The sequence below is a fragment of the Pezoporus wallicus genome, unplaced genomic scaffold (genome assembly GCF_028554395.1).
Source record: "Pezoporus wallicus isolate ANWC-B61680 ecotype Strahan unplaced genomic scaffold, APGP_CSIRO_Pwel_v1 contig_8013, whole genome shotgun sequence".
NCBI lineage: Eukaryota > Metazoa > Chordata > Aves > Psittaciformes > Psittacidae > Pezoporus > Pezoporus wallicus.
Genome location: NW_026636761.1, coordinates 1,793,176 through 1,936,913, shown reverse-complemented (window position 1 = coordinate 1,936,913; position 143,738 = coordinate 1,793,176). Strand labels below are relative to the sequence as shown.

At 39.9% G+C, this 143,738-nt stretch overlaps 4 protein-coding genes and 1 long non-coding RNA gene across 16 annotated transcripts; 3 read left to right on the top strand and 2 right to left on the bottom strand.

Annotated features, from left to right (window-relative positions):
* The first annotated feature begins 27,562 nt into the window (after positions 1–27,562).
* Positions 27,563–35,546, top strand: ZBTB43 (zinc finger and BTB domain containing 43). 5 transcript variants are annotated; one of them, XR_008971240.1, is made up of 4 exons: positions 27,563–27,612; positions 31,227–32,673; positions 33,555–33,622; positions 33,890–35,546. XR_008971240.1 is itself a non-coding variant. In XM_057401644.1 (3 exons), exon 2 carries the CDS (start codon positions 31,250–31,252, stop codon positions 32,642–32,644), a length of 1,395 nt encoding a protein of 464 aa, XP_057257627.1. In that variant the 5' UTR covers positions 27,563–27,612; positions 31,227–31,249; the 3' UTR covers positions 32,645–32,673; positions 33,890–35,546. The 5 variants fall into 5 exon arrangements, 3 of the variants coding, with proteins under 3 accessions (XP_057257627.1, XP_057257626.1, XP_057257625.1); XR_008971239.1 differs by having other exon boundaries at positions 31,227–33,622; XM_057401644.1 differs by lacking the exon at positions 33,555–33,622.
* A 3,563-nt stretch (positions 35,547–39,109) lies between these two features.
* Positions 39,110–51,316, top strand: ZBTB34 (zinc finger and BTB domain containing 34). Of its 2 annotated transcripts, XM_057401640.1 has the most exons (3): positions 39,113–39,215; positions 46,937–47,059; positions 48,288–51,316. In XM_057401640.1, exons 2-3 carry the CDS (start codon positions 47,019–47,021, stop codon positions 49,807–49,809), a joined length of 1,563 nt encoding a protein of 520 aa, XP_057257623.1. In that variant the 5' UTR covers positions 39,113–39,215; positions 46,937–47,018; the 3' UTR covers positions 49,810–51,316. The 2 variants fall into 2 exon arrangements, with proteins under 2 accessions (XP_057257624.1, XP_057257623.1); XM_057401641.1 differs by lacking the exon at positions 46,937–47,059 and having other exon boundaries at positions 39,110–39,215.
* A 6,679-nt stretch (positions 51,317–57,995) lies between these two features.
* On the bottom strand, positions 57,996–59,737 carry LOC130595078 (uncharacterized). The gene is made up of 2 exons (XR_008971214.1): positions 59,608–59,737; positions 57,996–58,103 (listed from the first exon to the last, which is right to left on the bottom strand). It is a non-coding gene; the product is annotated as an uncharacterized LOC130595078 (long non-coding RNA).
* Positions 59,738–60,409: 672 nt separating this feature from the next.
* RALGPS1 (Ral GEF with PH domain and SH3 binding motif 1) lies at positions 60,410–136,217 on the top strand. 7 transcript variants are annotated; one of them, XM_057401633.1, is made up of 23 exons: positions 60,488–60,505; positions 64,597–64,690; positions 64,781–64,901; positions 68,778–68,871; positions 71,697–71,823; positions 73,597–73,704; positions 75,830–75,880; positions 78,387–78,470; positions 78,595–78,684; positions 79,015–79,107; positions 79,536–79,662; positions 108,643–108,780; positions 110,196–110,289; positions 114,106–114,173; positions 125,425–125,551; positions 126,447–126,598; positions 127,796–127,847; positions 128,142–128,222; positions 130,279–130,384; positions 131,197–131,289; positions 131,460–131,565; positions 132,577–132,668; positions 133,445–136,217. In XM_057401633.1, exons 5-23 carry the CDS (start codon positions 71,767–71,769, stop codon positions 133,472–133,474), a joined length of 1,749 nt encoding a protein of 582 aa, XP_057257616.1. In that variant the 5' UTR covers positions 60,488–60,505; positions 64,597–64,690; positions 64,781–64,901; positions 68,778–68,871; positions 71,697–71,766; the 3' UTR covers positions 133,475–136,217. The 7 variants fall into 7 exon arrangements, with proteins under 7 accessions (XP_057257614.1, XP_057257619.1, XP_057257620.1 ...); XM_057401634.1 differs by lacking the exon at positions 60,488–60,505 and adding an exon at positions 60,517–60,534; XM_057401631.1 differs by lacking the exon at positions 64,597–64,690 and having other exon boundaries at positions 60,410–60,505.
* ANGPTL2 (angiopoietin like 2) lies at positions 81,157–97,640 on the bottom strand. Its single transcript, XM_057401638.1, has 5 exons — positions 97,539–97,640; positions 88,165–89,019; positions 83,338–83,531; positions 82,826–83,096; positions 81,157–82,735 (listed from the first exon to the last, which is right to left on the bottom strand). Exons 2-5 carry the CDS (start codon positions 88,970–88,972, stop codon positions 82,536–82,538), a joined length of 1,473 nt encoding a protein of 490 aa, XP_057257621.1. The 5' UTR covers positions 88,973–89,019; positions 97,539–97,640; the 3' UTR covers positions 81,157–82,535.
* Positions 136,218–143,738: the final 7,521 nt, after the last annotated feature.

Below are 143,738 nucleotides of genomic sequence, written 5' to 3'. Positions count from 1 at the left end.
ATGGAACAAATGGTTACTCTCTTAGGCCTTGCTGTACCCCTAGGGGGTTTCCTGCGAGCACAGAGGACTAGGCATGTATGGGTTCTCAGGAACATGTTTTAGCATTTCTGAGAAGTCATCACTTACAAATTCTACTGCAAAGGCTCAAGCAACCCCTGAGTGTGAGCACTGCATGAGAGGGGAAAGAAGCCAGGGCTTGCTGTCACTGTTTAATGTATCTGCAGTATCCTGAAGGCATGCATGGAGGAGGCAGAGGGATAGCAGCAATGCTGCAGCTTCACTTTTTTGTGACATATTACATCCAGAAGAGAAAGAATTGCCTTGTAGGGAGCATAAATCAGGGGCTGCTTTCAGCTTTTAAAATGAGGTAAAGTTTGCATGAATATAATTATAGCCTCTGATGCAAATAAAACAAGATGTGACAGATACAGAAAGCTGCCACTACTAAGCTAATGCTATAAAACTTCAGTAAGTGACTAGCAGTTGGCAACAAGTTCAAAGATGATTTTATTCTCCCCTGTCATTGATATTGTGTCTAAGATATCTCTCTTTAAAGCTTTTTGTTGAATTTTATATACCTTTTTAAACAATTATTAGTTAGGATTGCCTTGGGCTGCATCATTTAAGACAAATTTATTTATTCCAAAGTACCAAATAACTTTCTTCAGTGACCAAAAAGTAATGGCATGATCTTTGTGGTATTTGCTTCTTGACAGTGATGTTCCATTTTCATACACCAAACACATATTCTGTTTTCCAAATTCAGACTAACTGAGGTTATTATTTGACTTCTCTCTGAAGTCAGTCTTATGGCATCTCTCTGAAAGACTACTTCACTCTACATGTCCCCCAGACAAACACATTGAGTTTTTATACATACATACAAACATATATTCACTCATCAGCAAAGGACAGTTCAGTTCCTCCACACCCTGAACAGCTCCCAGTGGCTAACGGGGACCCTGGACAAGAGGAGCTGTGCTGATTGCTCCCAGCTTGGGATGTTCCCGGACCACTGCCTCTGGAGTCTAAGGTACACCTTGGGAAGAACTGCTGTTTGTACATTCTGGTCTTATGGTCTCTCCTCACCATCCATGACAGCCGCTGTCAGAAACAAGCCCACAGACTTTTGGTCCAATCCAGTATAGCTGGGAACACCAGCGGTCATTAATGCCTGGCTTCCAGGCAGTTCTCTAACCAGTAGTCTTAAAAGACACATGAAACTGTTTCTTCCATTAGCAAGAAACAGTTTCATATTGATTTTCATTAAGAAAAAGGTCCATAATGAAGCATTTCAGAACCTGCAGCTTTAAATTCAAAAATGTTGTCCAGTTTGGGTTTGTTCTGTTTTTTCAATAGTGCTTTCCTTATGTATGTAGAGGAGCAGAGTTCAAATGTGTGGGCAATGTTATCTGGAAGATGTGCAGGTTTCATTAACAGATTTAGCAATGTTATTTATATAGCAGGTAAAGTGGTTGGATCAGGTACACAATATCTAGAGGACCGTCCTTGTCCTGACAATTTGCAGGATTTAGGGATTCTGCTTCCCTATCCATTAGAAGTTACCCAACTATTTCGTATTTGACTGCTCAGATAGTCACCAAGTAATCAATCACCATGACTCCTCTCAAAGATAACGTTCTGAGCAAGAGTAAATTATAATGATGGAGTCTCTAAGGGAGTATTTAAGCAAACTATAATTACAAAAGGTTACTATATGTGACATTTTCAACTGCGTATTCCTTATCACCAAGTCTCCGACAATTTGTAACCTTAATTTATAGACTCCTGGGCTACATTTGTCTTATGAATTGCCAAATTTCTCTGGTATGACCCCTAAAACGATCAGAAATTAGGTTGCCTGATTATACCTTTTATGTTTGTAAGGCCAGGTGCTGTAAGGATCAGAAACACCACCACCATACAGGTGGTGTAATAAGCAGGGAGGCAGAAATGACATAAAGGTTTGCAGCCACGGCTTGCATTCCGTTTACTTCAGTAAGTATTTATTTTGTTGGCACACATTTTCCTCTTGCAAATAGAGAATGGTGCTGGCTGCATTGGTCCTTAGGAGTACTTCTGAGTCTCTGCAACATCCTCTCTTTTTGTGTGACATGTGCCCTTTACATATCAGAGACATTACACAGAGCTGTGCCATGCTGTGTGATGCCATCTCGGAAAGGTTGCTTGTAAGCACAGCTATTCCTGGCCCAGGCCATGCAATCTGCATAGAAAAAAGCACCAATTTTTGCTCCCTAAGTAGGGGGGTTCCTGCTCTTCAGACTGGGACAAGGGGCTCTACGGTGCGCTAATTCCAAAAAGAAACCTTCTCTCTGTCACCTGGATGCAGCATTTCCCCATGTCACTAAAGCACATCTTTCCACACCGTGACACACACATACTGTTAGATTCGGCCCTCAGACATGCACAGGGCCCAGCAAGTGCCTGCAGAAGTTCTTTGGATGAGTCACCCCCAGAGGGGAATTAGAGTCATGCAAATGTCAGCTTTTGTGCTGCCAGACTAAGAAGGGGGCAGCTATAAATCTCTCATCAGAGACAGCTAGAACCACAAACTGGAAGATCCTGCAGAAACTAATCCAGGCATTCACAGGCTTCAAGTTTCTGCTGTGTTGCCTTCACTAATGTTAACCCTAAAGCCAAACTCCCAAAGGCAGGTGTCTTACCTCAAGCTGCACAGCATAGCGGATGTAGGGAAGGATAGGAAAGCTAACAGCTTGCATGGCCCAAGATGCTGCTTTAAATCCCAGGTACAGTAGGAGCTGTACTGATATTGTTTGTATTCCTTAGGTCAGGCATGTGAGAAATGGGGTAGCTGACATAAGGGATGGTCATACCAGTCCCTGCCATTCTCCTTTATCTCTCACTATTGCAGGCCATTTAAGTCTTTACCTCCACTGCAACTGTGAAAGCCATCTAAACCATAGCTGCTTTCACTCTGAGCAATATGACTTTCACCAAGTCATTTGCTGCTTTGAGTGCAATAAAGTTTTGCAAAATGTCCTTTTTTCCAGCTTCACTGAGTAAAACTATTCAGTAACCTAACACTGGTCAGTGCCTGCTAAATGTCCTTCCCCATGCCTCAACACCTATTCTACTGTGAGACAACATCACAGATCTCCTGAAGGAATTAGAAAGAGTCAGAGTGACAAAGGCAGCAGAGAACAGCCTTGGGCAAAGGAAAACAAGACCCACTGCACCTCCAGCATGACAGCTGGCAGCAGCTTGCCCCCACTGATGCTGCCAGGCAGAAGCTCTGGGTCAGTGCTGGAAGGCCATGGAGCAGCTGTGGTTCACACTGCTCTGTGAAACAATTAATGCAATCAGTTACTTTCCAAGAATGTCTTGTCTAATGAATCATTGGGCCATTAACCTGAACAGTCGGAATGTATATTCCCAGTGTCAGGATTGCATGAATAATCCCGAAGGGAATAATTAGAAGCGCATCACATAGAGGAACGTGTAATGTGTTACTGGATCCTAATAAATACAAGGACTCCCTAGCACACTGTCAGTGATTTAGAAGGGAGTCAGTGGATGGAAGACAAAGAGGAAGAGAGAGTGGCAAGATGTATGGGTAGCTGATGCAAATGCCTTGCTATCAGTTTAGAGAATTTGTGTATGTCTTTAATGGCATTAAGACTGAAGATGAGAAGCAGAGAAGGAAGGAAATTAAATTAAATGTTCAGACTGTTTCTAGGCATGGGACTTAGTCCTCCCTGTGGCTCACCTACCAGTCTGCTTGCTCCCTATTTATTTTAGACCCTGGTGCCTACATAATCCATACTTCATACTTAGGTTCCTTTCTAGTTAGCCAGTTAATTCCATCCTTGAAGCAAGCCAAGCTGGCTGAATAATTCACACAAAAGATACTCCAAGCAGCAATTATGCATGAGAAGAGGCAAATTTCCTTGCCTCTGTTCAGAACAGGCTTCCAACACTACTCCAAAATCCTCCATCCACCTTTGTGTCACACCACAAGGGCACAGAACATTCATCTCTCTATGCAGTGTTTCACCAGCCTTGCAGAGGACACACCAATGCCACAGTGCACCATCACTGCACAGGAACAGAGGCACAGGGACCAAAGTGCATGTCCATGGCACTAGAAGTCAGTTATTACTAAATTAAGCTAAGCTGGCTCCTCATAAAATCCCTTAGGTGGAAAAGCTCCCTTTACACAGCTAAGACTGTAAGAAGACATAAATAATTCACTGTCCTGTATCTTTCTTACTGTAGAAAAGATTTCAGGTAAAACTGACTTTGTAAGAACATAAACCCAGAGAAATACATTCAGCGTCCACATTTTTTTCCTCGTAAGGATGAAGAGTACATTAAGTGACCTTCCTTTCCAATAGGATAAGAAATCTAATGCCAGCTTAAGAAACTTAAAAGTTGTTAGCAGTTATATAATACTGGCAACATATTTTACACTAGGCAGCTATGAAAAAAAGTCATAAAAAATGCAATTAAATGTCTGAACTGTTGCTATTTTGGAAATTAAAACAACACACAGTATCCTTGCTGCAGCTTATATTACTTACTTATGACTTGTGCACAGTTATTTTCACCAGTTTAACCATGCTTCTTTTCCATAAAAGTCTGCTGTTAATAGGTCCTTTGGGAACCCTGAAAATAACAAGATCTGTAATAAAAAAATTAATAATACTGAGAGAAAACTCGAGTTAGAAAGGCTTTTTAGAGCACATTAAAGCTTCTATTTAAAAAAAAAAAAAAGATATATTTTTGCAGAGACACCCCCCCCCCCCAGTGCTCTGTAGCAGGTAGATCTGAACTACCCTTGCTGAGAAGTTAAAGAAGGGAAGCCCAGCCTTCAAGAGAGTGTCAGGACTTGACTATGCACATGACTTTGTGGTTACTGAGAATGCTACTGCCTTTCTGATGTTGCATTAAAGAATCTTGTTCTGTTGCTAAAATCATACACAGTAATACGGGTGCCAGTGAACATCAGTCACGTGTATATCATTTCTAAATGTAAATTCTTTCTGCACATGAAAATTTCTAAAGGTACCACAGCAGAAGGTACAAATCAGCTTCATATAAGGTTGCAAATATTCCAAAAGCTAAGCGAGAGAAGGAAAGAGGGTAACACAAACAAAACATGCCACTGACTATTGTCAATTGGCAGAATGATGAATTCTGAACTTCCGTGGTTCCACAGGGTAATGGTTTGCTCTTCCCTGTTGCTCAGAATTTGTCACATACCTGTCTAACTGGGACACTGATGGGGGAGTTGTATGTAGCAAGGCTACAGAGAGTTCTGAAGATTTTACTGTTTCCAATGGAAATGGTAAACTGTATTCAACATATATTTCTAGCCCAAATGTGAGAAATACTCACCAAAAATGGTTATATTGATGGAAGGTGATGAAACAAATTTCATCAGAGTGAGTCTGAAGGTTACTAAAGAACAATAATCAAAGCCAGACACTTTTAAATCAGCAAATGCAAATCATTTGCATCCAAGCATTCAAGAAGAAATAAGTAAAGATTGACTTGAACTTTCAATTCTAACTCTTTCAAGAGGCCTTTGAACATTTGGCAGTCTGGAAGATAAATAACTTTTGTTGAGAACGTGTATATGAAGTAGTGCAAGGGTTTGTAAGCCAGTAAAACCAGTTGTCAGTTTCACCATTACTTTGACAGTGGTGGAAAGGTAGACTTGGAATCAGTGCCAGCAAAGTTAAATTTATGGAGCATAATTCTGAGACTAAATCCCTCATTTTCCACATGGATTACTAAGATTGATACACGTGCTGCTGAAAGAGGCTTCTCTACAATAACTGATTTGTTATAGGACAAGATTTTAATTTAGAAACCCAAAAAACCTTGAAGCAAAAGAATATGCAACACGTAAGGTGGATTGAACATGGTTCATAGATAATGTCAAGTTGTGTTTGCTAGTAGGACCACTGCCTAGTAGGCATGGCTCTAGAAATGAGCTGAAACTGTGTAAATTCAGGGTAAAAGTATGTCGTTGTTGGGTTTTGGACTTTTTTTTCCCTTTTACTGTGAGAAAAGCCAAGTAACTTACTGAGACTTGTAGTGACTTTCCCTACTAGCACTTTTTTTTCTATTGAGATTATGTGTTCTTACTAAAATGAACTCTTCAGTTCCAATGTCATGACTTTCTGAATTCCCATCTCTTATTTTCTGTGGGAGGTTGGAGCTATTGGTCCCTTACAACCCCTATAAACTGGTGATCAGGAAACATGATTCACTGGCCAGCAACTCTGCTGCCTGTGTTTACTCTGCTGTGTACTTTCTTGGGCAAACATTTGCTTCTCTGATGGTCCTTCCACACAGCACTGAAAAAATCAGCTCCTCCAAAAGCATCTATAAATCAAACTCATTATCAGTAAATAGAGCTAAATTCAGATTGTGATTGAATTGGGTAATTGCAATTTGGTACCTCTTAGAGGCTACCCAAAAGCTGCAGTGTTACTTCCACCCATTTTATCCTGACACAAACTGCTCCCAGCTCAAGGTTTAGCTAAGGAGTAGCAATCTAACAGCTGCTGCACTTCAGAAAGAGAGAGAGGTGAACTGTTTCTGTCTCACTACTAACCAGTTTGGCTGGCATTTCTCTGGGAGGCTGTGGTAGCCCTAGGATATTAACAATGATTTTCCCACAGACCATCAATGCCTAATTCATCTTCCTCTTCGCTGCTGATTCTAACCTAAGATGCCTGAATCTTCCTGGGGTTTGGCAGGGGCTGATGCAAGCTGAATTATTTTGGATGCTAATAAAAGTTCTAACATTTGTAGTAAAAGTCTGCAATGATCACAAATCCTGATCTGCACAGTACATGCAGGAGAAAATAGAATAATCCTTGATGGGTCTTCCAGTGTTGGGCTTCATGGCTATTCCTGCTGCAGATATTGTTGCTGCATTTCTCAGGATAGAAAATGTGAGCAGGATATGAGACAGGAGCAAAGCTGGGAAGTATCAGTCAGTAGGTCTCTCAGTATGCCCAGAGGAACCAGGGAGGGAATGAGATGCACTCAGAGAAGTGCTGGAAGCAAAATCCACTTCAGGAATAAATCAGTGGCCATTACAAAATGAGTAATAGTCTAACTACTTTCCCATCTCTCAACTGTTGTGGGAAACATGAGGCAGCTGTGGATGCATTACACATATTCTTGTGTTTGAAGATTATGAGGATTTGTTACCACATCCTCCATTAGCCACTGAAGCTAGCAGAGCTGAAAGTGTGCAGGGCAAGCCATGCTCTTGGTGGAGAGATTAAAGTGCAGCACCATAAAAACACTCCTGTCTCACATGAGGGCGTGCAAGTGCTGTTTGTCCATCCATCCAGGGGAAAGGATCCCTCAGACCTCTGAAAAAGATGAAATTCCCACTGTAGAAAGGATGGTGTAGCTGGTTTAGAAACAGGTGATCTTCAGTGCCTGGTGAGGCAGATGGTAAGAGGAGCACCTTAGACCATGTGTCTTCTCCTCTTCCCCAGAATGCCAAGTGCCCATCTTGTCTTTTTTTTTGAAGCCAGAAGTGAACTGAGGAAAAACCACATTTAAGCTGGGTCCTTTGGCTGCAGTCTGTGGTCAGGGTTCTGAAGTTGTTTGCATGAACTCATCTCACCCAAAAGAGGTCACCATCAGAAGCCAGTTTTATTTAATCTTGTGTCATCTGGACTTTCTGATGTAAAACAATAACAGAGAGAGCTTTGGTAAAAGCACACACGAACTCCTCCATGTGATGGAAACAACTCTGAAGACAAGTTGTAAAAGCCCAGATGTGTGGGAAGTCTTTCAATCTGCAGACTTTGGTGTGATATATATTTTAATTACTAAAACACCCCCTGCAAAGATGAACAAAGACTAACAGATTATGTTGCCATTAGAGCTGTTACTATTATTCATTATCCCAGAATCCAAAATGTGTCAGGCAACAAACAAATGTGAAAGAAACTATTAACATACAGGTTACACAAGGGAGAAAATTTAAGGTTTGCCATGCTAATCCTGTTATGCAAGAAACTTTATCTAATTTGACCTTTATGACAGTGATTACTAAATGCTTGTTGTATACGAGGTGGCCAAACATCTGGGTTTATAGTTTTATAACCAAACATTGTTGGCAATGGTTATACAGTGCTGCAGTGCTGGCATCCAAGATCTAGATCTCTGACAGCTGATGTCAGCTCCAATGGACTAAGGGCAAAATGCTGGTACCAACAAAAGTAAAAGATTAAATGATTAGGCATTATTGAAACTTTCTTTTGCTTGCCCTCTCTAAAGAACATTCTGTGTGGCTGAGAACTGCCTTGCTCCAAGGAGAAGCAAAATGGTTAACTACTGAACTGACATCTGGTGCTCCGAAAGAGCCAAGAATGTTACTGCAGAGGTCACAAGGTGAGTTGCGCAGTCCCCAAATAAAATGAACCAGGAGATTTCATGTACAGAGTATCACATTTCTGAGCATATTCTTGACATCTTGTCATATACACATCACCACTGTTATAAATGGGTCGTAATAGCAGTTCCCTTTGAATGCAGTGGTTAAACATACAGTATTCTTCTAACAAATTCCCTCGTTTTGAAGAGATTTGAAAGCCAAACATTTTTAAAGCAATATGCTCAATATGAGTGAGTCACGAGTCTCTGCAAGGTGCAGACAATGACTAACTGACTGAGACAAAGACATTCACACAATTTCTCCCACCTTTTTGTTTAATTCTTCTATACATCTACACATTTTGCCTGGCAAAACTGGCAGCAAGAGAGAAGCAATATCTATGAAACTAACAGAAGACAGAAGTTCAAGTTGGAGAGGAAAGGCAAGGGGAGGTGAAACCTTCTGTTCCATATGATTCTGGCAGTCAGACACTCCATGGGTCTCATCTGAATTTCCTCTGCAGTGCCAGTTTCTTCCTAAACACACTGCTTAGTGCTTGTTCAACCAGAAGCAACAGTTTTTAATATCTCTAAGATGTGAAATGAAAGAAACAGTGGATGTTATTTCTTTCACTGTTTAAAATCTGCTAAGTACCTGCTAAGCATCCTGTGAATTCCACAGGATAACCAGGGAGAAAAGCCCTCAGCTGCATTTGTTCTTACATTATGAGAAAGGATAAATGCGGAGCATGATTTTCTGTGGACTTTTTTGACTTATCATTATTACATTCTCTCTTTTTCATCTCTTCTTTCAACAAAACCAAGTTATGTATAGGAAAATTGAACCCTTTTTGTTGCCTGCCTCTGGACTCACTGATCTTTGTACTGTATCATTTGAGGAATGAGAAGTGGACACAGTAGTCCTAGAGCTTGGATATGAGTAATACAATTATAAAAGGTTTTAGTTTGTTTGCCTGGTTTTTATTTACCACTCTTCTTTGACTCAGAGCTGCACTTTCTCTGCAGAATTCGCTCTCCCAAACCATCTGTTCTCCTTCTTGCCAGCAGCCAAAATATGTTCTCACTCCAGTGTAAGTCTGAGGGCACCCAAGCACCCTGCATCCACACTATCGCACTTCCAGGGATTTTATTTTGCACTGTCTCTGCAGACTTCCTTGAACGCCACCGGCATTTGGGGAGCACTGCAAGAGGCCAGTCCTGGTCTCAACAACATCTCTCTGTTGTGCTTTTTCATCTATTTCCTTCACTGTAAACCTTCTGCACCAGCAGCAACAATGCCAAAGGCACCTTATCACCAAAGTAAAGTTCTATTTTCTCAAAAATTATGTCAGTAGAACACTTCAAAGCCACATTTATTATAAAATTCATACTTGATCCCAGATAGTGTCCCTCAGGAAGTTCATGTACTTTTATTCCAAATTGCTTTTTTAGTTCAGTTGCTCTGTAGCATTTTATCTGGCAATTTGACAACATCCACTGACCAGCAGTGCCATTGCAAATCCAACAACCTATCATTGATGGTCTTATGGGTTGTAGCTAAGAGACTTCAATCCAGCTAAGCTGTAGATAGCCTTTACAGGCCTTAGAAAGTCACCTCTAACATCTGCTCTGCTTAATGCAAAAGGCTGAGGGGAAGCATGGCAGTCCCAAGCCTCTGTCGCAGTGGCAGAAGTCCTGTTTGTCTGTAGTTTCACCCAAGGTGAAATGATTGGTGAAGGAGGATGCATGTCTGTTTTATTCCACCACAGTACAGACCACTTCCAATCCACCCTGCGCTAAGGTCTGAGGGTGCAGATCCCTCCTAGTGTTTCGGGTTTATATTGGGAGCTGGCTCTTCATCACCAGTGGTTTCTGAATATCTATTGTCAATGCTGACAAATGTGCAAGTCTGCCTTCAAACAAGAACTGGAAATATTACTGGGATTATCTTGCATGTCAATGTCACTATCCAGTCACTTAACAATCACTCAAAGAAATGATATAAAATATCACTTTTTTACATAAATGAATAATAGAGTGTTTGTCAGTCACTTCTAGGCTGACTGAGCCCCTTTAACTCTCTGAAACCAGAATCCTTTTTTTTTCCCTAAACCTCCCGAGAAAATGTTGACAAAACAGGCAATTTTCTGTAATTTCTCTGCAAGCTTCTGTCAGCACGAGAGGCAGCCAGAGCCCGCTCATTTCAGATAACACCACAGGGTAACCTTTGACATCCACCCCCTCTCTGCCTTTGGAGGCTCCTCTAAGTGCAACAGTTGTGTCTTTCAGGTTGCAGGATGCAGGCCCACAATTTGGGCTCTTGTTCGCTGAAGGCAGCCTTTGTTTCCCAGCTGACTAAGAAGCTCTTATAAAAGGGATAAGAAATGTAGTTAATAGCTTGAGAGTGGCCTAATCATCGGCTGCTATTACCCCTCCAATATTAGGGAGGATGACAGACCTATCAATAACAGAGCCCCAGGTGAGGTACGGGAGCTGATAACGTGAACTTTGGCTTGATCTTTGCTCTGCAGAGCACAGCACTTATTTGAAAGAGAAGCCAGCATCTATTTTTTTCTTCATATTGTGCCAAAAATCATTCAGCTGAGCAGCTTTTGTTGTGTCTTTCTATCTTAAACCACAGTGATGTGACCAATTTCATTTATAAGCAGAGATGAAAACATAAAAACTCTCCTATCAGACCATGTAAGCTGGAGATATGCACCTGTGTGCTTGTGGCCACTTGCATGACAGTAAAATGAGGTGAAATAAGAAAGCTCAATGTGCTGCTCATCTTTATATACACATAAGTACAGCACCACACACATGCAGATTTGCACAAAGATGTATCACACATGTACTGGTTTCCAAGCAGCTAGTGTCTCCTTGAGTGAACATACAAAAGCAAAACATTCGGCAAACACATCATAATAGCATCTTATGGTCATGACAGACTAAAACACAAGCAAAAGCTACAGACTAGTGCAACTGGATATACTCTTGCTTGAAAACAAGGCTGAGTACAGTGTAGGAGAGGCTCTTTTAGTACCATGCAACCTCAGACATTATGAGCCTGGATCCAGTCTCTATATATCCAAGCGACCAGGACTACCTGTTTAGGAGGATGTGAGGAGCTCTGTGATAAGAGGCAGGAAAGACATCATATCTTTCTTGATCCATATTAAATCACACACTCCCCACTATTTAAAGGTACAACTTCCACAAGCATCTTTATCAGCAATTTAGATACAGCTCTTGTAAAAACCTGGATATGAAGAACCTTCATGTGTCCCTAAGCTCCATCCCCCTGTGTATGTTCAGTCACAGTGAAAGTCTTCCTATTCTGCTGATACAAGACAAGAAAGCCACATCTCCATCCAAATTTCTGTCTCAGCTCCATGTTCTCATTTCATCTTTGGAAAACACAGATCACAGCACTGGACTACCAGTAAGCAACCCTTAAAACCAGCTCTTACTAGTGCCCAGGTTACATTGTACTAAGGCTGGAAATGGGAACCCTGCCCTGGTGTCAGGGCGGGGAAGGTACATTTCAGAGGACATTTTCAGTGCTGCCTGGAGCAAGCACCTTTATTATGCTATTTGTCCACTGATGGCTTTTCTCCTGGAGGTGACAGTCAGTCAGGGACCCCTGTTCTACCCACCAGTAAAGGAGGTTATGAAGGGCTGTCAGCCTGGGGAGCAACCACTGCTCAGGTAGCTGGTACTGGGACTAATTCACCTTTCAACATGACACAGAAAGACCCAGGATGCAAACCACAGAGCCCTTAGCAGACGGCTGCAAGCTCCCATTATGTTGCACTGCATGAAGCTTAGTATTTATATGAGATCACAGCTAAGCAGGTTTCCTTCATTGTCAAACTATGTTTAGCTTGGTTTGGTTAAAAAAAAAAAAAATCTGTTTAATCCTTTTCTTTTGAAATAAGGGAACTTTCAATATAGCCAAAGTGGATGCTGGTTCTAAACAGATCCAGTCTTTTGAGAACGGCTTTATTTTCATCAGGTATTTAACTGGAGTTTTGTTACTAATGCTGGACTTATAGTAGCTAAAGCCAATATAATACTTTCCCGAAATATTACTCAGAACTGCTTAGGCTAATATTTCCAAAGCCAGAATACTGTAAAAAGCTAAGGGCACAATTTCAAATGGCTCACAGCCACATACCACAAAGTCTGACACTAAAACTGTTTTTACTCTAGGCAAGTTTTGTGTTCTTAAACTATTGTGGCAATTCTTGCATCAACTCCTGCTATGGCAGCCGTTTCCTAAGCACTGGTGATGGCAGTCTGAGAAGCGTAAGAATCTGTAATCCTAACATTCATGAGAGGATACAGTGAACAGATTGGGATCTAAACCCAAGGAAATGTGAGCCCAGGAAGAAATAATCCCTTTGAATGCCAGCAGCAAGCAAAGGTGAAGGAACCACCCCAGCTGTACTTAGCGGCTCTCTGCGATTTCCTGGCTCAGAGGATTAAGCAGTTTTCTCTGCAGGGAGCCTGCTTCATCCAGCTACTGCTGCCTTGGTTTAGGAGCATGGAGAGGAGCAGTTTTGATCTGAAAGATGCAGATTCCAGTAGGGTCCTGTGCACAGAGCACCCTGACACAGCACTCGCCGGGCATGCGTGCCACACTCACTGCGCACCAGTGCCACAGCAGAGTGCCAGGCACAGCCACTGTTCAACTCTACACCAGCCAAAACCCTGACACACCAGAAAGGCTCAATCCATCTGCCTATGACTGCCTCACCAAGGCAGCCTGAGTGATCCAGACCCTTGATGTTGTGCTTGAGGATGACAGTGGCCTGCAGGCTTGCCATGTACACAGCACAGAGATACCGAAACAAGGTGTGGAGAAAGGCACTGGCTTTCCAGAACCAAGGACACCAAGATGCTGCTGGATTTGGCTGTGCTTTTCATGTGCAGTTCAATCAACATGCATCCTGGCAGCTGCCACATCCTGTCCAGCCTAGGATGAGCATCTGGAACATCCTCCTTTGTCTGCTAAACTCTGCTGTCTGTGAATGAGGCAGGGTTGATGTTTCCACTGTGCTGCAGCAATGCTGTTAGTTATATTAACTACCCTCCACCCAGAAATGACAATCCAGCATATCTCCAAATTAGCCTTTTTATTGAAATCAATAAAGGAGAAAACACATGACACTAAACTATTTGGTGGCACCTTTGTTATAAACTCATTACTGGAAAAACAGCAATTGGACAGACCTTTAACCACTGTCATTGATTCCCGCACAGTGAGGGTGATCTATTGAGTTAATCAGTGAAGTTACTGCGGTTAGCAGGGGCTCTATGCTGCCCTGCTCAGCACCCAGCCGTGGCTAGAAAAACTCCCCAGCTGGAGGATAGTTGTAGGCCATGTATAAGTCTCACAAAAGCAAAAAATTATGCCAGCACCACTATGCAAACAGACTGGGTTTAAAGGCAGTATTTCACATTCTAGAAAAACTAATATATATATGTATATATATACCTATATATCTATATCTATAAGTATTTTAAAAATGCAGTTCTGGTGCTGAATGGCTGACATGTTGGCTTCTGTAGCTGTTTAGCCTTGAGCAACCTGCTTCTGCATTCCCCTAGCACCACATCTGGTGGTGCTGTAGGACTCCGGCGTGCTCACCCTCAGACCTGGGTGTTTAGCTGATGCCACTGCACAGCCACTAAGGTCCAGGAAAACAGCACAGAAATGTAAAGAGCAGCCCTGCATAAGCAGCTCCCCGTGTATTCTGCAGCCTGTGTAAGTCTGCAGAGATGTGCTTTTAAGAATCGAAGTTTCAAAGGATACACTCATAGGGTGATTATTTGACTTTTGCAGAACAGACCCTTTCTGACCATTGCCAGTGCCATGCCAAAACTTCCAACCCCTTGAACACTGGTAACTTTCAGGGCTATGTATCTAAGGAAAGGTTAACATGGCTTTTTTTCCTTCAGTGACTAGTCTTTTAAGTTCTATTTGTGTTCCTCACAATTTCTTTTTCATCAAGACTGCTAAAAGAAGAGAGACAGCATCAGTATTAATACAATGCTCTATGTCTCATTCCTGGCCTCATGACAGAATTTAGACAGCAAAACACTTAAAATAAGATTTGTTTCACAAGAAAGAATGAATTGAATTTTTGCAGGTATCCAGTATCTGATAGCTTTAAAGAGCCAGCATCTGATAAGAAACAATTCTTGCAGGAGCCTGGTATCGGTTTATTCCTAAACACATATTTACTTGCAGGCATTTGGCATCAAGCTGCTTCTTGAAAATACCAGGATATGGCATGTGATGCCAAATAATTTTCTAACATTCTTTTTGTCCATGGTTCCCCAGATAAGCCTCTGCTCCCCAGTGCCTGTGCAGCTCAAAAAGAGCAACAAAAGAAATTTTGATAGGAAGCAAACCCCTTGTGTAAAGAAGAAATGTCTGAGAATAAGGCACATTTCTTGAGAAGCAGGACACAGAAGTTTCTCCCCTCCTCCCTCAAAAAATCTCTGTAACAGCAACCAGGATTTAGAAGTGAATTTCAAAGTGCTTCCAGCCATGTTTACAGTTTCCATGCACATGCCTTTCACTTGCTATTGGTGCAGGGTGGGAGAGTGTCTCCCCTCAGCCCCTCAGCCACCCCTTGGAATCCCACAGGCTCATGGGGCAGTTGGGTTTGCTGCCTGCTCGAGGCATTAGTCCTGTCCATCACCAGGGACAGGCAGGGCAACAATGTATTTGCCAAAGACACCATCCCAACAACAAAGATGCACGGCCCTCCAACTGCTGTATTAAAGCTGAGCTAAAATGTTTTTCTACTTTATAGATTCTTTTAATAGATTTTCCCATACAGACACTAACTTCTTTTTACGGAATTTTGTGAGGATCCTCAAATTCACCCAAGGGAGAATTTATTCTATTTACTCAAATGAAGACCAACTATTTCCTTGGGAACTGTGGGCAGGTTTCTCCCAAGGATGAAATTCTCTAATTTTACATAAAACCCTACTAAACAGTTGCCAAAGTTGCTGGGTTTGTTTGTGTTTTACGAACTAACTATTTTACATGACAGTAATTCTTTTTTTCCAAGAAAAACAGGAAGCAAATTGCAGCAAATGTGAGAACATACACTTGTAATATTTTTTAGTGACCAAAAGCACTTCAACTTCTTTATGCAGGAATAAATGAATATAACCTCAGAATGCTCCTCTCCAAAAGCCAGAGATACAGAAACTAAAGCAAGACAATTAATTAGACCAAATTCTTCCAGGAAGATTTCATTGATTTCATGCACAGCCCCAGCATCGTAATAATACCATTTCTGTCTCCTTGTAAACAAAGAATGAGTGTGAATGACCTCTTGGGCAAGACTAAAATCCCTGCCACCCAGTTGAAATTTCTTACCCATTTGAAAACACACTGAACTACACCAGTTGCTTAGGCAAGCCAACACACAACCCCAGAGTGATCATGCAACCACATAAAATTGCCTCCAAAAGAGACTAAGGTTGATGTTGGTAGAATAGAAAAACTTGGAAATCTAGAAACAACAATGTAGGGATTTTCAGCTTCAGTTGTTTGAAGGAAGGTCAGCAGTAATGTCAGTTCTTCAAAGGCAACACTTAACAGACCAGCATGTTTCTGGATAGGTTTCAATGAAATTTTAAATAGCCACACTTTACAAGATGGCTATTCTGTGTGAGCATCTGAGCTGCCTCAGATTCGCTGTGGTAGAAGACTATGGCAGATTGAGTCCATCATGAAAATGAAACACATTTTCAGCTTTTCAGTACCACTCCTGGAGCCAAACTTTCATCATTCATTTCAAGAATTCGATTCAAGGGAGGGAGTGCCAGACTCCAAGTGCTCCACTAAAAACTCTTCAGCTGTTTTTCACATAACCTTTTAACATGAAATCTATACATGGATGATGACAGCTCTGCCATGAATTGAAAGAGAGCTGCTCCCCATTAGCTGCATGTTAGCACTGTCTCATTCCTCCACTCAATGCTAAAAGTGAACCTGCTGGTTACCAGGAGAGCACCTTGGACCACTGCTGGTGAGAGCTGCCCTGTGCACTCCCCATGGGTCTAACTGGGCCTCAGGGGAAAACAGAGGCTCTGCTGGATCCCATTTCAAAATGCCAAACAAGTGCTGACTTGCTGGCACCTTAAAATTCTGTTTCCCTGGTTAAATCAATCTGATCTTTTTTTCATGTTTCAGATCGTAAATCTTTGGATTTGCAGGGCTTCTGCTTATCACAGAGTAGCATCTTTCTGCCATGTGAGATCTGCATGGTATTTTTCCTCTACAAAATTTAACATTTGATGGCCTTTCCAAACATAATTTGGATAAAAAGATGAGTCAGGATTTTCAGCACTCCAGATAGCAACAAGTTTATGCCTCACAGTCAGCTCTTATTGTGACTGAAGGGCTTTTCAGCTTATGGTGCAAGAAAATCTTGCTCCCAGACCATTCCATACTTTATTGTGACTGAGGTAGAGGTGCTGTAATTTTCTGGTAGCAACAGATCGTCTCCTACTTGTACATCTTGTGCTAAGGATATTTGTATTTTCTTTCCTCAGCCATCTCTGCGTTACACTATTCCTTCTTCACATTTTCTCCTCTCATATCCCCTGGCATTCAAGACTTTCAGTGGGATTATTGTTTCTTCTTGACTCTCTGTCCTGAACTGTTATTAATTTCACAGTATGATTCTGTACAGCCTCAGTTCCCAGTGATCAAAGTTGCAAGAATCAGTCTGATCTACACTGGACTTTTAAGCTGTGAAGTGCTTTGGGATCCTCCAGAATCAGAGCAGACAGACCATATTTGATAACATCAGCTCCTGAATGTCCTTTCCTCACACAAAACTACAGAACTTACAATGGAAAAGAACTTTTTCTTCCCACTCTTTCCTTGAACTGTTAAACTGACTTTGTTGCTGAACATCAGAATTTGGCATATAGGAGGTCAAATAATTTTTTCAGAGCTTTATTTCATTCCTGAAAGGATGTGACAAGCAACTAGTCATGTATTGGCCCCACTGTTCCCTTGGATAGCCAGGAAATTTGGGAAAGACTCAGAGGGTTCCCAGGGTTAGAAACACAGCCAACAGCAGCATACTGTACATCTTGTTGAAAAGTTCCTAAGCTACACACTTTAGTTTAAAATTATACTGCAATTTTCAAACTCCAGGATATTGGCTTCTCTGGAGACAGTTTGGGGGTGTCATGCTTTGATCCCTCATTCAGTTCAGAGGCAAGGAAACAAAAGGCAAGGAAAGAATTTTGTTAAATGGCCAAATCCCCCTCATTCCCATCATATTGCAGAGTCAACTACATCCCATTTCAAAGTGAAAGAAAGGAGATACTGCTGTAAAGTGCACAGACTCCAACCCTGATTTAATGTTGGAACAGGCTAATGTACTTATCATGGGAATATATAAATACAAAGCTTAAAATAGCTCATGCAGTGCACTGCAATCTGAAATGTGGTCAGATAGAAACATAAAAAGATGTTTTGAAAATACAAATGAGGAGAAACATACAGATACTGTGTATTCCAAAACTTCTGAATTTTGGTCATTGCATGATTCTTTATCATCGATCCCATATCCAGCAAAATTAGATTTACTGTCGTTGCTTCTTATGAAATTACACAGAGGCTGCTGCTTTATTCCTCTCCAGGACAGTAAAAAGCAATAAAATTCTTGCAGATTTCGACAGCAGGCAATTCAGTAAAAGGCTATATATATTTTATAAGTACAATAAAGACGAGTCTATAGCTGAATCATAAATGGGGTTTTGTTTGGTTGTTTTCTGTAAGCATCCTTGTTGGAGACTGTTTTCAACACAGGTTGGTCTTCTCAGCACACAGCCTTCCCTTTTTGGGGAGAAGCAGAATGAAATTTATACCTTTATAATGTATTATTTAAGTTTTGCTCAAGGGTTTTTGCAATGTGTGTCTGTTTAAAATTTAAAGGTGTTGCGGAACTCAATACTTTCCAGTTCTTGATTAGCGCTATAAAATTTTACATACAATTGTTTGTTACACTGTAAAGTGTTATCTATCTTATCATCGTGGCATTCCCTTTGTTATGAGCAAACAATAAATATTTGATACATACATACTATTTCCTAGACTTGCATCAATGATCAGAATATTTTTTGAATTCTGCAATGATATGAGATAACGTGGAGATTAATGGATTAGTGTATTTCTGAATAATAGTGCTGCAATGGATTTAGTGACAGTGCCTGTCTGATGAAATGCAAGGTTTGCTACAAATGTAAACCACAAATTTAACAACATGCAAATGAACTGCCCTGTAAAATTACAGATGTGTAATTTTTTTCTTCTCTCTTGAAGAAGGAAACTTAAGGACTATATGACTAAGCTGGACTCAGATTAAAGACAAAAAAACAAACCGACTCCCTGTCTCCAGTCTCTAGGACATGTTCTCCAGCACTGAACAAGATATTTATCTGAGCAGGGAGTGTGGCATCAAACCCCAAGTTTCCTGGCAAAGGAAACTTTTCTATGCACCTACATAAAATCCACAGGTCCAAAAGCTGCCCTTTAAAGTTTGCTAGTTAAAGTCTGACTCATACATCAAGGTACAAACTATCGTCATTTTATTAGATTAAACAAGAATACAAACTTTTCAGAGTATCTGAACACTATGTGATAGACCTAAATACCTCTTTTCACCATCACTGTGCAGCTAAAGCCATTGTGTTTACTGTAAGAATGATAAAGGTGTTTTGTTAACCAACAGAAGGTGATGCAGAGTATCTCTGTCTCAAAATCAAAATAAGTATGCTTTGGGAAGACACTTATGTCAGCCCATCTAATTTCAAGGAAGAATTCATTTTCAAGCTTTTGGTTGACTTGTTAGAACATTGTAATTCCCTTTCTAAGAGAAAAAGTGTGAAACCTCCCACCTTACAAATAAATCATATAAATGAATCATAGTAGGGAACACAGAGGAGATAAAACCCCACACTATTATAAAAGAGCATTCAAGGGAGAAAAGTGGTGGTTTCTAAGCTTAGAATGATCAAGATGTGAGTGGGGAAAACAAGAGGAAAAGAATGAGCGCTATGGATTAGCCTCAGACTTCTGTTCCCAAATTATTGGTGATTTGAAACCTACTCCTAGATACCATCCACATCAAGCACTCAGAGCTTGGTATGTGAGGGCTAAACCCTTTCTAAAATAATTGCAGCTTTCTGCTTTCTGCCAAAATCTAATGGAATAATTTTCCTTTGCCATTGTCATTTTGCTATTTCAGGATGTGCAATCTGTGTATTTCTTCATGTTTGTGACTTCAGTGGCTAAATGTTAGGGGGTTTCATATCAGAAGCATTAGACCTAATTGCTTTTCTCCTTTCCAAATAAATTTTGTTTACTGAAAGCAGATACAACACTGGAAAACATTGAGTCACACTGGATCTGTACATGTACTAACACCTACATACCTCGCAGGACAGCAGTGATTCAAGCCCAGATCCGGGAGTGTGTGTCCTGTCAGAACATCTCACAGGCTTGCCTGGGGAAGCAAATAAAACAGAGCAATCAAACCCAAACCTTGACAATACAAAGATTTTTTTACAACTTCATAAAATTTTAAAAGCATAATAATTGATAAATGCATTTTGTCCCACAGCTGATGCACTGTGGGGAAAAAGAGGGGCCTGCTAAAGAATGGAGAGTGCTTTGGAATTGCTGTCTTAAACATTCCAAGCAGCGCACTGGAATCATCACACACCATCTCCCCAGGGCAGAGGCTCCAAAGTTCGGTTTCCTCCCAAGGATCATTCTTCCACTCTCCTCCAAGGACAGACTGACTGCCAGCACAGGGCCCGGAATGCTATGGAGTAGGCCTGGCTACAGTTGTACACCATATACTCTTGAGTACCATTGCAGACTGGTCTATAAAGGTTACAAAAGTCTTGTAGGCATAAAAGCTTTTGTCTTCTCCACTGTGCTAGTTCAAACTCAGATTTCTCAAAGGTTTCCCCACCAGAGATGCGATGAGTACCAAATGCAGGGTGCAGCCGTTTCTGTTCCCTTTTTCAGGTAAAATTGCCTCTGAAGAGCAAAACTTGACTCGTACTAGAAGTCTGGTACAGAACTGAGTCAAAGCTCTCAGGACTTCTCTGTGACCCCACAGGGGAATGAAGGAGCCTCCTGTGGCACCTGGGGAGCATCCAGCATTCCAAATCTCTTTGCCCAGCCCCGGTGCCTGCGTCAAAGCTTTTGTATGGCATACAAGAGGTATAGCAAAACATTTCATTAGCTATAGTGTTTTCAGCAGGGGATTTTCAGGCCATAGAAATTAAACCTTCTGTGCCCCTAACAAAGTGCAATGTAGATGTCCTCCTTTTCATTCTGTAACTGTGTATGGATTTCCTCAGCCTGACAAGAAATGGATCCTATGAGATGAAGAACTGTCCATAATATCTGGCACGTCTCACCAGAGGACACAGCTTCATAGTAACACATGATTTTTCCTTACCTGGAGTTCAGCCATGAGTCTGAATTCCATTACCAAAAGATGGAGGTAACAGTGATTTTTAGCACCACTATTCTCTCTCAGCAGTATAAAATAACATCAGTGCAACTGCATGACAGGACATGAAGCCTTAACTCATAATTCAGAGAGTCCAACTTTGTGCAGCCATCTATGCCAAGCAACTACAAGTTTCAATCAGGCTTCCCTTCTGGGAAAATTAATTGGGGTGGGGATGTCTTTTTTTAAATTATTATTAGTTTTAAGAAACCCTTACAAAGGATTTGTTCCACAATGAGAGCATTTAATAAGTATTTCCTCTAAGGAACTAAGCAGCTGGCAGTGCTATTACACAAAAGGACTATTTCAAGTATTTGGCTTTGCAGATCACAAGCATCACACTTCCAAATAACATCTTTTGTATAGATACGGTGTTTCTGTTCTCCAGCAGGAAAAGGAAATGCTTTACATTATTTTTAGATGGTTTAAAAGTAGGCAAAAGCAAAAATTTCCAACTGTTCAATTCAATGTCAAGAGTGGCCAGATGGTGCCATGGGGGAATAAAATAAGGGTCCCCTCAACAGCACAAGCTTCTGGGATGGTGCAGCCAAAGCTCTGGGAATGACACTATCTGTGGTTTCCTGCTGACCTCAGTGGGCCCTGGAGACATATGTGACCAACAGGACTCAGCACATGAGCAGCAACCAGGCAACATCCCCAAAGGCTGCAACAAGCAGAACAGCCAACAGGCAAATATTCTTTTAAATTAAGAGCATTCTTCTTAAAAAAAAAAAACAAACCATGAGGAGAGATAAGCTTATGAACCACCTGCAACCTCCATGTAACTGATATCCAAGGAATAATCAGTCTGTAAGCTGGGCGTTATTTTGTCTCTGCAGAAGATCCTGGGTAACAGAAAAAGGCCAGCTGAGCTGCCAAGCAGCTTTTTAGTTCACATTCTGCTCCTTGCCTTCTCAGTGCCTTCATTTAGTAAGCACCAGAGAAAAAAAAAAAACAGCGACCAAAACCAACCACAACAAAAACAACCATGACGGGAATCTGACACGTTTATCAAGCATCCAACTTCTGAAGGACACGGACAGTACTAGCACTGCATCCACCTGAATCAGGAGGAGGGAGGCCAAATGTGTGCTGTCAAATACGCAAGCTCCAGTGCCTCAAGCTATGAGCAAACCTCTTCAGCTGGACCTTTTAATGCAAGGATCTCACTAATTGAAGCTGCATTTTTGTGTAATACTTTACAATTCTATTATTCCCATTTTAATGCTGGTCATAAGAACCACTGGTTATAACAACCACCAGCCCTAGGGCCCTTGTTTGTGCTGCAATTGAAATGCAAAGTAAACCTGGATATGCCACTAACAGACAGTAAAATTCTAACATTTGGTTTGGTATCCATGAGGCTTTTATATTTTTGTTGTGGCCACAGATCCCAAACTGAAGCTTCACTATTTACAGGTGTCTGGAACACCAGAAAGTGCCAAAATGTAATATACTTGCTTCCATTCAGGAGCTTGATCCAAACTTTGATAACCTCAGGAGAAAGTAAAACATACAAGAAATAGTTAATGTTGTTTCCATTTGCTTCCTTTGTAAAACAGAATTTCTGATTTAATAAGATAGCCTTGACCCTGCAGCTCTGCTCCTGGAGTCAGTGTGATTACACAGTAACTGCAGAACTGGTCACATGAAGGAAATCCAAAATGCTTTCTGGGCCGTGCTCATGGTTAATCGTAACAGGCATTGCAGGAAGATTTTACATTTGAAAACAGGCTTTTTTTTTTTTTTTTCTTAAGGAAATGCAGGAGCAGGAAAGCAGAAGCTAGCAAAAGTAGCTGTTAATTCCCTAAATCCTGCAAAGTAAATTGCTGCAGGAATTCACAGCACAGCAGTTCTGATACTGACACAAGAAGTGAGTGCTGCCTGTCTGTTAACTACATTGAATTATTTTCTCTGTATTTCAAATCATAATCATATATTTCTCATACAGCCATGCCCTTCTCCCACTTATTCCATCCGCTGAATGTCCTCCAGCCTGTTGCCAAGTCTTGCATCCCTTTTTCAACAAATACTTGGGCAGGAACATCCTTCATTTATTCATTACTTGGCACTTACGGGATCCTAAATCTAACAGGGACTGACAGTGCTAATTCAGTATAAATGCTGAGCCAATATAATATTCCAGATCTTTTGCTGACAGTGGTATGCAGAAGAGCCATGTAGAATAAATTCTTTAAACTGGAAGAAAATGCAAGACTTTCTGACTGGCACAGAATCAGGTGGGACACATAAATGTAAAAACAGAGATTAAAATTATCCACCTAGACAAAATAGTTTAGTAACTTCCAGAATTGTGAGGGAGAAAAAGAGGGTTTGATCTGATATTCTTCACCATGAATTCTACTCCACAGTTCAGAGCTGTACCAGGTATGTATCCCACGCCAGCTGGCTTCGATTATACAATGCAGAGTCAGAATCTGTTTCAAGGCAAAGATGTGAGTCTGGCAGGTGAATAATCATCAGCATCTGACTAATTCAGCAGAGATATCAGCAGGAGCTTTTAAGAGACTCACTGAGGCCCCAGTTTGCAGTATAAACCTGGAACTACAGAGGCTATCTTCTGAGCCTTAAGATTTTGTGGTGGGGGCTTCTTGCTGTTGTAACCAGAGGATGGAGCTGATTGAGTATGGCAGCAATTGCATTTGAGTTGTTGGCTCTTTGAAGAAATCTGTCATTTAAAAAGTGGATTACATTGGTTGTTTTCCTACCCAAAAGCTTCGCAAAGCTACCTGCCAAGCCAGGCAAGATGCAGATTTAATACTGTGGTATTCTAGTGTGGACTGTTGGTCCACAATACACCTGTGCAAAAGTGGTTTGTGCAATCACTTAGACTGGAAATTAGATTACCCTTGAGGTAACACCCTGAAGCTGTACATGAATATCCTTGCCCACCAGCAGAGAGTGCTTGACTCCCATACCAAGAGCAAACTGAATCCTCTCTCCTCTTGACCACGTGGAGAACACACAACAAGGGCTGCCAGGACAGGCAAGAAAGCGTCTGCTGCTCTCTGTGCTACTAAAGGTTGGGCTGAGCTCTTTTCTGTTGTGAGTTTCTTTCACGTCTGTTCTGTGCATCATCATTATTCAATTTTTGCAACACTGTGCTTGCAACTGTGGGATCACAGTGTCCTCCACACAGGCCAAAACATAGGCTTCAGTTAGCTGTCTGCCACTTCATCTCTCAACTACAGTTTATTTGTCATCTAAAAAAAACAACTATGGAAGGTTGCATAAGCTTGCTCTTTAACAAATTAAGTGCTTTGCAATTGTAAAGAAGGAAAGAAGTTTTTGCTTCTGACATCTTGGCTGAAAGCAAAGAGCATCAAAAGAATTCTTGATGGGTGGCATGAGCCACAGAACAGTACCTGGCACTGCTTGTTTCAGAAGCACATATAAAAGCTCTTTCCAATAAACTAGTCCTTTTTTTTTCCCTCTTTGACTCAGAGTTGAAAGTGTTGGCATCTGCAACCAACATCTGGAATTTGGTCCAGAACAGCTGATTCACTACCTGTTCTGCAAAACCGTAAGATGTGATGTCTTGACATAATCATCCCTGGTAGTTTGATCAGGAAGAATTTCTGGTCAAGCAAACAGTACAGCAAATAACCAAGACAACTTTCAGAAGAGATTACAAGCAAAGATAGAAAACCTTGATTAAAAGCCATTTAAAATACATCAATAGCTTGATAGCCTGTCAAAGGTGAAAGAACCCTTTCCTAATCACACAAGGGCCTGCTTTCTTGATAGGAGTTTTCTCTCTGGCATACAAAATGCTAAGCAAAACCTGCTAATCTGGTCTGTCAAAAGAACATGCAGCAGCACTCTGCCCCTGGCCCCAAACCTCTCATCTCTGTTAGCATGAAGGTTTGGTCCATGAGACTGCCCACCCCAAAACCACCTAAAACCAAAACCTGAACAAAGAAAAAAACCCAAACCAAATGGGGACAGGCATGATAAATACTTATGATCTATTTGGGGCATCAGCTGAACACACTGTATAAACCTGAAGGCTTTTAAGGCTTCTTTATATTTACTTTCTGATTTTTAGAAATACTGTAAACCCTGCATAAATTGGAAGGGGACTGTAAGATTCCCCGTGGACCAACCTTGTGTTAGACAAATCCAGTGACAATAAAACTTGAAGTATAGTGGTAGGGTCACAGTGTCTTGGCCTTGTGTCTCCAGTGGTTAACATGCCAAGTGAGGAAAAATGCCCATCTTGCTGGTAACTCTTCAGAGTCTAACTGTGAACCAAGAACTCTTTTTTGAGACATTCTGAGACATTTCTATGGCTTTTTGAGCCATATTTCTATGGCTTTTATCTATTAGCATTAGATAAGGGTAACTATAGAACTCTAATGTAGTGAGCATCTTGTATTGGCTGCTGCTAACACATAGGCTGTACATAGACTACCACCAAGAGACACAATTCAAGTATCGATTAGAGCCTGCCCTGAGATTGCTGACGAAGAGATGTCACAGCTCTCAAAAGCATATGCTTAGGCATGTCCTCACCCAGCTGAACCCACCATAAGTTTCTGTTCACAGAAGCTGCTTCTCAGCAAAGGAGAATCAGCTTTTAGACGAGAAAGACACAGACCTGCCACTGTTATGGGCTCTTCTGCAGCAGCTGCAATAATGTAATTGTTTCCTTTCTGAATTTCAGCTGAAAATAGGTCTTTCCCCGTTCAAAACTTCCTTGCCTTATGGCTTATCATTCTCATATATTGCTTAATTTGCTAAAGTATTCTGATAATGACTACAAAAGACAAGGAGATAATTGTGTTGTATTGAATATAAGCTTTCCCTTTCTTCATGTTTGCATTAAAGTTCTTGTTGGGGTTTCTATTAATGTAGGAAGTATATGGACTTACAACCTGTGAATGTGCACCTTTAAACCTGAAAATACATGCACAGACCAAATGTTCAGATGTAATACCTGATAAAACGGGTACGGGTTCCATCTCGAGGAATTCAGCCCCTGTGGAACTGCTCTCTCTTCCTTTCTGTGTTTCAAGATGCCCCATCCCCGGCAGTGCTCAAGGCCAGGCTGGACGGGGCCTGGGGCAACCTGCTCTAGTGGAAGGTGTCCCTCATGGCGGCAGGGCTTGGCACTGGGTGAGCTTTAAGGTCCCTTCCAACACAAACCCGCCTGTGATTCTCGCTCAAGGTAACTCTGTTGCTCCAGCTCGGGTGACACGTTAAGGAGAGGCAGGATGAGACCTCTGCAGCCTACGAATGACCCCCACCCGCCGTGTGCTGACTGCTGCACCTCGGCCTTGCTCCGCCGGTGCCTTCTGGCCTCACGGGAGGCAGGTTTCCGGGTTACCGCTTTGGGATTGGGAACGGGAGGCGAGCGCCGGGTCCCTCACGGCCCGTTACAAACGTTTCGGTGCCACATTTCTCCCGGCGAGCAGTCGGACCCAGCTGAGGTCTCTGTGATGACTCGAAACCCTCGAGGTTACCGCCTGCCCGCTTCCCAAGCGACGGAGCGGAGCCAGCGCCAGCTCGGGTCAGCTCAGTCCTGAGGTAAAGGCGCGCGCCCGGCCTGGGGCGCCACCTGCTGGAGCAGGCGGGAAGCGGTGGGGGGGGGCCTGGGGCGGCAGAGGGCACGGCCGAGCCCCCCGGCTGCCTGCCGGCATCCCCGGCCCCGGAACGGCTGGGAGCTGGCGGTGGAAGCGCCATTGATGCTGCTCCCTGGCGCTGCAGGCGCGGGGTCACAACTGGTTTTCCGTGATTCCCGGGTGGAGCCGGGGAATCCCAACAGGACACGCAGGGGAAGTGGAGAGAGTCACTGCGTGTGCGAGACAGCAAAATGAGTTTGTGGAGAAGATTCCGTCGTGTTTTCTTTCCCATTGGACTGAATGAGAAACTTGGGAAGCCAAACTTAGCTGCTTACTGAGAGGCAACACAGGTCTTCTGCTGCGATCTCAGCAACGGCAAGAGGATGCCGTACAACCTAGTGCCACGAGACCAAACGGCTCCAGCTTTTCCTTAGAGCAAGAGTCGCAAACTCAGTCGTTTACTTTATCAAAAATGCCTGTTATTCAGTCACCCCTCTTCCTAGCTTAAGAGATTGTCCAAAACTGTGTTAACTTTTTGTTTAGAGGCTTGATTCCTGATAGAAATAGAACAGCTACCTGCAGAGTTATGAATTCTCTTAATATCCAAGCACAATAACACTGTTATGAAGGCCACGGGGTTGTGTGGGGAGCTCAAAGTTGTTCATCTGTTTTCATAGAATCATAGAATAGTTAGGGTTGGAAAGGACCTTAAGATCATCCAGTTCCAACCCCCCTGCCATGGGCAGGGACACCTCACACTAAACCATATCATCCAAGGCCTCATCCAACCTGGCCTTGAACACTGCCAGGGATGGACCTCCCTGGGCAACCCATTCCAGTGCCTCACCACCCTCACAGGAAAGAATTTCCTCCTTATATCCAATCTAAACTTCCCCTGTTTAAGTATCATCCTCGTGGCCCTCCTCTGGACTTCATCCCATAAATCGTTCTTGTGGAATCTCATCTTAACTTTGGAAAGTTCAAGTATGTGCTCGTCACCCAGCGCTGGGCCGGGTCGATCCCCGCTATGCGACAGACCCCGGGGCCCGCAGGTGAGGCGCGGCCCGCGCTGCCGCCGCACGGGGCCCGCGGACCCGCTCCGGGGGGGGGAGCAGGGAGGGGGCAGCGCGGCGCGGAACGGCGAGTGAGGCCTTCCCCGCCCCCGCCGCTTCCCGGCCGGGTGCCTCTCCGCGGCCGGCCGCGGGGTGCGGGTGGGAGCGGGTGCTGGGCCCTGTTCGTCAGCTGTGGGGGTGCAGGGGCTTGGCTGGGCCTGCAGCCTCCGGGACGGGGCCCCAGCGGCGCGGCCGGGGCAGGTAAATAAGTTGATTCTCCGGTAGCAGTACGTACGGGGAGGTGAAGTAACTGCCTGCAGGCGCCTCTGAGAGGAGTTTTGTTCTTGAGTGAGTAGTATCTGCCTTGTATGTGTCACTCAGTGTTTCAGAGTGGAGGCTGTGGGGTTTTAATTACTTAAAAGGACTTTGTTCTTTATGAGTTGGGATAAAGAAGATGCAGGCAGAGCAGGAGGAAGTAAAAGTGAAGTGTGGCTTTATTAATAAGAATTACTTCATTTGCGTTTTGGTTGATTCCGTTTACATGAAAATTTAAAATATATAAAAGTTTGCTTCCATCAGGAGTTGTTTGTGTGGTGGCCTCATGAGTGCTGGCTAAAGCTGCCAGTTTAGATTAGCAGCACCTAGATAAGGTCTATAAGCATGTCCCTTTAAATTTCCATTGAATGTGTCCTGAAGGTTTATCTTTAGCAGACAAGTGTTGAAAAATAGTCTTAAATCTGGGAACGTTCTGAAAGGTAAAGAACTGCATCTGCATAAGAAAGTATGTTTGATAAGACTAAAATAGGTATTGTGTAATGCTTACGAGATATAAGGCAACTGTTAAATATGCTTAAGTAACATTGTCAAGTTGTAAGCGGAGTGGTGATAACAACTGAAGTGGCTGGCATGGTGTTCTGTTGCTCTCTGGAGAAACACCAGTAGCTGATGTGGTCTCCTGAAGTGGGTTGGCTCTGTGGGTACACAACAGGGCTGATGCTTCCAAGAGTAAAAGTGAAGAGAGCTGAAGACAGTAAGTTTAATGGTGGTGTTCTGCTTTTATGCAGGTAACGACCTGAAGGTCAGATGACCTGCAAGCTTTTCAGAGCTTCCTTTTCCAAAGAAGTATTTTTAAAATCTATTTCTAGTATTAAATACTTAAAGCAAGTTGTAAGGGCTGAAGGGGGAGTAATAGTTTGTGATATAAAGGGCTTTCTTCTTTCATAACGCTGTTAGTCAAAACACCTGAGAATAGTGATGTGCTAAACCTGCAAGTTTTAAGCTGTTTCCTCAGTTGGTGCGTGTTGGTTTGTGTCTCAGCAGAATGTAACTGTTTACCTGTGATTTAGGTGAGTTGGTATTTGTAGGAAAACTGCCTTGTGCCACCATGTGTTTAAACACACACCCCCCCCCCCCCCATAAATGATGCCTGATCCTCCTGTCAAATCTGAGGTACTTGGTAAACACCTCTTAAGTTAAACAATTGTTTCAGGCAGTAAAACGATAACGATTTGTGAAAACGTAAAGTGAATGCGTCTTTACTGCAAGTTACATAGTTCAACTACAAAATATTTAGTCCTTCTATTTCCTCCCATTACCCAGCATTGGAAATGACTGTAGGAAGAAGGGAAATGATCAAAAAAGATACTTTTTTTCGTTGGACTGTTGCTGTGATTATTTATGGTTACAAATGGCTTTCATAAATGGCAGTCTGTTTTCTTCAGAGGCATTCATAAAAGTCAGTTTGATACTATGCTTTTAGTGAAAAATGAAGAGGAATTGTAAAAGCAGAGTGTCCATGATTCTGTGAAAGATGCCAGTTTTCTGAGGAGCTTGGGTCTGTATTTATTGAAGCCTCGATGGCTTTCTGACTCCCATGCTCTTTGCTATGGAAAGCCTGGTCACCTTTCTTTAAGGTAACTGTATAGTCTGTGCTCCATATGCTTGGCATCCTTCTCTAGCTCTGAACCTTTGGAGATGGGCACTGAGGTTTTTCAGGAGTGGGAGAGAGCTGTCAGGAATATGATTTGGAGAACGGATGAGAATGGTAAGGAAGGGATTATGCAACCATGAGCTGTTGATTAAACATTGAGTGAGCTACATAATCCCTCCTGTGCTGTCTGCGTCTTGGCAGCAAGCTCTGCTGCTCCTTCTGCATTCAGCATTCACGTGTTTCTGCCGACGTGCCAGCATTTTAACACGAAAGTGCACCAAAAGAGCAGTTTTCTATTGCTGGTTACATAACTGTGTGCAAAGCCCTGCGGTTGTTGTGCAGGCTCTCTGTAGCAGGGATTCATAATCTTAGTGTCTTGATTCTGTATTTCCATAGAAGCGCTTTCATTTTAGAGTCCTCCAACTGTTTGTAATGCAAATTCTGGTTTTACACCATATTAACAACATGCTTTATGTTCTGTATGTATACACTGTCTGCTAATTTACGATGTATTATCTCTCAGGTGTGTCTGTTGAAACTTTGACACGTTCTCACTGATGAGAAACAGATGAATGTCAGAGAAATCTGCTTGCTACTCCATGGCTCTTCTAGAATTCCACTGTATTCCATTTATACATTGTCAGACTGAAAAATTGCACAAGTTGAACTTATTCAGGCAGTTAATGTTGGTCGTTCATCGCTGCATTTAAATTTCTGTCATCATTTCTAATGGTAACAACATGTAAATTTATCTAAAATTTGAAATTTAAAGTAGACATTTTAAATAATTACTGCTTAAAAGACTGTTACCTGTGTAGTAAGACATCTGGATCATGTGGGAATAAAGACATTAAAAACTAAGCTATTAGCTGAGCTTCCACTGTATAATTGTTGCACTGTTACAAATGCAAGGTGCCTGCAGATAAAATTCTGTACAGTAGAGAGATCCTTTTCCTGATTAACATTTTAGATTCGTAAGGTTTTTCTTAGAGTAAGAAATGTTACAATAACATCTGAAAAAGATTGGAATTACACAGTTGGATTGTAGTCCTGCAGCTGTGCAAGATGTTGCTATCGCACCTTTCAGTTAGTAAAATGACAAGAAATTGTCACTAGAAGAGTCATAAGCCTCATTTTCACTTGGGTTCTCTCTGTGCTGCCTTTGCCATTGTATGAATCAGTATCTTGGCTTTTGGAAACTTCATTTAAAGTGGAATATTTCATAAGAGTAGCATCAGTCTTTATTTGGGATCGGTGAGATGATTTTGTTAGCAGAATCTCTCATTTGCTGTTACAAACTCTGGGACAACCTGGAGTTAGAACTTTACTGCTAGAGTTTCATTAAATAACTGGTTTTGTTATCTTAAATTCATGCTTGAAGTGCTTAATCTGTCTCAGCTGGGTACCATGCTTCTTGTAGTTCCTCTTGATGAGTCCTCTTGGGTACAAGAAACACAACAAAATATGCTGGCAGAGCAATTCGTGGCCCAAGTACGACTTCGAGAAATGTGGTGGGGTAGGAGAATAGAAGTGCAGAGGTGACACAGGTTCCAGACGATGCTGGGTTGATTCCATATGAGTCTGCTTGAGTGTTATTTGTTAAAGAAAACAGAAAAAGTGTAGAAGGAAATGGGAAGGTCAGTACTGTCAGAATTTCTGATTTTATTTTTCCTTTTCCTTGCAGCACAGCACTAAATTTGTAATGAAATGGAGTCTGGGTCAAGCTCTTTTCGAGTGGAATTTCCAGATTTTTCTAGCACCATTTTGCAGAAGTTAAACCAGCAGCGCCAGCAAGGACAACTATGTGATGTGTCCATTGTAGTTCAGGGCCATCTCTTCAGAGCCCATAAAGCTGTTCTTGCAGCCAGTTCACCTTACTTCTGTGATCAGGTTCTCCTGAAAAACAGCAGAAGAATAGTCCTGCCTGATGTGATGAATCCCAGGGTATTTGAAAACATTCTTCTGTCTACCTATACCGGTCGTCTGGTAATGCCTGCTCCTGAAATTGTTAGTTACTTGACAGCAGCGAGTTTCCTTCAGATGTGGCATGTGGTGGATAAATGCACTGAAGTGCTAGAGGGGAACCCAACAGTTCTGTGTCAGAAGATGAATCATGGCAGTGATCATCAGTCCCCGAGCAGTAGTAGTTACAACGGCCTGGTTGAAACCTTTGAACTTGGCTCTGGAGGACAGCCGGAATTCCATAAAGGGCAGGAGCTAAGAGATGGCGAAAACGAAGAAGAGAGCTCTAAAGATGAACTGTCGTGTCAGCTGACGGAACACGAGTACCTTCCCAGTAATTCTTCAACAGAACATGATAGACTTAGCACTGGAATGACAAGTCAGGATGGTGAAGAAGGAACTAGTGATAGTGCAGATTATCAGTACACCAGGCCTATGTATAGCAAACCCAGCATCATGTCTCATAAGCGATGGATCCATGTGAAACCAGAAAGATTTGAACAAGACTGTGAAGGTGTTGATAATCCTTACGATGAACACCAGGTGTCTGAATCCATGAATGCCATTCAGGCAGATCATTCAATCCAGTCTTCAGGTGTTGAAGACTTTCATATAGGTGACAAAAAGATGGAAACAGAATTTGATGAGCAGGCAGATGAAAGTAATTATGATGAACAAGTTGACTTCTATGGCTCTTCTATGGAAGAATTTTCTGGTGAAAGGGCAGATGGAAATATAAATGCTCACAGACAGGATCTTATGATGGCAGCAGGTTATAGTGAAGGCATTGAAATGGCTACAGGAATTAAAGAAGAAACGTCCCTCACTGGATTCTCGCATGCTGATAAGCTGTATCCCTGTCAGTGTGGAAAAAGCTTTACACACAAAAGTCAAAGAGATCGGCACATGAGTATGCACCTTGGCCTCCGACCTTATGGCTGTGGTGTCTGTGGTAAGAAGTTCAAAATGAAACACCATCTCGTAGGCCATATGAAAATTCATACAGGCATAAAACCGTACGAGTGTAACATCTGTGGGAAAAGGTTTATGTGGCGGGACAGTTTCCATCGGCATGTGACCTCCTGTACCAAGTCATACCAAGCTTCTAAAGCTGAGCAGAGTACTACTGAGATGAACTAAGGCATCAGTGCTTACGTTTGTTTATTAAAGTAAGCAAATTAATTATGCAAATCATGTCTGGTACTTGCTATTGTAAATTCTCAATCTTCTCCCTGCCCTCCACGTTGTAATGATTATGCTGGTATAAACAGACCAAACTCTTATTTTACTTTCCACAGTATTACTCCAGGTGTTCAAAGTGCAAACAGTTAATCTGAAAGGTGCTTGTAAAGTGAGGTCTGTAAGGTCTCTGTGACGTTTATTGTAATTGCAGCAGTATTTAGAAGCCCTGTTGATTTTCCCAAGTCTTCTAAATTCAAAGCTCAGAATTGACCCAAATCCTGCAAATGCTTAGATGAAGCAAGAATTAAAGTAGCCCTACTTAATGAGGAAGAGAACTAGGATGACAAAACCAGGGTGCATATCACAGAACCACAGAATGGTTTGGGTTGGAAGGGACCTTAAAGCTTATCCAGCTCCAACCCCTGCCACGGGCAGGGACACCTTCCAGTAGAGCAGGTTGCTCCAAGCCCATGTCCAACCTGGGCTTGAGCAATGCCAGGGATGGGGCAGCCACAGCTTCTCTGGGCACCCTGTGCCAGCGCCTCAGCACCCTCATGATGATAGGATTCACATTTTAATGACAAAAAGTTAGAATTCCACCTCAAACTGGAGACTGCCAACATACTTAATGTGCATCATTAGATAGTTTACATTGTTAAATAGCCTTTGCTGTATTGCTTAATGAAAGGCTGTGTTAAATATGGTTTGGCTTTCCTTTATCTGTCTTCCATTTTATTATCCATCTTCAGTAAAACAAATGTCTAATTTTGTGCTGATTTCTATTTGGTGTCTGTAATGCATTTAAATATAGTTGAGCACTATATAAACATCAGTCTGCATTAAGCATAATTTGTATCTACTCCTCTAGGGCCTAATGCCATATGACTCTTGGCTTGACTTGATTTTGATTGCTACACCGTGAGAGCTTCTAGAAGGGTGTGTAATAAATGTTCTGTCAGGAAAAAAAAAAGTAATTTTTGGAACTTATCCAAAATAATCAAACATTCAAACTGTAGTTTTCTGGTCAGATTTTTGTGGTTTACTACAGTAGCAAGTACCAAACTCTGTGGATTCCCAAATTGACTTTTTATTGGTACAAAAACTTCTTTGAGAACTTCTATCTAGTTTTAGAAACCTGCTTTAGGAAAATTATTTAGTCATTGATAGGTATTTATACTTTTAATTCTTTTACTCTTTGAACAGGAAGAACTATAACACAGCTTCTTGGTACTGAACTACTGTGACTGTACATGTGATCACAAGCAGCCCGGGTTGATTACCTCTGAAGGTGAAGTTGCTTGTGGGAAAAAAAAAAGTAGGAATTACGGTGTTTGGATCTATTAATGGTACTGAGAACATGGTACCGTGCTCATGTCTGAAGTCTGGGGGTTTGCTGGGGAAGTGGTGCTCCTGCTTTGTTAGGATGAGGATCTATGTGCTGGGCTCTCATTCCTGGCGATAGATGGAGGAGCATTTGTAGTTCCGAGAGATGCTGCCAGCTCTGCAGGTAGAGTGAATGCATCAATTTTAAAGGTGGCAACAGGATTTTGGGGTTGAAAGCTTAATGCAGTCCTGTGCAAAAGCAATTAACCCTTTTTGTAGTTTACTGAAACATAAAAAGGAAAGAGCCTTCAGAGCATACACAGACTATGACACAAAGAGTTGATGTCCAGGTACAGTGCTGGTAACATGAGGAGGGGGAAGTTACCCAGCACCAAAGGCCTAAGCCTGTCTGGCCCAAATTTATATGTTAGATACTGTGATATGCAGGATAACATACTTAACAGATACATACATAACAGATGACCCTGTATGGTGAAGCAAAACCACACAAAGATAGTTACTATTTAGATGCTTTTTTAAACTCCCAGTTACAAATTGTCTTAAGATGCAACCAGACTGTATGTTGAATGTGAACGTCTGGTACAAGCTGGGGTTTTACTACTCAGTGGGCTGTAATGACTGTAGCTTCTTTTCTGACATTCTACTTACAAACTTTAATTTTCTTGAGAGGCTCTTAATCTTCTAATGCTTCAGATATTTTTCATATGGAATTTTGTTAAAACGGATATTCCCAAATAGGATGAACCCGTTGCTGGCAATGGGCATAAATGGTCAGCACCACAGAGTTCCTGTTCTTAGCACTTAATTGAACTCTACAGTATACCATGGTGGCCATATATAACCCTTGTAATCAAGGTAACTAAACAGGGATTTGCTCACTAACACTGTAACCTGCTTAATGTATAGAAGCACTTTGTATTTAAAAGGAAAAGAAAAAAAAAGAGGAAAAAACATAAAACTTTATAAGTATGTTTTTTAAACTTAGAAATATATTCCCTTTATGGTTTGTTTCCACACTGCTAATACTGTCTTTTTTAATATTGAAAAAAAATAATTATAATGCTTGCCTGTTTACATGAGTGTAGAAGAAAGAGGGTTCTTGCACTCAGTGGCCCTATTTTTCCATTCTGCAAGGCCTTACTACATACAGGGTGTCATTTCTGCAGGTACCATCATCACACTCGAGGGAAGGTATTCTCATACTCATTTCAGGAGTAATCTTGTGTATTACATTAGTTCTCAACCCCTTTCAAATTGTCACTTCAGTGTTGCATACAAAGGTTAAGGGTGCCTCTTCCCATTTAACCATCAAAAAGGCTGGTCAGAGGCACCAGGCTGAAAAACACGGTCAAGCAAAACACCTCTTTCTGTTAAACCCAGACTATCCTACAGAGCTGCCAGCAAAACTGTTTCTTTTACCAGCTTGGAATGACTTTTATATGGGACATTTCAAAGTTAAGCGTTGCTCCTATTTGCAGTTAGACTACTTTGAAATAAAGCTTTAAAATAAAATGTACTGCGAGAGACACTTTAAAGGTTTTATAACAGGTCCAGTAGATCATATTATAGAACCATGTCCTCTTTTAATGACTTAGCATGAATAGTAACTTTATAATATTTCTTATTACTGTTTTACCCCATTTTATGACATTGTCCTAAAAGTCCAACAAATGTTGCTCCGCTGATCCTGTAGCACTTGGCTTTTTGATGTTAGTTGACATGAAACCAGTCGATTGCAGGAAAATATTGATACGATTGTCATGAGGTTGATGGGAATGATGGTGTAAGGAAAGCTTGAGATAACATGTCTAAAATGCTTTTGCTCATCACAGGCAAAACAATTGACTTGTGTTGGTTTTCATGAATTTACTATATTGCCCTTTGACAAACCTCTGATCGCTGATTCAGGTACTGGGGGGGGGGGAGATAACAAGAAATTACTTAAACACTTAAGGAAACCTCTGTCCTTCCCTTTCCTCAGTCTCAGTTTAAGGCTCACACCTCTCCCTGCCTTTGTAATCTCCTATTGTTTCCCTTGCTTTCATTGAGAGCTGCATTCAGCCCGTGCCAGCTCTTGTAGTGAGGTGACAGATCACTCAGGAGGTTGGGCTCATTGCCACACTGACTTGTCTTGCCACTCTTCATCTCAGTGGGTGTCCTGTGCTGCTCTGGGCTGGTTGTTGTCACTGATTGTCGTCGTGGCACCACATAGTTCCATCAGGGATGTGTCTGTTCCAGCTTGGCTCTCCTGAAGGCTTCAGACGTGCACCTGCTTTGGCATGGCTTAGCTACAGGCCAAAGTCCCTTCAGAAGTGAATATCCCAGGCATGGAGTGTGTCCTGCTGTGTGTGTCTATACATGTCCTCAGTGTCTTCTCCACGTGTTTCCCAAGGGCAGCTCTTCAGTTTATCCACGTTTACACATGTGTTTCCCTGGGAGTATCTTCTTATGTGTCTCCATGCACCTCTTGCTAGCAGCTGCCACTCTTCCTTAAACATGTTTGAGCAGAGGCACTGTGCGCATCTCTGGCTGAAGTTCTGGCATGCAGTGGATCGTTTGCATGCACTTCAGTGCAGGCTAGGACCTGTTGTGACCATCACAGGGCAGTTTGTAACCTCTTGCTGTATGTCAGGGAGTGTCCAGACAATGCCCTTGGTCATACAGTTTTAGGTAGTCCTTTATTGGGTCCCTTCCAACTGGAGATACTCTGTCAGCCTTGCAGCCCCCTGCTACTGAAACCCTGCAGTTTATGGCTGATAGAGTTGTGCAGTGTAAACCAAGACCTGCAGATGCAGCTTCTTGTCAAGCTCTTAATCTTTGCTAGCGGAGTGGTCTTGTTCAACACACAAGAAATTACTTCTTGTTTGTAGGGAGGAAGGAAGCAATCCCTATAAATAGATAATAGGAATGCATATGTATATGGTGAATTTCATTAGTCTTCCCTTAAGCTTCATGATCTTTAATGATACAGCTTAGTAACATCTGTGCATTTTTACACTGCTTGCTGTTGACTGCAGTGAGGTGAATGTCTTCTGGAAAACAGTCATTGTACACGCAGGAGGCTTTCAGAATTCCCTGCTACCATGAAGCCATTCATTGTCCTATCAGTGGTAAGAAAATGATACTACAGCTAAGTTCCTTTGCATTCCAATTTGTAACTAAGATGTTAATTACCATGGAATCTGTGTAGCTGATCATAAAAAACTGTGTAAGAGTATGAAAAATTCAGCTGTTAACAGCATTAAGAGCTCTGCTTAGGTGCGTATCTGACTTTTAAGGGAGGAGGTTCCTATTTCACACACCACTGTTGGGGGTTTTTGCTGTTCTGGGTTTTAAACATGGCCTTGCTTTATGGGTGAGCAGGTAGACTCTGGAAGGTACTGTCAGGACAAGTTTTGGTCTTAGCTTTTGTTCATCTGAAGTGTTCCTGGGGTTGAGAAACTTTGTCCTGTATCAGAAGCGAGATGATCAAAGGCTGATGTATTGGGTTTCTTGATACAAAAATACTTGCTATCCCTGTATTATTGAGCCTGAAAGAACGGAGGCACCTCATGTCTTGTAATCTCATGGTGTTGGTACCAGGAAGGAGACCTGTCTCTGAGTTATGAGATCCTACAGCACTGAGTGTTTTCCTTTAATGGAATCAGAACCTTTCTCAAAACAACATAGGAAAGTTGGTTTTTTTTTTTGTCATTTAAATGCTTTATTGGCTCGCTAGGCTTCTTTAGCTGTAAACTGCCAGTGCCCATGGGGAAGATGCTGGAAAACAAAATGATGATATATTTTAATGTGATTAAATTGTAAGTTCTGATTTTTGCTTGAAGCCTGTGTCTGTCAATTGCTGCTCCTTTGTTTTATTATTCATGGGATTCCATATTTCTTCCAGAAATGTAACTGTTTATGCAAGTCAAGTGAATCTTCCTTAATGAGCTATAAGTTTTTATTCTAAACAAGTCATTTATAATAGTAAATTTGCATATCTTGATATTTTGTGAGATGTTATGCCTGTATTGCAGAGGTTGGATAGTTTTGTCTATAAATATTGCTGTCCTAATTGTACAGCATGGTTTTAATTTAATGTTACTGTTCAATATTTTCTTCTTATAGAAGAGTCCCATGCCCCTTTTTTGTATAACATGTTTTAATAAATGTTACCTGTCAACTTTGTAAATGTTTTCTTAAGCTTGAATGAAAGGAATGCATGTCTAGTACTAGTATTTAATATTTCACTTTTGCCAAAACGATAAGAGCGCAAACAAAAGTACAAATCCAAAAGTTGTTGATATATAACTTTATTAAATATATAAAGAAAAAGTGTGTCTAGTAACGTGTCTTCTTGAAACACTGAGCACATGCCAGCCTGGCCGAAGAGAACACTAAAACCTGATTCTCCTGACACAGCAAGTGAATGATTGGGCACATTTCTTTGGTGCTGAGGTAGTTGCCATTCGTGTGCCTGTTGTGCCCCCGGTCAGGATGCTCTCCCCGTCTGCTCCTTTATCTGGTAACCCATCAACACCTCTTCCATCTGTTCTATAGCGAGAGAAAGTCACCCCTCGGAGGTGATGTGCAAGGCCGGACCATGCGGGTGCTCTGGCGGTACCCAGTGGCACCAGACTCCTGACTCACACCATGAGCTGTGTGGTGCAGCAGTGAATCCACCAGCAGGTGCAGGATGCCAGCCAACGAGTGAGGGGTAAGGGTGGAGGGACACGGGCGAACTCTTTAACTCCTCCCTTGCACTGCCCCGCGCAGGCAGCGGCTCACCGCGGGTGAGGGCCCCTCTCTGCACATACACAGCCGGGTACGCCCGAGCACAGACCCCGCGGGGGGCAGCTCAGCTCCAGCCGCTCACGGTGATCTCCACCGCTTTCACCTCCTGCCACTGCCCGCTTGTGGTGCGTTTCTAACAGCGCGGCGCCACCCGCAGCCCCGGGAGCGGCTCTGCCCCGCACGGCCTCGCTTGAAGCTTAAGCGCTGCCACTGCCGCACACGGGAGGCCACGGCACGGGCCCGGCCCGGTGCACCGGCGGCTCCGCCCGCCGCACGTCACCAGGAAGCGGAAGCGCTGCCAGCGGAACCAGTTCCGGGTGCGAGGAGCTGCGGGAGCGGGCGGGAAGCGGCGGTGGGAGCGGGCCGGAGCCGGGCCGGGGACCCGCCATGTGAGAGGCGCTGACAGCTCCGGGTGAGCGGCAGGCGGGCCGGCGCGGTGCGGAGGGAGCCTGGCCCGGGGGCCGGCGCGGCGCTCCCGTGTGGGACGAAGCCGTTCTCCGGGGGGAAGTGGGGGGTGTGGGTGTCCCGGCGCACTGACAGGCCCCGGAGGGGCGGCGGCTGCGGGACGAGCGGCCGGGACGGGGCGCAGGGCCCGTGTGGGAGCGGTGTCAGCGGCTCCCGCTGGGGCTGCGCTGCTCCCAGCCTCGCCTCGCCTGGAGCCGGCGCCGCGTAACCCGAGTCCGCGTCTCCGGCGCACTCTCGGCTTGTCAGCGGGGCGGGCCGGGGCCGGTGTCCGCTCCGGCCGCTGCTGGTCGGTGGGGACAGCCCCGGTCCCTGTCAGCGCCCTTCAAAACCCCGGCAGGTGAGCGCCGAGTTGGGTTGATTTTAGAGCGAACCGAAGCCGAGCGTGAGGTTGGAAGAAGCCTGAGCGGTCCGAGAGACACTGATACCGGAGAGCCGGGCTGCCAGAAAGGAGAGGTGGCACAGGATTAGCTGCACCGCAGCTTGGGACAGCTCCCGGCCTGTGGGGTTGGGGTGTGCCGGTGCCTCGTTGCCGGCTCGGTGAGAGCTGCGCAGGGTTGAGCCTGTCAGAAGTAACGGGCTGGGACAGCACCATGAAGCGTGTTTGTCAGAGCTGCTTTACATCTACTGCAGAAAACGTTGCTGATAGCTAGAGAATACAGGTACTTCCTGGATTAAAAGAAACGCTGGTGCCTGACAGCTGTGATCTGAGGAAGAGGGACTGGGTAAAATAAACGAACGAATAGATAGATTAAAATGCGTAACAGGAACCAAGTATTACATCAGTAGCACACAATTTATTGCAATAGCTGAAGATACAAAAACCCTCTCCTCTTCCATCCCACTTGAAGTCCTGGGGGGGTGTATGTATTTCGAGTCTCATGCTATCAGCTAAAGAGGTTTCTGCCTACTGACAGTGACTTCTGGAAGCCTGCAGCTCAGAGTTGTCAGTGCTCACAAAGTGTGGACAGTAGCTGTTTAGGTTTATATAGCATGTCTCTAATGAAATTGATGCACAAAATAAGTTTGTGATCATCACTTGTAGGGTCTTGTCACATCACTTCTGTAGTAACTTCCAGAGCCAGAATGTAGAGATGATCTGCGCTGAGGTTGCAATTGTTGGGTGAAGCTTTGTTTATGCATCAATAGTTGTTTCATTTCTTACTCTTTTAATCACTTCCATACAGGCAATTGTGAGGAAGACAATTTGAGAATAAGGGACGAAGGTTGGACTTCAGTTTCACAACTGCTGTCTTTGGATATTTGCTCAAATAAGAGGCTTCTGGTTTATTTGTTTTGCTTTGGGTTATTTGTTTTTTTTCTTTCTATGAAATGCTAAATTTGCACTTCCAATAATTTCCCCTGTTGCACCATGCTAAGCATTGAGCTTAGGTTTGTAGCATTATTATTAGCATGTGTGTATATATACACACATAAATCAATTTTTTTAATTTGGTTGTTAAAATCACCCCTTCCTTCAGGTGATTTTCTGTTCATCACATTGCGAATGTTGGTGAGGTAAAAATAAACACTTCTTAGTTGTTGTTAGGCAAAAGGCTGAATTAGTAAAAATCCCCCTGCCCAGAGTGGAGGGGTTTGATGTGCTGCTCACCCCTGCAGGTGATGGGACTGTGTCCTGCCATGCTCCTTGCCTGGCAGACAGGACTTTTACCCTTGGTTTCACTGTGGATGTTTGGTACTTTTAGAGTTGCCTCTGTGTCTGCAGAGGAGGGATGATGACGTTGACTTTCACTGTTATTGTTCTGATACCTACTGATAAAATTGTGCAAGAACAAAGTTTTCTAGTAACTACATTTCGGCCTGTACTGACTGGCTTCAGTTTCTGAGGAAACTGTGGGGTTCCTGCATTTTTATGAGGGAATTTATTGAAGCTTTAAATTGTCCTGTAGTCTCCACTACCGGTTCTGTATTTTAGTCTAAAATAGAAGTGAAGCAGACTCATTTCAAAGCTGGCTTCTGATGAATAATAAGACATATGCACCTTTTATTGTATGCTTACGACAGGTAATACACTATTTCAAGTGTTGGCTGAACTGTCTATATTTCCTTTGATTCCAACAGCCCCTTTTTTTTGCTTAGTTCAGACTTTCCCAAAAATAATACACTTTGTGAATCAAAATTATAGTGATTTGCAAATGGTTGACAATTGGAGGAATGGGGATTTGAATCCTGTTTTGTTAAGAAAGGAACTAATTGCTTCCATAGCCATTTATTTTTGAGAGATGTGGTCATTTCCACAACTTCTGTATTGCTCTGATACTGGACTACTAGAAAGGTAGCGTAGTTCTCATTTAGGTTTTTTTTTTGGGGGGGGGGGAATGGCTTTTGCATCAGAAATTTACTGTAGACTGTTTAAAATAGTACTGACCATAACAAAAGTGTGGGCAGGGAGTTTATGTAGAAGCACAGGCTTGTGCAAGCTGGTTTTAATCATCCTGGCAGTTTTATTTACCTGTTAGAGGTGAATCTAACAATGATGTGTTGAACTGAGCTGGAAAGGGGTTTCAGATCGCTGGAGGTATAAAAGATGCCATAAAGTGCATTTTATCCTATTGGAGATGCTGCAAACAAAATGAAGTTTCATGCTGCAACAGAAATGTTAACAGAATGTTCTGTTGTGCTGTAGCATCTCTTAGGATCTCCATACCACCTTTGTTAAGCTTCCATCTGAGTCCATGATTGTCACTTACTTATTCTGAGATATCAAACTTTCATGTCTGTATGTAGCAATCTCTTCAATGTGTCTAAGTTTAAATATATTTGAGTTTAAAAACAAGGAATGCAAATCAACCTAAGCAAAGATTCTTGTTTGATTTATTCTTCTATGGCGGTTAATGCTTCTAAGTTCAGCTTTGTAATTCCCTGAAAACTCTTCTTCACAAAAGAAGAGTATAAATAAGAGTGATTTAGGAGACTGTGTTGTTTGACATGACAAAGATTTGAGCACTAAGTACATACTTATTTAATGTTCCATTCGAGGGAAGCTTTGAAAGAAAATGGATGAAGCTATTACTTTATGTGGTCAGGCAGAGACTTGCAATTTTATCACCGATCTTAAAGCCTATTGCTTTGTGTTTTCTTTGGTTTTAGTTAATAGCCATGTGCTTGTGAATTACTGCTATCAGGTAACATCTAGATGACCAAATTCAGACAGAGTAAGGTTTCAACAGCTTTTTGCTTGCCAGAATGCTATGACTTAGCTGATAAATAATATGTTAAAGAGCTTTTAAATGTTAGTTCTATGTAGTGCAGTCAAAGTTTAGAAAAATCTAGTTAGTACACAAAGACTTATTATATAGGTCTCTTCCATTAAGCTCCAAGTGTTTCCTTAAGTGCCAAGTGGAAACATTCCCCCAGTCATTCTTTCTGTGGTTGGAAGGAGTTGTTCTAATTTTATATAGATGTCTATGCATGGCTCTGATTTTAGTGCATAAATTGCACTGCGAAGTGTGTCATTAGGTATATTTTCTGTCACCAGGAGGATGCCTCTGGCAGTGTGTTGTACAGAGCATGAAATAGACTGCATGGATGAGCTGGGAATACACAAGGCTCTATTTGTAGTATTCATTGCATGTGTTTCTGGAAAAACCTTTAGTGCAATTGATTTTTAAATCTATAGAAAATAGCAGAATCTGATCACCTCACCTGAGATAAATATAATTTAGTTTCCTTCATGATGTTTAAAGGCTGGAGAGTTCTTAAGAAAATGGCTGCTTGAATTTAGGAGGAATTGATGCAAAACCCAATGCTATGTATTTACATAGTACTGCCTATATTGTTGTATTATTATAAGTATGCTGTAGTTCTGCACAAAATTGTCTCAGTTGTTGGGAGAGTAGCTTGCCTTTTTACATTATTTATTTGTTTGTTTATTAATTCCTGTGATACTAAAATCTGTCTCCTCACTGTAGGGAAGCTGACCGTGCTTCAGAGCCAGATTTTCAGCAAGGCAGCAGCGCTGTGTGTCACACTACATTAAGGCCATGCAAGGGCACTCTGCTGTATGTTGGCTTTTCAAAGAGAATATAGTACTTCACTGTTATGAGTATGAACTTGCAAAAGACTGTATGATCAGTTTCTTTCCTGATTTCAAAGATTATTTAAAGAGGACTCTTAGGAATGCCCCGAGACTGTGAAGTATCTGATTGTAGTTTTCCTTTGGTACAGCGTTAATTATTGTGGCTGCTGTAATCTGAAAACAAAGGCAAATTTGAAATGCAAATTTAAACAGAAAGGAGTGAGGGTGATGAAGATTTTTTGCCCTAGATCTTCCCTGAGCACAGATAAAAGAGTTATATTCCTAGGTTAAGATTCTCTTGAATACATGTTTGCAATGATGTCTTTTCACAGCTGGTGTAGTAAACACTCAATGCTCCAAAGTGCAAGTGAGGAGTGTAGTGCTTTGTAGAAATGGTTGTTTCTTTCCTTGCTTTTTCTCTGTATACTGAGCAGGAATATATGGAGTATCCATTCTTGGCGGCATGGAGCACTTTTCTTGCTTTAGTCTTAATTTTTGTTATGATCCTCTTAACTTTTCTATGTATTTCAGTTTTCAGACACAGCTGTGATTTGTAATGTCTGTTTTTTCCCCAAGGAACCCATGTTGCTGAGCTAACTAAAGAAAATGCAGGGGATCTTTTCTCACACCTTTGTGTGAGTTCAGATGAGCAGAATTTGTATTACTCACCTGTCCATGATAACAGCAAATCATACATCAGTGGTGAATGAAATTAAACAGGTGCAGACTCAGAAGCAGAAACTAATACGGCGTTGGCAGACACACAGCTTCGTGTTGTAGTTATATGATGCTTCCCTGCTGCTACTGTATGATGTCAGTAAAATTAAAATGCTGAGTGTGTTTTGTCACCATCTATTCTTGGATTTTTAAGTGAAACAAGAGCTTTTCTAGAACATGATTTTTAAAGTAAGTTTCTGTTGAAATCTAATGTGAAATGTTAAATGTATCACTCTCATGTTCACAGGTTACTGCAATGAGCACTGTTGTTTGAAGACACAGGGCAGCAATCCACTACTAGTAAATTCATATTATGGTCTATGTTTGCTGTGTCAGACCCTGATGAATAAATGAAATGCAGGCGTGAAGAGAATTGATACGATTCTTTTGGGTGTGACTGGATCATCTCCTACAGAAATAGACAGGAGGCTCAACACCGAGCCCTGCTAAGACTTAGTGAACTTGGTGTCCAGCTCTGGCTGTGCTTTAAAACAAGAAAGCCTTTAGCCGATTTCTTAGATATATAGCATCTATAAAAACCTCAAATACTTTGATCTGCTTGTGCAGGAAGGTTGAGGGAGGACCTGTTCATAGCCCAGTGCCCAGAGGTGGATTTAAATTTCACAGGACTTTAACCTAACTTTGCACTCTGCCGCAGGCAGGGGTGGAAGCTAAAGCAAGACAAAATACATTACTTTTTAACCATGAGAGTACCTGACATTGCTATGACTTATCTTAGTTCTCATTACCCTTCAAATGCTTGAATTTGTATAATACAAATAAAATTGTCTTCATTCTGAACTTTTGATATGTCCAAAGCTAATTTGTGCTTTAGAGTATCTTTCTGCTGCTCTCCTCACCCCAAGAGAAGAGCTTAGGGAGACCTTTCAACTTGGAGGAAGCTGTTAAAAAATTGGAAGAATAAATAAGATCATTCTTCTATTATTCGTCAGTAAAACACTGCAAGTGGTGCCTGCTCTGGCATGTGTGATGCCGCATTTTTCCTCAGGTCTTGCCTTCCCAAACTGATACAATGAAGTTGGAATACCCCAGCAAAATCACTGTAGTCTCAGCACTGTTCCTGCTACAATCCTCCCTGAATGAACCCTGAATGTGGGGTTCACTGGCATCCTTGTCAGTTCCTGGACTGCTTCAACTGGAGATTTCAGAGTCTGGCTGGAAGTGAGGAAAGGGTTTCTCTTCTGCCAAGTGCTGCTGCTGTTCTAAATTCTTGTCATTTTACCCCAGCTTTCTACAGATGTTTTCAAGGTCACAGGAAGGATGTGTCTTTCAAGGAGACTAAGGTGGAAAAGTAGTCAAGTGCATGCTGTAGCTTGTTTGCTTTCTTCTTTCAAGAGCAGATGGGTAGAGAAACTCATGATCCGCTGCTTTTTAGGCTGTTTTCTGGACTTGATCTGTTTGCTTTCAGAGCAATACTGTATATTCCCTTGATCCCTATTTCTGTTTTTTTTTTTTACTGCTTATATTGACAGCCACACTTGCAGACTTTTAGCTCCATCATTTTCCCCACTCACTACCAGGTTTTGTGCTGTTTACTCCTAACATTTTAAGGAAAATGTGCTGCTTCGTTTCCCAAAAGAAAGATTAAACAAATCTGAGAACAAGAATGTCGAGTTACTTGTGGATACATCTGCCTGTGGACATAATTGGGTGTTCTAGAAGATTTGTGATATGCAAGGATCACTGTGAATCCCTTTCCTCTTTATGTCCCTCTCTTCCTGCTTCTCTGGGATGTGGTCACAGTCCATTTTCAATGTGTGGCCATGTCCTAGAGAACATGAATTCATTTAGAGATACTAAGATGCCATGATCAAAAGAACATTTCTTTTTTTCTCAATGGTAAGGCATAAAATGTCCATTTTCCTTCTACTGAGGTACTTGTCCTTCATTCATTCCTTCTGTCTGGACTGGTGCAAGTGGTGACAATTTGTATTTTAATATTTTGCGTAGGACTAAGTTGTTCTCCATTTTGCTGAGTAAGAGCCCATAGGGAAGTATGAGGCAAAGAGGAAGGCCACTTTCTGTATATGAAAAGTATATGAATGTACAAGCTTAGTCAAGAGAAACTTAATCAGGAATGTCCTGGTGTCCCATTTGTGCAGAGCTCATAAGCCCCACACCTAAAGGTAGTCACCTGTGTTGGGTTTATATGGAAGCCTGCTGCCCTGTCAGGTGAGCAACAACTTGACAAACATGTATCCTTGACTTCTGAAACTTGTCTTCCCAGTGGCATGGGTGCATCTGGTGGGGACTCGAGCAGTGGCTCCCTGCACAATGTACAGGGATGCTCGGTAGCACAGTTGAGGTTGCTGTTTAACTGCACCTCTGTTAGGCTGGGGTTTGTTTGTTGTAATGTTTGATTTCTGACCTGTGTCTGACTTGCATCAGCTCACAAGCTCTGAATCATTTTGTGGCTTTGTTGCCCTGCCAAAGGTATTTTTGTATAGATAGCTGTGATTATACCTCTTCTGCTAACCACCTTCTAATCCTTATTTCCCTCAGCAGAGCACATAAAGCATCTCTTGTCCTGCTTTCACGTAACAACTGTAAAAACTCAAATGATGTCTGGTTTACCCATTTTAATCTCTGACCCACTGGTATCTTACAGAACATGTTCAGCAACTCTGACAACCTGATTTTGAATGCTCTATGAGAGCTTTAGGCTGTTTCTAAGTCAGACATAATGTTAAGTCAGGAAGCTGGCTGTCTTGTTGCTCTGCTGAAAAGAGGTTCCATTTGTAGAGAGTATGAATGTTAGTTTTAAGTGACAGTCAGCTGATACAGCTCCAGCTCTTCCTTGTAGGCTTTTTACCATATTCATATCCATTGATTTTGTTTTTAGAGTGTCTGAATTTTCATCATTTGATTTAAATTGTTCATATGTCCCATTACAGCATGTAACATAAGACATAAATAGAAAAAAATATCCACTAGTATGTTGTGATACATTGGACATGCTTCCTGCGTCAGAAGTCAATGGATGATGTTGAGATCTCTTTATGCAGTTGGAAAAACAGGTATGATGGCAATATTATGTGTTTAGACTTCTACATTAGTAAGAATGAGAATAGCAGTAAAAGCCTGAAGATTTTTGGGGCACTGGATTAGGGGCCCAGTCTTGGAAATGTAGGGTGGTGTCTGCTACAGTGAGACACACTCAGGGGGACAAGCATGTGTGTCCTTTTTGTGATAATACTCCATGAAAAATCGGTAACATCCTTTAGATCTTGTTTTGAAATGTAAACATCTCCCTACAGCCTCTGGGAACATCCTTTCCCAGTGTATCAGGCAAGTTGGAGTACCCATGGCTTCTGAGTTAGGTTAGAGTTCAAATGTCAGATGATTGTAGCTGAGAAATCGCTTCTGTATCAGATGAGCTTCAACGTTCACATGGTTGGTCTAAAAAAATCACAAAAGGAGATTTAAAAAGTTTGAGAGTCCCTGGGTGGCTCCAGCGCTTTCCCTTCAAACGCTGCCTTGCAGATTGACCCAAATTCAGTATTATCTGGGAACCTCTGACACACTGGGTAAATAGTTCGGAACTGAGTCCACACTTAAATGTTTCCTTTTACCAGGATTTCCGTGGTTGTGATGTGTGTATTGAAAGATTGATTTTTACTTTTTTTAAGTAATTGTGCAGTTTAATTTCTAAGGAGGTAAATGTTTAAACAGAAATGTCCCTGTGCAGTGTAGTCATCTTCTCTGAGATAACCCTGACATATCTAGACTTAAATGTTTTTAAAACACATTTGTGTGTGTGCGTGCACACACACATCCCTGTCGCTTTTCTTTAGCAGGTTTTTCAAACCTCATAAAGTACCTTCCAAAGATCATTCTTGGGCAATTTAACAATGCAAGTATCAATGTAGTATCTGACTTGAACACCTCTTAAAGCTTCTGAAGTTTTTAACTTGCCTAGAGTTAAATCACTTGCCTAGAGTTAAATCAGAGTGAAATTACAGAGTTCCTTTGAGGACATAGACTGTCCCAGGGAACCTGGGATGGATTATGAGCATTGAATTGTGAATGTTGCAGAGGGATAATTCAAATTATAGAAATACAAGAAATGGGTAGATTAAGACTTACTTTTTGTATTATAACAAGTGTTTATACCAACTGTTTTGTTGTAATGCACCTTAAAGAGATCAATGTGGTGATTTAACTTCAAAATGTGCAAGCATTTATTTTTTAAATGGAAAACTCTGCATTCATTCTCAGCTGCAAATCTTCTTATTTTTCTTTCAGATTACTCTTTACATCAGTAGAAATGGACAGCAGCAGTTTCATTCAGTTTGATGTGCCCGAGTACAGCAACACTGTTCTGAGCCAGTTAAACGAGCTCCGCCTGCAAGGGAAGCTATGTGACATAATTGTGCATATTCAGGGTCAGCCATTTCGAGCCCATAAAGCTGTCTTAGCTGCTAGTTCTCCATATTTCCGTGACCATTCAGCGCTGAGCACCATGAGTGGCTTATCAATATCAGTTATTAAAAACCCCAATGTTTTTGAACAGTTGCTTTCTTTTTGTTACACTGGAAGGATGTCCTTACAGCTGAAGGATGTTGTTAGTTTTCTAACTGCAGCTAGCTTTCTACAGATGCAGTGCGTCATTGATAAATGCACACAGATACTGGAGAGTATTCATTCGAAGATCAGTGTCGGTGATGTTGACTCTGTCACTGTTGGTGCTGAAGAAAATCCTGAAAATCGCAATGGAGTTAAGGACAGCAGCTACTTTGCCAATCCCATTGAGATATCTCCCCCCTATTGCTCTCAGGTGCGACAGTCAACAGCAGGCAGCGATCTTCGGATGGAGACTGCTCCAGGCAAAACTCTACGTAGTCGTCTGCAAGAAGAAGGGCATTCAGATCGAGGAAGCAGTGGGAGTATCTCTGAATATGAGATTCAGATTGAAGGTGATCATGAGCAAGGAGACCTGATAGTAAGGGAAAGTCAGATTGCAGAGGTGAAAGTTAAAATGGAGAAGTCTGACAGGCCAAGCTGCTCCGATAGCTCTTCGCTTGGTGATGATGGATATCATACTGAAATGGTGGATGGAGAGCAAGTGGTAGCCGTAAATGTTGGTTCCTATGGGTCTGTCTTACAACATGTTTATTCGTTTTCCCATGCCTCATCACAGGCTACAGGTATGTCGGAAACCTTTGGAAGCCTGAGCAATACGAGTCCTTCCAGGTCAATGCTAAGCTGTTTCAGAGGGGGTCGCGCACGCCAGAAACGGGTATCCGCTGGTCACTTGCACAGTGATGTTCAGGGCTTGGTGCAAGGGGCTGACAGTGAATCCATGGTGAGTAACCCAGGATATGAAAACAGTCCACGGGAAAGAAACGCAAGAGGTCATTGGTACCCATACAACGAGAGGCTGATCTGTATCTACTGTGGAAAGTCTTTCAACCAGAAAGGGAGCCTTGATCGACACATGCGATTGCACATGGGAATCACTCCTTTCGTGTGCAAGTTCTGTGGGAAGAAATACACCCGCAAGGACCAACTTGAGTATCATATTCGTGGTCACACAGATGACAAGCCCTTTCGCTGTGAGATCTGTGGAAAATGTTTTCCTTTCCAGGGTACACTCAACCAGCACTTGCGAAAAAATCACCCTGGAGTAACAGAAGTAAGAACCAGGGTAGAGTCTCCGGACAGAACAGAAGCATTTGCAGAACAGAAAGTAGATAATGATGCTTCAGCTTCTGAAGCTATGGATTCTAGTATGGAAATTCATGCAATGTCTAACGCATCTGATTAAAATACTACATTCTTAGTGCAACACGGACAAGCACATTACTAATGTATTTTTAAAATATTATTATTTTAGTAATCTTCAGTACAAGTATAACAGCTGTTTAATTTTCCTGACCTTCTGGAAATCAGTTTGAAATGGTTTCTGAAGAAGACTACATAAGTATTCTTTGTTTTTGAAGGAGGCTGGGTTGGTTGTTGTTTTGTTGGGGGGGGTGTGTTTTGTTCTGTTTTACTTTTGAAGATGCTCAAAATCTAAAAGACAGTGTGCTGGGGAAAGCATAGAAAGAGTGCTGAAGTGTCCCTACTGGTTGATCTGGCAAGACACAAATTCCAGTGGAGAAAGATATTAGAAAAAGATTGGCAGCTCTGCTGGATACACCAGGAAGCTGTAATCTTCCCTTGTTTTCTTTCTGAAGCCCTGTTGCTGGTAATGAGTTACACAGCAGTGGGGGGAGAGAGTATTACAGCTTTGGTTCCTTCCGTGTGTCAGGATGAAATCTGTTTGCTTTTGCTAACTGTTTTTGGTAGTTAGTCTGTTTATATATATAAATTTGCTTTATATATATAAAATGCTTTCACTTTTCCTATTCTGGTTGAGGTGAATGTAAAAGTATGTCAAGGTTTATACCATGTACCACTCTTACAACTGCTAGGTCTCCTCTCTGCTTAGGATTTAGAACGTCAGACTTTGGGAGGATGGTTTTGGTTTTAAAAGAATGTTGTTTGGTTTTCATTTTATTCAACTATTACTTTGTGTGCAAAAGTGAGCAAAGCGAATTACCTTGGTTTAATAGCTTTGCTTTATAACATATATAAACCAAATGCCATAAATCTATTAAATTATGGTTAAATTGTTGAGGGGTTATGTTAGTTGTCTAGAATGCAAGCTGGACAACCTGTGGTGCTGACCTTTTTATATATATAGAGATAGATATATCTATATATATATATATCTTAAAAAGAAATATTAGCAAACCTAAAAGTAGCATTGTGGTTTTAAATGTGTTTTTACTGGCCTCAGAATCTACCTTCATTTCGTACTGTAGAACCATACCAGGTAACTCAATTTAACTTCATCACTCTTTGTGGTTGGTTAAAACCTGAGAGCGATGTTGTTAACTACAGTATTTCCAAGCAGTGTTTTAATAGGTCTCTTCAAAGAGAGCTGTTTTCAGGTGCACATTGACTTCCTACTTAAAGCTCCAAGTGATATGTCAGCACTTGGAATTTGTACTTTTTTTTTTGTATAAAAAATACGCTACGGGAATTTCAAGCAATATGTCTGTTATTTCATGTGTGAGTATTACAGAGTTGCTATGGCTTCCCTACTATTTTCCGTGGTTGTTTTCTGCATAAAGGAACTACCAACAACTTTTAATATACTCTAAATCTTTTTTGTTTCACCAAATGTGTTTTATTAATATGGTGCTAACTTTGTCATTTAGGTCAGTATAATATATAAAATGTGAAGCATAATGGTAACAGTTAAACAAAAGAAAAAAATAAAAAAAGCCACCACCAAACCAACCAGAAAATCCCCACCCCAAATGAGCCCCAACAAAAAAAAACAGTAATAGCCTAAGAGACCTCAAAAGCATGAACTGGCAACACTACTGTGTAAAATTCTACCTGATGAACAGAATTAATCACGTGCTTCTTTAAAATACAGGTTTTGTATAATTGGGCCTTAATGTTTGTTTAGCAAATATTGAAAATCCATCTGTGAACATGCTGTTTAACTCCTGAAATTCAGAAAAGCAAAGCTCATTCCTAAATCACAGGAAAGCAAAAAGGTATGTTTGCTACCTTGTCAAGCTTTTCTGGCTCCTGTGAAGTTGGGGCATATTTGTGCAGTAGCTTTATTAAATACACTAGTTCTTAATATTGTGACAGTCTGCAATAAGAATTCATTTCACTCAATACAGATTTACAGTCTAAGCCCCACCTGCTCCACTGGAGCAGTTAATTTGAGCACAGGATTTGCCTCTTTTGTCCTAAAATTTGCCTCACTACAGAGGCAGAGGGTGGGGAGATGTTTCTCTCTTTGAAGCAACAGTAGAACTTTTGTTTCCAGTAAGGGAAAATCTATGTCTGTGTCTAGGGAAGGTAGTCTATGTGTTTACCCACTTAAAAACAAGTTGGTGTTTCTGATACTGTTTTTTTTCCTGAATGTTTGTTTTAAGTAATTAAATGCAAAAACAAAAAAAAAAATTAAAAAAATGTGTTTTGACAAATGAAGTTTGAGACATGCAAAATCCAAGAAATGTACAGTTATTCTTCACCCTTTATCTTGGACCTGTGCTGTGGTGCCTTTGGTGTGACCTTTTTCCATGGAAGTATGAGTTGAGGATAGCAGGATGTGGGTACTAATTTTATATTTCTTGAATTTCTCCATGTCACAATCTGAACATTATTTAAATCTAGTTCTTTGTATTTGTAAATGTATTAAAATGGTTTGAGTTTACCAAAGAGTGACTTATCCAAAATTGTCTCTGACAAAAAACAAACAAACAAACAAAAAACCAACATCACTTTGATTGTACAGGTTCAGGTTCAAAACATTGTAACAGGACTGTTAAGGGGCAGGAAATGATCACTTTTTCTACAAACTCATGATTCAGCAGTACAAGTTCTGCTTGCTCCTGTTCTTGTGGATGCGCCATTTACCCTTTCCACTGCTAGCAGTGTTAATAATTATCAAGCCATAACACAGTACTGTAAAGTCCAGCAGTGCTTCAAAGGATGCATACGTAGGTGAGCATAAAACATCATCCAGCATTTACATTGACACTTACCAAGTGTGTAACTCTGGTAGAAAACGAACTTCAAACCTGGCAACATCAATTAAATTGTGCCTTGTCACATAGTGGTATGCCAGGATGAACATTGTCATGGAACATGAAGCATTATGTGATTGAAGTTCATTTCACAAGTCCACCAAAACAGAGTATGCTGTGTTATTTTAAGCGAATGATGGAAGTACTGTACAGTGTCATGTGTCTGTACAGTTTTAAGTTAGCACAGAGCTGTTACACATTTCATTTACAATAAATGCAGAAGTCAAAAAAAATATGTGAAGAAATATTTGACAGCAAAATAAATCATGAAATTATATAGGCTGGTTCATAATTGAGTCTCTTCTTAATCTACCTTTTTAATTATAGAAAAATGTGAAAACAGTGACAGTGTCCTTTCCTCTAGATGTTTAACCTATTATGACAAACTGTGAAAATAAAGGATTTTATACCTTTGCTAATGTTTGTGGTTTTAAACAGCTATTTTAGTTTTCTTAAATCAGTTATCTTCCCTATTGTTTCTTTTAAACTTGTAAATACATTTAGAAAACAGCTTTGTAAATACAGTCTATTAAAAGTTCAGTTTGGTCACTAAGGCCTCAAGATTGGCTCAGCTATTTTAGTGTGAAACCTTTCAACAGCATAAAGGATACTGTCAGTTCACTGTTCAGCAGAATATACTGTAGGCCTAAATTGATAGTTTTTAATGCAGTCTTCCCAAGCATAAATCCATGTTTTATGCTGAAGCCTTTGGTTTACTTTCAGACAAAACAATGAGGCCTCTTAATATGTTTATGGGAAGAACAGCAGAAATAAAATCAAGGGCTGGGAAAAGATCGAATGAGCTTTACCTTTAAATATATATATATCTTATTTGAATTTTTGTATTAGTTTACTGTGATTCTTTTATTGTCATTTTTCTAAAGAGGTTTCACATGAAACCATTGAAAGGGACTCAAATATGCAACACCTAATCTATTTTCCAAGGGAATTTTTCCCTTGAATGGTGCTTTTTGACTGGTCAGGGTTATTTATTAAATTTTATATTTGAAAGTATTTCGGGAATTATGTAAATTCTTTATATGAATCTGTTTATTTCATGAATTGTAAATTTCATAATACTCAGCGATTGAATCAGAAGTTTAGTAAAGTCATTCAAAATGTTCAAAGTTTATATAATCTGTGTGCATTTTACATGTATTTTAACAAGTGCCAGGATAGTTGTATTTAATATTGTAGATATAAAACTACTTGCACATCCCTTTGACAGCATTAACTTATGAGAGTTTACATTTTTTAAAAGAAATGCTAAACAAACAAGAAAGCCTGAGAGCCGTGTCCTGTGTTTCTTCAGGGGGTGTGAAGCTGAGTGTCAGGAACAGAGCAGGTTCACTTCTAGTTCATGAAACTCCTGCTCTGGTGGCTACAAGAAACTGCTGTCTTCTCCCACTCGTATATACACTATGAAGTCAGCCGCTGGGCTTGTATTGCAAGCCTCTGGTTATGTATCTGGTTAGAGGTAGAGCTCTTGCACGATTTAACAGTGTTTGTTTCTGACTGAAAAATGGTATTTTTAAATAACTTTTATTTGTATGGTTGTTTTTCATGAGAAATAATTGAACAGTTTGAATGACTTGACTTGGTGTCATTATCTTGCAATATAAACCGGTAACCTCACAACTCCACACTTCATCACCATATGAAGTAAATGAAGCTAGCTAAGCTGATGCTGTAACAATAAATAACTTGCCATTAAGGATTATTTTATAGCATGAATTTTAAAATATTTATTCAAATGATATTTTACTCTTGTATTCACTTTGGTTTTAGATTTGTGACATGAATATTTCAGTGCTGCTTTATTTTGTTCTGATGAATTTGTTTCTTGCTTGTAAATTGCCTTTTTTATGGTATAAAGTCAATGGGAATTGCTGTTTGTAAATTAAAATGCTTCTAGAGCAAATGTGTGGTGTCAGTGTCTATATTTAGGTATTTAATTACTAAGGAACTTGCATTTCCTGAAGTGTTATAAGAAGCTGTGGTTTAATACTCATGTACCAACAAGTAATCACAACTCCTGAGAGACAAACTCCTCCTGAAGTTTCTCCTTTTTGCCAGCATTGCTGGTTTAGTCCTGAACAGATGGAGTGTTGTGCTCCAAACCCTTGTCCAGCTCTCAGAGCAAAACAAAACCCCGCCTGGGTGATGGCAGTCTGCCTTGCACTGAGCCAAAGGCAAGTCACTTGGGCTGGGGGTCATGTTTCTTTTTGACAGCAGCATTTGCATTTTATGTTATGCCATATGTAAGAGTAGAGCTAATTCTGTCCTCAGCAAGCATAAGGGTACAGCTCCTCCTAGCCCACGATCTTGAACTGAAGCTACTTTCTGCTGATAGCCCAGCCTTAACTTGCTTCATGGCAGCTGGCTGTTGACAGCTCTTTAAGTGCCTTTGTAACAAGCAGTTTCTTGGAGGAGTTAATATATCCTCAACCAAGTTGTATACTACCAGTGATTTGCTGAGACAGACTTATCCTTCCTGGGACAACTGGAATTTTGCAGAAAGAATTTTTGCTTTACATTCATGAAAACACAGCTGATACTATTAAATCTGGTTAAAATTTACCATCACCATTGCCAGTATTTTATTGTGAGAGATGTATGCCAGCAAAGACTTTTGTTCTCTAATAAAGCTGAATTAAATTTAAATAGGTTTTAATCTCATGTGGTGGCAAAGGGTGTGTTTGTCTAATGCTAATGCAGCTGAAGGATGTAGCTATCTTTACTGGCCTTGGGGTTTTGGGGGGTGGGAGGTTGGTTGATATGGACAGACTGAGGAAGATAAACCATTTCAGCAAAACATCTGCTCAAATCCCCTTGCTTGTATGGACTGAAAATACGATGTAGAATGGGGTAAAGAAGACATGACTGCTAGGAGAGGAATAAATGTAATGTTGCTTTGACTGGGAGAGCAGGGAAACAGAATATAATGCTGCTTCTTGCATTCCCCTCCTTATCTGGTTTGGTTTGTTTTGCTTGAGCTGGTAGAATTGTTCCATCTTGTCAGGCAGCCATCCAAGTTAGAAATCAGATGCAGCAAGGTTGTGTCCATGGAACTCGACACAGCTTTTAGAGCCAAGATGCTCACCAGTTCTGTCAGGAAATACTTGCTGTGTTTCCTTCATGATAGGTTTCTGTCCACAAAGCAGCCATACAGGCAGCTTTAGCTCTTTCCTGTGCAGACTTGTGAGTTGGGAACCATGTGAGCTGACATGATCCTCCACAACTGCATTATATATGTCACAGACTTGTTTACAGCCGATACTTCCCAAAGGGAATGTGGCACAGATATCACAAAACACTGGGCACCTTGTGGAAATCGCTTTAGCTTGCAAGTGTACAGAAGGGGCTGCACCACAGCATCACTCACGTGCCCCAGTAGCTTGTGGTTATTGCTGTTTGAAGGCAAGTGGAAAGTTTCCTCCTTGATATGGCTGACTGGCTTTAGTCAAGCAAAACAAACATGCTGGATTTTGTTTGTGCTATGCAAGTGCAATCTAAGTTACGGAGTTCCAGATAAATTTACCCTTTAGACCAGATACTGTTCGTAAGGACACTAAACTTTTTGGGAGTGATGGGGGAAGGGCAAGTTTCTAAGAATTTCTTTCACATAGAATCTGGAGAGAGGCTTCTGATAAAGGTCTGTAGTGACAGGACAAGAAGGAACAGCTTTAAATTGACATATTGAGATGAGATCTTAGGCAGAAGTTCTTCCCTGTGAGGGTGGTGAGGCGCTGGCGCACATTGCCCAGAGAAACTGTGGCGGCCCCATCCCTGGCAGTGTACAAAGTCAGGTTGGACAGGGCTTGGAGCAACCTGGCATTAGAGAAATGCCCTTGACCAAACAAATGCCCATCCTTCTATGAAGAATGATTTTTTGAGGCAGTTTTGCAAGGCTGATGGATAATTCATCAGTAAAAGGCAGTGTCAGGGCAATACTAAGGTGCTTGTTTGAAAACATAGTAAGCAGGTAAAGGACAGTGACTCTATCTAGATATAAGTGAAATGTGATGGTAAGAAAATAGATATATTGAGAATTAATGGAAAAGCCCTTAAAATGAAGATACACAATTGCTTTTGGAAGAAAAAACTTGTGAAAACAATTAAGGGATATGACCAAAGCAACAAGATTAGATAACTGTATTTGGAGGTTTAATGTGTCAAAACTTGTCAAGCTAGTCAAAGCTGAAGTGATGATGTTACAATCAAATTTCACACAGTGTAAAGCACAGTGTCTGGTCAAGAGTCATTCATAATGCATCAGAAGACTTCACAGTATTTGAATAGTCTCTTAAGATTGATTTCTCTCCTTCTATAGAGAGAAGTCCTCTGATAGAAGACATGGAGTTCCCCTGGGCTCAGATACAAGATGACACAAGTCAACTGCCTGTGTAAAATGGCTCGTAGCTTCAAAGGACCCCTTCTTTGTCCATGTTGTCCACACAAAGATGTGGAAGTAAGAGAAACTGTGGTGGTGTACATTATTTTAAGATTTATAAGATGTCTCTAGACTACCAGAATAATTCTGATATTCTTTGCACTTAGCACTTAGAAATTTTTCAGGTTTTTCTTTAACTCCCTTTTTGTCTAGTGAACTTTTTTCAATGTATTTTTACTGCACAGAAATCAGATTTCATCTAGTTCTATCTAGAGATACCCCACTGACCTTGGGTAGTTCATATTTGTTTAAAGTTGCAATCCATGGCAATAATTACAGTACCATAGTACAGTATGTGTGGTTAAACTTCAACTTTTCTGCTTGTTTAGAGTTTGTCCCTAATAAGTTGGAAAATATTTTAGGCTACTTCAGCACAGATAGCCAATAAGAGTATTGTATTGGCTTAACTAAAGTAACTTATTTCCAAAGCACGAAATTTGGTAAAGCTTGAAAATGTTTTTCTCTAAATCAGCTTCAAGCAATGCTGACAGACAAATGCACACAGAAAAAAAGTTTGGTTATTGAAACTGATAGTTTATAATCTTAAATAACAAACAAGTTCTTGATCTACTTTCATTTGGTTCATTTTTCCTCCTATTGTATTGTTCATGGATTCAGGAGAAAATTAAAAGAAAATTCAATCAAATGTCAGTTGAACTATAGACAGAAACACTGTATTAAAATCTTGGGAAATTACCTGGCTAATGGCATTGTCCAAAGTGACATTACGTGGCTGGGTACTTTGCCAACCCTTTCAAATAACTCAGGTCAGTACAACCCTAAATCTTGCCTATGCATTTTTTTCCACCAGAGGGTGCTGGCCAGTTTATGAAAGTATAAATTACGTAGGGACCATTTAAGGTGCGTCACGGAGGAGAAACCTGAAACAGGAACTAAAAAAAAGTTTCCAACCTTTGTTTATTATAGTACCCTCAACAGGAGCAGCTGCCAAGTAACCCCATTCTTAGCAGGGCAGTGTTTATATCCAGGATTTCAGAGGATGTCCTGCTGTAATGCACAAGACCTATTTAGGCAGTGGCAGTAGACATCATCACTTTGCAGTACTTTAAGCATCAGTTTGGAATCTCATAATTATTAGGATAGGAAGTAACTACCTTTCAAATTGTTTTTTTCTGAATCCTTTAGAAATACCAGTAGCTATATATATATATAATTATTATAATATATGCAATGACATATATATTATTGTTGTTATTTTAAGAGGACTGTAGCCCATGAACTCTTATTTTAATGTCCTGGCATTCTGATATAGGACAGAGTGAAAACATTTTCCCAGACAATCTTGTACTCTTTCTCTAGTGGGAGCTGATGCTGGAAGTTTTAGAGGAAAGCTCATGTAGCTTAGTAGTACCAACAGGATAAACTCTGCATATGCCTATGAACTGACTGGAGATTCATATGAAATTAGTTTAAATTCTTCAGCCATTCTGGAGGTATAGTGTGTAGGGAAAATAACTTTCCATATAGTGCATTTGGTTTTGATGTGGATATTGGAGTTGTGAGCATCAGTATTCACAAGCAGATTCCAAATCTATATTTATTTCTATAGTATATTTTCAAATAGAATCTTTCTGCTTTGGAAAGAAAGCTCACATGTTTAATTGGGATGTCTGAAGGTGTTTAAACTTCTCTGGACTTGACAGTCATTGAAGTAACTAGTTACTAGTTACTCCTAGTCTCCTTTAGTAACTGGGATATTGGAGAAAGACCTGGTTTCAGCTGTAACAGTTATTTTTTTCTCCTTCGTATTTGCTGGTGCAGTGCTGTTTTGGCTTTAGTCTGAGAACAGTGCTGATAACACAGCATGGTTTAGTTGTTGCTCAGTAACGCTTACTCTGATCAAGGACTTTTCAGTCTCGTGCTCTGCCAGTGAGGAGGGACATGGGAAGCTGGGAGGAAGCAGAGGCAGGACACCTGACCCAGACTAGCCAAAGGGGTTTTCCATACCACAGCACATCATGCCCAGCATAGAAACTGAGGGGAGTCACCTGGAAGGGACCCACTGCTGTTCGGGTTGGGCTGGGTATTGGTCAGTGGGTGGTGAGCAATTGCATTGTGCATCAGTTGCGTTTATTGTTTTTCTTTTCCCCCCTTCAGTTTTATATTCTCTCCCCTTGTTGCTTTCCTTACCATTAGTAGTAGTAGTAGTTGTTCTGTATTATAATTCAGGTATTGGACTGTTCTTCTCTCAACCCATGTTGTTCACATTTTTTGATTCTCCTCTCCATCCCACCCAGAGAGGGGGAAAGGGGAATGTGAGTGAGCGGCTGCATGGTGCTGAGTTACTGGCTGGGCTTAAACCACAAGAGAGACAAGTTATGTGTTCTGGACATCATACCATCTCTCAAACGGCCTCTGAGTACCCTCACTAGGGTTTTGTTCTGTCATGTGTAACACCACAGCTCAATCTGATGGACTGGAAAGCAATCCTGCATGTAGCTAATACCACACAGGGCAAATGTTTTCCCTTCAGTGCTTGCAGGCCACCTACCCGCTGACCACTGCTTGTGGAGAAGCTGTAATTCAAAGAAAGATGCACCTTGCTTTGGCCATGTAGCTTCGAGCACTGTCCTGCACCACTGTCGAGAGATGAAGCGTTTAGCATATGGTAAACCATGCACAGTGGGAATGTCCTCTCCTCCAAGTACGCTCAGGAAGCCGCAAAGCCCGGCCCGTTGCTGTGGGAGAACGCGTTGCCTCACTGCCGGGCGTCTCCCGCACCGTCGCTGGGCTGTGAACCCGACCCCGGGCTCGGTTTGGGGGTCGAGATGTTCTTCCATGCATGTACCGCAGGAGTTCCTATCCGCACCGCGGCCAGGGTGAGTGGCTGGAGACAACCCATTTGCCGCCTTTGCGCGTAAGACGGGCCGCGTTACCTCAGGGAGCGCCTGAACCCGCCGCCCGGTGCCAGGCTGCGGGTGGGACCGACCAGGGGCACAGCGTCCTGCGGGCACAACACCGGCGCTCCAGAGCCCACGCTGCGGCCCCGTGGGCCCGCCCTGTGCCGTTGAGGGCCCGCCCTGTGCCGCTGAGGGCCCAGTAATCTGAGGGCCCGGACCCGCCGGCGGGAGGGCGAGGGCGCAGCCCAGCACGCGCAACGCACCTGCAGGCGGCGGTGGCAGCTCCTACGCAGTGCCAGCCCCGCAGCCGATTGGCTAGCGCTCCCGTGCGCAGCAGCGATTGGCTGTCCGGCCCGTCATTCCAGTGCTCCCCGTTCTCGCCCCTCGCCCCCCCCTCAGCCGGCTTGGGCCTCATCCGCCGCGGCAGCAGCGGGTGGGGGGCTCGGTCCGGCGGGCGGCCTGAGGCTGCCCACCCCCGGCCCGCTGCCGGTGGGGTCCCCGCGCCGAGAAGCCTCGTAGGCGACGCTGGGAGCAGCCGTTCCCGGGCAGGTGAGACGCGGACAAGCCCAGCGGGACAGGTGGGACCTCCCCCCCCTTTCACCTCAGCGCGGGGCGGCTGCGCTCGCCCAGCCCCGCCCCGCTATAGGCTCGTCCGCCGCAGCCCCCCACCCGGTTGCCCGTTGCCGTCTCCGCTTCGGGCGTGTGCTGTGGCTGGAGCTCTGCGGCGACGGGCCCGGCAGGAGCCCGCCCTCCAAGGACGCTCAGCTCCTGGGGCTCCCGGCGCCGTGGAGGGGCGGTGAACGCGGTGTGGGGCGCAGCCGGTCTCTGAGAGCGGCGGTGGCGCGGCCCGCGGGCAGGTGCGCTGGAGGAGGATCGGCGCCGCTCACCGCGGCCTCCGGCGCGAGGCCCCGCCTTGTGAGCGCCGCTCTGGGCCGGGCCGCACCGGGTTCTGACTGAGGGGCGTCGGCGGGTGCCCGCGCGGCCTTGCGGCCTTGGGCCCAAGGTGCGTTCCCTGCCCGCGCTGCGTGCCCCGGCTTGCGCGAGCCCTGCGCGCCTTTGCCGCCAGCGGTTGCGGCCCCGCACAGGTATTTCCCCAAGGGGCTGCGGTGTTTCGCTCTGGGACAGCCGGTGTTGTGCTGCCCGAGGCTTGGTGGGCAGTGGGAGGAGCCCTTCTAGAGGATGTATTTGTTGAGCAGGGTAGTGGGGGGAGCAGGTGGAAACCTGCTGGGTTTGGCCACATCCTCCACTGGGATTTTAGAATAAATCTGAAAACCATTTGCATATCATGTGAGTGAGACTGTGCAAGTCCTGTTAAAGAACTTTGGCTGACATCTGTTTTCAAAGCGCTTCAGATAATTTTTGGGCTGGCTTCAGCATGTCAAAGGTTTTGGCATGCACTGGAGAAGGAGCTGTTGCTGAACTTTTCAGTTGTAGAACCGCAGCATGCCTTTTGTCTGTTTTTCTGTGCCTAAAAATATTGAACATAATCTCTTATCTCGCTTATTATTGAAAAAATGTTTATAGAATCACAAAATGGTTTGCGTCAGAAGAGACCTTAAAGCTCACCCTACCACTGGCAGGGACACCTTCCACTAGACCAGCCTGCTCCAAGCCCCATCCAGCCTGGCCTTGAGCACTGCCAGGGATGGGGCAGCCACAGTTTCCCTGGGCACCCTGTGCCAACACCTCATCACCCTCACAGGAAAGAACTTCTGCCTAAGGTCTCATCTCAGTGTCCCCTCTGTCAGTTTAAAGCCATTCCCCCTTGTCCTGTCCCTGCATGCCCTTGACTTTTTAAGTCCCTCTCCAGTTTTCTGGTAGGCCTCCTTTTTAAAATTTAAAATTAAATCTGGGTTGGTCCCTTTTACGATTTGGAAGATATTCCTTGCCTTAAAGACATTGTAATTGAATGTAGCAATCTGCCCTTTATGGCCAACAGGTGCTTTTAAAGTCAGATTTGTTTTCACACTGAACATTCATGCTGTGCCTAGTAGTCACTCTTCATGTGTGAGAAGGACAGGAAGTGTGTGTACTAAGGATAGAACTATGTGCACTTGTTTGCTAGTTTTCTGTGTTGCCTGTCCCGCATGGTGTGGCACCAGTTTGAAGAGAAAAACAAAACAGCAACAGAAAAACACACCAAAAACCAAACAAAAAAAAACCCATCCAACAAACAGAAAACTCCTATTATAACCAAGTTCTTTTATTCATTTTTTTTGTTCATTTACCTTATTTTAGTAAAAGGGCGATACCTAGGAATCAAGAGGGGCCATAGTTATGAGCTTTGCTTTTTGTTCTATGTGAATTTTGTTTATATTATGAACTCTCAGTGCAATGTTAAAGAAAAAAAAAGGATTAATTCTATAAATAGACAAGGAAATAGTAGACAGAATGGGGAGGATTTTAAGTTCTAAAGCATTTGGTGAAAATGATACTTGATTATAATGCACATTTTTCATATCCTTATTTTAAAAAGGAAGGTAAAAGTTCCCAGTTTGTCTCATGTCATCTTCAGGTGACAGAAGGTGAAGAAGGTTTAGGTGTGGGGTTTATGCCAATTAGTGTATTCACATTTTAAATGTTTAATTCTGCCACTGGTATGTGAATGTAGATTCCAGTTTTGTCCTTTGCCAAAGAAAAAAACTGTTTGACATAGTTAAATTATGCTGCTTTAAATGACTTTCTGTTTTGACTACATCTGTTGATTTCATAAGCAGTCAGAATTAGATATTCAGAACTATCACATCTCTTAAGTACAAGGATTTTTAAGAAAGGAGACTAGTTTAAAAAATGTGGTTTCTTATGTTTGGATCTGAAGACAGTTACCTATTTTGCATAAATTTCTCCAAAATAAATGTTTATAGAACGTGTTGCACCAAAGAAGTTGAAGAAAATATAAAGTTAATGGAAGCTTTAAAAGTTCCTTTAGTAAGTAATATGCAACATAGGGATTTTATACTATTTTACAGTTACCTAAGATATGGTTTGGAATTACCTCATTTTTATAGTGGTTTTTTTTTTTTTCCTGATTCCTGTCATTCCTTTATATATAGAATCAGAATCATAGAATGGGTTGGGTTGGAAGGGACCTTACGCTCATCTAGTTCAACCCCCTGCCATGGGCCAGGACGCCTCACGCTATGTTGTCTGTATGTTGACCTTAGTATTCTCCATAGCTCAAAGCTTTTCATCAGCTATAGCAGATAACTGTATTATTATAAAAAATAATTTTTACTGGGTTTGTTTTGTGAAACACATGCTTCAACTTGAATGAATGTTGTCTCTTTAAAAGTTGCTCAGTTAATTTGTGGCAAGGTGCAGCAGTTGTGTTTAATGCAGGATGCCAAATACTGATGCATCTCTTTTTTCCCAGCAAGAGGCTGTTTTCTTCCCTGTTTGTTAATGTTTTCGCGAGCTTCTGTTTGGTAACATCAGGAGTTGGGGGTGTGTATCTGTTTCTGATAAATGCTTTCTGTCTGCCTCATTGATGTCCATCTTCAATACCAAATGACTTTTGACTTATCAACAGCACGGGGGGGGGGGGGGGGGGGGGGGGTGGAGAAACAGGAAGAATTAATGCTGCTTAGTTGAAAAGTTTGGATACACTGGACATTGCCAGCACAGAGTTTGCAAAGGCATTTTTTTTTTCCCAGCTGTATCAAATTTTTACTTTAAAAGTTAGTTTTTAAAGCCATAGAGAGTGAAAGAAGTAGGTAGAATGGAGCACTCTCACGGACACACGCAAGCAAAAACTGAATTGCCAGGGAACAAGTCTGACTGACAAAGCTGAGATGGGGTGTGAACGTACATGGTGTGTGTAATTTTGCTTGAAATACCGAAGTGGATGCTAGCGCATGTGTAACTTGTTATTTGGATTCTTCTATGAACTAGGATCCTTTCTTATGCAGGGAATGCCAGCTGTATGCATAGAGTTTGGGTAAGTTTTGAGTGTGTGGATGCTACTTTTCTAGCAAAAGATGGTTTTCTCTGATGCCAGTAAGAATTATATGTGTTTAAAGACTAGAAGATACACATTTTTGTAAGTGAAGGCTCCTTAGCAGTAGAAGGAGAACAGAGACTGCAGCAGAGGCACAGAGTAACACCATGTGATCCTCAGTGATTTTTTAACTTTATCAAAGCAACATGGGCTTTAATGGGATTTTCATGTCAGCTTCCATATGAAAGTGTCTATCTTCGAGATTCTTCTCGTTTGATGTATACTTTTCTTAAACCGCTGTTGTAAAAGTTGGTATAAGCAAAAGAGGAGAAAAGGGAAGGGCTCTGTCTAAATATCACCACTCAAGTTATCTAAACAGTATCTTCTCAGGTTTGTGGCTGACCATGTTTGGTGAAGAGCTGTGGCTTAACTTGCTGATACAGAAAAAGAGGAATGATTGTATTTGGTTTTCTGTCCATTCTGCTTTGTTTAGTTAAGTCTTGAGGAAAATGAAGTGAGAATGAGTAGCATTTACCATTCATAAAGCACCTTGAAAGAAGTTACTAAAACCAGTAAGCAAACCCATATTAGCTTGGATCTTGTGTTGAGTGGCAGAGTGAGGAAGAGTTACAGGTACGTATTTGGAGAATATTTAATTATGAAATTCTTGGTATGTTGCTTTTCCCCTCTGTGATGTATTTAGTTTTGAGTTTGGGAATTTATCACATACCAGTGAAACTAGAATGAGGAACTATCCATCAAACCTGGGAGGGAGAGCTATGAACAAAAATAGCAGGGTGCATATTTCAGATAAAGAATGCACAGTTTGGGAAGAACCAAGTTATATAATAAAGGTCACCACAATCCTGTTTCCTATTGATTTACAGGAATGTCATGCTTTTAAACAGGAGAGAAACCTACTGAATAGCCAGAACTAGACCCAACAACCAACTAATGGAGGTTTGCAACAAAATGGGTTGAGTGAGTGCAGAGCCACCTTATTCCACTGTAAGTATGCAACTGTAATTAAAGTCACAGGTATTCTCCCATTTTCACTTGTTTGATAACACAGATTACAGAAGTGTCTGTCAGTTTTCTTCTGTTCAGAGAATCTAGAGGCCCATTAGAGTCATGATAGTATTGTATACAGCAGATAGACATTTCTTTTCCTGGGAGTGTTTTATTGAGATTCCCCTAAAGTATAACTCTGCTAAGCATATGTCTTGTCCTTCTAACCTATGTAATCAGCATAGGTTAGAAGGGTAATGGCTTGTGAGGCAGGATTTATGCTGGAGAGGAGGTTCCTAACTTGTGAGCTTGTTTTGTTTCTTTGAGATTATTTTATTATTTGTTCTTTCTTAAGGACAATTATTGCTTTGTTACTGTTGTGAACCTAGAAATATTTTTCATTTTGTTCACTCTGGTGTTATGCAGCAGTGCTTTCTCCCTTTTCCCCTCATTTTATATATTAATCTTCCAGTTTCTTAGAATTTGCCTGCTTCATCAAGTGCTCAAAAGTCCATCACTCATCAATTTTCTAGCTACTGACCTAAAGGATTCAGACCTGAAGAACTGGTTGGTTCTGGATAGCAACCATTATTTTGGTTGCTGTTTGGATGAAATGAATAATCCTCAAAGCTTTTGCTTTGGTTTCCCAATTTCTGGACTATTGTAAATCAACTTCTGCCACCACAGTGCTCAGCATTAGTTCAATGAAAAAATGGGAAGGGGAGGAAAAGGGAGTTTGTTTCATCCATTTGTCTTCAATTAAGGCATTCTTTATTTTTGTCTTGCCTTTTTATTTTTTTTCTTCCTTACTGGAGGAAAAAAAAACATTCTTTTTCTAAGAGATGCTGTAAAATAGGCTCTCAGAGTAATTGTGTAAACCCCTAAGACCTAGAAAGCACTTTCTTTCCAGTTTAATTTCTTAATCTATTAAAGATGAATACTTGTTCTTTTCTGAGGTATGAATACATATTAAAACAAAGGATTTAAGACATTTTGAGAACAGGCCTGTAGTAAGAGTCGCTGCCACCTAGTGGAACCGTGCTCTAAAACTACGTAAATAGCGCTTTACTATGTTTCTTTTCCTTACGCAGCTAGTGTTGATTGTATCATAACTTGTTAATACAGTAAATGATGGTAGAAGTAGCTGAATAGGGAGATGAGGAGAGAACACTTATTAGTTAACTTGTAAATATAATAAACGGTCATTAGGGTGAACTCTAGTTATTAGTGGATATAGTAAAGTTATGGGACATAATTGGGATAAAAGTAGATCACATTCAAACCTGCATTGTCAGCCTCCTGCTCTTCCATGGTTTTAGCAACTAAGGATCCTGTGAGATATTTAATAATTTTGAAATAGATTTTGACAGTTTAGGGGGAGTATGAAGAGTCTTTTCATTATGGGTTGTGCACACAGGCCTGTAAGACCTTGAACCTGCTTTTTCATGAGTAAGACTTGATTGATTGGCAGCTTACTGCTGCAAGAATCAGTTTGTCAGCCTGTTTGCTCAGGAGGGATGTGTATTATTGAGGAATATTTATTTTGGTGATTTCATTTTGTGGGTGGTTAAATCAGTGGGGTTAACATGTAGTTAATCCACAGCCCCTTAATACTTATTATGGTTTTGGTTAAAATCCTATTTCAGTTCTCTGAAGATTGACAGGTCTAGTGATCATAAGTCTGGGACACATTGTTAGTTCTGCTCAGCTTTTGTCTTTGTGCTCGTAGTGTAACAGAGAATGGTACAAGCTGCTGCACTGAACTTTGGAGTTCTGTTTCCCTTCAAAAGGTGTATTGTCATTTGATCTTGTCACACCCATTTATAGGGCTTTATATAGAAAATAATAAATTATTCCATTACATTTTCATTATTATTCATTCAGTAAGTAAGAAGTTCCTCAGAAAGGAATGCGTGTGAAACTGTTAAACTGCTCATGGCCTATTTTATCTATAGGTGGTACTGTTGCCTAAAGCATAATGAAATGTATTAGGCAATTTCTGGTGAATTGGATACTGAAAATATGCAAGAGTTTTTGTTCAGAAGGATCTTTAGTTGTATAAATGTAATGGCTTTTTAATCTTCTGCAGCCTAATTGCTTTTTTCTTACTAAACTGTTGGCAATTACTATTTAAATCCAGGCTTTTGAAAATTTCAGCATTTTCCTGTTGTACAAAATGGCCACTAAGGTTTAATGTTGAACTACTTCTAAAGGACTTTTGAAATGAAAAGAGGCTTTTCATAGAAAGCATTGTGACTATTTAGGCAAGTTGACTGTCCAGTCTCACATATGCCTTTGTGCATGCAGTGTATATCATGAATAGACTCAGAATGGCAGATGAACATTGCTATTTTCTGAAGGAAGTGGGGTTTACACGGCTCGTTTCTGCCTTTGCTCTAGGAGATGTGGTCTTTTTCCTCCACTTTGCGCAAATCACACGTGAGGGATGAGAAATGGGGTTTGAGAGGTGATACTTGACTGGGCAGGGGCACTGAGGAAAGTGAAGGTGTGATGTAATGTTTGAATGTACTAAGCTTTTGTGAGGGGATGCTGTCAGGAATAAAATGGTTTTATACTGGTGTTGCTCAGAGCTTTTGATGTTTGTACATCAACTTTTCTCTAGGTTATCAAGTATCCACATAGCACGTACCAGCTGCTGCTTTGAAAGATTTAAAGAAATTATCTTCTGGAAATCTTTCCAGAGTGACTTGCTCTGTCACTGCAATGACAAAACAGCTGTAATGTCTCAAGACTCGGAAGGATTTTGAAAATTTTCTTCTGTTTTAAATATTAAAATGATACTAATAAACCAAATAAACTTAGTGGAATATGGAGAACAAGCAGTGCATAGTTTTGGATACCTTGATGCTAATTGCCTTTTTATTTAGCAGTAACACAAAAAAGTAGGACTTGTTCCCCCTTAGGAGCCTCTGGGCTGAATCTGGATGTGATGTAGGGACAAGTTTTACATCAGTGGCTGAATGCAAGCAGAAGGGGGCATAAGTGTCGCCACATTATTCTTTCATCCTGTTCATAATAGAACCCCATTTTCCTCTTCCAATATGTTAACTGTGCTAACATTCTCATCTGTACTCTATGCCCACAGCATCTGAATATGGACTTTGTCCACGGTTTATTAAGGAAAGAAATGTTTTAATGGTAAACATCTGGAGAAATAGTTTGGGAATGAAGAAAGAGGAAAATAAGTGTAACGGTGAAGAACAGTTCAGAATTGATGTGGAGCTCTATATGGTCTATTGTAAATGTGGCAATTGTTAGTGATGTGGGATAGTGTATTGTTGATCTTGCTGGAAGTAGAAAGCAACATTCTTCCAGTATTCCTTATTCTCTTATCTTGGTTGCTGACAGTCATTCTGATGTTAGATGCCACATTCTGGAAAGCGTGTCCTCTGAGGAGCAGTACCAGGTCTGATTGAAAACCCGTCTAGCTCAGTATTTTTTCCTCCTGCAAGCAAATCAGTAAGAACACTAGTTATCAGTGGGTGCTTACATGGTTATTCTCATGTTTGCTGAGAGCAGTGTGAACAGTTAGTGACTTCATCAGGTGGCTCTGCTGGCTTTCAGGTGTTAGGGCACAGGGACTTCCTTGGCCAGAGGTGATGTTTGTGCTTAAGAGCCATTTAGTGACTTCCTTGTGAGTTGGGTAACTAGAAATGAGACTGAATTTAAGTCATTGTAACTGGATTACATGCATGTTACTAACAGAAATGTAAAATTGCATTCCCGCTTTCAAAGAATGTCACTTACGTGCCATAAATACCAAAATTTGATAAATGCTGGTAAAATAATGGCTACAGGGATTACTTTTGTGCTCAGTTTTTATGGTGGTGGTTTCTGTTTTGTTTTTCTTTTCAGTTGTTCTTGCACTGTCTTCACTCTTGCTTCAGTGAGAGCTACATATCTAAATGGGTTTGTTAAACTGGCAAAGAAGAACAGACAACCTCTGGTGGTATGTATGTTTGCATCCTAATTTATCCACTTTGCTTCTGGCAATCTATGAATGAGATCTACTGCAATGTACCTGTGAACCTTCCTATAAACAGATAAGGTGTTTTCTTTGTTTTGATATTTTTTTTAGCACTGTTTGTATAAGGCATGATTTTAATGATTAACCTGATCAACTTGAAAGGGCAAGTTGCAAAAGCAGTGGAAAGAAATCATGTGATTTTTATGACTTTTTACCTTTAATTGCCAACATGTCAGTATGGGGGAGTAGCTTTGGTATTATTTTTAATATCTTTGTGCATAAAGTCTGACAGCCTTCTGTTACAACATGCTTAGTAGTAGCTTCACTAGTACTTCATTTGCAGAATAATACCTTCTGTGATAGCAAGTGCGGAAATACTTCAAATGACTGGGTGATTTCAGTAGAATAAAAACCACTTGGACTTAAGTTAAAAGCATAATTGCTTCCTATGACATTCCTCAAGGTAGCAAAACAAGGAACTTTTTTCCATAGGAGGTGTGAATCTTGGAGAAGCCATGCACACAGGGTAAAGCAGTGCGTTTTTAATGCTTGTGTTATACTTGAAACATTTTTTTTGAAAAAAAAAACTGTTTTGGTCCATTTTAGAATGAAAGTATCTTGCAGTTTTTTATATGTACTGGGTGTTGAAAGGTAGAAGTCTGTTAGTGCTTTTTGTTTCAGAGATTAAAGCACTTCTGTCTCTCTTGTTTATTGAATGTTAAAACTTGGAGTAAAACTGAGCTTGGTCAGGATACAAGATCACATATGGGATTTTTCTTTCCCCTTTCAGAGCATTTTTAGCCCCCACACTCTGGAAAGCCGAGTCAGAAAGGCGGAGAAGGAGGAGACGAGTATATTTTTGTGGCCTTGATGTAAATGCCACGTTTTAAAGAAATTACATCATGAAAATTACTTTCCACTTCAGTATCTCTAAGGACTATTAACGGGAGCAGCTCCAGACCTTAGAAATACTTTGCAGTCTGTTAGTACTCAAAATATGAGTTAATCTTATCAAGACACAAGATAAAGGAAATTGCTTCTTGACAAGTTTAACTGAGGAGATTCTGGCAGAGATTTGAAATAGAGTTACTGATCTGTTTCACGTATGCCCATGAGATTGCGGGGAGAGTTGTTTTGTCATGTAAGGCCTTGTGGAGATGACAGGTAGGGTGAAGACCTCATCTTTATTGAGGGAGTAAAACAAGAGGTTATTTTTATTCTCAGCTGCTTGCTTTCCTAGCATTTTCCTGTTTGTGTGATCAGAGGATTGTGGGAAAGGGTGAGGATGCAAAGGGAGATGTGGCAGAATCCCAAGTTGCTTATTTGAGGACCTGCAGATTTTGCTGGAAGAGTACCTAGGAGTCTGTGGCAGTGGTTGCCTCGAGGTCCTTCCATGTGTGCTGTGGGGAATGATGGAGCAGCCATATACGCTGTTTGTTTTCTCAATTTAAAATGAATTAGAGCTTGAGCTGACTTGGTAGTTATAAGCAGTCGTTAGGTTTTGTGTGTACACGCTTACACACATGCAGAAATGCATATGCTGTATCTGAAAAATTTCTACTACATCATTATGATTTATTAGCTGTAAATTTTCACCGCTCTTATGGTTAAATTTTTTTTTGCTGTGTATATTTGAAAATAAAATTGTTCAGGGTTCCTTCACTTCCCCTTACATAAAATTTTGACCAAAGGGAGTGTTTCAGTTGTCATTGGGTGGCAGTGTTCTGGAAGTATCTGTTGTCACTAGTTAAGTGATTTTATTTAAAAATGTGTAATTCTTTTATGAGTACCATTGCTGTCTGCGTTAAGTCTATAATCATAGTTGTTCTCATGTTAGTTGTCCCAATTTGTATACAAATTCTGTTTTTTCTGAATGAGATGCAACATAGCTTTGCGAATATATATCCACCTGTGTCTGTACAGTGTATATCGTTTAGTGTATAATGACATGTATCCAAGAAGGTGAAAACTGATTTCCTGATAGCAAGGAGATAAATGTTTAGAAATACTTAATGCTTCCCTTTGTTCAATAGTCAGGAATATACTGTCTCAGAATTACTTGTGCTTTATTTCAAGATTGAATGGTTCTTTCAGGTATGAGTATTACTGTTGTAATCAACAGTAGTTTTCATTAAGCACTTTATATTTCTGTGTGTTCATTAAATACTTAGAGATTCTGGAGCAGGTTATTTGATCCAAGTGGATAGAGGCAGCTTTTTCATGGTGCCACATGCTCGAATTTTTTGGAGTCCGGTCTTTTGATTTCTGGAGAAAGCTTAAGGTACTTCACATACGTGAAGCCAATTTGGAACTGCCTCTGTCTTCTTAATCCGGTTTGGAAAAAGTCTCACTTTGGACAGTGCTGTTGCTGGATTAGCAGAGATCTTTGAGATTCATCCTTCCAGCTAAGAAGGATGATGTTAGCCAGTTCTCTTCTCTGTAAAACTGTTCTTGGGGCCTGACATAAAATGCTTTTTCAGGTGCATCTGTCTGTATAGATATCAGTTGAGGTCTAAGCAGCTGCAAATAGGATTTGCATATTAGGAAGGTATACTGGGACTCAAATCCCCGGTTCTGAGACTAATTCAAGTGATGAACAGGAAAAAGTGAAGAAGTACCTGTATTTTCAATAAGTTAATAGTTCTGCTCTGTCACAGTTTGTACCTGAAAGATAAGAGGGATTCTAGCTCCTAAGATCATCTTATGTCTGAAGTCCTTTTCTCTGAGAAAGGACAATGAAATCTCTTGTATTGTTAGGTGTTCTTAAATTTTATTTATTTATTCTCATAAATGCATTTGTTTTGCAGGAATTCTGTCTTCATCATGTTGTCTCACCAGTGCGGGCTGAGCTGAAACTTCCTGCATCTTGGGGAGAGCATGTATAAAAGGAATGAGCTCATGGCCAATGTGATGGTCACCTCCGCCACTCCAGAGGTACAGTTCCTTACTTAGTCTTGTCAGCTCCTGTATCAAAATGAACATCTTGACTTGTTTCAGCTTTCACAGAAGCCCCTTCCGCTACTAGTCATGTCAGTCCTTTTTCTTACAATGGGTGTAGTTTTTGACACCACTCCATGGTTCTCAGTGTTCACAACTAATTTGTTTTATTGTTGTTGATGATGGTTACTTATTTAGGTTAGTCTGAAATAGCATTTTTGACCTGTTTCTCTGTAACTTACAGGAGCCTTTTATTACTAATACGTTAGGAGCAATGTAACATACCATCTAAACAGAGCCAGTCAGAAACATTCCAGTCAGTTTGTTTTTTGAACACCAGGCAGCTCTGTTGTGCTGCTTCCAACAGTTACCTAATTTGATGTTGGGCTGCTGTGCACAGCTGACAGCCAATTGAAGACTGTTCAAAATCAGTTTCCCTACTGAGTTTTTCTGGTTTCTTTCTTTCATGTAGTATTATGATGAAATATTATAAATCAGCTACAGTAAAACTTGCCCAGTAAAGCACAGGTATGATTGAAGGTACTTTTTGCTTTTAAAAAAGGTAACATTTTGTTTGAATTCTTCCCTGCTTGAAACCTTTTCATCTCTTCAGACAGCTGAAGAGCTGTGTGAAGCAAGTTTTTCCATCATAGTTATGCCTTTTGCACACAGAACTTAATCCTGTCAAAGCAGTTGTCCTGATTTTCATGAAACAAATCAGCTGCTTCAGTAGTGAGCTGATCTTTAAAAGTCTTATAGCAAAATAAAAAGTACATAATACAGCTGTGCTTTGCAGGGGATTGTTTTCTCAAGCAGAGTATAAATGCCCTCAGGCTAGCAGAAACAGGTTTTCATTCTCTCTAGGTGACATTTTGAATCTAGCTCCCCTTTATTTTCTTCTTGGTTTTGCCAAGTACAAATGTCAGGCTTCCTAATCAGTAGTTCCCCAGATACTTTGTAGGGAAAGAAAAATAATCAGATCTCATTTATCACCTTATATTTCTTTGCTACCAAGTCAGTTTTAAGTGAGAATTGCAAGTCACAGTTAGTTAGGATTCCAAAACATCTTGTTTTGAAAACTGTGTTCTTCTAGCAAACAGATAACCTCAGTGAGGTGTAAGAGCTTAAGACTTTATGTGCCAAAGTTTTTATTCAGTATGTAGTTTTAAGATAAGTAAGAGAAAAATAATGCTATTATTATTAAATCACATTGTCCTTGAAGAAAGGAAAATGACCCTCAAGTGCCTGCATTGGAGCCCAAGGAGAGAAGCTTCAAAAGGAATGCAAGGCACTAATTTTTAAGGCAGACACACACAGTACTCTTCTAAAGTAGTCTGCAGCTCACACTGGGTTAAATTTCAGGATGTGACATGTTTTTCTTTTTTTATTCTGTTACGGATAGAGCAGCATGATTGGGATCTAGCCACTCTTTACCTTGCGTATTTAATTTTACAATTTCTATTCAATATGAATCTTCAAGATTCCAACATGTTTCCTTTTGTGTCACAGCACTTTTTATCTAGTTCATGATTTTAAAAATGGCTTTCTAAAACTCAAAACTTATTAAAATTGAATGCCACTGTATTTTTTGCAGAGGAAAGTGAGTTGGAAACATTGAACCATGTAAACCGAATTTTAGAACTCGGTGCCTGAAGCTTTTTGAAGTTCTTATTTTCTTGTCATTTCTTAATATTTTTACATGTATTTATTTTCTGAATTTGACATGGAATTTATTGTTCTGCAGATAAGCCAAATACTTTCTCTTTGTAGGGTAGTAGCAGCTCAGATTCTCTGGAAGGGCGGAGTTCAGACTATGCCAATAAAAGCTACGATGCAGTTGTATTTGATGTGTTGAAAGTAACTCCTGAGGAGTTTGCAGTAAGTAGAAATGGTTTTTGCATTTAAGCTTGTATAATATCCAGGACTCGCAGGATATTAAAAAATACATAAAATGTTTTTCTTAAAATAAAAATCTTTTAAATAACCTGCCACTGTTCTTGAAAACCAATTTCTGATTATATGAACTTCAACAACATAAACATGTATTAGGATTTAATAATTCTGTACTGGCCTGACCAGACATACTTGTTTTTCTGTATAAAGCCATTTAATTCTTTTCTAGTGTTTTTGAAGACCTTAGCGTAGGTTTAAAGATGTTAGTTATCCACAGCCTGATTCCTTTTTTACATATATATATATATGTATTTACAAATATATATATCTATGAAATTGAAACCACAAATACTCATCTTTTGTGCTGAAATATCAGTTTCTCAGAAAAATTAGTTTCTTAAAAGCAGGAAAGAAGCTTGTAGAGAGGAAACAATTTGTATTCCTTAGTAACAAGGTTTCAGCACTAAACTGAAAGCAGAACTGCACATATGGCAGAAGTCCAGTACACTGCTTGTGTTTGCCCCTTTGTTTCTAAGTTATAGGTTAACTTGCTTAGCAGCATGGAGGAGTGAGGATGAAAGCTACTGAAATTTGTTCAGTGTTTTCGTTAATATTCTGGGCATCAAAGTGATGTTTCTTTCATTTGGTGTAAGTTTATATAATACCTGTTCACAAAAAAAGTGATGTTGACTTTAACATGGGCACACAAACTTTTAACACCAAGGCTTTCTTAGCCAGAATAGCTGTTTTCCCTGTGTTGCATTAAAGCCATTTACTTGGTTTGCTGTGATTCTCTTTTTTGTTGACAGCTCAAATGATGTTTACTGCTTCTGTTCCACACAGAGCAACAGATCATTTCTGTTTTCAATAAATAATAGCAGCCAGTGAATTCCACATATCATTTCTTGTTGCTCAAGACTGTAGTTGTCTGAATGCTTCAGATAACTCGAAGCAGATCAGCTGGGGAGAAGGAAAATAGCCACTGGTCTGGGTTTACTGTAGTTAGTACAGTTTGGTCACCGGACATCAGGACAGAGAGCTATCAAAGATGGGTTCTCTGTATATTTAGGGAAGGGAATGGCACCAGTTAAGGTCATTTCCAAATTTAGTGTGTTGTGTTCCTTTATAAAATTTAGAAGGAGCAGAGGAGAAATTCCCTGGTGGTGATCACATATACAACAGAAGGACCATTGGCTTGTCACTGCTACTGAATTTTGCTTTTGCCTTTTTGGTGATTTTGATTGAATCTTATTAAAACTACATTTAAATAGTTAGAATTCTTAATTAGTGGGGTCAAAGGTCTCAAAGATCCATTTTGAGAGGGGATTAGCAAATCTTTGCTATTTTTGGCTTAGCCTAACAAAATGGGCATCAGAGAAGCTTTGCTGAGAAAGATCCAAAGAAGTGTTTTTTACCAGTTTCTTTTACATATTAAATCATGTAAATTACAAAGGTAAAAGCTATGTAGGTTTATACACTCACAGTGTAAACTATTGGTTAAACATAAACTTAAGTCACAAATACACAATGTCATTCAGTCACTGAAGCAATTCAAATATTTTATCACTCAGATGCTAAAAATGTTCTATAAATGCTGTTTTTTCAAAATCATTTGGAAAAGTATTACATTGTCTCATCAGGAGGAGCTCATCAGTGACTGAAAATGTGTGTATGACCCCTTTAAAGCATATTTCAGTCATAACTAATTAACACATCATAATGCTTTATTGTCTTCCAGCCTAGCGAATGTAAAATGTATGATGCTTTCTATGTGAAAGGAAATAAACCTTCCTGCCATTAGTGTTTGGGCCCTTTTATTATGTAACAAAAAGACTTTCAGGCTTAAGTTTTACCTCTTAGACTGCTGCAGGTAGTGCAAACCTTCACTTGGTTACAGCTGGTAGATGTAAGAGAATATAATGACATGTAGCCGCTCAGGATGGTGGAGTTTCTGCTGTGATGTGTTAGCCTGGACAGAGGAAGCCAAATTCAGGTCTGGTCAGTTCTGGTCTACGGAGAAAATGAGAATCTGTAGTTTGTAGTTACTAAAAGACAGGTGTAAATACATGATTATTAGCTCTTCATATTACATTACTTATCTTTATTGCAGAGCCAGATTACATTGATGGATATGCCAGTATTTAAAGCTATACAACCTGAGGTAGGTTTTGCATTTGCTTTAATTGTGCCATAAAATTTCATAGCAAACCAAAATACTGATTTGCTGTTCTTCTTTCCATTTGTCATTGCTTCATTTTGCTTTCTGGGACTGAAATTTCCTGAAGTGCTACTCTGGTTGGCAGGTAGATGTAATTTAGTGAGAAATAGTCAGAAAAACCCCAACGTTGTGTTTTCAGCTTCTGCTAGAATACAGGTCTGTGACTAAGTAGCAGTTGCTATAAACTATTAGTTTTTAGTTGTATTTTCTGCCTTTTGTGTTGCTGCAGTTACCAATATAACTTAATTGTTTGTTTGCCAAAAATAAACATCTGTTTCTTTTATGAAGTTCTGCCGACTGTAAGACTAGGTTTTAAAGCAAGATACAGTCTGTGTATTTGTCATCTCCCTGCCTCTTGTTATTAGGTAAACTATTAAAACTAAGAAGGTTAAAATTTTCTCTTCAGATCAAGTATTTATTTATAGTCTGTAACTGTCTGCATTTGTTTGAGGCCTTGTAGCCTTTTAAATCAAGTTAATGTACTCATTCTTCTGTGTCCAAAGTGTGGATACCCTTTAATAAACTACTCCACTGAGGCCTGAAGGGTTTCACATAGATAACTGCTGTCTCTTGCATTGTTCATTGGCAGATGGTTGCCTGCCATTTTACACTAGAACTCCACCTTCTTTGTCTTCCTTCCTGTATTGCATGGAAGAAGCTCATCATTCAGCAGCCATTGGGCTGTCTGCTTTAGGGAGTTAACCTGTTGTTGAATTTTTTGTCTGGGGGAAGAACATTATATTGTTTTTCTTCAGGTTTTAGTCTTTAACGTGAGCTCATGCATGGATGGAAAAACTTAAGATTTTGGAGTTCTGGTTGCCAAGACTTACTTCACACAAACATCCTTTAAACCGAGCAGTTACTGAGGTGCTTTTCTGCTTCTTTGATTGAGCTGTTACTAAAAAACACATCTGCATGTTCCTTTCCAAGAGTTTGATAAGATTAACAACTCTTTGTTCTCCAGCAGAAATAACTATGCTTACGTTTCTAGGAAACTTTTAGGGTTTGTTCTGTTTGGTTTTGTTATTTCAAAGTTCTGTAAACTGCAAACTCCACAAATTTCAGGGTTTTCTTGCACGCTTGATCAGAAAGCTTCTTGTGGCTGTGTGCATTGAGGAAATTGCCTGCGTCCTTCCATGCAAAAAGATGAAGTGTAATTCTAGAACACAGTACATTTTAGCAGCATTAGAAAAAATTCAGCAGGGGCATGTTGGATCACTTACTCTTATCAATCTTCCTGTTCAGTCCAAATTTTAAACGTAGTCAAATGATTTTACCATGCACAGGATTTTCCATTGTTGCTCACTAGCCCTTTAGCAACTGCTTAATATCCTTAGGTTACTGACCTGTTCATTTTTCTGATAAATGTAAATTCTGCTGTCCCTATTAGAGTGACTGAGATTTTTCCACATCAGCATGTGATTTCCAGACTCCTAAGATGAGATCACGTGGAGGATCTGCGTCTTGACAGATGTGAATTGGCATTTTTATCTGCAGAAGGCTTAAATGCTGGAACACTGGGATACAAAATACGTTTGGAACGGGAAATGCTTCTCGTGGCGCTCACATGGGAACATGCAGACCTCCACATCTCGAGAGTGTGCTCTGTTTATCAGAATGTACAAAGTGCTTTACAGAGGCAAAATTCTCTTTGGCTGTCTCTCTGCCTTTCATGTGAAGGCATCTAAAGTTAATAGCATACATTTGGAAAGTTGAACGTTTTGATTGAGACTGAAATTTGTGGTTCTAAAACCAGAAGAGTGACTTAGAACTGGTGTTACGGAGAACTCATTTCCAGTACGCATGTATCTCTCTTGTCACATCTGAATATAAAGACCCTATAGATAGGTGGTAACTTGAATCTGTAGTTAAAAAGAGCCAGGCTGTTTAAATGTATTTGCAACTGTTGGAAAATTGACGTTTTCTTTCTGGCTGTATTGTATGTATGAAAGTTCTACTAAGTGTAATAATGAAGACAACATTCAGGAACAACAGCTAGGTTACTGCCTCTAGTTGCACTGCTGAATTTTGTACTCTTTAACTACTGCTAATTTTGCTTAGTGATATGTTTAGCTTTAGCTCCACTTGTGAACCAGGTGAGGTTATATACTAACAAAGTCTTTAATCCTATGTCTGCTGAGTTGCTTGTGTGAGGGAGCCCTGGACTAAAATAATCGATGCAGAATAAAACTTCAGAGCCATCAGTTGTGGCTGATTGCTGAAGCTTTCTGTGTGTGAATACTAATGTCTATTTTTTCTAGTATCAGGGAACAAACAAATCACATCATTTATATACATCAGGAAAAAACAGAAGTGTTTGCTTAGACTAGTCATGAAATTGATTTTACTAATCCTCTGATAGCTGTTTCTGTCATGTATCAGTTTTTACACTTAAAAATGTTTTTAAACATTATGGATTTGTAAGGCAATTTTTAAACGTGTTTCCTAGGAACTAGCAAGCTGTGGATGGAATAAGAAAGAAAAACATACCCTCGCTCCAAATATTGTTGCCTTTACTAGGAGGTTTAACCAGGTAAATGACTTGATTACTGTGATGAACAGGTACTGTTTGACAGTTGTCTTCGAGTATAAAGTTAAATAGAACAACTATGGATTAAAACTTAAGAATATTTTTGTTATATGTGTTTACTTTATAGGTCAGTTTTTGGGTTGTACGAGAAATATTAACAGCACAGACCTTAAAAATAAGGGCAGAAATACTGAGCCATTTTGTGAAAATAGCTAAAGTAAGTGCAAATTTCTTGTACTATCATTCAAAATCTTACTTCTTTTTTGTTTGTTTCTGCACTGCTCCTGTGAGCTGTTGTTGGATTACAAAGGCTAACATTCCTTTTTTAGCATATTTGCTGTGTTGTACTACAAGGATGAGGTATGACATCTATTGGTTTTACTCGATTCAATAAAACTGCTTAGTTCAGTGTAATTAATCTTGTACCTTTGCTTACTGTTGCCTGCAGTCATCGAGTAAAACTTCATATTTCATTAATGCAACTTTGAGATTAATCAATTCTGCTTCCTTTTTTATGTGCTAAAAGCTATTATTCCCTTTTTTTCAGAAGCTTCTGGAACTGAATAACCTTCATTCTCTTATGTCTGTGGTGTCAGCCCTGCAAAGTGCACCCATCTTCAGACTGACCAAAACCTGGGCCGTAAGTTACTCCTTGACCATTGTCTTTTTGGTCCTGTTTTAGTTCTGAAGTTTGAGTTCTTCTGAATTGTCAGATTGCATTTCTGGAAGATTCTTTATAAGTCCTGGTTTTGCGGTACCAAAATACATTAATATTTCCTATCTGGTCTAGAAGCCACTGTTTATATACTTGAGAGAACTTCCCTTGATCTTAGAAGACCCTCTTACAGAGTGTGTATCAGTATCATTGTGTGTCTATTAATAAAAATTAATACATTGCCAGAAAGGAAGAATAAAGACCTATTAAAATGCAGAAGCATTAATGATGATGAATTTAATCCTAACTTGACTGTGCTTTCATTTACTGTGTGTGATTCAACAAATTTTATTATTTGTTTTCTTTTGTGTGGATTCATCTTAAAATTTTATGCTTTCATTTTTTCTCTGTAGCTTTTGAATCGTAAAGACAAGACCACCTTTGAGAAGTTAGACTATCTACTCTCTAAGGAAGATAATTATAAAAGGACACGAGAGTACATCAGAAGCTTAAAAATGGTTCCTACTATTCCATATTTAGGTGAGTGTGAACGATTACTTTCTTTATCTGGAGCTCCTTCTGACTGCTGAGCACTAATGTAGCGTGTTGTGCACCTGCAGAACACTGTAGAGAGAAGGTATGGTTCACTTAATTTCATACTTTAAACAAATGGATCTGATGAAGGTTTTTAAGCTACACACTATCTAGGGTCTCTGACTTGTAGAAGTTTTGTGCATTACTGACATCTGAAAATATAAGTGCGTCTTTCCTGAAGACATCAAGAGGACAGCATTTACAAGAGCATTGCATTTCAGAAGTGTCTTTGATTACAGCATGGTTTAAGACCGTGTTCCTGTAGCTGTCATTTTTGATGTATGTTTTTTTCAGATTCCTCATAACTTGGCATCTCTAACCTGTAGTTGTTGGTTTGTGTCAGTTTCTTGTAAATACTTTGAAGGGAGATACAAACTGAACAGTTGGATTAATCGATTGACGTATCTTCTCAGTATTCCCTTGTATTATTCATGTAGGCACACTGTGTCATTATTTCCCCATTGGCTCTAACTTGCAGTTCCTGCCCATTGCTGAACTGTGCTAGCATTCATGAGTAACACTGCAAAACCCAGGTTCCTGTTAAAACAGGGCCATTCAGACACTGAAATGTCTTTCTAGTGATGAGATTTTTAAAAGGAAGAGTTAATCTAAGAAGTATTCAACCATGTCTTCTGGAAGCAATATCATAAACTTTAAGATAATTTTATTGCAGTTATTTTCGGTGACCAGAAGAGACACATGTGGTGCTTTTTGTATATTGGTCCACGTATGCAGAGCATGGTCCTGTTGAAGTAATTGTTTTCAACATTCTGTAAATACGACTTCCAGAAAGAATGTATTTAAAAAAAAAATCAAACTAAGTCTGGAATTCCCATCATATTCAGCACAAGTCACTAATGTTTGACAAACTTATAACCAACAGAATACACCATAAAGAGTTGTCTTAAACATTTTAAAGTATTGGTATAACCCTAAACTCCACTTCTAAACGCAACCTTTTTCCTCATCTAACATCATTCTGCCTTGTGTTTTAGCTACATGAACCCTGCATATATTGTAACTCGGGTTTCATACATCAGAGAGCCTCTCCCTACAGATTGCAAGAGCTAAGCAGTGTTACTGCTCTTTTAAAGTTTTTCACACTTGCATTAAATATTTTGTATCTGAAACTTGTTTCCCGGAGTCCAGTAGATAAACCAGTGACAGATAAAGCTTCAATACTGTTTGAAAATTCAGGGTTGTCATAGCACCTACAGAATGTTCTTCCTCTTTGGGATCTGTGGAAATTTAGTTTTTTTTCTCAACTGAAAAATGCTTTGGTTTTGATGTTGCCATATTTGCACGCTTCTTACATGGTAACAGTAGTTGCATATAAAAGTTGATACACAACTGATTTGAGTCAGAGTGGTTTGGAGTTAAGTAATTATCTGTTCTTTTCCTATGAGTAATTGAACTAAACAAGGATGAAATCTGAACATGTCAAAATAACAGTCCTTGCTTTATTAAAGTATTACAGTATTACAGGGGTCATATATTAAAAACCCTACTTTCAGTTATATACAACACATGCTACATCACACATCAGTTTAATGTACATCATACTGCTGGAAAGAAGTGGTGAGGTAATGAGGGGAAAAAGTGTGCAAACACATGCACACAAATGCACAGTATCTGACAGGCTTACTGGAAAATACATTGAACTTCCAAGGGCTTTTTCTCTCCCTCTCATATGCAGTCTTCTGTTTTTTGTAGTAGTGTATTACAGCAATCTGCTCTAGAAACCTACCTCAGAACAGTACTAAAATCATCCCTGTCCGTATTTCATAGTTGTGACTGACCGCTACATAGATGAGTAAATCTCTAATAATTTGACAGTAATATAGTTGTGAAATATGATAAATATAACTTCTCTTGGCTACAGGTAATGTCTTTATATAATTTTCAGCTACTGGCTAAGGATATTAAATAGCTTATATATTGGTATCCATCATTTGCCTGCAAAGTTGGATAGTCCCTTTAATTTATATCCAGCCATTTCTGATTACAGAGGCTACACAGCAGGTAATGACTGAAGTCAGGTACAAAATCCTGTGACAGTTGTTGTGTAGTATAACACGTTGGCTAAATAGCACCTTCTATCTGTTGTAAATCTGGATTTATTTGCATGTGCAAGTGGCAACTTCATTTTGGTAAGACACATCATTAGTGTTTTTAATCTAAAATATCTGACTCAGATGTGAATTTTAGGAGCAGATTATTAAAATGCTCAAATTGAAGGGAAAGACTGGATTTGTTACAATCTGCTCTCCAAGTCAAATTATATAATACTAACTTTATTCACGGCAGTTAACAAAGATTAAATCAGAATAATCACACTAATGTACATATACCAGCTACACAATTCAAAGGATATGATTTCCTGTGTCAAATGATTTCTCATAATAATAATAAAACTCTTGCTGTACAGTTCTGTATTTGAGAATATTTATACAAAATATAACATACAAAAATATTTAAATGTTGTGGCAGTATTTTTACCATCCAAACTTAATTTACAGGGCATAAACACCAGATAGTTTATCTACAGTCTGTCTAAACTGCCAGTTCTAAAAGGCTGAATGTAACTACATTTAGTACCGAGAGGTGTTCAGAATGTTACATCATTTCAATTCCTTTTTTTTCTTCAGCTGTTATTTTCCTGGAATGATTCTTGAAAATACAATATACAAACCCTCATATCTTAGCAATAAATGTACAATATCTTACATTCCTCACTTCTGAAAAGATAATTTCAGGTAATAACATCATAGCTTTATGCGATTTTTAGAAGAAGAAAGCAAACCAAGAGAAAAATTATTTCAGTGGAACGTGTTAGGGTTAGGTCTTATCATCATTACAACTTTCTTTAGTGAATACGATCCCCCCCGGAATTCAGCCCAGTAAACACCATCCTGATACCGACTGCGGTAGTGTCCTCCACGATACCAGACGCCGTTGAGATTTGAATGAGCACATGCATTGTACCACCATCCTCCCTTCTGGTAGTGAGCACAATTACCTGTAAAAGAAAGCTGCAGTTCAGTCTTGGGAGTAAATGAAAAACCTTACAGGAAAAAAAATCCCAGGGCAGTGGAAAGGGACCTTGTACCTGTGTATACATCGTGATCCCGATCCAGCGTGGTGAACTGTTTGCCATTGTGCCAAGTAAAGGAATCTCCTGCATTGCCGTTGTAGCGTCCCAATCTCAACTTGTAGTATTCACTTTCTGGCTCCAGTCTGAAGCTGGCGTACTCAGCAAATACTTTTCGACCTGACCAATCTTCCATTGTTATGAGCAGTTTGTAGTTGCCTTGATTTGTTAACCAATAAATATTTTCTAGTCCGAGCCAGTATTCTCCATCTATATTACCAAATCCTTGCTGTAAAGGAAGCAGGAGAAGCATGTTAATAATATGCATCTGGTTTAACGGTAAATCTGAGTGTATTCTTAACTAGAAAACCACAGTAATTTATTTTATAGGGACTTCCTCTTCTGGAAAGGTAAACACACAAGTTCCTTTTCAAGTAAGCTGTTGGCCAGACTGTAAAATCCCTCTTTAAATTAACTTTACAAATATTTTTTAGAGGGTAGAAAATATTGAACTGCTCACTTGTCCTAACCTTGTATGTCTCCCAGTTCCTGAAAAAGTTGACAGACCCATCCAGCCGTCTCTGAATGACTGTCCAGCCACCAGGGTCATGCCGTTGATCACACCAGACCTGCATAAGCTGGTTTGTGTTTTCTGGCTTTACAAGGTAGATGGAGCTTGTATCGTGGCCATCTTCTAATGCTTGTAGACAGTCTCTCCAGGGCCCTGTGTCAAAACAGAAGGACTCTGCATCAAAATGCTGTTGAGCGTGTTTTTAATCCAGGGCAGTGTTTGAATTGGGAGCGTTTTACAGTATGTTGTCTTCTTCTGAGTAGTGCATTTGCTTTTCCTCTTATTGAAGGTACAGTGTCCACTAAAAGTTTTCAAACAGGTCGATTTGTTGTAACTTTATTTCTAGAGCATTTCACAATGAATTACTTATAAAGGTATATGGTTTTTGGTTTTTTTTTAAAGCAGCTGCACTTACAAGGTTTGATTATATCTTCGAAGAAACTCAATATGAAGGACCTCATATATAAGTGTTAGTAATTCTGTTTAGAAAACAAAATAGCAAGTTTGACTTTCTTTTAGACCGGGAGAAGTTTAGCTTTTGGATCCCCCAAACTGTCATTGACACAGACATTAACAATGGAAGTGGCAACATTGAGAATGTAAGGTTGCTGTTATCACCTTAATAAATGATAAAAACAAATAGAGCATGTCAGTTCAAAGTCATTGTTAAAGAAACTCCTAAAATAGTCAACCACAGATCTTTGATCATGTTCATTAGAACAAATACATAGCAGCGTATGATGTGGCATTTACAGCTTTCTAATCTTGCAGTTCCTTTCTAGGCCACATGGCAACAGTACTTTACTGCACATGAATCTTTTCTCTGAACGTGCTTTAAGGTGAAGATAAACTATTATAAATACTTCTAAGCAGAGTTTGCTGCTACTTTTCCATGACAGGTGTGTTCTTGTCAGATACTAACTTTCCAGAACTTTGACTGAGGTGTGTAGTCTGATATTTGTCATCTGAAATCGGAAGTGAAAGGGGAACTCGCTCATGACAGTGGGCTCCAGCACAGATCTCTGTCAGACACCACAATTAACTCTGCCTCCCGGAAGAGGAAAAAAACCCAAAACATAATTAAGGGATTTTTATTGTTTGTTTATGTGAAGTTCTTTCTGTGTACTTTGTAGCAGCTTAATTTAAACACATTGAGCAGGAAACCTGTTCAGTGCTGTCTGGAAATTCGTATAAACTGTACATCAGCTAGGACTCCATCGGCATAGGCACCGAGTTAATTGTTTCACATTCAGTTTCCTTTAGAACTCTTGTGGATCTGCTTTACTCACTGCAGTTTGTTAGTATTCATTTCTTTCGCTGGCTTCACAACCTCTCCTATCAACATTTCAGTTTTGAGGTAGATCCTGCAGAATATCCTCCTTGCCACGAACTTAAGCACAGGAACACAGAAGTGTCCCCTCAGTGAATACTCATATCAAAATTAATTTAGATTTTCTGCTCTTGCCTTAATTTCTCTGAGTATATCTTTCTAACCTGCAGGATATATCAGTTTAAAAGCATCTGCTTCATTAAGCCATAATTATCAGTATGACTTTATAATGAATCTCTTATTACTTATGTTTATTTTTGTACGCTAATGCCTCTTTTGAAATAGTGTGCGACCATATAACATTAACATAAACCATATGTTAATATTGCATTAACCTTAGCATTACGTTTGCTGTTTATTATTTAACTGTTTATTTTTTTATAATGCATCATGGGTTTAAAATGTTTACCTGCAAGTTTTATCTGGCAGAGTATAATCGACTGGTTTGTGTGCATGTTTTTCTAGGAATAATGTCTTGTGTGGCAATTGCACAAGGCAACATGCATTTCGTAAGTGATACAACTGATGACTAAATGTTTTGTTCCCAGAAAAAGGTTTGTTGATTTGTTGGGTGAAGATGATTAATCAAATTTATTTAGTTTTCCAATTCAGCTTTCCTTTATTTTGGGTCTCGTCATCTTCCAAGCTTGCACTGGCAAATCTATACAAAGCAGTATTTTGGTAAGCTATTCATGTAAGTCTGTTTTATACAGAAAATATAGCAGCACTTCACATAACAGTACTTGTCCTGTTGTGTGTAGAATTCTACAATCTGGTAAACTGCTGTTTCACGTTTACTTGAATTAAATTAAAACCCACTGTAGATAAACCATGTCCGCTCTTTGCACTGCCATAATAAAACTTGTAATTGTTGGGCATTAGCACATGCAGAGTTGTTGGGGTTTGGTGTGTCATCCCACCCCAAACCCTGGGTAGTAACTCCCAGAAAGGAGAAATAGTTACTGTAACATCTAAACCATTTCATCCTGAAGTCTTTTATTAGGTTTTTAGCTCTTTCAAGCAAGTCTAAGGGGCAGTGTTCCTAAAAGGAACTATAGAAATTTCACTTGGAATTCATATTTTGCTTAGTAGAAGAGAATGAAATACAACTGTAGTTATTTTGAAGAATCTCTGGTGTTGACATTAGGTAACTTACTGGCTATTGACTGATTATTTTTCTGTAGCATTTCAGTGTTGTGTTCATGGTCAGTATTTTGCAGACAGAATTAAACTTGCGCAACTTGTTCTTTTGGGCATGAGTGGGAAACAAGAATTCGCAAATAAGAACTTGAAATAAATGATTTATGGATAAAATTGCAGATTCTTCTACACAGAATAAAAACCAAGTGGTTTAGGTTTTTTTACTGTTTTCTTTATTTTTGCAAAGAACCAGCTACAGGAATACTGGGGTGGTTTTATGCCTCATAAAATGAGCCTTTGAGAAATGTGTGGTGAAAGCATGACACCGGTCCTTGCAGAGAAATTAATTTTCCTATTCTAAAGTATGTATCTCTAAAATTACTTCATATCCAGTGATGATGCCCACATTTTATAATGCATTCTTTCAGTTTCTGTAGAGCATTTTGCTGTGAGACTGCGGTTCTTTAATTAATTTACATCATGTTTTTATGATTTACTGCCAGTGTGTTATTGTGCAGTCATCTTAGTCTCTGAAATACGCAACACTTCAAACATTTCTAATGCATTTTTAACAAGACACTGTTCTAAACCTTGCCTCTCAAATCAGGCACGTTATTTTGAGTTACTTGGCTAGTTGTTCTGGCTTACCTTTGTGAATATAGAGAAAATATTAAGTAAATATACATTTAAATCACACTACACAGTAAATTATAATAGCAGGTAGGGAAAGACATTTCAAATGTGACAGAGAAATGCTTCTAAATAACCGTCTTGGTTTAGATCATAGTCATAATAACGATTTGTTCTGAAGTAGGAGATGTCAAATCTTATCTTAGTATCATGGACTTTGGAAGGGACCTCTGGAGATGGACATGAAAAATAGCTGGATAAGCAGCACTTCCTTAGGTGAGAATCTAGGGATTCTACAGGGTTGCAAGTTAGTCAGGAATCAAGGTTTTACTTTGCAAGAAAGGAAAATGATGTATAAGGATACATCAACAAAACTACTATGCATGTGAAGTAACTTTTCTGTTCTGCTGTGTGATGGTGCAGCCTCAGCTCCAATTTGGGTACTTTAAAAGCATGAGGAGGATGTGCACTGGTTAATAAGTTTTCAAAAGAGTGTAACAGGAAGGAAAAAGGTCTTAAAGGAATGCTTGAAGGATACTTCACTTACAGAAAGGTAGGAAAACGCTGTACTAAGCTTGAACCTAGCTTGAGATCAGAGTCCCAGTGTAATTATTTAAGAGACAGTCCTGTAGGCTTTAGACTGAAATGCCTGCTCAGGGTTCTCTCATTGTGAATATTTCCCTGGAGAAATAAATTGTTCTGGGTTTTTCTGGTTGGCTGTTTTGGTTTAATGGGGTAGTTGCATTGTTTGATAATTCTAAAGAGTTTGCTGATGTCATTTGGAATATGTTGCAAATAGCCTTGAAATATACTGAGTGCAGTTCATGTGTGTTACTGTGTTTCAAGTCTTTCAGTTGGCTATGGGTTCTCTATCTTTTTTTCTGAAGTACATGCTGCCGCACTGCAGAATAGAATTCTCTTGTGCGAGACACTTAATACTTGAACTGTTTGGGTTTTTTTTTTTAAATATGTGGAACCATAGGTGAAACAGGATTCTTTACCTGTTACTTCTTTATCATGTAGATCAACTCATCTTTAATGTGATTTCAGAGGCCTCTAATCTTGCTTATGGCAGAACTCTGAAGACTCTTAATGAGGGCTGTATAATATCCCTTAGTATTCTACCACTTGCTTCCCTTTGCTCCTGCCTTAGAGCGCAAGTGCCCTGTGTGAGGTGTGGAACAGTTAATGTATTACTTTTTGAGTTATATAAGCACAAAATTTACCACATGCTACATCAACAGGCTTGTAATAACTAACATAAATGTTTACACAGAAACTGTCAAGCCTCTTCAGATGTCGTGAATTATAGGCACAGGTAAAGAAAATCTAGATGATTAACTGTTGGTGACTGAGATTTTTCTGCAGCTCTTTTATCTCATACATGCAGTATAGATGGTGGGTTTGTCCTGGCAAATTAACAACAGAAAGATCTGTGGGGCTAGTGTGTCTGTATCTGTTAGTCAGATTTATTTTTTTTGCTTTCATTCTGTGCTTGTACTACAACATGTATATTAAAAATACACAAGGTAGGTACCCACACAAGATTAGAGCTAAGAAATCGGTTCAAAATAATTCTTTTGCATTTATTTTGCTAAATTGTCTGCATCTTTGATATTACAGTTAGAATGTTACCCACTGCATATTAGCATAAACTAATATAGACATATTGATAGTATTACTTACCCGATGGTTTATCGGTTGAAGTTGGAATGCTAGTAACTGCAGGCATAGTTGGTAAGGTAGGTGGCAGGACCTTTAAGTTCTGATCACTCTGAATCTCATTAGTAGATATCTGGTTGATAATGCGATTGTAAGTAGGAGGCTGGTACACTTTGTTTGGTGGCTGTGGAGTTTGTGGCAGTGGCTTTATGGACGGCATTTTCTGACAGTGTTCTTCCAGTTGGGCAATTATTACTGACTGATTATTGGCAATCGACATCAAATGTTGGTACTTGTGCTCTAAGTCTTTGTATTTGTTTGCAAGTTGTAGCATATCTGCAGTTTGGTTCAAAATCTTATTCTCAAGTTGAGAAAGTTCTAAGGCATTGTCGCGTTTTCGTATAATTTCATGTAGTAACTGCATGTAGAGTTGTGTGACACGAGAATTCATGTTTCTGCTCTCTTTTCTTAAGAGTTTGACCTCATTAACAATCCCACCATCCACCTCCACCAGTTGCTGGAGAGTTTCTATTTGTCTCTTTTGTTTAATAAGTTCATTGTTAAGTAACTGTAATTCTTGTTTATTTACCCTGTTTTCAAGTAGAACTTCAGGCTCCTTAGAGTTGACACAAATAGCACCCGTCACTCTCTGCTGAGGTACAATAAAGGTGTAAGTGCATTTGTCCTGTGTGTCACTGGAACGCTTATATCTGTTCATATAAATGAATTCCTGTTCTGTTTCCTCGTCATTGCCTTCCAGTTCCTGTGTTTCACTTGCAGTAGCTCCCACAACAGCTATTAGCATTAAGCAGGTGAATCTTGTTGTCATCATGATCCTCTTGTTCTGGTCAAATATTCTTCTGCAATGAACTTCTTAATCTGTTTTAAAGTAAATTTAGCAGTAAGTAACAAATAGGAAATAGGTGTAGATTTACAAAACAAGTGATAATCTGTGCTAAAACTTGCCAGATACTGCTCAGTAACTAGTATGGCTGTGTACAAATGAGAGACTTTCCTTGTCCAGCATAAACTTAGGTTGGCTAAGGGGGACATTGTGGGAAATGGTTATATCATTTTGTGGCCGGAACTGTAGTTACTACTTATAAGCTTATCTAAAGCCTGCCACCAACCACAAGAAACTAAGTAATAAATACCAGGATTTGAAGAGTCCTTTTCCCAGGCAAGTACCACAGAAGTTTCCAAGATTGATGTTTTCATTTAAATATGAATTACGTTTTCATTTCTTAGTTAAAAATATAAATGTTAAAGGTATGCACAACTTAATACCTGCTGTTAAAAGTTCGAAAAATATCAATGAACTCATTATAATTAAAATCTCTACTGCCCAAAAATTACAGGCAGTAAAATCTGTCTGGTAGAATTTGCAACTAAAATATTAATTGTTATGGAGACGTCTCTACACTCAGCCTGCTCATTTCACTTCATAGTCCTTTCTTGGAAGGAAAAGCCATGTGCATATATACATGGTGGAGAGAGATGACATCCCAGCTGTTAAAATTAGCTAGTAGTGTTTACTGACATATGAAACAAAAACATATGAAAAAAAAACAACGAAGTTTTGATGAAATTATACTTAGTTCTTGGAGCAGATTCATATTCAAGGTGGAAGTTTGAGGCCATTGCTTTTTCTTAAAAAATAAGTCAATACCAGCACTTTATAGGCAGCAGTCTTCTTGAAAACATGAGCTTGGCAGTGTCAGTGTTGCCAGGAATGCCCTATTGCAGATCATTCTTTTATCTGCTGCTTCAACAGCACTTTGGTATCATGCGTTTCTAACAGCTTTAATAGGCATGTGTATATAACCTAGTTTTCTTAAAATAAATAAAATGGGGCTAAAGTGCTGTATGGAGCTTTTTCAGTGTATAAAGCCTGCTTGATACTTTTTAACAGCAGGGTGGTGTTTCCCATCACATTTCTCTTTGCTTGTAAAACATTTCACATGGAATAACCATTCAGTGTTTAAATAACTGTCACCTTACTGCTTGGTCATCTTTAGTACAGCAATCTTTTTTTAAATTACATGAAATGATGATAGTAGCAGCTGTGAGAAACTGGAATGAATCCAGCTGAGTGCAACCAACGTGGATAGCTAGAGGCTGGCAGACATTATATATGAGGAGCAGCAGAAAGAGCTGGGCTTGTTTAGCCTCCAAAAGAGAAGGTGAAGGAGACATCTTACTACTGTCTTCAACTACTTAAGGGGTGTTTGTAAAGATGGATTTTTTTTTTTTGGAAGTGCACAGTGGAAGTATAATGGTCAATGCATACAAATTGTCCCAGGAAAAATTCATTTTGGGTAAAAGAATTTCCCAGCGAGTCTGTCCAAGGACATTCCTGAAAGAGGTGGTGGAAACCCTCTTCCTGGAAATAGGTAAAGTTCCGATTCAGGCAAGGTTTTGAGCAACGTGATCTAGAATGAAATTAGCCTTGCTTTGTAAGATGAAGGTGAGGTCCCATCTGATCTGAATTGTTCTGGGATTGAATCTGGGGAAACTAGGCAGCTGCTGATTTGTAAGAGATTTTTTTATTAGGGTTTCAGTATAATGATGGACATGCATGCTGAAATAATTATACTGAGAGGAGAGATGCTGTCAGTCATTCATTTTTCTGTTGTTTTCAAAGAAACCATAAATGTTTCTGTAAAGGATTCAGAAAAAGTGACCAGGACCTGATCTTTCTTAAAGGTTCTGGATATACATTTTTGCCTCTGTTTTTTTATTTGGAATAAACTAATTTTGCAGATGGCAAGGGATTGTGCTTTACAGCACCTGCCAAGAACTTGAAAACTTGTCTGATAAAAGTTTGGAGTTTGACATGGATTCTGTAAGTAGTGGGATGTTATTTGGAGCCCTGGAAAACAGGGAACATAAATTTACCCCAGACAGCTTTAACTTGCATAATCAGCATTTGCACAGCAGGTCACACTTGGAAACCCTGGCAGTTTTCCAGGCCTCATATTTCTGCACAGATGGAGTGTTTTGCAATGTGTCTCATGTATAGGTATAAAATGGGTTCTATTTCACAGTTTGAGTTGAAGTATCTTTCCCTGCCCACTCAAAACCTGTAATTATTGTAAGCACTGAAGAGAAACTGAGATTTTCTCAGACTTCACTTTTGTCTTTGTTACAGCAATTCATGTCTTTAATTGAGGACAGGATTTAGGGCACACATTCTTTTCCAGGCTGAAGAAAGAGCAACATATAAAAATTTGATTTTTATTCTTCCGCTTTTTTTATGAATTCTTTAAAAAAAACTCTGAACAGAGGTCATCAGCTTCATCTTCACATGTCAGTTCAAACATCTTTCAAACTAGAATAGACTGTTTCAGTTAGAAGGGGCCTATAATGATCATCTAGTCCAACTGCCTGACCAATTCAGGGCTGACCAAGTTAAAGCATGTTAGTCACTCTTAAACAGTGACAGGCTTGGGGCATTGACCACCTCTCAAGGAAGCGTGTTCAGTGTTCGACCACTGTTTGCCATCAGTGAATAACATCAGTGTAATTAAACGATGCTGAAATACTTCATTCTCATGATCTTGCCTGTATGTCACTTTTTCTAAGGTGTCTTTCCTACAAGAAAAAACACTGGAAGGAAAAGTACATTGGTAAGAGAATGCTCCTGTACAAATAGCAACAAGAACCATATTATCTTCAGATGTTTGTCTTCCTGTTTATGAAGTGATCTCTTCGGTCTTTTATTATCTAATTGTTCAGTTAAAACATTCAGCATGAGGCCTATTTGTTGCATATTGTGGGGAACTACATAACATAAATGGCATTTCTTCCTTTCTGCAGTTGGATTCCAATGAAGTTCACAAGCAACATGCTTGTTCAAACAACTCTCAGTGATTAATCTTTCACAGAGGAAAAAGCTTCCAGAGGAAGTGGGGAGGGAAGCCAGGGAATCAATTTTAAACTATTCAATGCTTTTTAATATCTTCCTCTTCTTTTTGAGTAGGAGAACATCAGATTTTAGGACATCAGAATTCCTTCCCATGGGAGAGGAAGATCTAATTTACTTGATGTCTAGCACACTAGCTTTCAGTTTTCTTCTGTTGCACTTATGCCAAGTAATTGCGCATACTCTTTGTACTTCGCTAGTGCTGTTGCTTGTTGATCACTTGGCTTTTACTGTTTCTCTGGCTCAGCCCCGCTCTTCTCTCAGTAGCTCTTCTGCAGTCAACTAGGAGGGGACTGTATTACTGGGGCCACATTTGTCCCCAGTGCAGAATTCCATTCAGGTAGCTGTAGACTTTTCAACCTTGCCATTGCACAACACTGCGTTCTTTAATGCCATGTTTGGCACAGCTTTTCTTAATTACTGAAAATACATCAGGTCTGTCATCTGTCCTCATGTACACTGACAAATCTTCAACAAGCAAACATACAAACAAAAGAGGTGAAAGAAGCACGCTTAAGAAAAAGATGTATCATTTTAATGAGAAAAATAGAACTTCTAACTAGAAAAAATATGGCAGTTTGAAGCAATTTCATTTCTAGATTCTGCTGTTCAAGACTTGTGTGCTTGTAAAAGCACTTTTCATAGGAGTTAAGCTGGTAACTTGCTCTAGTGCAGATGCATCTAAACCCAATTTTGTGCATGTTTACTCAGCACTATGTAGTACTTTATTCAGGCAGAATATTGTCTTTTGTCAGTGTAACTGCATCTGTATGAAAGCTTCTGGCAGTATAGTTGCGTGGGTTAGAATCATAATATTTTTCATGCTTCTAACCATCATAAGTATTTTGGTTAACATTTCACTCTGTAGAACAAATGTTGGCCTATCTCTCCATATAACTGGAAGTAGGTAATTATAAGTTGGTTTGTTTGCTCCTTCATTGTTTGTCCAACTGAGGATGTTCCCATGATCTGGTGAAAAAAGAGGAAATAAACTTTCTGAAAGGGCTATCAGATGTTTCAGCATTTAGTTGTTTTTTCCTGTCGCTTAAAGGGAAAAAGTAAATACAGTCTTTCTCTGGCTTTGCTTTGAAACATTTGTGTGTCCTATGCTGTCATGCTTATATGGGGCTTTTGGTTCCTTGAAATATATTACCTCTTGATTGTTACCAATATCTTGAAACTTAAATGTGATATTTCAACAAGATTCGAGTATTTTGCCATATCAAATTACACAGGTGCTTCACATCCTGTAGTTTAGTCAGTGTCATGATCCTGAAATGATAAAGGTAAAAATATTTCGACATGCAAAGTACTACTGTTTGGCAAGTGTTCACTTTGTTTTAACCAGCTTGCCTCAAGCAGTAGCATCAAAGGGAGCAATGTCAGCACTGTGGCCTTTTTTCTAACCTGCTTATAACAAAATACACATTTCATTGTGGATATTCCAACATGTGTATCTCTTTCATAATCTGTACTTTATGATGACGTGTTTCAGAGGATCTAGTTTTTACAAAATAGGCTAGTTCAAGTATTTTATAAGTCCTGGGAATTCTTCCTGGGATTTTTGTGCCCAGGAGAACAAAGGTATGCCTCTGTCAGATAAAAATACGACTTGTAATAACGTAACAAAGAATCGTTAAGCTTATCTGAAAATGCTGCCAGTAGCCTTTCAGTGTTATGGCTGTTTTTTGCTGGATGAAATTTTGTTCATAAACTAGACATTTGCAGTACTACTCTGGAAAGAAAGGTGTTTATAAAAGCCTGAGTATATATTGTCAACACAGTTGCATCTAGATCTAAAGTGGTTTGCAAATGCTGAGTCCTTTAACCACTGAGAGATTGGTATCTTGTCTCTGGGAGTTACACTGCGTTCTTTTTATGCCTACACTTTTCAGTGTTCTGCAAAAAGCCAAAAAGAGCTGAAGCAGTAGGAAGGCCACTGGATGGTTGCTGGGCACTGAATTTTATTATGCCTTACTGTGGATTACAGGTCATTTCAAGGAGGAAATGTTTTGACATGTAAGGAAAGTATCACCTATCCTACAGCAGTTTGGAGAAATACAAAGGCAAAATAATGGCCTATGTAAATCTTGTGTGGAAAACCTTAACTAAGACAAATATGGAAAATAACTGTTTGGGTTTCATACCAGCATATAAATTTTGTATCTTAAATTGCATTGGTATGGGTTACTCTTACAGATGTGGCACATTAAAGAACTCAGTAGTTCAAAGCAGCAGAATTGCTTCTTGCTGCTGCTCTTGTTTTTCTATATATAGTAAACTGTTAATAAGCCAGAGGACTGTAGCTAAGAAAGTGATGCACTGGGCTCTATAAATGCAGCTTTTGTACAAGTGATATGTGACACTGTGTTTACCCTTGGAGACTGCCTTACAGGGAAGGCAATTTTCTGTGCTAAAACTAAGATGTTACATGAGTGACATCTTACTTCAATAACTAGTTGAATTGCACCATCATTGAACTTATTGCAAAGATAATCTAAGAAAACCCTTTACCAATATGTTTTGCGGAGCTAATGCATCAGAGCCTGGTGTGTGATGAAGACAGCAGCAATTCTCACTTCAAAAAGTTAAGAGCACAGTTTTGGTGGGCTTGCATGTCAAAGCTCAGGAACTAAGGAGACATTTTTTAGTTTATTGGGCTTCAGTTATAATAATTATTTTAAACAAGGTGGGTTTCCTATGGGACTTTATCTGCTTAAGCAGGAGGCTCCCAGAATGTTACATTCCTAATCACTTCCAGAATTTGTGGGGGTGGTATTTTTTATTATTTAACTCTGTTTTCTGTACATAGTTCTATTTATGTGTCATTTTAATTTTATTGCCAATAGGTGACTTTCATTTCATTAAAGAATGGATAGGCTCACAGTTTGTTCCTATCCTTGTAAATTGCTCTGACTCAAGCATTTAAAGTATAGAGGCTGGACTGTTCAGAGTATGTGCAGTTCCAACATGCCAAAATTGAATGCACCATAATTAAACTGGTAATACAGAGGCTTTTAGGAATATCCGGATAGGTGGGAAAAAAAACCCACGTATATAATGAAGGATGAGATATGCAATTTGCACAACACAGATTTTTTTCTGACATCTCTCTCTATGGTTCTTTTGACATGAAACAAAAAAAAGCAGTGAGAATCTCCATATAGATGAGTTCATTTTGCTACACCAAATTGCTCTGTTACAAAATTGAGTTCTTGTGTGCTGGTCCTATTTAATATAATAAGGATAGCACTCATCTGAGGGGCTTTTCCTACATATCTTCTATGTTGTGGTACCTTTTGTGCTAATTCCTCAAGCATTTAGCCATACATGGAGGCATGTTCACAAAAGGAATAGTGTTAGCTGTTACAGCATTTCGTCTGGAGAAGATAAACTATTTTGATTGTGAATTCACACTTTAATAACTGTTCATTCTAAAGAAGAAACAAAAAACTAGCAATGAATCTTCACTGTTTCTTTAATACCTGTGTCTTTGGTATCAACAGGAGGTTTATAGGTTAGTGCAGTTTTACATTTTAATTGATAAAAGCAAATGGAGCAAGGGTGTTGAAAATGTAAAATCCTACTATAAAAAGATCAGAGGGTTTGGGTTTTGTTAACAAACATTAGTTTTTGCTTCTGCAGAGTTCTTTGATAGTCAGTGTTTGTGGACTTACAGTTAGCTGGCATGTTCCAGGCACCAGGCCAGTAATATGATCTGGATTTCACAACACCATTGTGATAAGATAGATAAGCATGAATTCTTCTGAAGCTGCTTTCTTTCTTACTCCCTACTCCTTTTCTCAGAGCTCATGCTCTGTTCCTACTCCTTCTCCCAAACATCCTCTTGCAAGGAATGATGTTAATCCATCCTGTCAATCTTCCAGGTAGCCTTAATTTTTAATGCGATTTATTACTTTTTGCTCTTACATAAGGAGAGTGACTTCCACTGGTACAGTTTGGGTCTTTTTAGAATTAACATCATGTAGTTTGGGTTTCAGATGAAGGGTGCTGCTGATTATTTTTTCAGTTTTGTAAAATGAAACAGCAATTCACAGTGGAAACACAGCACAGTAGTGTGCATGCCACATGTATTGGGAAAAGCTTTAAAGTTCTGCTTGAAGTTTTAAAGTAAATGTAATAGGGGATAGGGAAGAGCTGACACATAAAAGCATGCAGTTTCTGTTACACAAGCATGATGTAAAACTAAGTTGAAAAAAAAATAACTCCAGACCTATGGGGGGAATGATTTTGGGGTTGTTTGGGGTTTTTTTTTTTTGCCACTAGGTGCTGGATTCCATTGTAAGCAGTGCCACACAGATACCAATTCACTGCTTTTATTATAATGCATTCAATACTGAGCTTTTATGTCCACTTAAAATTGGGGTGAAATTTTGGTTCAAGTGCTAGTTCTTAAAAGGAAATACTTTTTGCACTGAGCAGCATGGATGACTAAAGCAATACTGCAGAATGAGCGTGTCTTAATTGGCTCCTGGAGAACTTTTGTTTTGAAATACTATCAAGTGCTGCAAGGAACTTCAAAAGCTGATGTATGCTTTGCTGCTGTGGAACTTTCTTCCATGTTTTGGGAAAAAATGAGCTGCTTTTTAGTTACACCGAGTACAAGTTTTCTTTCTGGATTACCAGGAATTTTTGTCATGTTGACTGTGGATTGTTCTTTGTGCTTTCGTGAAGTTCTGTCACAGATGTGGAATGTAATTATTGAAAGAGCACTGCTTTTGTTGTTGCTTCCCTTAACAGCGGCCTCACCTTATTTCCACTTAATCCAATCACTACCAAAAAGTGCTCATACTGTGTGTGCTCCTGTGTGTGCATACACATTGTCTGTAATAGCCCTTAAACACATTCACTTTTGGATAAAAGTGACTCCTTTTGTCCATGAAAAATAGTAATTAGATAATACAGTAAGTATTTAATACTTACACAAAGGTATTCATTAAAGTTAGGTTCTTTTTATTTTAATTGAAACTTTCGCAAAATCTCTCATACTTTGTATAGGCTCTATTACAGGAACTTTTGTGTCTCTTTAATCAGACAGGAGTGTAAGATTGAATGGAGATTTCATGGTTTTTAATACAGGTAGTCCTTTAGCAAAGTTATCATAGGAATTAGCATATCCTGGAGGGTTTGTTGAAAGGTGCATCCGTTTAGAGCAAGTCTGAGGAAGCTCAGAGTTACATGCAGCACTAAGTAAAGTTATAAAAAGATTCTGTATTTCTGAAAATAGTGGCAAGAAGGCTTTTCCCTGCCTGGCATCATAAAATGTCTCAACTGCCATTTAGTCGTGTTTGGGGCTTCTTTTTGTTCCAAGGCAAAAGGAGGCTTGTGCCCTACCCTGGAGCAGTGCTGTCTGTGACAAGGTAACCCTCACTGCTGCCGTGGTCCCGCTGCAGCGCAGCCCCTGGGCCCCGGCCGCACACCTCGCATCCACCCGCCTCATGCCCGGGCTTACCCGTCTCTTTCGGCTGCTCTCCTCAGCCCGTGGCGTGCCTCACCCGAGGGTCTCAGCGCAGCTCGTCCGCCGGGGCTCTGACATCTCACTCGGCTGTGTCAGCGGAGGCAGCTTAGCCCTGCAGTTAGACGAGGCAGTAACCGGCGGCTCTCACCATCCTTTCTTCTCCCGTTCTCCTTTTCTCTCCCTGAGGGTATTTCACTCCGTGGCAGCCCAGGCTCAGCCGCCCATCCGCGCTGCTCTGGGGCACGGCCGGGCTCTGGAGTCCGCGGTCCGTGGCGTCAGGCGAGAGGCTGAGGCAGCCCGAGGTGAACTTGAGCTCCTTTGTGGCACGATTGCGTCCGGGCCGGGAAAAAAAAGAGGAGGAAAAAAAAGAGGGGGAAAGGCGATCCTGCGGCGAGCCGCCCGGCTCCGGTTGGGCGCGCGTCCTCCCTCCTCCCACCAGCGCCGGGACCCACCCGCGACAGACGGCCCCGAGCACCGCCGCAGGCATGACCTCAGCGCGGGGCGGGAGCTGGGCTGTGAGGGGGCTGAGGGGCCGGGCGTGCGGCTGTGTGCTCGGCGGCCCCCGGTGCTCCAAAGCGAAACGCCTCCGTCTGTCACCGGGGGAACGGTCGGCGTTGCACCGCTTCACGTTCCGCAGGCCGCGGTTTCTTAGCTCGAACTAGGTGGTAGAATGTGTAACTGCGGAGGGTTCGGCCCCAACATGTCGGGGCCAGGAAGGGCCGCGTCCTGCTCGGTCATCTCCTCACGGTGTGCTCGGTGGTGTGGAGAGATGAGGTAAAGGCATAGGGGTCACTGCTCGGATTTACTGACTGCTCCTCTGTGATGCTCAGAGAAGGAAGGCAAGGCAGCTTTAGGCAGAGAAGCGCCGATATTCCCCATGGTTTTTCCCTTCATAGGTAGATGTTATCAAGAAATGGCGTGTTCCCAGAAATAAAGTTGTTCGAGTTCAGGTAAGCTCTTCACATAACCCAAAGCTTTTCCAGTTCACTAGTTCCGTAGTGAAAAGGCTAGTTTAATTGAACCAGAAAGTGACAAACCATTAATTTTTGACAGACTTAGCAATAGGCCCATTACGTTTTCTTCCAAGGGAGCAGGTTGTCATGAGTGTGGCTGGTTTTCCCAAATTCCTGACTATTTCGAGGCTAGGAAGGCAATTCCATACCTAGATTACTGCTTGAGTATTTAATTGGTATTTGAGAATGAACATATTCAGGTTCTTTGCTTTTGTGGAAAAATGCATGTTTTTTAACTCGCTGTAATGCCCTGGAGCACCAAGGTTCTTGGAAACGCAGGATTTCCCAAGGATAAAGTTGGTTATTTAGGACCATATTTATAAATTGCCCGTAACCACTTTTGAGCTCTTTAATATATACTTAAGCGCTATTGATTTTAGGGCACTTATTTAAGTGCAGTTTAATGCCTAAAAACTTTACCCATTGAAAGAGACTAAATAGAGGCTACCCTTGTGGTGAGTTTTTTAGTCATTAATGTTCTCTTACAGATAACTGCGTTAAAAGTATTTGGAAGATCAAAAGTAGGCAAACCTCATGTCTTTATTATAGTCCTCTTTTCTGAATAGGAAACAACGTATTATTACACAGATCAACCTCCTGATGAGGTGCTGAGTACCTTTCTGTCTTTTTTAAAGCTGTCTAGATGGCCTGTTCCTTGAAACTTTTATATATAGGTCATGCCAAATTGGGTATGACAAAGCTGGCTGATTTCTTCAGCCTGTTGCCATTTTGTCTGTTGGGAAAAAGAAAGTTGTGCCAGCTTGATACGTGACAGGGAGCTTCAGTGGATGTGCCAGTGTCAGTTATCAGAATCGTTTGGGTGACAAGAGGTGTTTGCCCTTTGGAAAAGATTGAAGAGAAAAATGGAGTTGGCGTTCTGCTGGGACCAACTGGGAATGCCTTTTCCTTAGATCTGTAATGCTGTGTGTGGAGTTCATTGCTTTTGTTAAAGGCTTTAGTCTGAATTATGTGATTTTTTCAAAACATTTCATAGTTATTCCATTTGCTTTCCATACTGAGAATCTCAGACATCAGCTTGAATTTAAATCCATGATTGGGGAATAACATCTTGCTAATAGTAGTGTACTAATAGCCAGTTATTTCTGGCTGTGAAAGCTGACAGTTGTCTTCACCAGAGTAATTCAGTCACCAAGGAGTGGGCCAATGTTAGACTTGGCTTTGAGAACTAGTGAAAATGCTGTAAAACAGATGGTCATAGAAGTTAACTTTAAGTCAGTGATTGGAAGCTCTGGGTAAACAAAATAGATAAGAATGTGCCAATCTTAAAAACACAAACTTTGAGCAATCAAACTGAGTAATCTTTTTCAGGCAGTGCAGTTCAGTTGCGGAATACGTTTGCCAGAAGATCACTTGAAACCAGAAGTTAAAACCAAAACCTGTGTGTGTAGGAATAGCAGGAAAAAGAAAGAGCGAACAGGCAGATTCAAAGAAGAAACATTAAAAAAAATACCACCCAGACTTAAACACAGAAGTGTTTATCCAAGCTCTATCTCAGGAAGTCCCTAAACCACAGCTCACTGCTGACAGGAAGCTACATCTGGAAAACAACTATTGTACCTTTGCCTTTTTCCTATATTCGTTTTCTAAGCACTATCTTCTTTCTGACACTGGCTATGTTTGGGAATGTTTGCATGAATCATTATTGCAGTATTTAATCTTCTGGATTTTTTTCTTGATTGGTGAGAAAAGCATTAGGAGAAAAGAAAATGGTACTTTTGAGAAAATGTGATGTGTTCAGAGGAAAAGCTTTTCTAGGAAGCTCCAGGTAGCTTCAGAATTTTTTAGACTGTTTCAGTGGATAAGAGATTGATTTGCACCACTTGGAGGTGATTTTGGGCATAAATTCCTGAAAATAATTCCAGCTGAATTAGTGGTAACATTTTCTTTCACACACTGGTATCTTACTTTGAAAGTTACTTGGTTTATGCTTCACTTATTTGTCTGGTTTTCTGTGTTAGGCTTTATTGCTACAATGACCAAGGTGGAATTATTAATTGCAGTGATCCATTAGAGTGCGGGTATTCAGGAAACACCATGGGATTGTTTCCTTCTTTTAGTTTTGGCATGCCGAAGGATGAAACACTGATAATACTTTATCTCCTTCATTAAATGTGGACAAGAGAAATGGCTGGAAGTGAGTTTGTTGAGTTAAACAGGTTTCTTTGGTGTTCCAGTGACTGAGAAGTCTTAGATGTTCAGACTCTCTGGAGTGACCTTTTGGATTAGAATCCTTGCGTCTGGAAAATTTTCTTTTGAGGTCACCACTGTGCTTGAGTAAAGAAGAGCAAAACTTTATATAGATCAGCAACAATCTTAGTTTGCATGGGGCACAACAGGATCGTAAGCTGCTCAGCTGAGGATTTGATACATCAAAAGGGAAGACGGAGTGTCTGTTAGGAATGTTCTGTTTTCTCTGAAGCACTTGAAATCAGCTGTCAAATTGAAAAATCAGTTCACTGAAATGGTGTTAACTTTCATTTCCTTGAAAACTTGAGAATTTTTAAGCATGCTGAAACGTCTCTGTAGAAGCACTAGTATTTCCATCCGTCTCTGCCAAGCATTAGTAGAAAATGCTTGTCATACTGACTCACTGTTATATTCTTTGTATTCCTAACAGGGCTGGTGTTAACCATTAGTTCAGTCTACCAATAAATGTGCAGTGGTAGACCTGAGAAACCACGGGAAGGTTAGTGAAGTTTGGAAAGGCTGGTCTACATCTGTAACACTCGTAGAAGCCGTAACACTGCCGTTAAAAGCATTGGCACTTTTGTTTGTGATGTATTTTCTTTCACAGAAAAACTAATTATTTTCCTTTATTTCTAGGAAAAAAAGCCAACTGTACAGAACAATGTTAAATATGAAAAATGAAATGCAATTTAATGTTTTTTGAGTGCTCTGCCTGAGGTGAATGTTTCAGTGCTGAGCTTTTGATTAAAGAAGGAAATTACAGTTCTTCTTCTGATTAGCAAATGAAGCTGTTTTAGGTTTGTTCTTAATCTTTGTTCTTAGGACTCAGGACACAAAATAGGTATGACTGAGAAAGAAAAATGTAAGCATTATACAATAATGTTTGTGGGTAGAGCTGTAATAGGGAACAAGCAGTTGTCAGACACTGGGACCAGGGAGAAGACTGATTCTTTCTAAACTCACCCAAATGCCCACAGCTTTCCATTTGCTGACTTTCCCAGTGAAAATAAGTAATTTTTTTTCTGTTTTATATGTCCAATGAATCTTGAGTAACCTGCCTTGTAAAATTATACTTATTTTCTCCTGTTTATTTCATTTTTAACATATCAACGCTGCAGTATAGCACCTTGTGTAATATACTTTTAAACGCCTCAAAATAATTAAAGGTCTGCGTTTCAGGATGTACAGATGTATGCAGAGTTTTAGGATGGAATGAACAAGGCTGCACAAGTCCAGTGGTTTAGGTCTGTCCTCAACTGTTAAGTGCTCTTGCTCTCAGGCAAGTTCAGTAGTCCTGTGCCAGTCTCTCCAGTCTGACGTCTGTCCTGTACAGAGGTGTACCAGGACTGTGCTGCACTATTCCAGATGTTGTCTCACTGTTGCCAAGGAGATCTAAAACGCTTGTCTTTAATCCCTTTTGAAAACGATCTGTATTCTGTTTGGTTGCCACCTCTGTGCATGTAGTAACATTGCATTCTATTGCAGGCAACATTTCCTGCAAACTGCATGTTATAATCTACCTTAACAATAAAGTTAAATTTGTATTGCTGCTTTCTTAAAAATCACAGATGGTTGGGGAGTTACTTTACTCCTTGTAGGTCAGAGCAGGGATATTTAAACAGTTCATGTATTCAAGCTAAGGCTTGAGTAAGTGCTGCAGCTTCTGAGAAGATAGTGGGATCTGAGCCCTTTCCCTTTTTCTGGTGATGATTATTTCTGTTTCTTCCTTTCGAAGGAGCCAAAAGAAAAAGGGCACTATAGGGCAGTATGGGAGCTGCTCTTCACAGAGGGTGGAATTAAAAGTTGCATCAGGGCTGGAGTTCTTTGACTTTTGTTGAATGAACACTTGAATTTAAAGATTCTCATGCCTTTCAGTGTACTTGTTTAGGAATAATGTAGTTGCTCATTACATCCTGTTGAAGCTGTTGCTTGTGAGTGGAACTACTTTTGTACTCATGCATATACTATAATAATGGCAGTGTAGTTTCCATTGGTAATGTTACCCTTTAAAAAAAAGAGGTATTTGCCATTACTGTAATTGTCAGTCTTCCAATACTTGAAGTATTGTCTCTCTAAAAATATATACTGATCTTTGCTTGTGTTCTGACAGAGGCGTAACAGATTATAACTATTTTAACTAGTTGTACAGGATACCATTTGTTGTTTCCAGTTACATTTAGTTGGTGTCTCTGAAGTAAAATAATGTTCAGAATGTTCACTTCAATTTGTGAATAATTTGGGGGTTTCTGTTTGATTAGTAGAGGTGGAGTTATTGTGTATTAGTTACACTATGCATAGGTAACTATGCACTGACACAGCTTTTGAACCCTGAATTTGCGTGAATGATCTCAAAGTTTTATTCCAGTGAATGGTGTTAACACTGAAAACTTACTGAAGTAGTTCTTCCAGTGAATGTCTCAATTTGTGTGTGATCATACTTGAGGAATGCTGGGCCTGTAATAGACTGTGTGTTCCAGAGTAAATATTCCAAAATAGTCTGTCTATGCTTTCCAGGTATAGACAAGCCCAGAGTGGTAACGTGGCGCTCAAGTACTGTTTTCTGGTTCTGAAACCAGAATACAGAAATGCAGAAAACTTATCTTTGATTTCATCCTCGTATTGAAGAAATAATCTTGAGAAAGGAGTCATAGTAGCTGTTTCCCCTCTTAGTAACTTACTGGCAACCTCGTTACAGGCATTGCTTTTACCTGTGTTTTAAGAAGACTTTTATGGTGTTATGAGTATTTGCACTCTCACGAGCTGACGATTCGCAGGGGGAAGATGCCAGAGGATGGCAAGAATGCCTGTTGGGGAATTTGGAACTGTATAAGTAAAAATGATACAGACCTTTTTAATTGATAAAGTTTTTGTCTTTTTGACTTGGCCTCATTATAGTTCTCCATTTGTGCATGTGTGTGATCCTGATGCCACGCTCTGGGTACCTGACATCCCATAGAAGTGATAAACCTGGTTGTAATCCCACCTTTACTTCCCTGTGAGTGATCCCATTCACTTGGCCACTGCATCAGCAATATATTTTACAAATCACATGTTGTTGCGTTGGCAGAGATTTGTCTTCAGTTGTTTCCAGAGTACGCCAAGTCCTACCAAGGTTAACCAGGATATACATTTGGGTTTGTAGAAAAATTTTCCAGCCCTTAGTCCATGGAAAATATCCAGTCTTCTTGAAACCAGTGATACCACAAAACTGTTGGCGTTGCTGACTATGAGCTAATCTCCTAAGAATGGCGTCTTTGGTTTTACAGACTGCTGACTGCAGTGATTTGGACTTTTTACCACTTACTTAATTGATAAGTTGCTTTCTTGCTGCCTTCTGCTTTATTTAGTATGATACAAACATTCTACTGTATGTGGGAAAAGGCTTTCATAAATATAGCTGACTACAAATTTGAAACATATTTTTGTCTCTTCTGGTTTTCCTATCAAACCAGTGTCATTATTTAACTTTTGGGGAGAAAGAAGGGAAAATAATTACTTTCCATAGGTTTCCTTCTGTTATGCATGGCAGTTACTGCGTGTCTTGTAGACAGTGCTTCCTGTACTGAAAGAATGCTCTATAATACCCAGACATCCACGTTAGAGAGCAGGATCTGTGCATTCAGGGGCTTCTGGGTTGTGAATATCTTCAGAAAGTGTACGTGATGATCAGTAGGGAACTAAATTTGTGCATTAAAACATTTAACTTCTTTTTTTTTTTTCCTCTTACAGAATGTGTTTGTGGTTGTCACAGTAACAGTACGATTTACCAAACAAGTGTGGAAGACTGTTACAAATGTTAAGTAAGAATAACAGATTGGAAGTCCCGAGGCTAATTTGAAATACTTCCACATCAGCTAATTCTGTGTGGCAAAGTAGTGAATGTCTGACTAACAAAAATACCATAGAGCCGTGTTTCCTAACTTGCATTTGCAGAATTGCACTGCAGAGCACTGTGCACTAAAGTATATGTAAAGTATACAGTAGGAGTATGCTTTAACCCCTTAATTTTGGGGTTGTTAGCCCTACTATTTCACAGGATAGTTTTAGATCCATTATAAAAAAATAAAAGACAAAAAAGGACACAACTGAGAATGATACGAATTTTCACTCTGTATCTGCAGGTTTTTTTATGATCAGTTTTGCAACAGTGCGTGCTTGTGAGACATTTTTAGGTACTGTAAGTTTTTTATTACACCTTCTGCTTGCAAATTGTCACAGCCCCCCCCCCCCCCCAAGATATTTGAACTTCTGAATTGTTGAGAATACACGGTGCTGCTCCTTCATAGCTGTACATAATTATGTATTTTCTATAATTTAATCCACTTTTGTTAAGTTTTCCCAGTCATAATGTTTATTTTCCTGAGGTCTTTCTGACAGAGCAATTCTGTCTATCTCCCTGAACTTGTGGGAAGTAGAGGATAACAATAACTTGCCCAGGTCAAAGAAATCTGTGCCAGAACAGAAAATCTGAACCCAAATTTAAAGTAAATGTCACTGTGGTTTAAAGTAGTACCATCCAGCTTTTCCCTCTGGTTCAACTCTGTACATGTGATTTACTTGACTGAAAGTATTCTGTCTTTCATAGCATGTTATGTCAGTCTGTCTCAATGAGGAAGAAATCCCACACCATAGCTGTTAATGAAAATTGTATATGCTTGCACTGAGGTTCATCAGAATTGAGTGAAGCTGAATACTGATTTCGGAAGGCTTGAGATTATCTTTCTTAAGAGTATGTTGTTAGTACCCATCAACTGCAAAGTGTGCTTATTATCTGCATCAGTACTATTTTCTTCTTCAGAAGCCATGAGTATTGAATAAAGAAGTAATAAAAGCAGCTTAGCTATGAATGAAGGCACAAATATTGAGACTTAGATTTGCATCCTGCTGAGCACTGCACTTATCTATAAATACTTTTTCAGTAAAACTTTAGCCTTGGAAGTTGTTGTCTGGAGGATGGAGCCCTCAAACTGTATCATCTGGGTGGTGTTAACTGACATTTCAGGGTCACCTTGTTGTTGTACTTCAGTTTCTCTGTCTTGAAACTGTCAGTACCATTACTGCTTACTTTGAGCTCTGAAATACAAAATTAAGAGCTGGGTATTAGAATTCTTTTTGCCAATTTAAAAACAATCAGTTGCTTTCACACAGTGAGAATTCATTGATAAATTTAGTTTTGGATTATTTGGCCATGCTTTTCCTACTTCTGTGGTGTTATTTCCATGATGCCATAAGGTAATAAATACTGTGTTGTCTGCACACAATATCCAGCTGCAAAATCAGTTCTAGTAACAATGGAGAAAAGTCAGTATCACTGGAAAATGTTTTGTCTGTGGAAGCAGCTGCCCATGAGCTCACCCTCTGGAAAATATCCTGGTGGCTTCACATCTTAGAGAGCTTTCTCAGTGCACAGTAGCACAAATGTAAGCCAAGGTTTGAAAAACTAGTACTGTATGTTTTCTTTGGCATATGGCAACCCCAAGCCTTTCCTTTGAGAAGCAGGTCTTAAAGTCTTGCTGAAGGGAAGAATTTGTATTTCTCTGAGCAAAATAAATGTATTCTCATCTATTCCTATTATTGCATCATATATATGGAAGAGTTCAGAATGCCACTGCCCAGGTGAAGTCTGGTAACACTAAGAAAAAGATCAGTAGAAACTAATCCTTCTTGCTTTGAAAGGAGGCAGGAGAGGACCACTCCTGAAAAGGTGTGAGCTTGATGTGAATTTACAGAGAATATGTTTTGCTATATTCCAGCATATTAAGTCTGATTTTTTTTTATTGGCATCCATCAGTTTAGTTTCTTCTGCTTTGAGCTGCCTCCATTGGTTGAGCTTCCATTCTGTATGGAGTGCAGAGTGACACAAATCATCATGCACAGGTTATTTTGGGTTGTTTAATTTATACAGAAGCATTAAGTTTAGAGATGCAAAAAGACTGTTTTAGTCATGCTAGAACATAGTTATATTTTGCTGTAAGTTCACTGTGTAAACTGTGATTTCCTCTTAGAATTGCACATCCAGCAGAATCTGATCTGCACCTCATTTTGTCAGTAGAAGTCAAAATATCAAAGACTATACATAAAAGATTTCTACTGTAAATGGTATTACAGTATTCGGGTTGCATCCACTTCATTATTCTTTATCACTACTGGCAATGGCTTTGTGTTTGTGTAAGTTTTGCATGAACTGTTTGCAAACTTGTGTTCAAAGTTATGTGATTATAAATCTAAGTACTTCGTATTTCCTGCAGATTGTGCAGTTACGGGATTTTTTAAATTTGGAAAAGCAAAACCTATGTTAAGAATGGGTGAAGCCACAATTTCTTTCTTGTATTGTCTAGTTTGGGTATCCCTGGGTGTCGCATGGCTCCATGAAGAAGCAAAAGAGCAGCAAGTCTCCTTTATACAGTGATTGCTCTCACTTACTGCAGGGCGTCTTTGCACAAAGTGCCTATGTGGCCAAGGACACACTGAAGATGATGAAGTGTATTGTTACAACTCTACCTCAGCAGACTTTGTTGAGCCACAGAGTACTGTGCATTACAACTTTTTTCCATCCTATGATTGCACCCAGGGTCTGATCAACAGAGAGCATAGCTGGAAGTCCTAAACTGAACTGATTTTACACACACACTCAGAGCCTCTGTACTCCTTAGCTGCACTCATACAATTGAAATACTGAAACTGATGAAAGTATCCTCACAAAAGGCAAGAGTGGTACTCTTCCGCATCTTCATTTAAACACATTCCATTAGCTGCTGAAGTAAATAGATGAGCCTTGCATTATGCTTTCATAGTTGCTTTCATGAGTTTTGCAAGGCTGTGTTGTAGAATTATCTTTCAGTTTTCCAGAGCTGAAACCTAAAACTTTGTATGTAATTACAGTGAAGATCCAGTTTTCTCAAACTTGATGATTGTGTATACTTCCCAGTTAGTATTTTCCCCTTCGTTTGTGATTGCTGTCTGACTGTTCTAGGGCTGTAATAGAAGCTCAGTAAAAATCGAAATAGTTTGTGTGAAACTGAATGGCATGTGTTGATAAAAAGCAGATGGGTACTATGTAAAAGATCTTATACTTTATCATGGATTTATTTCAGCCTTAAGTCTGCCTTTTTCTCATAATGTGTAAAGGTAGAAGTACCATACAACATACAAACACTGGATGTAAGTATATTTATGGTGATGAAGATACCTGACATCTTGCTACACGTGACTTCTGTGACTATAATAGGCTTCCTTACCAACCAGATATTTTGTCTCGTCAACTAGCGCTTTGGAAAAGTGCAGCACAAGGAAGAACAGTCAGCATCTTTGCGTCTCACTGAGAAATCTGGGCCTAGGCAAATAACTGCCATTCTTTCAATTAAGACATTAAGAAATAAATGCCTTTTCTTTCTGCTTTTTTTAAATCATCACATGATCAAAAGCTAAATATCACCTCCTCGAGCAGTTGCTCCAGCAAATGCAGCCTAGAGCCTCAGCCAGAACATGCAGTAATATCTTCATGTGGTAAATAGTGGTAGTGAAGCTGGTGGCCAGAGGCTGTTGTGCTCACTGTCAGCTTCATGCATGCTGCCTGTACTGTCATTAGCAGTTCATAGCAGCTGTCACTTTTCTTTTCTTAGTGTCCTTGACATGGTCCTGCAAAGTACTCATAGCAGATGTTAGCCTATAGAATTGCAAAATCTTTTCAAGAGGTGTCATAGAACTCAAGCACTGATTCTGAAGTTTTTTCACCAAGCAAATCCGAAGCTCTCTTGTGTGATGGGCCCAGACCACAATGGGGGTGAATAGTTGCTGGCGGTTCTGTTCATGAAAAATGATTCAATTATTTGTGGTTGAAACGTAGACCAATTGGTTGATTGGTTTGTTTGTTTCAGGAATTTATCTCCTGGATTTAATCTACATTGATTCTGCATATCCTGCTTCAGGCAGCATTATGGAGAATGAACAAAGATCCAATCAAATGAACAATATTCTCCGAATAATAGCTGATCTGCAAGTCTCCTGTAACTATGGTTGGTAAATCTTTTGTACCTGTTAAGGCTTAACTAAAAATTCTGTAGTACAATATTGTGTGGTTTCAGTCCTGTGTAAAGGCAACACAAGAGGCTAACGTTGGTAGAGTTGAACACTAGTAAGTAATGTAGCTTCTCCTTCTGTGCAATTTCAGTCTTACCAGTAAATTAAGCAAATATGCATTTACTCTTAATTGTAAGAGCTATAACAGAAGTTGAGCAGAGTTTACTGCAAAATGTGGACTACAAATGACATATTTTCAAGTACAGCTATTGCATTTGGGTTATATTCTGTTCCCATCAGAGGCAGTCAGAAACATCTTAATATCTTTCCTTTGCAGTAGGTATGATGTCTTTGGAGCATAGAATGTCTTAGTTTTATTGTTAGCATACTGATACGTTTACAAAATGAAATACAAATACTGCTATCTACACAACAATTGTAAAATTGTGTGTTAAGCTTTTCCACATACCTCACTTGTTGATGAAGTGAGGAACTTGAGGGGCTGTTCCTTTTTGTTAACAGCATTTTACTCTCAAATTTTCTAGGCGGTTAGTGAAGCCTTATGTCAAGAAATGTGCTGGTTTGGGGCTGTTGATGAATACTCAGAGTGCTGTTGGTGACTTAGCATAACTTTTCTTAGCTTAAACGTGAAATAAGTTGGGAAACATTGAGAGCAGCTGCAGAATTGAGTAAGTTCAGAACATTTAAATGCTACAGTTTTGGAGAGTTTTGAATAGGAAAAAAAAGAATTTAGATTGTGAAAAAAAGGAGGTGAGAAATCACTTGTGTATGCTTAAGTATTCAGTTCTGGTCCTTTGCTGTCAGCTTGGGTGTTATAGTGTATTCAAAGGGACTAGCCATAATAGTGTATGATTCTGAATAGCTTGATTATTCAGCTATCATGTTCTTACTATGAGTTTCATTTTGTCTGAATACTTGGACAAAGAAACCTCATTATGTCACTAATCCTTCCTTTTTACAGTTTTGGTGGCTTTCTGTATTGCTGTACATTAATTTTTAGTGCTTTTGTTGAAATGAGAATGACAATTAAAGCATGGCCTTGAAGAAATAATATTCTGGAATAATAGGTGCCTTTTAAAAGAGTTGTCTTTCAGAGACGATATGTTAGATACTACAAGGCGTGTTCCTGACTAGATGTCAAGGGATTTTCCTGTCATTCTGAACTTAGTGTCTTTGTTTCTTGGTATTCAGCATTCTAATTTTTTTAAGTCTCTTCATGTTTCTGCCTGATTTATTATTTAGGAATGTTTAAAATCTCAGTTTCCATTAAGGTAACCATAAGAACTAGGAAAAAAAAAACAAACGAACCCCCAAACAAAAAAGCCCAACGTGAAAGAATGAGGAATTTTGGGTGACATTAATGTTCATCTTCTGTTTGAACACTCCACAGATCATCTTACAACACTGCCCCATGTGCAAAAGTATTTGAAGTCTGTTCGTTACATTGAAGAACTTCAGAAGTTCGTAGAAGATGATAATTATAAGTAAGTACTGTTCTTTTCTTCAGATTTTGTGGAATTTAATGGAAAGATCACTTGGCTATTAGTTTGATTTAAAGTGGAACAGAAAGTCATTGGCTGAAGGTAGTTCACTGTGAAAGATCATGCTTGACTATGGTTTGTGCTTTTGTGGCTGGTTGATCACAGATACTGAGCGTAGTGATGTTTCTGTAGGAAAATTATTTGGAAAAAAGAATGTGTTTGACTTTTTTTCATAGCAAAATTTATCTGCTTCATGGAATTGGAATTCGTGCCAGAGTACCAATGATAGAATACGTATGTTTTCCCTTTTCTCAGCCTCCAGACATTGTATGTGCTCACAAATAGAGATGCGTTGTGCAACAGATGCATATTGAACATTAGCATCGTGCACAGCTTTTTGAAAAGCTCAGGCAATCCATGACTTCGTTAAGAGTAGTCTGAGATTTAAATCTCAGTATTAATATTTAACAGTCATTATTTACTAATTACCCACAAAATTCTATGCTTCATTAAAATCATGAACATACAGAAAAACTATAGTAGTGATGTAGTGAAGAACTGTGGTTAGTACAGGCTTTACAGCTCTTGGATTGGGTTCAAGAAAGTGGTCATGTTGCTTAATGTGGTTTTTAGATGGAGTTTCCTGATGATGCATCAATGTTAACACTATATATACAACAGCTTTCATGAACTGTAATATCTTAAGAAAAATAGATTAAACAAGTGGTTTCTGTGAGTATATGATACTGTAACAGAATACTTTGAAGAACTACAAGTCATGAGTAATTCCAGCTTAAATCTGAAAATCATTTTAACTTTAGCTGCAGCCTTGCTGATAATGCTGGAAGGTATTTGGTGTATCTTAAAGACTTAGTACAACTTCTTCTGCTTTAGTTATTTCTGAGACTATTTCAGTCAAATTTAGGAGTTTTCTTTCTAGGCTTTACTATGGCAAGGAAAATCTGGACTGATCTCACAAGAGATATTAAAAAGAGGGAAATACTTGATTCTTAGCATAGTGAAGTTGCTGCAGTTTCTGTACATTGGAAAAGTTTGACCTTTTTCTGCCACCTTTGTTTCATCAGAATAAAGCTTTAAATTAAAGTCTATTCATCAAAACTGCACACAACTGCCCTGAAGGAGAACTCTGATGCCTCTTCTATCTTTGTATTTGTGCAGAAGTTTTTGAATTTTGTTTTGAATATTTGATTTCACATTTTCCTCTCGGTTTTCCCTAGTAGGTCTTCAGTTTTATAGCATTTTCTGGTCCCATGCCAGAAGAAACTGTAAGCCTTAAAAAGGCAAAGACTTCTAAGTTCTTATAGTGGAAAAGAATCTCATCTTTCTTTCTCTTTAAAGTGACCACTCTTTTTGAGCCAGGGACAGCATTAGTGTGCTCTGAAGAGATGGATGCTTGACCTTTGGCAGAGAGAACAGAACTATCTCAGTACCAGGCTGTCAGGGAGAGAAGCTTAGATAGTTGCCCTAAAATGTATTGGCAGGATCCCAACACACATTTTGCCAAATGAGAACCTCAGTTGCACTGAAAAGGGAAATTTGGCAGCCACTTTATATAAACAAGCTCTTCTCCACAATTTTTGTGCCAGTCCAATTGCTCGCTTTAGGTTTGTGCTTGTCAGCAAGTAGGAACACTCCAGAAAACCCCTGACAATGATGTCATAACCTAAAAATAATAGGTCTTTTTTGCTCAGCCTATACGCTGTTCTCTGCAGAAGCTGAGAAATTACAACTTTTGCTGGTTACAAGACTAAGGGAGAAAAACCAGGACCCAAAGCATCAAGATTCCTTCCAGCTATATCCAAAATGTATTGCTAATCTTTGTTATCTCAGGGCGTTACTGGTACCAGATGCAGAGGTAGCCTTCATAGGTACCAGATGCAGCTGCTGCAGGATCTTCTTCCTCCTTCAGGGGTGTAAGACAGTGCTTGTCCCCAGGTGTGCAGTTTTCTCCTTAGCTAGGCAGCACTGTGTTAGCCTGAGATTTCTAGTGTTCCAGCGGCCATATAGATTCATAGAATGGTTTAGGTTGGAAAGGACCTTAAGATCATCAAGTTCCAACCCCCCTGCCATGGGCAGGGACACCTCACACTCGAGCTATTGATCAATAGCTATAATTGTGACTTGGCTGCTCTTCCACAGTTCATTCTTGGGGACAGTGAAGCTTCCAGAAGCTGTTGGACCTACTGTTTAAGTGCTACATAGGCAGCTGAAAATGTTCAAGATACATCAGACCCATTCTGCTTCATACACAAATGCTGGTCAGAAATGCTCTGAGTGACAGCTTTGAGGCTTGAACTGCTTTACTGCAACTTAAGTCTTGTCTCAGAAAAGACGAGTAAGTTTTGTTCAGCCTCCTCATGGAGCAGCTAAATTTCTTCTTCATGTAAGGCTATTCCCTGTCTTCTTTTACTTGCCTAATATTAGGAGAATTATGTAAAAGTAGCTTCACTATCCTAGAAGTAGTTCCATCCTGTGCTGGAGAGAATCCTTCCATGAAATAGAACTGTGTTCAAGACTGGGTGCATATTTCATTTTCTGCATATGAGGTGAGGTGAGAGCAGAGCATGCGTGTACACGCATGGAACTTGTGCTGCTCAGTGGAAAATGCAGTGTCAGAGGAATTGCAAAAATGAATTTGGGTGGTGGCAAACAAGCCAAGGCTGGTTGAGACTGTACTGACTGTCAGTATCTCTTTGGAATGAAAATGTTTCCTATTGTTTCCAGCCCTCTGGGTGTGAGAGTGAACAGGAGAGAAGGTGGTCGAGGGGTGACATCTCCTTGTCAGAATATATTCCCTTTTCTCACAGTTTATCGTCAATATTTTGTTAAATGTGTCACCATGAGTATTTTATGTTTAACATCGTTCAAATTTAGGCTCATATTTATTTCTTATTCTTTTAACACATCCTGTGTTTTTTTATGTTGAATAGCTAGATTACATTTTCAGAGGAGTGCATTACAAACCACATCACTGTAAAAGGGAGAAGCTATTTGCTTACATTGACTGAATTGCAGTTGTATCTTTTTGCTATGGGCTTATTAGAAAAATGTTTCCACAGTGACCAAATAAATTGTGGCTGTTGCCACAGGGGACTAGTAAAACTGAATAACGTCTTTGATAACAACATAAGGAAAGAACATCAGAGATGAGTTCTTCAAAGCTGGCAGAAACTGCAACATGCAGTTACCACATGTGGGGACGGATAAGTAACAGCTCCCTTGTACAGACAGAAACAGAAGAAAGAAATAAGTATTTGTGGAACAGTGACAGGTTCGGGGGAGAAGGGTTGTTTGCTGCTGGTTAGAGAACAACTGTTACATGAAACAAGTTGAAATGAGTGTTCTGTTTTGCATAAACTTTGGTTTTGAAATGCTGTCTCAGGTGGTTGTCATCTGTTGTCATCCATCCCATCCCGCTCTTGTGCATGTCTTTAGTACAAAAGGCTTTCACTGGTGTTTTTATCCAGCAGAGAACTGCAGTCTGTAGCTTGAAACCTTCACAACTCTGCGTGCGTAATGCTGTGCAATGACAGCAGTTATTTCCTTTGGGTTTAAGCCTATTCCATTAAAGTTTACTTAACATTGTGGCTCTCCACAATTTTTTTTGTCAAACTGGTACAGAACAAAGAACCTATAAATGTCGAGAGTGTGTAAACATGAGAGGTGGCAAAAGTCATATGCACTGGAAGATCAAGATGTACTGGAGTGCTGAGAAGGCAACGAGTGCATCATAAAAAACACAGTGAAGCAGGGTAGCTTATAATATTATAACTTTCATTTAATTATCTTCTTTTCCAGATTGTCATTAAGAATTGAGCCAGGTAACAGCTCTCCTCGACTCGTTTCTTCCAAAGAAGATCTTGCAGGTATAGAACATCATTTGAAACTTTGATTTTTCATTACAGAAATCCTTCACTGAAGTATATGGCTAATCCCATTTTATGTCAGAGGGATTTTGGAGGAATGAATCAGTTATGAGTAGTTTAATTTGCAGAGTTTGTAGAGGAGGGATATATTGTTATTTGCTTTCTGGAAATCGGGTTTACCTGGATGGCAAAGAGGAGTGGTTTTAAGATGATTTATTGTTAGCTTTCACATTTTTAATAGGTAGCATAAAAATCTATTGGACTTTCCTCTGCTGAGATTAGAAACCTAGGGAAAACAAGTAAGGATAAAGGAATCAAGTTCTCAGGAAAAAGGAATAAAATCTATAGAAGCAAGAATTTCTTCAGGAAGGCACTCTTCCCTTCCCCCTCAATGCTCAATTTTATTAATTGCTGTGTAAAGTACAAGGAAGTCGTTCACAGGAGGAAGCGTTTTTTTAACTAGGTAAGTTCAAAAGGAGTTCTTAATTAACACTTTCTTTGTACAGACATGTGTATTGGGTCCGGCTGGGATGGAGTTAAGTTGTCTTTGTGGCTCGAAAGGTGTTGATAAGGCACCAGTGTTTTGGCTGCTGCTGAGCAGTGCTCGCAGCATCAAGGCTCTCTCTCCAAAACCAGCCCCCTGCAAAAGGCCAGAAGGCTGGGGGTGGGCAAGAGGTTAAGAGGGGACAGTCAGGACAGCTGACCCAGGCTGGCCAAAGAGATGTTCCATACGTTGTGCACAGCAATAAAAGCTGAGAGAATTGAGGGTTGCAGGGGGAGCATTCAATATTAAGGCATTTGTCTTCCACGTGAACCACTGCGAGTGCTGAGGTCCTTCATTCCAGCCAGTGGCTGGACATTATCTGCTGATGGGAAGAGGAGGATAAATTATTTTTGTTTTCCTTTGTTTCCATGTGCAGCTTTTGCTTTTCTTTATTAAACTGCCTTTATGTCAATCCACAAGAGTTTTTTTTAATCTTGTTTTCTCCCCCCATCATGCAGAGGAGGGGGAGTGATGGAGCAGCTTGGTGGGCATGTGGAAGCCAGTAAGATCAACCCACCACATCATGTAATTGATTTTGCTCTTGTGAGGATTTGCTTTTTCATACTTGAAACTTAAAACTAAGTCATTGCCTCTCATATGATTGTATTTTCCATATGTAAAGCATATGAGTGGGCTTTTCTGTTTTCTGGCTTTCGCTTCATATTGCTCATGTTTAAATACTTTACACTAGGGTTTTGGTGTTAAGATTTCATTAGGATGATGGTGGAAATTTTAATATTGGTTGTAGCAGCATAGTATGTGATAATCACCGGTACTCTCTAATTCTTAGTTAAGGGCTCAGACATTATTAGAGCTGTAATGGAAGGCAACTAGAAATACAGTTCCAAAGTTGGAAACAAGAACTGTGAAACTCTCCTGGCTTTATACTGCAGTGAGCTCACCTGGTGTACACAAATACTGATCAGCCCAATGTTCTGTGGTACCTACTCAATTGACTATGTGGTCATATGGTATCTGGCAGTATTAGGAGAGGATGAACTTTCCCCTCAGAATCCGCAGTGTCCCTGTTTGCTCCATAAGGCTGCTTTATTCAGAGTGAGAATTAATACAATGACTAGAAACCAAGTCTTGAGTCATCCTTCTTGCTCCATCCATCTATTAGTATTTCCTTTGGAAGCTTGACACGCTTCTGGACTGATGTACTTCTTGCTCAGCTAGGGAGTTCTCATGTATTGCCAGTTGGGCAGTGAATGCCACCAGCTTTTTGTAATACCCACGGGAATGTTTCAGTGACCTGCACCTATGTGGTTGCAAAAATGCAACTAAAGGGAATCCGGTGTACTTCATTGAAAAAAATAATTCCTGGAGAAGTTCAGTTAAAGTAAATTAGCATGAATTCAAATTGAAGTTTGCCTAAGCATGAAGGCAATAATTTATTGTTTATTTCACAGCATTAATAAAAAGAAATATAGACATATGTTAGTCTTGAATAATTCTGAGCTAAAATGCCCAACTATCAGTAACGAGATACTTGACCATGCAGAATTAAAACTAGCACATTTGAAAGTAGGTGAGTCAACTTTATTTGGATTCAGGTTGGAGTTTGAGATTATTTCCATTTTAGCCATTGTGTACCAGCAGTAAATCCTTTGCAGTCAGCAAACTATAATGGTAAGAGATGATCTCAAAATAATTTAGGCAGTAATTTAATGTTCCACTCAATAGTTTAAGGCATATGAGTCTCAATATAATGATCTTAAGGTAAAATAAAGGTTCTTGGCTCAGAAGGGCAGTCACCAGTTCAGTTCTCCCGACAGTCAAAAAGTTATTAGGTTACTAATGGCAGTGTAGTGTCTAGTTGAGTTCAGCGTGTGACGTACTACCTTCTGTAGGTGGTCATGTGTTTCCAAATACGGACAAAAAGCTTGATATCACTGGTAATAATTCCAAAAGCCATAATGGACTTAAGTGCAGGGAATAGTGTCTTTTTCATGTCCTAAAGTATAACTACTTATGTTGATGATGGAAATGATTTTTTCTTCCCAGCTTTGTGACTTTATTTTCTATCCAGCTTCAGTTTTCTCTTGTTCAAAAGATGATTAACGGTTTACTTTATCCAGGGACATCATAGGTTTCTTTTTTTTCCCCTTAAAGTATCTTTATGAATGTGAGGCTCAATAAGAACAGTTCAATCCTTCAATATTTCTGTTTGCAAAGTACTGGAGAAAACCATGTGTCCATTTTCCACTTCGGTTGCCAACTGGTTTTCCAGTAAATTCAAACAGGAGGCAGACATCTGATTAAAATGAATGTCTCACAACAAGCTATGTTTTGTATATTAGTGGCTAAGATGGTCTCCTTTAATTACCGATTGCATATATAATTGTGAATAGTGCTTTCAAGGGGAGATTTCATGCCTTCCATAACGCTGCAGAGATTCTTGTCTCCTGCAAGCAGCCTTTAAAATGGAGCTTTAAGCAGTTTCATTGAATGCTTTCAGGAACTGTGTGATTCACACAACTTCCTTGGCAGCAGCTTAAGTCTGTTCATTCTGCCTTGCTATGGTTTGAGAGAGAGAGGGAGAACGTAGCTGGAGAGCTTATAGTATGCTAAGTGTTCACAGTTTCCAGTTGAATTAGCTGTAAAAGACATCTGTGTTCCTGCGGTGTTGGCTAGAAGGTGCCCAGCATTTATGGTACAGCTATTAAGCAGATTGTTTTGGAAGGTATAACTCAATACATTTTCCCAGAACAAAGGAAAAGATTTAATGTTCTATATGGTAAATAAGTTAACCTTCTAAGCAACTAGCTAAGTCTAGCTCAGTACAGAAAAATTTATGCATGTTCTTTACCATCTTAATGTTGTTTAGCAAAGCTCAAGGCTTGGTGCTGATCAGAGTATAGAAAACAGTTACTTGTTCTTTGAAATATACTGTGTTTATCCTTCTTGGAAAGCAATATAAAAAGATTCAATAATGTTAAAATCATTACCATATCCAGAAAAGTATATCTAATACTAAGTGACTCAAAGACTGGTCTTTATGATTCTGTGATTTGTAATGAACCCCTTCATTACAGTTAGCATTTAGCAGTCATTTTTAGCAGCCAGGCCTCAGCTGTGAGCAGCCCTTATTTTGGGGGGGGTTGTTCTGCAATTGTCAGGGACAGACCTTCACCCCCTCCTGGTTTTTCTTTTTTTCCCCCAAGTAGGTCCTGGTGTAATTCTTGAGAGGAGAATAATGATCCCAGAGGTTTTATGTTACCACCTTACCAGGAGTCTGGAATAATTAATCTGAAACAGGTGTATTCTCTGTTCGGTTGTTGGGGTAAAATCCAGCCCATTGTGCTGAGTGCCTTCAGCTTTGAGAGCTGCTAAAGAACTTTCAACATATATTTTCATTACTTAGAAGCAGTCGATACATCAGATGTAAAGTATGTGATATGTAGGAGTTAAAAATGGGGAAGATGTGGAAGCAGAAGGAAGGTGTTTGCACATCTGTAACTCTTGGAAGCAGGTATCGTGTACACCAGTGACATCTGTACAGCAGTCCCAGCATTTCAGAATAAAAAAAAAAGCCCTACACCGTCATTTTCCATGTAAACACCAAGTCTGACATTTAGTTTTGCCATTTGTTTTAGTGGTTGCTTTGGCAACTAATAAATAGTTTGTGCTAAGTGCTTTAGCAGCCAATCAGTCTGTGGAAATGAGAATTGTCTAATCCTTCTGCAAGTGCTTGCTTATTGCTTTGTGTGCATAGTGTCTGCTTTTCTTACACTGCACTTAAGGCAGAAATGGAAGAACATGAGTTTTCTTCACAAAACTTTACAACCCATCCAGAAAACTTTGCTCTTTAGTTTCAAACTTGCACTCTTTCCCAATCTCTTCCTCTGTGATACTTTCCCTACAAATTTTTACAACTCCATTGAGTATTTTTGAAAGAAATTAATACCAGACAAACGTGTGGGATTCACATGTTGTTATCAACCACTAAATCCAGCCAGAATTAGTGTGCTGTAGGCTTTTTTTTGATTAACAGACCAAAGCCTCACAAAAACTGTAGAACATTTTGTCAAAGCAAATACAGAGTTTTTGAGAAGAGAATGATCATGCTCGTTTTTTCACTTTATCACTCTCTGTTACTTTCTGTGACTTCCTTACCAAACAAGCCTCTCTAATGTCCTAGTTTACCGATGCTTATTTTAACTATGAGGCTATTAACTCCCTCAGAATGTTAAAAATGTATAAAACTGCCTGAAGATAAGTGGCTTTCCTGCTCTTTGGTTTGTTGGGTTTTTTTTTTTGGAGGGTGGGGGAAATTGTCTCTTTCTTGAGAGCAGTCACCTGAAATAATTTTTGCAAAAATCTGTTTTTTTGATGGTTGGGTAATGTATTTTGTTGAAGCCAAACATGAGCATTTTCTTTGCAGCTATGCTCTCCCAATGGGTATGTCTTCACTGCCAATGTGGATGTCATCCAAGCTCATGCACTACCCTGCAGATCCAGCTGCAAGAAATTCAATTTTAGCTGAAGTGTAAGTCAGGGTTTTGCACATTCCACTGGTGCAGTATCAGTAACACAAATGCTGGCAATTAGAGATTCCATAAATCCATAAAAGGGAAGAAAAAATATAAGTGCATATGCTCATGTAATTGATATTTCTCTTTCTCGTAATGTGTAATGTCTGTCAATAACAACAACGGCTGACGCACATCACTGTTTATTCCCGCACTGCAAACCAGGCTTTTGGAATTAAACTTTAAGTTAGTATATTTTGTTAATCCAAATTTGAACATAAAGCAAAGACTACGTCAAAGGAGATCACACTGGCCTCGGCCAAGCTGTTGTTGTTACAGATTTGAGGATATATACAGAGACAGTAAGGTCTATAAAGGAATATCTTCTGAAAAATTGCCTAGTAAGTGTATTCTGGAGTCTTGTAGACATAAAATAGGTTCTAAAAATTAGAACCTGGCAGTAAAGCGAAGCAAGAGAATACAACATGCTGCAGGTCTCGCTCAATCTCTCATTTTTTGTTCACTTGTTTAAGAACTTTGGGATGGGAGGTCACTTGCACAAGAAGTATCAATTAAGTTTGAGGAAGGAAGGAAATGTCCATGCCATGGCTTTTTTGGATTACTAAATAAAGAAGTTTGTTATTAGACTTCTTTAAGCTGCTTGTTTAAAAAAGCAAACCTGCACATTTCACCTGATAATCCACTAAAGGCTTTAATAAAGGAAAGACCATTGAGAAGTAGAAGGGAATGGAGGAAACATAACAAGCTGTAGCTGGCTGAGTGGAAGATAGAAATTAAATGGAGAATGATTTGAAGAAAAATGTAAACAGCAGGATGTTCTTTACACACAAGTAGAAGGCACTTGGAAAAATTGTGGTTCATCTGGGCTGTCAGTGAAAGAAAAACAGAGCAGGAAAGGACAGTGCAGCAAAGCCAGACAGATTCTGAAATCTACTGAATGTTTTCCTAGATTTAATGTACTCTTCTCAGATGCAGAACTGAAAAGAGAATGAGGATTTATGGAAGGTTAAAAATACAAAGTCCAAAATGAAACAGTGAATTAATCTCTTTCTTCTTATGGTATTTCTAGAATTAGAAATTCTTGATTGCCAAAGTAGACAGACTGGTATTCTATAGTATTCTAGTATTCTATACCAAGGATTGTCCTTGGGTAAAAAGCAATAATGCATTGCAAAATAAGGTTTCCAAATTGCTTTTTATAAATGTATCTATACCTTTTGCTGTTACGTAGCGTAGAGGTGGAGGTTAGAATAGGACGCTTAATTACAGCAATGGGGTCATGTGGCAGAAACACAAACCCTATTTACGTTCCCCTACCTCCCTGGGCAGGGTATGGGAAATAGTTCATGGTCCTTTTGAAACAAACAAAAAATAATTAATTAAATAAGAATACTTTCACTGAATAACCAAAATCATGGTCCTGACCCCTGCAGCAAAAGGCTTTTGCATACTGCTTCCAAAGAGAGCAGGCAGGCTCCAGTTTTGCTGAGTAAAACTCACCTTTCTTTTCTTTTCTTGAGGGGAGTAGGGGGTTGACTTCTGGAGGACTTGGGGGAGCATGGGGGGGGTGCAGCCAAAGACTGATTCTTGTTCTTAAGTTTGCCCTTGTCTGAGAAGCATCCAGAACAAATATGTGCTTGCATTTTGTATGCATTCATAGGCTTTAGTTGAATTGTAAAGCAGTACTCTAAACATTAAACTATGCTTTTACAATAGCCATCATTCCAGATTTATTTGTTTTGCATCATTCTTGATTCTGTGCACAAAATTCTTGGTAAGTTCTTTATTGTGTGTTTTGTAAGTAGGCCTTTCTGTTTGAAAGATTTAATTATCACCCACTGACTTTGGTTACAATGGCAACAGAACAGTAAAACTTTACAGCGAAGATTTAACTGGAGAGTCTGTGGCTTGGAATGCCTTTATTAAGTTTTAGAAACAGAGCTGGTAAGCATCAGCCTTACTTCTTAGCTGCTCACCAAAAAGTGGTAAAAACTTGAGACTGTTTTACCTTCTTGAAAAATCACTCTGTGTTTCAGCATATAATATGCATCTCGTGCTCAGTTTTTTCTTTGGGTGCCTTGTATTGGTTTATTGATAGGTTTTAGTGGAGAAAAATTGTGAACTGTAACTCCTTCACCCTGTTGCTTTTTATAAAAGCTCTGGAGACTGTAAATGTTCACATGTTCTACTGGAGGATTGCAAAAGTAACATTCATTTATAACATTTGAAGGATTATTCATGGAAAAATTATGCAAAGGAAAAAACAGTGAGATCCTTTGGGATATGTGTAAACTTTTCCAAATGTTCCTGCCACAGATCTCTGAACAGCACTCAGCTCACTCTGATGAAGTTGTCTCACGTTCCCTAATGCAAACAAATCTTTAATAATGTTTTAATATTTTTATACATTATTTTTGTGCATGTCAGCATAGTCTTGAAAATGATGCTGAGAAATAATGAAAACCAAACTAACCCTTGTTCATGCCAGCTGACTGGAAAATCCTGCTAAGAGTGCTTTGTCTCCATGAAAGGCAAAATAACAGAATAGCAATCATGGTAACAGTATGCACTAGGAGTGGAGCCAGGAGAGTAAAGAGGAGAGTTAGCAGTAGCAGATGACTTCACTTATTGGAAAAAAAGGGGCAAAATAACTCAATCTCAAATGAATTTAAATATTGGAATTTTGTTATCAGCGGTATCAAGCATAGCTTCCCCAGCTAATTGCTCAGCAGTCTGGTATGTCCATAAGTATCTCACCACTTACCCTCTTTGGCATCCTTCTTGGCACAGGCTCTCTTATCTCTTACCCCTTTACAGAAATTAGGTCATCTCCCCTGAGCCCCATAACTCATGCTGACACCCTCTGCACCCTGGGCTTCTTGCTGAACTGAGTGTGCCCTGCAGCACAGGTCCTGTCTAATGAGAGCTCTGAACTTCACAGTTCTTCATAGACATCTGACAGCAGTGCAGATGCAAAGACTTTGTAAAGGTTCTAAGCTCAGATTCCTTTTCCCTTACTACAGGCTTAACAGAGCAAACTAGCACAGGGTTAACAGAGGCAAGCTGTACATGTTCCCTTCTCTTGCCTTGGAGATGTGGAAGATACTGAACTACATACAAAATGGCTACTCCAGACAGAGTAATACCAGCATCGCTGATATTTCTGTCTTATCCCACAAAGCATTCTGTTTCCTGCTGTTATCTTCATTAAAGACACATAACTAGGAATTAGAATAAGTCCGTTACCTTCTTTCACAGGACTGATGTACAATTAGTTGACTACAGTAGGACTGATGTACAAGTAATTGTAATCATGATGTATCACAAGGGTGCCATGCTGGAACTGTTGGCTTAAGTTGTAAGGCTCCAATACTTATTTCCACAAATTCTGTCAGCCTTGACATGTGTCACCTTAGCCAGGCAGAATTTTAACCTGAAGTCTGAATCTGTAGTCTTACTTTCTGAGATACACAGATATGCTTTTATTGGTAGACATCAAATTAATTGAACAGCCCTACTGCTTTCAGCTCTGTGACTCTCCATGGTGACAAACCTTTAAACTATTATGTATTAGAAAATTTAACAGTTATTTTTACATGTGGCATGTCTGCGTGAAAAAGCACTGCACCATACTGGTACTCATTTAGGGCTGTGCCTTGAGATTGCTACTCTTTCACAGGCTGTACTTTCAACAGTCTGTTAAACATAATGTTTCAGTAGCTCTCTGTGAACTATGTCATCCACTTAGAAGAACTTAATATAAATCAGGATTTAATACTGGCACCAGAGAGACAGAGCTGAATGACACAACAGGAAGCAATAGAAAACTGAACAAATCTTGCCGCCAAATTAAGGGACAAGCAGTGATTTAATGTGTTGCAAGGTGTGATGGTAACTTTGAAGTGGCCACATTAACACTGAAGTTTATGCTGAGTTTCAGACTAAACTCTTGCTGATACATGCTCATAATTTTCAGGAAAACTCTGTTTCAGCTGCCACTATCTTCATCCTGGGTCTCAGTTCCAATATATTTTAAGCTTCTTAGCAGGTAGTAAACACCTCAGTAGTCCTAAGTATTTTACTGTTCACAAGTTGAAAAATACCTGATGGAAAGGCACTACTTTTTATATTCTAACTTGTGCTTTGCCTCCACAGCAGAAGAGGAAGGTGAACCCTATTTTCTCTTGAGAAAAAGCTTCCAGTATTGTCTTACAGCCCACATCCAACAAAATTTCAGGGTTTGAAAATGAAGCAGAGAACTGTACTCAGTCCTCTTCCCAACTGCCAGGCGTATGGTTCTGGTTGAGTCTCTGGACCAAGTAATGCTTTTAAACTGCGTTTGGCCTTTAAGCAGAAGACCTTCTCCACAGCCACATATTCCAGTGACTCATGCTACTGCTGTCATGTTTCACAAATTCTCAACTGTGTGATGGAAGCAAAGACAGGCAGGCAAAAATGCTGTCCTGTATAAGATGTGATATAGGAATAAGGTAGAAAACAGGATTACAAACTATTGTTCTCCCACTAAATTGATGATCTTATGTATGATATTACTGAAGGTTCCTCTAATGAACCCATTTTCCCTCTCTGTTGCTAGAAGCATTTTACTCTTTCTGCTTGTCTTGAGGCTCCTTTCATTGTTAATTAAACAGCACAATGAATGATTTGCTCAAATCTGCAGAACACTGTGTGGATGAGATTCTTCTCCTTCCTGCTAGGGAAAAACCTTTGCAGTTCTTCATAGTAATGACCCAGTTCATAGTGGAATTCCTGAGTCTAGGCTGTAGGGAAATAAAAAATAGAAGTAATGTGGAATTGAGTCCAGTGTTTCATGCAACTTGATCTAAGTTTGTATTATTTTTTGCCTCTTATTAGGGCAAACTCATTACTGGTTCTTCCATTTCTTTTTATGTCTCATGAATCCTCAGTTCAAGGCAGAAGAAATAGACTAATAACTTCTGTGCTTGGGGAGAGATGGTATGGCCTATATAACAGATAGAATTAGAGAGTATCTCCAGTTGGAAGGAACCCATAAGGATCATCAAATCCAACTCCCTGCTTCTTGCAGGACTACCTAAAACTAAATTCTGTTACTAAGAGTGTTGTCCAGATGCTCCTTATGCTCTGACATACTTTGTGCTGTGACCACTTCCCTGGGGAGCCTGTTCCAGTGACCAACCACCGTCTCAGAACCAGGTGGCCTGATTTGAGGCCAGACGTTTCGTAAGGATTTTGATGATGGTTGTATGTGGTTTTTCAGATCACAAAGTTCCTGTCTGTGTTGACCTCTTAATGGGTGGTTTTAGGTTAGAGGCCAGAAGCTGACTAAGCTGAGGTCACTGGAGCCTCCAAGACGCGGTTCCTGTAACACAGGGGGAAATCTGTTTTGCTGCTACCTGAGCTGTACCAAGTCTGGAGACAGATATGGGGCAAATGGCCAGTTCATGACCGTTATTCCCACTTCTTTCACAGCACTAATGCCACAACTAAATGTTTAAAAGTGAAGTCTCAGCTGTTTATTGTGAAGCTAAGAATAGCCTTGCATTCACCGAGGATGATAGGCCATGTTGTTCTTCACTGTACTGCAACATTCACTGCCAGCCTTTTGCAAACAGCGTCAAGGAACTGGAACAGGGAACAGCTTGTCCGTGTTTTCCGTGAGGCCTCATAAAGTCTGTAAAATGAGAGGAAGAATAATTGCAGTGAGACATCTCTAGAGCTCAGAGATGATTGAGAAGTAATGCATCTGTCTGGCCATTAGATACATGAAAAGCCCCTGCTTTCTCTTACATGCTCAAGCTGTGAGTCAGTATGAGCAGATTGTTTACAGTTTATTCACAACATGGAGTTGTGAACAAAATTCAAAACATGTGTGAGCATTCCTGCTCACACCCGAAGTACAAACTGACTTTATGGCTCTGCATATTACATTTTGGCACATCCAGCTGTTGTAAGGGTGCCAAGACTTTTTGTAGGAGTTCATTGTTAAAAGTATGTGCAAAGCTGTTTTAAAAATTACTTCCAGAGAACTCAAGATTATAGAGATGAATTCATACGAGAAATGGATGGTGTAACCCTAATGCGCAAGAACCAGTTCAGAAATGGTGCCTTCTGGTTATCTGTAACAATTCATTTTAATCAGTAGCTGAACACACCAGCCCATGAGATTTCTGGGGTTTGCATCTGTTCAGTGTTAAATGGCGTCTTCTAGGTCCATCTGATGTGTTGGCAATTATGAAATTCGGCAGGAGACCCACATGTCCTGATGCTTCAGTGTCAGCAAGTCTACCTACACCTCCTGTACCAAGGCACAGGAAGAGCCACAGCCTGGGAAACAAGTGGGTACTCTGGGCTGGCTCATGCTCAGGCCATTGCATGCATCATAAGGGTTTAAGCTAGCAGCAGTGTTTGAGAACACTCTGGTATTTGTCTCTTCCATTTCATGTATTTCAAGAGTGCTTCAGGCTTTTCTGTGTATTCTCTAGGTTTTCTCTTGACACTTTGTTATTTTTACTGACTATTCTCTGCTAGTGCCAGACATAGGCAGTACTTGAAAGCTGTGTATCCACTTTGTCTGTGGATCCCTGGTGTGCATAACTGCTTGGGTTTTTTCTTTTGTTCAAACATCTGGCTAATACATCTAGGGAATCCTACTAGCTCCTTCGCACACTTCTTCAGGGAAGTTGTGACCTTTTGTACTGTTTTACCTGGGTAATCTGGATTAGAAACATTTTTCTCTACCATGTACCCAGCTCAGCAAGAGCACTGCCTCCCCAGTTAAGGTTTCTGCATCTACCAAATTTCATAATTAATGGGTTAGGGAAAAAGAAGTTCCTGTGACTTGTCCAAGGTCACAGAGTGTTGATGTGTTAGCTCAGCTTAGTGTGAAAGACCACTAAACAGTGGCTTATCTGGGGTCTGCTTTTTCCTGGTTTTCTACCTTTGCCCTCACCCAGGGTGTTCAGGTTTTATATGGAGAGGAGTCAAAAGACTTAAAATTTCCCCATATGCAGAGATTTCATAATTGTTACTTACAAAGACCACTAAAATCTGAAACTTGTTACGGTGGTCAAGGAGCAGATGTACAGCAGAGAAGTTTGAGCGGTGCGTTTAATTGCCTGCTACTTCATAGCCTGTTGATAGGGCACAGTCTGAGTGGAAATATCAGGATCCAAGAGCTGCTATTAGATGACATAAGAGGGGTTTTGAATTTTTCTCTTTCCAATTTTCCAGCATGATGTGTCAGTTCAGTGTAGTGGAGAGCAAAAGCGCCACCTTCCCGACGGAGAAGCCGCGGCACCTCCTGGATGACAGCGTCCTGGAGTCCCACAGCCCAGCCCGCGGCCACGCACCCAACTCGCATTTCACCAACGGCCTGTCCATAGGTAGGGTCTGGGGGGGACTGACATTCCTGCTTTTCTGTCCCAGAGATCTGGAAACTCAGAGAGATATTAGGCAATTAGGAATATCATTAGCTCCTGTGCAAAGACTGATCCCTTTCATGAAAGAAAGTAGATCAGGACACCTATGCAAAGAGACATGAAGGAAGATTTTCTTTGTGTATGCTCTGTATCTGACACAGTGTTTGTCAGCTTTCAGCGGGGGGGGGGGGGGGGAAGGGCTACTGAAAAGTGGATTTAGATTTTGAGTGCTCCCTTTTTACAAAGAAACATTTAACAGTAGGTTTTAGAATATTGGAGAACAGTTCAGCTGTGCTGAGACTTCAAAAGAAACAGAAAAGGAACTTGTGAAAGAGGATGATGACAATTATGTTATGGTATTATGATTAATAAAATAATAATAAAAATCAAAGTGATCAAGAATCTAAGTTCTAAAGAGAAAGGCACCTTTTAAGTGGCCTGGGCTCTTTCTGGAATAGGAAATAGACTCTGAAGGATAGCAGGTAACTTGATGAAGAAGAGGTTGGCACAGATGATCTTTGAACTTCTGAAAACACGAGCACAGCTCACTGTTACACTGAGCATTAGAAGATCAGTCCTGGGCAAATTAAAACTGTGAGCTGAATAGCTGTGCCAGGGAAGGAGGGACAAATTGGTCGTATGCTTGGAGGAGAAATAGGAACTGTTGTTGTGAGTACAATCATGCTGATTTGTTACAGCTTTTAGCAGCAACATAGGGCTGGCAACTTGTCTGTTACAGGTGTGCTTGCTTGTTGCACAATGATATCATGTCTGATAACTTTAATTGCCTTAACAGATGTGGTAGAAATATTGTCCTATAAAGTAAGTGGATTTTTTGTTCCTGAAGTGCTCAGCTGTTGAAGGAAAAGCAGTGTAATGAAAATTAAAGTAACATGTAGATGTCTGATGTTTAAACACAGCAGTAACAGTTTGTTCATCAGTGAGGTACTGTATTCTCATTATAGTTGGGAAGGCTCATGTAAGCCTCTTCAATTTTAGATTTTACCACAAACTCCAAAGACATCAACTTTGAAATGTGATTTGAGTAAGCAGTTTCCATGGTACTAGATACAAAGATTATTCTGGTGATGCACATACATTGGCTTTTTATTTTCCCTTGAGTGATTGTCTTACTCCTTCTCTTTACTACTCTTTTTCTAGATAGCAGTGAAAGCTCAGAATTCAGCGAGGAGCTGCCGTCAGGGCTTGAAAGGTGAGTCAGTCTTCATGTACACTCAGCACTCCACAAACTTAGCTAAGAAATTCATAAATGATCCCTAACATAGGTAAGCCCTAAATCAGTAGTTACTTATTACCAAATCATTGATTAGTTAGGGGCAAAAATACCCACCAAATTTTTCGATTTAAAGCACTGTAAAGTTACTGTGTTTTCCTTCCCATGGACCTGAAAAGATTGGGAACTCTCTTTGTCACATTTACCAAACCCCTGAACTGTTGAAGTCTCAGACTAGAATTTTCCTCATCAGATATTTGCATTCACAAACAGGGGTCGTTTATATGCCACGCTGGGGCCTAACTGGAGGGTACCGATGCGGAATTCTCCTAGGAGTCGAAGCTGTGTCTACAGGTACAGTTCAGGGTCTACCTCGCTTAGTGGATGGTGCTAAACTTCCACTTGGGTCTCTACGCTTTTCTAGCGTAATGTATTTTGTGTCCAAAAGTATCCTTGTATGACCATATCAATTCATGGGAGTCCTCATCTCCTATTAATGCTGAAGCAAGGGAATGGCCCATTCAGATGAAATTGAGTTTAGTTGTTGGTTTAACCAGTTATGTTTGGCTTCTGTATTGCAGAAAACTCACGTTTACTTCGGGGTTTGTGACATTACAGGAGTAGGTTTGTCATAAAGGCCATCTTTACCTCCTGTGACAAATAATGATGTTAGAAGGATACCTTCTTGATCCTTTCTCACAATTTATTTCCTGCTTTGCAGGACAGCTACCCATAACATCTGTTTGTGTCAGAGAGCTATAGTATGATGTGTTGATTTTGTACAATAAAGAGGTGTTACCTTGGACCCCAAGTAAGAGAGTGCATATGCAATGCCATATGTAGCAGGCACTCCCAGTGTTGCTTGTCACCGAGACATGGACGTTTCAGAAACAGATAATCCATTTACAAGCCAAAGAGAGGTGACATGGAAAACTCTATATAGTTAGAGGGATAAGAATCATTTGTTGTATCCATATGTGACCTGGACTTCATAAATCCTGCGGTAGTGGGAAGTGAAGAAGTATATATGAACAGTAAAGAAAACAGGCCCCTTAAACAGTATTGTGGAAATAGTGAGATTTAGTTGGGAGTTTAAATCCAGCCAGTTTTTATTTTGTATAAATCAGTTTGCTTCAGCTGTTGTAGAATTGTTGATATAATGTGTAAATGTAAGTACAGTCATTTTGCTTGAGCTAGCAACATCTGGTAGCAGCACGAGTTAGAAGTTAGTAATAAAAGTGCATACATTATAAGTAAGTAAAGGAATACATTTTGGAACAGTATTTCTTCTATTACACCTGCTTCTAGAAAATACTCGCCGTGCCCAAGGTAGATTTGTTTCATAAAGGTATACAAGCTAGAAATATAAAATGTAGGAGGACAAAAATGTGAAAAGCCTATTAAAACCACAAGGAAGGATTGCTCCCTAAAATACATTTCTGATGTTTATCCACCATCAGGTAATTCACATGCTTGCATTCATTCTTCCTTTTCTGGAATCTTCTACTGCTTTTATTAGAAGACTGGAACTGGCAAGATACACATCAGCACAGACAAGGCAATTCCATTTAATCCAAGGAGATGCACTTGCTAGTGGTGTTGCTATGTGTATCGCTTTCACCAGCGCGTGTTTATATGAGACGATCATACTTGTTCACAGACAGAACAGTGTTCCTTTCACAACTGAATGGTAGATTGTACACATGTCCTTTCCCTTGTATTCGTTATTAGACATTAGAATAATTAGAATTAGGTGGCCGTGGTAAACTTCACTGGCCCTCATATCAGGGCTGTGATCACTTGGCAATGAAAAGAGATTAGCAGCAGCTAATTCTAGCAGATCAACACCTGCCAGTCAGTCTTTGGTTGTTACCTTCTCAATGGCTGTTTACATCTCTAACTTAGCCTGTGCTTGGGTTCTTTCAGCTGTAGCACTTCCTCACTGTGGTATGTGGGGAAGCTCTGTGTTTATCCTGGAAAAGCAAAAAATACTTTAATCACAATAAATTATTTGGCAGTTTTACATAGTTTTTGCAGCTTTCTTCCAGTTAGCCAAGGTAGTTTTCTACATTCTTTTTTGGTAGCTAAAGTTTATTTTAAGTTAAAATTACATTTGTGAGCACTCTTATTGAAAAATTGTAAGCAATAAATTTCCAGAAATCCAGATAATTGCTATAATTTGCTGGAATAAAATAGAAAATTTCCTGTTTTCCCTTTGATGACTTGCTGTTTTTCAAAGATCCTTGTTTCTACTTGATATCTGGGTCTGGAAAATATATAGAGTTAAGCATCAGGTAAACAATATAGGTAAGGCAATGCAGGAAAAATGTATTTAGAGCTAAATTATATTGCCTGCTTCTTGTCCTTACTTGTCTGAACAAATACATATGGCAGTGTTTTGTCTCTCCAGCCCAACAGGGGCCTGCAGCTGCACATTAGGTAGTTCCCTAGGAGTCATTACCATGGAAGGGCCATTAAGAAGAAAAACATTGCTCAAAGAAGGCAAGAAACCTACTGTAAGTAATTCTAACTTTTTCTGTGATTCTAATTCAGTAGTGGTTGTTTTAATTTCCAGATTAAACCTGCAGTTTGACACCACACAAAATGATGCTCTTTGTTATTATCAATTATAAAATCATTTTCTGTTCAAAGTTTTAGCTAGGTTAAAACAATGTTGGAACCTTTGATGTCATTTGTTCTACAGCAACTTTCCTTCTCCCTGCATTTGCAAGTAATGTCTTGAGTTGTGACAGCAGAGCAAGAGTAAAGCCACTTTATAAATCAGTATGCATTCCTGTGAGGGCTGAAATTTAGTATGGTGGTAAAATGGAAGTGCTGCAGGGCATCTACCCATAGCACCAAAGTCATGGTAATTCGCACTTAACATAAATTCACAGGTTTCACATGGTTCTAGTACTGTTCATTTGGAAATGTCTTTGTTTTCTGTAGAGTTCATTGATATTTTCTATCTGCAACCCTAGTGCTGAGTGCCAAAAGGTTTGGAGAATTGCAGAGATGTCATCTCAGTAATTTTTAACGATCAAATGCAGAAGTCTTAAGATGTGGCCAGTAGAAGGCAGCACACTATTTTGCTGTGAAGCAGTCCTGGTATTTTTAGGAGATACCTGAGTAAAATGGATTGTATTCACAGCCAGCCACCCAAATGTAGGTAGCTGGGCTGATTTGCACCAGGAGACATTTTTTTATCTAACTCTCCATCCTTGCTTCTGAAATTAATTTTGGTGGCACTTGGACTTGCTTGTGAGTAGACTTTTGAAATGTTAGAGATATGCCGAGTTTTTCCTCATTTTTTTCATTTCTGATTCAGCTCTCCTCATGGACGAGATACTGGGTTATGCTTTCAGGAACAACTCTTCTGTACTTTGGAGCAAAATCTTTAAGAGGCACTGAAAGAAAACATGTAAGCTTTAAATTTATTCTAAACCCAAAAATTGCATATTCATAAGCCGACCTGGATGGGTGGTTGAAGCGTACTTGCTGTTCCAGGCTAAGCCATATGTCTGCACAACTTTTACAGTCAAAAGTTTATCACTACTGCCTCAGCTGTGATTGACTTGTCTTCTCTTCCAGTATAAGTCTACACCTGGTAAAAAAGTCTCCATAGTGGGCTGGATGGTGACACTTCCCGACGACCCTGAGCATCCTGATATTTTCCAGCTAAATAATCCTGACAGAGGTAGGCCTTGCAGGATTGATGTTGTCTGCGGTATGTTTCTGTGACAGAAAGTAGACTGATCTGTTAATGAGCTTGCAGGTTACAGAACTTGCAGTGGCAAGTTAAAAAGACTGAGGAGGGAGTTTTTCAATACGGAATTTTCAAGGGAGGGTACAAATGAAATTGAACATATTTCTACACTATGCTGTTGTGCTCCTGTGGCGCCTACAGAGGTGTTGCTGTATCTTAACAGTTACAGTTTTAGAGAAATTGCCCAACCAATATGAGATTGCTGCATGTCCATGTGCCCACTTACCCTGTTGTCTGTTTCTGCATAGCTTTCTTAAAATCGGTCAATACCAAAATTTGACTTACACTGAGGCCAATTAAAATACCATGAAAAGTCTCCAAACATTAAACCATTTATTAAAAAAAAAGCCTTTGAAGTAATTATTACTTCTTAATAAATAATTTTGAAGTGCCATAACTCTACCAACTTTATTAAACTTCAGAAATTCAAAAGACCTGAAAGCCCTTGGAGTTATTCTGAGGGTTCCTTAACTTTTCACATTGTCAGCTTTGGTGCTGACCATGGATTTGTATCTACTGTACAAAGTGCATCTTCTGGGTGTTGATTAAAATGCACAAAGTGTTTGATTGTATTCACAAAATAACCAGGCATAGAGGAAACTCGCCATAGGACTTCGACGAAAACTATGTTCAGAGATATCAGGAACATTCAAAACAAGTTTGGCAGTAACCACAACAGTCAATGAGAAGAAAGCCAGGAGTAAATTAGATATGACCTAAGTCTGTATTTGGCCTCTCTGCCTATGCACTCCTCTTTGCTTTGCAGGCCACACATGTTCTCCTACTCCTCTGCTCAGGGACTGTTGGATAACATGCCTCACGTTGGCTGTAATATATGAGCAAATTAGTTTATTAGTTTACTTCAGGACTTTGGCTCCTGCATAGAAATTAGAATCCCTTCAAAACTCCATGTAGAGCCTTTGATTTTCTGTTGTTTTGTAGGCAATGTTTACAAGTTCCAGACTGGTTCAAGGTTTCATGCAATATTATGGCATAAGCATTTGGATGATGCATGTAAAAGCCACAAGCCTCAGGTAATGTTTTAAAACTTATTTCTACCAACTTTTGTCATATTTTCCAGAAAATCCTTACTAGAAAAGATGCCTCTTTTCAGTCTGTGTGCACACACTGTCCTGTGGGGACAGACAGAATTCCTCATTTTGCATATTGGTCCAGTTTTTCAGTAGGAGGAATTAAAATATCTAAAACTACGTAATTCTCACCAAATCGGGAATTCTGCAGGTCTAGCTATAGGTTTGATTACCTAAACAGCATGTAACATCTACAGTTAACTGCTTCAAGTGAGGTTGAAGCTCTACTTCAGAAGGGACTTTCTCATGGACAAAGAAAGCGTGCTAGCATTCACTGCAGTGCCTGGGTCTGTAAGTGCCATTGAAGAGAGTGCCCTATAGAACACCATGTTTGTTCTTTATATAGCAGCCTCATTCTTCTCTTGAGGAAAATGTTCATTCTTAAAAGGATTTCCAAACGTTTATATTACTAGGGTGCTGATCCATGTAGAACCTAAAACAGGACGCAGCTCAAGAAACATCTTAAAACACACACACACATCCCTCACACACATACTGCTGATTTCCTAGAATACTTCTGTCGGATTTGGTCCATGAATAGAAAAATCATTTGAGTCTTCATCTTTCAGTTGTGGGGTTAGCCCTCTTTTGGGCCTGCTGTGCACTGATTACATTTTTCACATTGGGTAAGAAATGATTGGCCAACTTTATTTTGTAACCTTAAGGTTTCCCAAGCCTCAGGAGCATTATACTGCTGAATAATTCGCATTCTTTTTCAGGTACCTCTTAATCTAATGTCATTTGAATAATTTGCTCTCCTACCTGGTGCGACTTCAAGTGCCAAACTGAAGAAACGGGCTGTTGTTCTCTAAGGAGGAAGAGGAGAATGGTTTTCCTGACATGAGCCAGCCACAAATATTACAGCACTTTCCTATGTAACTTGAAAGTGATTCTGAGACAGCTTTTAAAAGCAGAAAGTGAATGTTGTCCTTAGGACCTGATACAGTCTCATGCACTGAGTGAAAGCTGACAAGTTAGATGGACAGAAGATTAATCCTGACTCCTGCAGGATGCTAGAGCCCTCAACATCTTGTGGTCAGAGACTGCCATGAACTGATGTCTGACCACAAACTGAACATATGTCTTCTGCCTATTCTTTTTTAAACAGTTCTTTTTATTGTTAAGCTGCTTTGTGTGACTGAAAAATATTTGGCCCATGTTGGGTTTCAATTCTTTCTAATGCACAGAATGATTGACAGTGTTAACTTGCTGTAAAGTGTCAATTAGAATAGAAAATGGTGGAACAACGTTTTTATAATCTAAGTGCACTGAGCTGCTTGGCAATGTGGCTGCCTCAGATTTTGTATCAAATCTCTGGACAATTCTGCTGTTCACATTTGAGCTATTTGGGAAAACATGTATTTTGGCACAGGACAGTTGGTTTTCTTTCCATTCAGTTATGTTACTCAGGAATGCCCTGACAGTGGATTTAAGGCAGTTTAAATTTGTTATGCTGCAGGTGGTTTTTCATTCTCTTCCTAGTGGCATAGCTGCTTACAAGTTTGGGGTTTTTTCTTCAGTCTGAATGTTGTTCATCTTAAGCCCCTTGGTACAGGGAAGCAGGTAATGAGATGTTATGTATCACATGGCCATGGCTTCTCAGAATGATTCCATATCATCGTTTCTGTTCTGTCTTTCTGTGGATGACTCGGCTCCACTCAATTCCAGTACATGATGCACCTTTATGACATATAGTACTGGCACATGGTACTGCTATTACAAAATCAGGATGGCAATAAAAGGTAGGGAAAACTAACAGAAGCCCCCAAACCAGTGTCCAGAGAACAAAACAGAACAAAATACACCAAAAAAAACCACAAACCCATCAAAAAAGAATGTACCTGAGCCGCCTTCTCTGAAAGAAGTGTCTGCATCTGTAGCTGTATCTCTGCTGTGCCCTGGCACTCCTATGGTCAGAGTTTTTCTCTGTTCCCATGCTAAGTTGAGCACTTTTTCAGTTTGAAACTCTTGGGCCATAAAGCATCAGTATCCAGACTTCATCACTCACCAGAAAACCTCTTTTGAGTTTCCTGAGGTTGCACAGAGGAGAAATTTGCAAGCCAACCTCTAGCTTACAAACCATAAAAATATGGAAGTCAGTTTAATTGAGCAGAGCCTCTGTTAGAACAAGCTCCCTGGCACTGGGGGTATTTATTCCATGGACTGGAATGATTTTCTAAATTTTGGTTTTGGAACTTCTCTAACAACAACAAAACAAACTGTATTTTTAAATGTAGGGCAGCTTTAACTTTTGTGGTATTTTAAGTGTCCATGTTGCAATCCTGAGAATGAAGCCTAATACATACCAGCTTTTCAAGAAAACGAGTTCCTGACAACTGCATTTCGATCCTGGGACATGTCGAAGTATATGTAAAGCTGACAGAGTTTCTTTGATAGCTCAGGATTTGTGTGAAGAGTGGTAATGCAAAATATATTCATACTTTTTTCTCCTTTTTTTGCTAGATTAAGACAACTTTGAACTAGGAAAAAACATCGATATCTGCAGGCACAGAGGGTCTATTGCCATTAGAGACAGTGTAGAAGCTTTTGAATGTGGTAAAATCCTGTCACCAGTAAATTACTTCATACTTTTAGACTGTGATACAATATTATTCTGCACCTGTGGACTTTTGTGATTAGTTACCAGTGAGGTTATTCATGAGGATGCAAATAATAAGTGAACTGTCATTTTAGTGAATGTGCCTCCTATGACCATGTGTATTGTGTGTTACTAGCATTAGGGCTTGAACCATGTGCAGAACAGTGACCAAAATGATGACACACTGCCTAAAACACAACTGGTTAAGGTAAGAGGGTTTTCTTTAAAGTTACTTTATTAGTAGCCCTTTCCTCTTAAAGGATAGCCACCCGATCTGTCTTAGATATAAGCTAAATTTGAAGGAAGCATGTAAATACTCATTTCTAATGTGATGTAGTGGAAGTGAACACCAATGAGGACTTGACACGTTTTCTGGCATCTTGCAAATGAGATAAACTAATGGATGCTGTAACAACTTTCAGTTATGTTTAACAAGTCTTTCTTGGAAAGAAGAATAGCTGCTGACTGATTCAGTAGCAATAAATGAGCCTGTAAACACTCAGAATTTAATTGCTTCTAGAATTTAAGGGTCTCTAAAGTGTTACATGTTATTCTGTGTACAAGAGGTAGAGTGTGCTAGCATTCAAAACCACACTTTTACTCAAAATCACAAGCCGTACATAGAGCCTGTTGGAGAAGTTACAAAAAGGTCCATTTGCAATTGGTTGTAAAACAAATTCCCAGCTAGAAAGGAGGCATCTTTGCCAGAAGCCACCATGGGCCCCAGAAGTGTGTGGCATGAATGAAAGGCAGTATTTATGAATGATTCTTATACCCAGTCATCTGTCACTGACAGAAGCTGGACCTGTGGAGAAATTAAAATCTTCAATCCTGCTCAAGCCTCAAACGCAAATCCTACTCAAAACCTTGGAATTTGGAGATATGTCCAAAAACCCCCCTTTAACTCCATCACACTATTATTTGAATGTAAAAATGTTGTATAGAATAAAGATGAACATAGCAGTTAATAGTTTTACACAATAGTCAGGTAAACATCTTTTCAGTATAGCACAACTGTGAAATTGCTGCACAATATGACAAAAAAATCAGCATTATGGCAGTATAAGGATATTACTTAAATACCTTAAAAACAATTTTAAGTGGGTTTTTGAGTATTAAGCAGTTTGTAGCTGCTGATTTGAGTTTTTATGCTGTCATTTGGTACTATTTGCTCTCATCTGGTACTTTTAATGTGAATTAAAAGCTGCTATTGAAATTATTACATATTAGTCCTGATTGATACAGCATTTTCACAAAAATATCACAGACCGTACAAGTTCTCATGCATCCAAGAGAATAACTGCAACAGTTGGATACAAATAAACATTGTCGGAATTGTGAAGATGGAAAATGTACGTAGGCAATATTATTAATTTATTAATGTGCAATTTTGATGTCATTCAGTGCCAAAATGTATGTTTTTCTAAATAGCACTAAAATGAGGCAAATAAAGTAGTTTTCAAATGGCAATTTACTTGTCACATTACAATGTAAACCGATTTCAACATTTGGGTTTGTTTTGTGTGAAAACTGTTGCACTATTTTTGGCTGTATTTTCCAGCAGTCCACTGCATGCCATTTGTGTAAGGACTCTTTCTTTAACCCTTGTGAACTGTCTCACCCATTATAACCCTGGTGTTGGAATCTAGGTTTTTGGCAAAGTATTTTGTTACCTCAGTCTTGTATCGAGTTGCTGTATTTTTCAGTTTGTTACATTGATAATGATTGTTTCACTAATTAAATAATGTAAAAAAAAAAAAGAAGAAAAAGTTTGTTTACTTCAGCAGCAAATTGCGTTTGGTTGTAAGCTGAAAAATGTGCAGACTGTATATGCTGTTAACAATAAAATGTTCTGAAAAAGACTAGTAAAGGTATAGAAGGAACATGTGGGCTTAAAGGCAGCAAGCATGTTTTATTTGTGGATCAATGGTAATAGAGTTGAAGAGACTTTATAATGCACAATGTGTAGCCATTTAATAGTATAAATACAACAGAATCCAAATTTGTAACAGAAAATTGAAAAAACTTCCAAATTTGCCTTTTTTTTAAAGTGGGATTTGGAAAGTCCAAAGAAGTGGAGACAAACCTATCGTGCTCTTTTCCTAAGAAATGTATTTTTGTTTGATGAAACATTGGGGCGGGTTGCTCCATCCCTGGCAGTGTTCAGGGCCTGGTTGGACGTGGCTCGGAGCACCCTGCCCTAGTGGAAGGTGTTCCTGCCCATTGGCGGGGGGTTGGAACTGGTTGGGCTTTAAGGTCCCTTCAACCCAAACCATGCTGTAATTCCCCATTCAAGGCAAATAAGATCCATGTTATGATTGGCAAAGAAGGTGCTTTAATTTTTCTGCAGAAACATAATTTCATGAGCAGTTGCTTGAGAGACAAATTGTAACCTACTATGAAGGCAAGACCAAAATCAGCTCATACAAAATAGGTACTTTTAGAGCTGAAAAAGAAATACGTATCCCCTTCCTGAAATGGACTCCTTTTCCTGTTATCCTCCAGAAACAGGAAGAGTGGTTTGAGGTTTTTTTTTTAATTGCTTTGTAGTGCTGGAAATCACTTGGATCTGTACAGTTTTTTTCCAGGGTCATGTCCAGTGTTTCACTATAAATATTTTATAAGGGAAGCATCAGTTAAGTGTCTCTTAGATCTACCAAATGGTTCTTTGCACTGATAGCATCAGTTTAAATGCTGAAATTCTTTGGAATTGCTTTCCTCCCCATAGACAACAGGATAGAAAATAAACAAAGTGAGGCATTAGGAAGGAAAGGCAACAATCGCTATATGCCAGATTGCCTCCGTAACAATAATAATGGCAGATTACAGGGGAAAAAAAGGACTGCTTTCTGCATTACAGTATTTCACTATAAGGGAACATGTTTTTGTGATAAAACACCCAAAGATGAGTACTGAAGAGCTCATTAAATGCTCCTGATGTCCAAGTCTTTTATTTGTAACCTGGGGAAGAAAAACCAAAATGAAATCTTTAAGAAGTTTGTTCCTACTTTAGATGCCAGGCTGTCCTGGGTATGTGAGTGAGGGCACTGGTAAATTGCATTGATTTTTGTTCTGAAATCAGTGATGGTGGTTGTATTTCCATAGCTGTGATCTACTACTGTGAGCATTTATTTACCAAATCCTGAAATTCTCTTTGCTTAGGGGGAACATAAAGAAAAAAAGAAGTCAAAGTTCACATGTCTCAGCAGACTTCAGATGTGAAAGTAACTCAGATAAGCATGTTAGGAAGGATGAAAACACCCATTTTGCGTCACAGTTCTGCATAAGAAAATGCGGATAGTAATGAATTGGAGGAAGTATCCTTTTTATTTCTGGCCTTTGCCTGTAGCCGTGCTCTTACTGCCAGAAATCAGCTTTTCAGATTTAAGGAAGAGTAGATTGTGTTCCAAATGATTACTTGCTTCTGATGGTCCCTGCTTTGGGTTTGCAAGCATGTTGTAAGCAAGTAAAAAGTAAGCAAGGTCAGAAAGCAAATCCATTTGTTGTAGTGTACGTGTAGAGAGAAGTCTATCCAATTCTGCAGAACAGAAAAAGTAAGTAAGCAGCTAGATAAATTATTTTACATCTGATTTGTTAATTGATAGCACTAAATAAAATGACTTTTTGAACACACAGGAACACTGTAGAACCCTGGAAACACTGGAAGGTAGTTGTAGCAAAATGGTTACCGTTGCTTGCAATTATGCAAAACTGGTTATGTGAACCTGTTTGACACAAACACAATGAATGTATGCATTGTCTTTTAGAAGGTAACGTCAAGGGGCAAAGCAAGGAAGTGCAAAGCAAGGTAAGGGGCAGCCAGCTGGTGCAGGAATGAGTAGGTGAAGATTAAAGAAAAAAAAACCAAACAAACAAAAAAACCCTTTACTTTCTTTTCAATTACAAGATGTTCTTTGCTGCTTTCAGGTACAGCATACTCAGAAGTCCAACTAGTCCTTCCTGCATTGTTTAATAGCACAATTGTTTTAATTCTTTTGACAGTTGGGAGTGGGGAGGGAATAGTTTCTATTTCGCTTATCAGCCTCAAAGAGGGTTGCTGAGGAGACTTCAATCTTCAGATCATAAGGGTGAATGCAGGTGGCAGAGTAAAAGCGTGTGTTTGCACAGCTACTGAGTTACAAAAGTTACTTAGCCATTACAAACACCATTTTTGCAGCCATGCTTTTGGATCACTCTGTGAAGCCCAGCACCTTGTATGTTGTATATGAGAGTTAATATAACCTATTGTTTTGCATAAATTGTTTTCTACAGAAGCATTGCATGTGCTGAACCCCTCCACAACCAGAGAGGGCTTCCTAGGTCTTACAGCAGCACAAATAAGGAAGTTTGCATGCCAGTTCAGATGTAACTAGTTTATAAAGAGCTAAAAAGTTTTATTCCCCTGTGTGTATTTTCAGAAAGAGAGAGGTAATGTGGGTCACACACAGGGAGCAGAATTCACACTTGGGCTTACCCCACACTGCTATCCTTGGAGTGCACTATGAGGAGCACAGGGCTCTATCAGACCTAAAGAGATCACCAAGTGGTGAGTCTAAAGCTTTTCTAAATTTGCGGAACTGAGTAAAGGGGAAGAGAAGAAAGGGCCCGAAGGGGGAGGTGCATGGCCTTTTATTATTTCTCATGAGCTACTTCACTTTTGCTTTAAGGTAAATGGGCCAGGTGAGGCCTTTCTGTCTGAGTGGACCCTTTAGTCTCCCTTCTTACCTGTCTCTGAAGTTCACTGTTTCTCTCTTACCTTTCACCGTGCAGAATAAATAGAAATGCTCAGTGAACTTTCTGTTTCCACAGAAACTTGTCAGCATATTTCAGGATGGTTTTTAACATGTTCTAACATTCTGCTCTCTCTCTCTAGTTAATTAACAATTAATATAGCCACCAAGAAAAGCTCTGCCAGGAAAGGGGGACATATCAGTACGAAGTCCAACTGATAGTGGCCTGCTTCCTTCTGTTGGTGATTTGCATAAAGTCACAACGAATCAGAATGAGAGACGCCTCTTGCTGACCCCCACTCTTCCTTCAGCTTAATAATCTCCTGACATCCTGATAGGGACCATGAGAGGAGACCTAGAATGGAGATTTCACTGAAGAAACTGCACGTCAAAGGTCAGTTTAGATGTTTGGAGCCACCTCCATCTACAAGGTGACACAGTTCCTTTAAAAAAGGACTCTAGGCATGAGCACAAGCCCTTTGGAAAATCCAGAGTGCCCAGCACAAACAGTTGCAGCTCTGGTGTTGTGCTACAGCTCTGTGAAAGTAAATGTGAAGTCTTAAAGGTGAAGGACTTTTTTCTTTTTGCTAATAATAACTTGTTTTGTCATGGTGTTGGTGGGGGTTTGTATTAGTTTTTGGTCTTTTTTTTTTAAGTAACTGGCGCTCCCAAACGCTTGTTGCTTTCAGAGTCACCAGCCCTTGCTGGTCTGACACGTTCTGTGTCATGGGCTGAATTGAATGCTGAGACATGGAGACATCCACAGCTGAGCTGGATTCTAGGCCTAGTTTGTCTTTTCTGTAGAGGGAAAAAAATGAGGAGGGAAGCAGAAATGTGTGTTTGCAGCAAAAATATGAAACATAACTGAAATTGCGCAGAGGCATAGGTGGATTTTGCAAGAACAGATGTGTAGAGAAGATAGGATGAGGAAAGAGTAGGCTGTTGTTAAGATCAGGAAGAGAAAACTGTGACAGAGCAGTTGCTTAACTATCTGAAACAGGTTATTTAGCAAGAAAAATTGTTTGAATAAAAGCCAAAAAGAATACCATAAAAAAAGATGAAAACAAAGCTGCTGCCTGGCTGTGCTACTTCATTCCTCTTGGTAATTTTGTACGGTACAAGCATAAGATAATTCCACTTTTGTTTCTGCCAAGTTTCCCTCTTTAGTTTATGCTTATTGGTTGCAGTCACCAAAGAAGAGTGTGCCACTAAGTGTTACAAATTGCACTGTCATTACCTAAAGAACTTATACTACAATTAAACAAAACCTAAGTGCAAGATGGTATAAAACAAAACAGAGTGGAGAAGATGGTGCCAATATTTGATTTCCTTTTCAATAATGGAAATGTGAATTACTAGCATAGGGAAGTGAGTATTTAAATAAAACTTGAGTATTAGGAAAACACAGTTGACAGCCAAAACTGACAAAATTCTGCTTAGTATGAGTCTCTCTTGCGCATAGAAAAGCTGCAGACACCTAGTTAAAATTGTCTTCATACTGACTTTTCTAGTTCTCACACTGAAACCAAGAAATGAGTCGGGTGGCTACAAGTGTTCACCTGAAAGTTCTCCAGAAGTGACTGAGTGTGCACTGCAGCTGTTGCTGCTCAAGTGCTTCACAACCTGAACCTACTTGAGAGAAACAAAACAAGACTGTAGTGCTTTTAGGGCAGGTTCCCTTTTGGTATTAGTCGACCGAAGAGTATAATTAATATTAGGTAGCTGTAGAACTGTTCACTCTAAACTATTTAAAACAAACATACAGAAATTCAAAACCTTATCTAAAGGTCTTAAAACCTTTGCTTTTAGTGATGGGGGGAGTTATTTATTAGTGTGTTTTTGAAACCTTTGCTTTCTGTAAATGAGAATTTCATAGATCATGATCATTTCATACTGACATTTATTGCTTATACTGCTGAGCATTAACAGGCTGAATACAGGGGAGATTTGACTGCACTGTTAACTACACACTGTAAGTCCACCACTTTTCCCAGGAATTAGCAAATCGGTTCCATGAACTCACATACATAGGCCACTTAAAACTGCCCTGTTCCAGTCTGTGTATCTAGCACCTGAACAGTCTCTGGGACCAGAATGACAGCCTCAGCCCCACTGAGTATTGAGTAGTGTGTATTGCACTTTGAGTAATGTGCACTGAGTAGTGTGTACAGCCTTCTCTCTCAGAAGCACTAACTAGGCAAATCATGAAATGGCACTTTTAGAACACTCCCTGCAGTTATAATAATAGCATAAGTTACTGTCAGTCTTCTTCAGCCTTTGAGAAGCTTTTGTAATGAAAGGTATGACTGAGGTCAGAGCTCTCCATCTGCTTTCTGAGAAGAGTGAAGCAGCAGTTGTTCTTCCATGTGTCAGCTCACGCCAGTACGATGAGTGTTACGAGAAGTGATAAGCAAGTCAGCAAAGTGATGTTCTGGTTACTTCTTCCCCTCCCTTGCCCCCGAGCTGACTTCTGAAGTGGAAGGCAAGCAGAAATTCAGACTCCTTTTGCAAATAGTTCCTGTAAGGACTTGATAAATAATAATAATAATATGTTTTAGAATTCAAGGAAATTTAACAATATACATGTTTGAAAATGTTGTCTTAGTGGTTCTGCTGACAAAATAGGCTCCAAAAGGATCAAAATTTCTAATACTGAACTGTGGCAAAGGGAAATGGCTATTAGTCATGTAATAAACAGTTTTGCTTAGTATCAAAGTTACTGATGGATTCCTGAAGCTAGCTTACTTGTTGTTACCTTGTTTTACTTGAAAAAAAAGACCATGTGTATAAAGACTTGTTAACATTGCCACTGCAATTGCATGGCAGTGTTACCTAAAGGGCACAACCACGTTACACAAGCAGCTACACTTCAGACAGAAGGTGGAGTGGACACTTCTTTCTGGTTGTCTTATTCCCAGGCAATGTTGAAGAACTTCTAAGGTTGTTGAAAACTGCATCTTTATTCTGTTGATTTATATGTATCTTTATTTTGCCACAACTGTGCTGACACAGGATAGTAGATAAACAAGTAAACATAAATAACAGTAAAAATTGCTGGGGAATGTTTATTGTTCCCCTTGAGGTGAATTAAGCACATTTGTGCTTAATTATAGAGGGATTTAATGAACAGGGCATTGGACATTCCAGCACCATAAACAGTTCTATGAGGAGTCTGCAAAGGTACAGCGTGAGCCATGTTTGGATGTGCATTTGTGTGAGCATTGATTTTGTGAGTGCTGGCACACACATGATGTGACAGTGACTGCAGCATTTCTTATTGGCAAGGGAGTTTTTTGTTTAGATGGAGTCATTTTGTTTCTGGTCCCTGTTCCCACACAGATTACCCAATTGACAGTTAGGCCTTCTTGCCCTCCATGCCAGATCGTTCCTCAGTCATGATTTACCACTGCTGAGTAATGGCTACAGTTTGAATTTCCCCTTTAAAATACTTCAGCTGTAATCAAGCTACCACTGCAATTTCCCTTTTCCCATCTAAGACAGCTGAAGATGTGTATCTTTGCACAGAAATAAAAGTTATTTAAAATAAAAATTGCAAGCACTCCTATTAAAAGAAGGAAGAGGTTTTTTTTCTCTCTGAACAGCTAGTAAAGTAGGCAAATCCAGGGTTTTCCCCAAAATAAATCATTCCGTTCTTCATGTCTGCTTCCATTGAAGTTACTGTTT

What these genes read in the sequence shown, in the direction of transcription:
- RALGPS1 (XM_057401631.1), top strand. Translation starts at nt 71,767, where the DNA reads ATGTATAAAAGGAATGAGCTCATGGCCAATGTGATGGTCACCTCCGCC. An exon ending in TAACTCCTGAGGAGTTTGCA is followed by an intron (nt 73,705 to 75,829) that starts GTAAGTAGAAAT and finishes TCTTTATTGCAG; the next exon opens with AGCCAGATTACATTGATGGA. An exon ending in TTAAAGCTATACAACCTGAG is followed by an intron (nt 75,881 to 78,386) that starts GTAGGTTTTGCA and finishes CGTGTTTCCTAG; the next exon opens with GAACTAGCAAGCTGTGGATG.
- ZBTB43 (XM_057401644.1), top strand. Translation starts at nt 31,250, where the DNA reads ATGGAGTCTGGGTCAAGCTCTTTTCGAGTGGAATTTCCAGATTTTTCT.
- ZBTB34 (XM_057401640.1), top strand. Translation starts at nt 47,019, where the DNA reads ATGGATGATGTTGAGATCTCTTTATGCAGTTGGAAAAACAG. An exon ending in TTATGCAGTTGGAAAAACAG is followed by an intron (nt 47,060 to 48,287) that starts GTATGATGGCAA and finishes TTTTTCTTTCAG; the next exon opens with ATTACTCTTTACATCAGTAG.
- ANGPTL2 (XM_057401638.1), bottom strand. Translation starts at nt 88,972, where the DNA reads ATGATGACAACAAGATTCACCTGCTTAATGCTAATAGCTGTTGTGGGA. An exon ending in TTCAACCGATAAACCATCGG is followed by an intron (nt 83,532 to 88,164) that starts GTAAGTAATACT and finishes GTTTTGACACAG; the next exon opens with GGCCCTGGAGAGACTGTCTA. An exon ending in GGAACTGGGAGACATACAAG is followed by an intron (nt 83,097 to 83,337) that starts GTTAGGACAAGT and finishes CTTCCTTTACAG; the next exon opens with CAAGGATTTGGTAATATAGA.